This window comes from Chionomys nivalis, chromosome 6 (genome assembly GCF_950005125.1).
Source record: "Chionomys nivalis chromosome 6, mChiNiv1.1, whole genome shotgun sequence".
Classification (NCBI taxonomy): Eukaryota; Metazoa; Chordata; class Mammalia; order Rodentia; family Cricetidae; genus Chionomys; species Chionomys nivalis.
Window position 1 is genome coordinate 87,287,535 of NC_080091.1, and position 144,179 is coordinate 87,431,713.

At 38.8% G+C, this 144,179-nt stretch overlaps 1 protein-coding gene across 1 annotated transcript; it reads left to right on the forward strand.

Moving 5' to 3' along the window:
* The first annotated feature begins 51,096 nt into the window (after positions 1-51,096).
* Npffr2 (neuropeptide FF receptor 2) lies at positions 51,097-104,203 on the forward strand. Its single transcript, XM_057772999.1, has 4 exons — positions 51,097-51,102; positions 94,867-95,201; positions 98,755-98,854; positions 103,378-104,203. Exons 2-4 carry the CDS (start codon positions 94,874-94,876, stop codon positions 104,201-104,203), a joined length of 1,254 nt encoding a protein of 417 aa, XP_057628982.1. The 5' UTR covers positions 51,097-51,102; positions 94,867-94,873.
* The last annotated feature ends 39,976 nt before the right edge of the window (positions 104,204-144,179 follow it).

Here is a 144,179-nt window from a genome sequence, read left to right on the forward strand (position 1 = left end):
GACAGAAAGAAATCCTAGCCCAGTGCACAGCCAGACAGATACACCCGAGATAAGTTCTCTAGATAAGTAGTGACTAGTCCTCAAGGAAGACGATGTAGTGCACATGGAGTTCTGTTGTGTTTGTGATCTGGAACCCCTTTGCTGGAGCTCAGTGTTCCAAGAAAGAAACCAAGGTCTTTTATTTTGAGACAGGAAGATGTGCTGCAAGGAGGCCACTAGTTAGTTCCCGGCTGCTTAGTCCCAAAATAATCACACAGAAACCATATTATTTAAATCACTAAGCTTAGTGTATTAGCTCTAACTTCTTATTGTCTAGATTTTACATCTTGATTTAACCCATTTCCATTAATCTGTGTATTGCCACGTGGTTGTGGCTTACCATCAAGGTTCTGCGTCTGTCTGTGGTGGCGGGTTCATGGCTTCTCCCTGACTCTGCCTCCTTTCTCCCAGCATTCAGTTTAGTTTTCCCCGCCTAGGGAAGTTCTGCTCTGCTATAGGTTCAAAGCAGTTTCTTTATTCATGAATGGCAATCACAGCATACAGAGGGGATTCTCACATCAAGGGTGTTTCAGAGCAAGTATATGATGACATTAGACCACTTCTCCAGAGACACTAGGAGGACTGTCTTCTTTTTGTTGAAAAATTTCAAGAAGATAGCTTTCAGATATTTTTTAAAAAATCATTCCCAAATTGTAAAGATAGCATGAAGTTGACCTTACTTTTAAAACAAGACTATGTATACATCTCAAAGAATCATGGAAGGAGTTTACATGTTTTCGAAGGTAAGTGTTCTAAGAAAGTGCTTTGTGGGTTAAGCTTCTTTTCTTATTTTCAACAGGTAGTATTAGTTTCTAATTTTTAGTTTGTATTATTTGCCCTCACAGTTCAAAGAGACAAACAGAACACCCTAGTTGAACCATGGACTTTTCATTGAGCAATCTGACACAGTGAAAATTGAATATTTACCTGCACCTGGTACTGTGTAGCTGGGACAAAGTCTTTGTTACTATAAGAAATATATTAGTTATTCTAATTGTATTCACTTTAGTATGAAGCTGTGTGGTTCCAATAGCTCATGGCAACAGGCAATATAAAAATAGTGTGTTTTTCCAACTTAAATTCTACTTTAAAAATGTTTTAAGGTATAGGTCTCATGTACTACCAGTGTAAATGAGAAATGAGCATACCCTATCCCCCTTTTTTTAACTGCTGGATTCAGTTCCAGTTCCCAGCAAATGTAAAGGACTTCAGATTGCTACCTTTACTGTGAGTTTATCCCCAAATAAATAAACCTTTGCTATACTCCATCCCAGGCTTCTGTGGAACTCCTTGATACTATTACATTATAGAGAGGAGAAAAGAAGCAGGCATTCTGTAATTTTCTGACTTCAGGATAAAAGGTATTTATCACCCCGAGCAAAGTTTAATAGTTGATTTTCAAATCAACTGATTAATAAATAAGCATGGAAATTTAGTAGAATTACCATGCCAAAAAACCTGTGAGAGAAAATAGTACTGTCTCAGAAATGAGCCCCTCAGAGGAATATGATTTGTAAGGAAAGTAGGAAGTGCCAAGCATTTCATCATGTCCACGTAATTTAAAGTTTTTAATTTTTGGATAATTTTCAGCACATAAAAGGGGATGATCCAGGAAAATAAGGATTGTATCTTTAGGCATCTGGAGAAATGATGATAGGGCTATTTAGAACAGTCAGAATTCGGAGAGCTGTATTACAGGATAACCTAACTTTTGAGAACTGAATTTCTACAGATATGCTGTCAGAAGAGCAGAAGGGAATTTTCCAAAAGGAAGTATAAAATGTGACATTTTGGCTAAATAGAGACCTGATGCAGATTCATCGATATTGAGAACCACTCTCTGACTAAATCAGTGTAAGCTGACATACTTCCTATCCTGTTAAGCTGCAACAACATGCAGTTAGTAATTTCCAGTCTGAGAGCAATTGCCACAAATGGCTAAAAATAAAGGACAGTGATTTCCTCCTCAGTGTCTTCTACCTGATTATAAAGACGATGGAAGATAGTGGTCACTTCATTAAGCATTCATCAATAAAGTGTTAACAAGGGGTGTCTGTTACCCTTCATGCAGATTGTACAGAGTACAATTTCCTGTTAATTAAATTTAGTCAAGGGGAAGCCAATTTTAATGATTTAGGTCTCAACAAGATAATACATTTTGGTTTGCCTTTTTCTTTTATGTGGGGCCTCACTATATGTAGTTTATAAAGAGGAGCTGTTAAGAATGAAAAGGAGTCTCTTGCATCTGAGTGGGGTATGATTCTGGACAATACTTGATATTTGTTCTTATTATATATAGTTTTGTATTAGGCTTAGAATTCTCTTTAGACAAAAGGGGGCCATTAGGATTTATAGTGACTTGTTCAAACTTGTCATCTAAACTTCTGGAAGAAGAGTTTTCTATTTTGACTGCTTTTCTTAGAGTACTACTGATGGGTTAAAATCAGACAATCTTCACTATAGAAATAAACCCAGGGACTGCTGAGATGGCTTTGCGCATAAAGTGCTTGCTCTATAAACCCGAGGTCCTGAGAATTATCCTTGGAATTCATGAAAGTATAGATAAAACCAACTCCATAGTTGTCTTTTGATCTCCCTATGCATGCTGTGACAGGCACACCTATACTAATATCACACACACACACACACAACAACAACAACAACAGCAACAACAATAAAATGCCTAGAATCTCCTACGTTAAGGTATTCAGCTTTCAGTGGAAGAAGTAGGTGTATGTAAAATGAAAAAAAAAATAGAGATATGGAGAGATGACTCAGTGTTTAAGAGCCTTGCAGAAGGGCCAGAGTTTAGTTTTCAGCACCCATATTTGTTATTTCATACCACTTACGTAATTGGAGACTGCTTGCTCATTCCTGACTACCCAGAATAATCACACAGAAACTGTATTAATTAAAGCACTGCTTTGCCTATTAGCTTACACATATTTCTAGCTATCTCTTATATCTTAAATCAACCCATTTCTATTAATCTGTGTATTGTCATGAGGTTATGGTCCACCAGTAAGTTTCTGTCCAATGTCTGGCTTCTGTCTCCTGTAGTGGTTACATGGCTTCTCTACAACTTCACCTACTCTCTCCTCCTCTATCTGCTTGGAATTCCTGCCTTGCCCTATTTTGCACTGCAATAGGCCCCAAACAGATTCTTTATTAACCAATGGTATTCACAGCATACAGAGGGGAATCCCACATCACCCTTTCTTTTCTGTCTAAATAAAAAGGAAGGTTTTAACTTTCACATAGCTAGATTATATACCACAAAACAGTTGTCAACCAAGAATTACAGTTACAATATTTAGTCCATTTACATTTGGCAAATTAAGAAAAATACTCTATCATCTATCATATCTTTGAGAGTCTAAAGTTTTATATCTAATCTATTTTTATCATGACTAAGTAAAACTATAACTATAACTATCTATTCTTCAACTCCATCATAGACTCCAGATAGATACAATATTACCTAAGTTAACAGGAAGTACATTATAAGCAACTTCCAAAACTCTAGAATTTCTAGAATATATCTAGAAAACCTAACAGGACTATAAGCCTGACTTTTATAGATGACTATCTATTAACCTATATTTCTTAATTATACATTGCAGTTTTAAATGAGCTGCACAAACACAATACCTTAGTCAAGAGCAGAAATATACATATAACAAAATTGACCTTAAATTTGTATCAATAAACCAAGATCCATACCAGTGCAAATCTCTAAGGCATATCCCCTTTTAAAGTAAACAAACATTTATAAATAATCATTTAGCAAATTTGGATGTAGTTCTCTCTAAACTGCTTCCTGCTTTTTGTTGGGCTAAGTAATTTTGGGGGGTATTTGTGGGAACATTTTAGGTGGTCTTGGTCCTTCAAGGATTCCACAGGTTCTCATTCTCTGTGAAAACAAAAGTAGAACTTCTTTTCCAAAGAAACACATGCTTAGACCCAAATTCTGAAGTCAAGATACCACTAAAATATATATGTTGGTTTAGCTTAGCTGCCTGTACAATGAAATGTCTTTCTGTACTTAGCTCCTTCACATCAAAAATTCAAAGAAAACACAATAATATACATAAACCAGACTCTCTGTGTATTTTCCATCTTTACATGGCTTTTGTTTTATCTCTTTTATCTATGACTGTTTTACTGTGTCTCTTTAAAGACTTTTGTTTTATTTTTTTAAAATGATTTACTTCTTTTTATAACAATATATATTCTCTTCTCACTCCCAAGCCTACATACATTTATCTAACACTGTGACACATTCAGAGGACTTTTTTATCTGAATCTGTCTTTATTACATATCTGTAATCCTTTTCTGACCAGGACTGGCTCTTAAAATGCTAAGCAGTGGTGTGACTAGAACTATGGCTGCTTTACCTTTTGGCTCTGCCCAGTCCAGCATGGCAGAGGTATGCTCACTGCCTCTGAGAGTCATGCACATTGTCCCAGTTCCAGGTATGCAGTGGGTCTATGTCATGCCATTAGGCAGTTTGTAGCATGCTGCTCACAAACCCCATTTAAGTGCTTGGCCTCCTGAAAGATCCACAGCTGTTTGTGCAACTAGAACAACCCAGGAAGCCACTGTTTTTTAAAGAAGCAGCATGGATTTTTTTTTTTTTTTTTTTTTTTGCTAATGCTGGATCAGGAAGACCTCTCTCAAAGGATCAGCAGCACCCCTGCTCAATGCCAGCAAACAGAGCCCATCTGGAAAAAAAAGTCGACTACCAAAAAGTCATGCTTCCCTTTGTTCTTTTGAGTCTAGAATTCCTCTTCAAGCTTTCTCAGGTTTTATGTGGATGTAGTCAGCCCTACATTGCTTCATCAATCTCTCGGCAGAGTCTGCTTGTTCATTCCTGGATGCCCAGACCTGAAATAACCACAGAGAAACTGTATTAATTAAAACACTGCTTCACCTAGGAGCTTATGCATATTTCTAGCTATCTCTTACATCTTAAACCAATTCATTTCTATTAATCTGTGTATTTCCACAAGGTTATTGCCCACTGGTAAGGTTCTGTCTGGTGTCTGACTTCTGTCTCCTGTGGTAGCTGCTTGGTTTCACTCTGACTCTGCCTACTCTCTCCTCCTCTATCTGCTTGGAATTCCCACCTTGTTCTATTCTGCACTGCAATAGGCCCCAAACAGATTCTTTATTAACCAATAGTATTCACAGCATGCAGAAGGGAATCTCACATCACACTTGTAGTATGAGATCCAGGGGAGGTTTTACCTTCACTTAGTCTCCAGGGTCATCTACGCTCATATGCACATACCTACATACATTCATACACACACACACACACACACACACATAATTAAATTAAAAGTTTTAAATAGGAAATAATACATATTTGGGGAGAAAAAAGAACAAATTGAAAGTTCATATGGGATAACTTCAGATTTCTTATTCCTCCCCAAATTGGTAATGTATAATTACATACAAGAAAAATGTTCATTTTCATAACGATGACCTCTAATGTGTAAAAGACAAAACACACACACACTAGAAAGCTAGGGAATATCCTATTCAAGCTACTACAATCAGGATAAATTACACTGGATGGCATGAAACTGACAGGGAAGCTATTATTCATGACTAGGGCAATAGGAAAGAGAGCCAGTTCCTTGTGAGAGAAGCCCATGAAAACTCATCTTAAGCCTTTCTGGGCAAGTGGTCAGAATGATTAGAAACCTTTGTCTGCTAAGTGGCACTCATCTCAGTTGGGTACCAAAGCTCACAAAAAGAAAGAGACGGGGAAAGAAAGAGAAAGAAATCAGGAATGAGAACAGATATGGGGATTCAGTGACTTCAAGTATGTCTTTAAAAGTCTAACAGAAACTTTTTTATAGCAAAAAAGCAGAAAAAGGAGGGGTTGAATATTCAAAGTGGACAGGACAGACAGTCTCGGCCAGGTGAGTGATCTGATTGCTAGCTCAGCTCTGGTTCTGCTGAGGAGCCTGGAGTTATTGTTCCTACATGAAAGCAACCTGGCTTCCAGGAAGTGATCATTCTTGCTCTGGATGAAGCCTCATCCTCTCATCTGTCTTGCCAGGCTCCCATGATTCAAGTGAAGTTTCAGTCCTTGTTCATGATGACATTTATTGATTGGTTCTGTACTTCCTGGAATTCACAGTAACTGCAGGAGCTTGACTCCAAGGGTGAAGGGGACAAATGGCCTGAGAGGGACCTGATAGAGTTATGGCAGTGGTTGTGTCCAGTGGTTACCTCCTTGGACTAGTGTTTGACCAAATCAGTACAGTAGACAACTGTTCTGTTTCCTATTTGTGTTGTTAATTAAAACAAGTTTTGTTTTAATAAAAAAGAGTTCCTTTGCTTGTGAGGTATTTAATATTTTTTTTTGTTTTTGTTTTAATGCTTCCCTTTGCTTTTGCTATTATAAACCAGTTTTGATTGCTACTATTTCATGCTTATGTTTTCTTAGAATACTAATCTTTCATTTGGAGTACATTTTAAATGTTACAAAGCTTTTGGTTTTACTCTCTCATTTGATAAATATTCCAGGAGAAGAGAAATGTAAAAAGCTAGGTAGTGCTTTCAGTTAAATATACTATAACCACTGCCAAATTAATTAAAGCAAGCTCTTTTACTTATGTATATGACTGCCTCCCTCTAAGCAGGGGCTGAGCAGTCAACATTTGATGTGAAGAAGAAAAGACTTTTGTAGCTCAGGAGTAGGAGGTTTCCAAACTGGGCATTTGATGGACAAAACAGGTGGGGATATAGGAACAGAACATAGGCAAAACAAGTCAGTTATAACAACCTTCTGAAACAAAGAAGGTGGGCATAACAAGGTTGTCATAAGAACAGGCAGTCATAACAAAGTAGTCATAAGTAATCATAAAATTTTTTGAAACAAAGGTAAGGTTGTAAGGTGGTTATAAACAACTTTATTATTATTATTAATTTTTAAATTAATCTTTGTATCTTTTACATTATGCTTCCCAATCACAGTCATCTTTCTCCTCACCCTAAAATAAAGCAAAGTAAAATTTAAGAGAAAAAGAAAGGAAGAAGGGGGAAATCTCATCATAGAAAATGCTGTGTGACACAGTGAGTCACATAGTAAACCCTTTTATCCATAGATGTTTATGTTCAGGTATTTACCAATCATTGGTCTGGTTCAAGGCTTCTGGTCTTTGCTGCACCATCAATGTTGGGTCCTCACTGGGACTCTTCCTGGACATCCTGTTGCCTCCCTGTGTCTTTGAGATCATGCAGCCCCTAGTTCACAGGACTGACATAACTTTTCCTCACTCCAGCAGATCACAGATGGGGTGGATGTTGGGATGGGTCAACAGATAACCCCCTGGTTGTGGACCTGGGTAGTTACAGGTTGGTCAGTCCACCAGCTCTCTCCTGTCTTCTCCACCAGGCTGAGCTCTCCAGCATTGCTCTGGCTCATTTACTCCTGGCAGTGATAAGCAAGAGGTGGGCCAGTTCTCTGGCTTTCAAGTCCTCAGGGTCAGTTCTCCCACACCTACACCTTCAGGGCCAGCTCTACTGAGTTGCCAAGGGAAAGTGGAGGTACTACAGCTGATAAGAGATAGGGCCAGATCTTCCACTCTTACGACCTCAGAGCCAACTCTCCCACCTGCTTCAGGCTATAAATGACTTTTAAAAATAAAGTCATGATTGTTATTCCTGAACCAGGCAGTGAAGAACCATTTGTAGTTAAAGTTACAGGTGAAACATAGCCAGATCCTTGAGAAACAGAGGTTTAAGAGTAAATAGGAATGAACCTAGTTTGTCTTTACTGTAAGATAGCTTTTAAGCCTAAGATGGAAGCAGGCTGGTTCTTCATTACTGTTGTGATAGCATGAAAGAGACATCAAAACAGTCAATGGATGAACATGGCTACGCTTAAGATGCTATTTTTGGACACTGAGATTCAACTTTCAGATAATCTTTCCTCAATCTTAAAATATTTGTATAAATTTTCAATCCTCATGGATTCCAAGGGAAAAAAAGCAGGATGACTATTTATTTGATGACCCTGGAGCTACAGAGAAACATAACATGAAGACTTGAAGATTGTCTATGCTACTCACTAACAACAAAACATTAGACAAATGTTTTTTTGAGTGCACATTAGTTGTACAGAAGGCTTCAGTGTGACATGAGGATGGTGCACTTTGACCGTATTTGTTCTCCCTGTTACCTATATTTATCCCCCATCTGCATCCTCTTCCCCAACAGTCCACTTTGATTCATTTGCCCCCTAGATTCCATCTGTGAGATACTCATCTGTCAGTCTCTGTCTTTCTTCAATGGACGAGGCAATTCTGAAGGAGATACCATTTTTTTCTCTAGCTGAATAACACCCTCCTGTGTGCTTATGCTATATTCTTACACACTCATGTTTTGGTTGATACTATGGCTGATCCATATCTCGGCTGTGGAGAATAGTGACATGACATACAGTGCACAGGTGTCTATATGATAAGCTAAACCTCGGGTGGTCGAGCTGGGCCCATTTGCTGCTTCTGCTTTTAGTGATTTGAAGAACCTCCTCCTGCTCTGTTTCCAAGTGGGTTAGATTCACCCACACTCTCATGGATTGTGTGTGAGTTCTTCCCTCCCCTGCCCCAATCAATCTTCTTGCAATTGTATGCTGTTTATTTTTGTGGCCATTTTAAATGAAGTGGCATGAAATGTCAAGGCAATTTTCATTTATGCATTAGGAACGTTTCCAATGAAGAGAATTTAGGATGCAACCCAGTTACCACGTTTTGTGTTGGATTTACACAGTGTTGAGTGTGAATGTTGACCACTTTACATGCTGTTGTGTGTGAATGCTGACTGTGGGACTGCTTCATAGTCTTCATTTCCACTCTTCCAAAATTTCCAGCTGCCTTCTAGTTACTCTACACTTGGGGGACCCCTGATTCTGAACCCTTACTCTATGTACTGATGCTATTCTGTAGATTGTTTGTTGACTATTATTTCATTTGCCTTGAAGGAGCTTTCTAATTTCATGTAATCTTATTTTATGTCCAATAAACATATGAAAAAATGTTCAACATCCTTAGTCATCAGAGAAATCCAAATAAAAATTACACTAAAATTCGATTTTACCCTAGGAGAATGAACTACTTATTTCAGGGAAGTGCCCCCTTCTTTTACCTTTACTCCTGGCAGCCAGTTACCTTGAAAATCTTGTCTGCTTCAGTTCGATGTACGTGATACAGTTACTGTTTATTAATTGTCCTTGGGATGTTTTTCTGGATAAGTAAAAATGAACAATCCTATGGTGTGAACGTGTATTGTTAATAGAAGGAGGATTTAGTTTAGTTTATGAAAGAGGCATTTCTTCTGTGCAAATCTTTCTGCTAAGGAAGGTGCTCCTAAAAGCTCTTTCTGTGTGTGTATCATTGATCTTTATGCCTGAAGTTTTCAAATCTTCTTATATTGGAGAGATGCTCGTATCGTTCTGTGCTTTAATTTTATCTTCATACACAAAGCATATAAATAAACATATATATGTGCATAATCCAGAAAAGTAAAGGTTTGTGAATCAAGTTTATCTGTTTAGCTATAAAAGTAAAAAATATTTTTCCTTTTCAGTAAGTTAACTTTAATTTACATGATATTGATATGAAGAATTAATCTGTTTTCACGATATTTTTATCAGATCTATGAAATGGCATACATGCTGTCTTACATAACTACTCTGACTAGAGTAAGAGTTATTGTGTCCATTGTCAACAGTAACTTTGGAATCATGGAAAGTATCTGTGACAAAGCTTTTTCCCAGACTCACTATCAGAGATTCCAATTTAGAAAATCTACACTTGCAAAAGATGTTAGAAAATCTACATTAGTTTTTTTTTTTTTTTAATGTAAGATTCCGGGCTTTCCAGAATTTGAAAACAGTATGACATCTCAAACCCTAAGGTTCTCAGCCATTTGAAGAGGAGAGTTTAATTAGGTCCCTGTTGGAACCTGAGATTTTGGGTCTAATTGCCCCCAAGACATTTTGCAAAGATTTTGAGAAACAGCTACAAGGATCATTTATTTTGATGATAGAATTTCTCTAACAAACTTGTGTGATTATGATAATGAAGGAAATTGGCTTAGAACATATTTCTGCCCCTTCTGGAATATCTATAGTGTACACTTTAGTGGTTCAAAATGTACTAGTCTGTTTTGCATTATTATAACAACAGACTACCCAGGAAAAGCTGTACATGAAGAAAATAAGTTTGTTTAGCACACAAGTTTCAAGGCTGATGCTCAAAATATCTTGGTTCAGGCTCTAGCGAGAGGGCAAAAGTGTTGAAGATATGGAAGGACCAATTCAGAAGCAGAAGAAAAATCACACTAGAAATTTCACTGAGATGGAATAACTCATATAAGTAACTTAAGAGAATAAAGGATTTCTTTTTTGAAAGCTCATAGCTTTGGAAGGTTTAATCCATGGTCATTTGTGCCAATGTTTCTGGGCCTGTGGCGATTGTGCATAATGTAGAAGTATATAAAGAGGGGAAACCATTCACCTCATAGAAGTTCGGAGACGGGTTAGAGAGGGGTAAGAAAAGATAAAGAGATGGAGAAGGGGAAGAGACAGAAGAATGACCGGTGACAAAATAGACCTTTTAAAACCTTGCTCCTACCCTCAGTGACCACTCCCAGTAACCAGTAAATATACCCTAGAAGCTCATTTGGCTATTAATTTATCAGGGGATTAATGTATAGATAACATTAGTATCCTCCTGACTGATCAATAGTGACCTCTCAATAGTGTCGCCGCATGGAGACCAAGCCTTCATCAAAAGCCTTTGTGTGTGTGCATGTGTACGTGAGTACGCATTTATACATGCGTGTGTGTGTATGTGTGAGGGGGAACACTTCATTTGCATTCCTAGGAAAGGAGCCAGGCTTTCTCATTTTATAACAACCTTGTCCTATAAATGAACTTGGGATCCCATGATAACTACCTTAGTTGTAAAACCCCAAGAAAACCTTTCCCCTGACCTCATTTCTTGGAGGTTCCACTGTGTCCCAATAGCAAAACTATAGAGACAAGCAAATATGTGTATAGAAATGTGTGTGTGTATATATATATATATACACACACAAGCAAATATATACAAGCATATATATACATATATGTATTATACACACATATAAGCATATAACAATATATATATATATATAGCTAAAGAACAGATAACAAATTTGAAGGGTGGTGGGAGGTGAGAAGGGGTGGAAACTTATAAATACAGTACTCATATATTTAATATCCATGAAATAAGACATCTTTAAACAATAAAAGAAACCCAATATAAAAAAATAAATACTAATGATTCTAGTCATATGAAATTTAAAAAATAAACAGCAGGATAGCCAAGATACTCATGTACAGCAAAGAAACTTTTGGAAGCATTACCATCTCTGACTTCAAATTCTACTATAGAGCTACATTTATGAAAACAGCCTGGTATTGGCATAAAAACAGATAGGAGGACCAATGGAACTGAATCAAAGACCCAGATATCAATCTAAAGACCTACGAATACCTGATTTTTGACAAAGAGGCAAAAAACATTAAATGGAAAAAAGAAAGCATATTCAACAAATGGTGCTAACATCACTGTATATTGACGTGTAGGAGAATGCAAATAGATCCTTATCTATCGCTATGCACAAAACTTAAGTCCAAATGGATCAAAGACTTCAACATAAAACCAACCACACTGAACCTCATAGAAGATAAAGTGGGAAGTACACTTGAACACTTTGGCACAGGAGACCACTTCCCAAATAGAACCCCAGTAGCACAGACACTGAGTATAACAATTAATAAATATGTTTGTACTCAATCAAGACTGAATAAGGAAAGTAACAGCAGCCAACCTCCATTGACAAGACAGTTCATCATCAACCCCTTCCATTGACAAGATAATTTGATATCAACATTGACAAACCAGTTCACCGTCAACCACCTCCATTGACAAGACAGTACACTGTCATCAAGTACACATGCATAATTTTAGTCAGGGAGAGAAAGACATTCTGAGGAAAGTTGGACTGATTAAAAGAATTTGAGAGCAAGAATGGATATTTAAATGAATGCTTGGATTGGATGAACATATCACTTCAGAATCCATGTGTGGGGAACCTAGTGCCTGGAGTATTGAGATTATTAGGCTGTTATATACTCACCAGTCAGCAGGGAGTCCCCAAGATTGGGTTACATACTTGTAACAGAGTACTTGTACCCTGTGCCTTATATGAAGATACAATGAAAACATGCCATGATTCAAATATACTGGCCTGATGATCCTGTACTCCTCAGGCTCTGGAATTCTGAGAAATGAATGCCTATCTTGTCAGTCACCTAGTCTCTGGTAATTATCGTAAAAAACCTCCAACAAACTTGAGGGAGCATGGGGAATTACACTGGATCAGAAAAAATAAAATATTATGAGAATGAAAATTTCAAGTTCAAGTTGGGGATTCTTTGTGGTTCCTGAAGTAAATGAGGGGCACGAAATACTATCAGATTAGTACAGGCTCCCAGGGTCCAAGATTTGTCATTTCATCATTTAACAGAGCAAGTGTTTTAAATTTTGGTGTGGTTTAAGAGGTCATCCTTAGATGTGAGGAAGACAGGGGTTTTATAGCTCAAGCATAGGGGGTTTCCAAATGAGGGAGTTGGCAGGCAAAATAGGTGGAGTTTCAGAAACAGAACATAACAAGGTGGTTATAACAAGATAGACATAACAAGCTTTTGAAACAAAGGCAGAGTTGCAAGATGGTTATAACAACTTTTTGGAACAAAGGCATGGTGGCTATTTCCTGGAACAGACAGTACAGAACCATTTGTTATTAATGTTACAGGCAGAACATAGACCAATGTTTGAGAAACAGAGATTTAATCATAAACAGGAATAAACCAAGTTGTTCCTTTCTATAAAATGGCTTTTAAGCCTAAAATGGAGGCATGCTGGTTCATCATTAGATGTAGGGAAAATAGATGAAAAAAAATTAGTAATCTATAAAGGCATACTAAGATACAAGGAATTATTGGATTTCTTTTTTCATTGCTGGTAATTGAACTTAGGGTCTCTCCATGACAGGAAGTGTTCTGCCACTGAGATACATTCTGAGTCCTGGGATGTTTAGAAGAATATTTAAATATACAACCGAGAGGTGGCTCAGAAGTAAAGTGCTTGCTGCCCAAATGTCAGGATCAGAGTTTGGATCTCCAAAACCCACTTAAAAGTAGGGTGTACATGGGGCCCACCTTGTACCTAGCATGCTTCATACTTAGATATCGAATCCCCAGAAAAAGATGTGGGCCAAACTAGCCAGGACAGAGAGTTTCGGGTTCTGCGAGAGTTTCGGCCTCAGTATACAAGGTGGAGAGAAATCAAGGGAGATCCTCAGCGTTAACCTTGAGATTGCACATGCAGCAGTAAGTATGCCTGTATGCATAGCACACTCATACATTTAATTGTGTTTGGACATAAAACTAATTCAGGTTACTTTACATTTTGTGACTATGGAAAGCTATAATTTCAATCGAATTTAACAACTAGATACAAACAATATAAAGGCTAAAAGGCATCTTAATAAAATAAATTTGACATGACACACACAGCTGCTTTTGCTGACATTGCATCTCTGTGTGCTGTGCTTTTTTCTTGAGCTCAACTTGTTTCTTCCAATAAGTCCCTTGTGACGCCTCAGTTCTTAGCTCTCAATTTTAAAACACTACAGAGGTCTTTTAATTGTTAATTCTCTTTCTTTTTTGATCATTAGCTTAGGAAGATGAACATGTTGCTCGGCACTTTTTCCATGTTCCCAAATAAATTAGGATCTAGGCCCTGAAATCTTAATGTGCAGGTCATCAAATTGACGCAGAATAGCCTTTCAATATCTGAGTGGTTTTAGAAATGAAAACATACTTTTAAGAGGTTTTAGAGAAAACTGATTGTTGAAAGTGTGCCTTCACACCCCAGATATTCCCAGATTCCTGCGGAGAGATTGCCTTACTGCTATGGTAGCTTGAAACACTGTCCTAGCTCTGTAAGATTGTAGCCAATTTGAACACAAAGAAAGTCGTCAAATAATCTCATCTTTTAATACAGTGTTTCTTAACCTTTCTAATGCTGTGACCCTTTAACACAGTTCCTCATGTTGTGGTAACCCCAGCCATAAAACTATTTTCATGGCTACTTCATAACTGTAATTTTGCTACTGTTATGAATCATAATGTGGATATCTGATATGTAGGATGTCTGATATGAGAGCCCTGTAAAAGGGTTGTTGGACCCCCAAGGGGTTTGCGACCCCATAGGTTGAAAACCACCCTTTATAGTTGCTTGCTGAGGCATTGTCTCTTCTACCTACTGCCATGCAAACTTAATGAGTCACTAGAGTAAGATAGCATCACTGTAGAGATTAAATGAGATAGTTCTTAGCATCTGGACTATGGGAATATTCAAATAGTAGTTGTTGCTATTACTGTTATTGTTGATGTTGAACCTATCAGTTCCCACAGATGTGAAAAAGCGGTAATATTCCATAAGACTAAAGTATAAAATTGCTGCCGTGTGTGGACTGGCAATTAATAAATTCTCTATACTTCATAGGATAAAGAAATGGAGAAACAAGAGCAACCAGAATGGCAGCAGACAGTTCTCATCTGCTGCTCACACATGTTCTCAGTGATGAGGAAATGGCATTGTGTAGTCACTTATAGATTGAGACAAGACGGAGAATAGACAAATGTTTGAGGTTTAAATTTATTTCTAGAATGTAAGAGTGTAATTGGGTTTCTCTAAAATCAACTTTCAGCTCACCAAAAATTAAATACTGTTAAAATTTATGGGATTTTGCACACTTATAGAAGCGATTTTTCCATAAACATATTGAGGAGAAATGTTATCTCATTACCTACTTATATAGGGTAAAAAATTAGGTTTGTCACTTTTTCCCTGCCTAACTTTTTAAAATCGCAATTATTGGAAGCAGGAATACTCTTTAGTGGTACAGAATTACAAACGGCACCTCTCCTTCCCAAGCAGTCACCGCTTGAAGTGTTTATTATTTATTATACCTATTATGGTCCTACAAACTCTTCTGGAAACTTTAGCAAAGGGTATGATGGGTGACCATTTATTTGTAATGTAATTCTTTCTGATATTTTAGAAAATGTATTTTGTGAATAAAATATATTTTTCTCCACATTCTTTTCAAACTCCAAAAAGTTACCATTTGGAAACTTGAGAATATTAAGCATTCTGTGTGAATTCAAAACAGGAGACAACAGAGGAATCGGAATGACGAGGAAGAGCACACACTAAGAGCCAGAGTGGGCTTTAGAGGACCACGAGCCTGAGGGGAAAGGAAAATGCCAACAGCAAACCATATTTTGGAGAAAAAAATTCTCTAAAGTCATCTCTTTGCTCTGGCATTTCCTTCACTTTTTGCATCAATCTATAAAATCAGATTTTCTTCACCATCAAAGCTCATTTTGAGTCATCTGAAATGACTCCAGAGCTCATAGTTTCTACTCAGACAATTTGCTTTATACAACATTCTGAAGCCATGGTTTAGCCTGTTACTGAAGATTTTATGTACATTTCTATATACATAAAAATATGCTGCAAAATTATATATATTATAGCATGTAGTTTATATATAGATCACAGATAGTCATAAAGCATTCACTATCAGTATTCTCTCTTTTTCACTGATGTGCTGATTTATCTTTTGTTTTCCATTTCCTGTTTTGTTATCAGCAGCAGGTTGGAAGGGGACTTGCAATGGCATCTACTTATTTGAATTATTTTGTTTTTCTCTTAGTAGTACTTTAGATTTTACTGAGGTGTTTTTTTCTCATAGACACTCAGAACTACTAGCAATAACACTCATTTCAGACTAAGGCTAAAGGAACTGAGAAGTATGTTAGACTCATGAAGTTCTGGGTTTCTGATGTTTTGTTTTGGAAGCGAGGCTCTTCTGTGTTTAAAAGAGTTATTCTTTCTGCACATGCATGTGAAAACCAAGTAGTGAGTGAGTGTATGGAAGTACAAATTCTGCAGCACTGTGCACACATACATGATATCTGTCAGGGCAACATCTTGTGATGATGGTGTAGGCACAGAGAGCCTATCAGGTTTCAGGAGACTTTTCGGCCGTGAACATTAAGGATCTTTTTTGAACTTCTAGCACAGTTGAGACAATGCACTGTCCTCATTGTTCCTCCACCCCTCTGCAGTGCTGTGCCCTGCCAATCAGTGATCTACTTTCAACAGCCGTGGGCACTTTGCACTGTCCAGAATTTTATACAAATAGAATCATATAGAGTGTGTTCTTTCTGAGGTTTTTGGTTTTTCTTCCCTCTCATCTCTGAACATAATTATTTTAAGGCTCATCCATCTTGTTGTCAATTATTAATAGTTTTGTTAAAAATTTATTTTTGTTTTTTTTTTTCAAGATAGTGTTTCTCTGTGTAACAGCTCTGGCTGCCCTGGAGCTCGCTTTGTAGACCAGGCTGGCCTCCAACTCACAGAGATTCACCTGCCTCTGCCTCCCCAGTATTTGGATTAAAGATATGTACTACTACCACCAAGACTGTAACATTTCTTTAAATTGTAGTATAATGATCAGTTTTATGGACACAACATAAACAACTTATCCACCTGACTGTGGATGAACACTTGATTGATTGCAGTACTGTCCTAGGACAGAGCAACCTTCATCATTTGCACACGTCTTTGTGCAAACCTATGCTTGCCTTTGCTCTGTGTTTTATGGGAAGCAAATAGTTTTATATATAGGAGCATATACTTAGCAAAATAGCTGCCAAATTTTCTTATACAGTCCTTGTACCAATTTACATAGATACCACCCGTAGCCTCAGCTCCGTTCTCTACACCATCAGCAACAGCTAGGGTGATGAGTCTTCAGACATTCTAGTAACGCTCACACCCCCAGGTATGAAGTATGAAAGCCTTAGAACCCCTGGGTCTAATGTCCCATTCCCAAGTCATATGATGTCGTTTCCTCTAGTATTTCATCTTAATGTAAGGAAAACACATAGCTCCCTTTAAATTTAAGTGATTTAAATCCATTCAAACTATAACTTTTTAAAAGTTGACATTTTGTTTGACCTCTGTTGCATGTGAAATCTTGGCTTTGAATTCTTCTAAGAAGAATTCTTGGAGGATCGACTTGCCGCTCTTCCTCCAGACTAGATTCTTGTAATGGTCATGCAATTTCACTCGAATATGCTCAACCTGTAAATGTTAAAAAAAAGAAAGAGCCTAAGAATTTAGTCTCCAAAGCTGTGCGAGCTTAGCCCATGGTCACATTCTTGACTGAAACATTTTTGTTTTCTACTCAGAGGCAAAGCAGAAGTATACAAATTTCTTTGACAGGTTCCTCTTTTATTGTACTTGATTCTACACATTTTCTAAGGTGCAATATGAGGCACCCAGGAGTGTGAGGCTTCTGAGCTTTTTCATGCCCAGTCGCAGGAATACTTTGTGTTTTCTCCTTGGACATTTGGGGCAGTTAATATGAACACCTGCCACAACTTGCTGAGATCTTTTTATCTTCCTGGTCCCTGTTTTCTTCACAGAATGTTCTTTTGCTTTCCTGAGTGTTAATCTATGCATTCAAAAAGAGTTTTATGACAATTTACTTGAGTATAAAAATTATGGGAGGGTTCTAGATAAGCAGGTCATTATTTTTTTTTTTTTTTAGGTCTGACTTAAATATCTTTTTCCCCCTCTGGGTAACCTTCACAGGCATCCCAAAGTACTAGTGTGTTGTAGGAGCGCGGGGCCCCTTTGTTCTGTCCCAGTTGCCTGGCTAGCTTACACCCAAAATAATTACACAGAAACTGTATTCATTTAAACACTGCTTGGCCCATTATTTTTAGCCTATTATTGGCTAACTCTCATATCTTGATTTAACCCATTTTTAATAATCTGTGTGTAACCACAAGGTCATGGCTTACCGGGAAAGAGTCTAACCACTGTCTGTCTTGGGCAAGAGAACTATGGCATCTGCCACACTTCCCTTCTTCCTAGCGTTCTATTCTGTCTTCCCCGCCTACCTGAGTTCCGCCCTATCAACTAGGCCAAGGCAGTTTCTTTATTCAACCAATGAAAGCAACACAAATACAGAAGGAATCCTACACCACTAGTGGTAGAGTTCATTTTATGCCAGGGCTAAAACAGCTCATTTATTAATAGGAAACATGCTTTACAAAATCATTGTAGTTGAACATGGAAAATGCCCAGTGAGGACAAGTACAGTACATGACAGTTTTAAGTATTGTGTCTCACAGTTTTGAAGTATTCAGTCTAAAATTAAAACACTGATTGGATTTGTAATCAGAGGAAATATCAGTTTTATAACATCCATATGTGTTTTCATTTGTTGTTGCTCTGACAAAATACCATAACCAAAGCGACTTACACAAGAAAGAGTTTATTTGGGCCTATGGTTTCTAAGTGATAAAGGTCCATCATAGTAGGGAGGTATGGCAGTGGGCAGCGCGCAGTGGGGAGTGGGCAGCAGGCAGCAATTATAGAGACATTCACTCAAATTCCATGATCTTGGCTCATAAAAATTTGATGAGAACATCTTATTTAAATGTTGAGTGTAATTATTTCTATATGAATAGGAATATGACGTAAGATTCAGCATATTCAGGGTATTGTGCCCATCATAAATAATATAGGAAAAACATAGGATAAGAAAAATATAGAAATTTAACCTAATTTCTCGTCATGCTTTCAGCTTGATTCTCAATCTAGTTTAATATCTTGTACAAGCTCCTTAATCCTCTGAGTCTGAGTGTGCTCATTTGTCTTCTTGAGAAAAGAAAGTTTTCTCATATATCAAAAGTGATGATCTCATTCTTGCAGTGTTGCCCCAAGTATTCATTTAAATATTATGCTTAAAACAACAATTCTAAGAAATCTATTTTTTTTTGTGGCCTTGTAGATCACCCTTTAGCTTTTCACTGCAGAAATTCAGGAATGAACGTCAGGTTATTTATATGTTTTCAAATATAATTTGCGTCATAAGGCATGTGATAGTCATATTGTCCTTTTTATTTATCCCTTCTGGGAGATCACGGAAAATCCAGGGCTTCACTCATTTTTGTAGTCACAGACCTAGTGATGTGCCCAACACAAGTCCTCAGTAACTACTAGTTCAGGGATTGAATTCTTCTCTGATTCTGCTGTTTTTGAAATAGTAGTAGAACTATAAAGCTGTGTAGAATAGCAGAATTTAAACTCTATAAAAACCTATGTCATTTAAACTTCTGAATCTCCTTATTATGGTTAAGTGACAAAAAATCATTGCAGATAAATTGCACTCATGCCAGAGGTAGTTCTGGAATACAGTGGGGGAAGCTCCAATCCTAATCAATAACTTAGTTGCTGAGAAGTTTTGATGCCTGCAGCTCGCAATACAGCAGTGATTTGAAGTAAAATCAATTGAATTTTGAGAAACTAGACGAAGAAAACTGAAAAACTTATTTCATGTTGGTAGTAACAAGAGAGTGATACCGGTAATGGACTTTCACTCAAAATGGCTAAAAGCATTTCTTCAGAAATTCTGTAATACTTCTGAATTTAAGGTCCAGACTCCCTGGAGACCAGTGGTTCTTCATGCTTGGCAGTAGAATAGCAATCTTTTTTACACACTTGCTTCAGTATTTCATAAAAATGCCTTTATAAGTCATAGGAGTAGTGACTTATTAAAGGTAGTTTTAAATTATTATAATGAAGTAGGTAAAACAGAAAGTGTTTATGGGCACATGGACTTGCCAGAGATGGGTTAGAAAAGTCATTCAAACGCTACAACCATAGAGTTAGTATACCGTGGGAATTACAATTGTAGAATTGGAATCAGTTTGGAAAAATAAACCTCCTGGTCTGACAGTTCGTGGTCAACCTGAGATTTTGAGAGGAATGCCTTAATCAACAGATGTGACAGGAGCAGATCCACCCATGGTAGCTTCTAGATTCTCAGAGAAATGCATGTTCACTACAGTTTTTTCCATGCTTTCTGAATAAATATTTATTTTATGCTGTTGACATATTGCCTTTCTATTTTATGTCTTAATGCATTTTACCCAAAAGAAAATGCCTAATATTTATGTGGGGGTTAATGAAGGGGAGTGTGTTGGAGGTGGGAACAGACTTGAGACTCTTGGGCGGTGCTCTCGATTCAAGGTAAAAATGCACAGAAGACAAAAATGCATACGTTTTCAACAAAAGCCACCAAAGGCATTTTCAGCCTATTAATAAGAACATTTGTAATTTTTATTAACAACGTATAGGTGAAATTATTCAAGTACTTATGCTAATTGTGATAATATCTGTATTATATATTTTGTCTTAATATTCAGACACTGAAGCCAGTTGGGTGTTTTCCTTCTTACATAACTTCTGAGCTTGAGAACTATAGGACCTGATGCAGGTCTGTTTAAAATTATGGAGACTGCAAGTAGGGAAATCCATTCAACTCTAAACAACAGTAAAAATTATAGTCCCACAATTAAGCTAAAACCTCTTTCTTCTTCATTTCTCTCTCTTCACACCTAAAAGCACGAATAATGAAGGAAACTGACTAGAGATTGAAGTCGGTCTCATAACTGACTTTATTGCCATTGTCTTCAACTGCTTTGGCTAACGATTTGGAAAACTGTGTTGAAAGGGAATTTTTAAAATCTTAGTTATCAGTGTTGTAACTAATATATGTATATCTATCTTTCCATAGAGGCGTAGAAACAAATAACACTAGTAACAAATAATCTGAAAACTCACTCATATCTGCTACTGTGGGGAGGGAACGAAAGCACATTCCAAGAACACTTCAATGTTTTGGAAGAAACAAGTTTGAGGTCACAAACTCTTGTCTTGTTTCCTTGGAGTTTTCTCACAAGCCCTCTGCCCTTGGGCCGTGCTCTGGTTTGCTTATTCATTAGAGATACTGCAGGACAGAGATTTAGTCTGTGGAACTTTCCACAGTTGAGTTGAGCTCTTTAGGTGCCCAAGACAGGCAGGAAAGCTGTTCCTCAGTGGTGTAGTTATTTTATGGTTCTGGGCCTCCGTGTTTAGACCCCGGAATGACTGGAACCATCCTTTGCTTAGGAACCAGACTAACCAGTAGGAAACCCTGGCCCAAAGAGCAGGACAGGACACCTATTAGGGGCCCAACTGTAACAGAATGAGGTAATACTTGCTTTTGAATATTTTGCACGAAAATGCCTGGATTTTGATGGAGAAACCCGATTGCCTTTTTAAAACATCTACAGGCTCATTTATTTTAAAAATATATATAAATTCTTTATTGATTCTTTGGGAGTTTCATATCATGCTTCCAATTTCCACTCACCTTCTGGTCCCTCCATATCCTCCTCTCACCCCTGCTATCTTTATGACATGAAATATTGATTGGTAAAACAATGCTGTTTTGTTTTTTAGTGACAGGTACTGATTCCTTTTTAAACGTATTTGAAGAGCTAAACAGTTAATGCTAAGTCGGTAAGAACTGACTGCATTTTTCTTATCTTCTCTACTTCTTTTCCTGGTGGGATCCAAAGTACAAACCTTGGTACTTATAAGAACTGTTTACCATGTAATACTGGTTCTCATCTCAGAGCAAATTTCAATTTCCCCTCCTCTTCAGCTGAGTCATATATAAGGAAGTTTGGAACAGTAAGTTGTGGCCAGAAATGATGTCTTAAGTTGAGGAACACATGCAGATGGAACCCTCTCCACAGTAGTTTTTCTGAATACAGCCTGTTGTGGCATCAAGAAGGTGAAGGCATTGGCTTGGGTAGATGATTACCTAAGACAGGCAGAGCCCTCTGCTGGCCAGCATAGGAACAACACCTTGGCCAGAAAATCAATTCCCATATATAATTTAATATATCCCAACAGTTTCTTTTTCATATATCACTAAGTAGCTGATAAAATAATTCTCATGAAAGGAGAAAATCTGGCCAAATGCTGAAGAGAATTAGAGAAACTTGGGTTATAAACTTTGAAGGAACATTATTAAGCTAATACCATCTCATAAAAGCCTGCATTGCTTCAATAGCACCTCAGTTTCAGTAAGGAATTTGTTGCTTGCATCTCCTTTCCCGGTTGTCTCTTTCCTGGCGTTGTCTTCCTTCCTCTGCACACGATTTGAATATAGACATCTCTGTCCTTTGTAAAGATAAATTATGCTTGGAAGGATATTTTATGTTTTTTTTTCATAGACAGGGTTTCTATGTAGTTTTAGAGTCTGTCCTGGAACTAGCTCTTGTAGACCAGGTTGGCCTTGAACTCATAGAGATCCGCCTGCCCCTGCCTCCTGAGTGCTTGGATTAAAGGCGTGCGGTACCACCACCCGGCTTTTTTCATATTCTTTAGGTTTTTCAAAAATGCTTATAAGCAGTGAGTACTCACACAAAAAATAGATAAGAATGTTGGGTGTATTCAATGAGTATATATAGAAAAAGGCACTCTGAAATGTTTTAAGAAAATGAAAAGACAGAAAAGCAATCTCCCCCTCCATCTCTTTTATAAAATATTTGTTTAACTATATAAAGATGTATTGCATTTGTTTATGTTGCAGAATAGTTGTTTAACTATGTAACGATACGTTGCATTTGTTTAATTATGTGACGATGTGTTGCTGTTTTATCATGCCTACCTCTGGCACCTGATTTGTCCAATAAAAAGATTAATGGCCAATTTTGAGGGAGAAGTTATAGGTGGGACTTCCAGGCAAGAAGAGTAAGTAGGAAGAAGAATTTAGGCTCAAGGGAAGAAAAAAAGAGATGGCAGGGAGACACCAGGGACCAGCCAATCAGACATGGAGGAAGCAGGAAAGCAGGACATACAGAACGAAAGAAAGATCTAGAGACAAAAACACAGATGAATAGGAACAGGTTAAGGAAAAGAGCTAGCGGGACAGTCTAAGCTAAAGCTGGAAGTTCATAATTAATATTAAGTCTCTTTGTCTTTACTTGGGAGGTGGTTGGTAGCCCAAAGAAAATCTGCACACACGTTCTCTCCCCCGCCCCTCCCCTTTCACTCCACCCCTTTCTTATCTTTCTCTGTGTAATCTTCCTTCCCACAAGAAACTGGCTTCCTATTGAAAATGGAGGGCCTTGTAGTCTTTGGACTTTTTGAAGAAGTTTAGTATGTGGGTCATCTGCCCCAGGCAGGTGTGTGCCTGGTGCTTCTGTTGATGGTGTCACCGCTCCCAGTTGTGAGCACAGGGCTGTCCCTGTAATGGCAGCTTATTCTATCTTTAAAAACGGACTTGGCCATTTGTGTTCATACTTTTACTGTTATGTAACAAAAGAGCTGTGTTTGCAATCTAAAGTCATCAAATGACTTCCAATGTGTTCCTGGTTAAACCTTGTTAAAGTTCATCCCTTGCCACATCATGCCTCTGGGGACACAGCTCAATCTTTGCAAGAGCTGTTTGCTTGCTTGTTTGTTTTCTCCCCAGTCCTGGAAGTCTTATCAGTTCCCAGGGCCAGACATTACTTGCATTGAATCCTCACTTGTGACCACCTCCTTCCCCTGACAATAGAGCTCACAACAACCACACCATTATACATCTTCAGTTATGAGCTCACCGGTAATGTCATTCTTTTCCTTCTAATTTTTGGGCTTCTAGAGAAAAAGTTCTTTGTATTGATTTTCAACATTGATCAATATTTATATTTTAGTATACTTTGCTGAAAGAATAATCACACCAAATCTCTTTATTCAGTGATTTCTCCCACATTATGAATTATTAAAACATGAGCCATTTCAATGCTCTTGACTCTGAGGAGAAAGAGAGGAAAGTTCATAAAACTTCTGAAATAAAAAGTTCCTCTGGGAAATGTAATGGTTTTTATTCATTTATGGGCTAGGGAGCTAAAGTATTTTAAAATGTTCAACATGTTCTGTGCCCAAAGGAACGATTAAAGTGTCAGCAAGTATATTAGAACTGTCAGCTTACAATGAAGCAGAATTTTTCAAGTTTCAAGAGGCAGTTATCTCATGTTTCTGAGGCCAGAGCATTTTTCTATTAATTATATTCAAGGATGCTCTACAAAACTGTTGGATTGAAAGAATGTTGTCGTACAATAGCAACCCCTATTGGTTTTACGCTTTTAAATAAGCTTGGAGCCGGGAGCACGCCTTTAATCCCAGCACTCGGGAGGCAGAGGCAGGCGGATCTCTGTGAGTTCGAGACCAGCCTGGTCTACAAGAGCTAGTTATAGGACAGGCTCCAAAACCACAGAGAAACCCTGTCTCGAAAAAACCAAAATAAATAAATAAATAAATAAATAAATAAGCTTGGTACTGGAGAGATAGCTCTGTGGCTAAGAGTACTTCTTGCTCTTACAAAGGACCTGATTTTGATTCTCAGCACCACATGGAGTTTATAATCATTATAATTTATAATCATTATATAGCTCCAGTTCTAGAGAATCCAATACCCTCTCCTGACCTTTGTGGCCACTAAATGTACATATGGTGCATATACATATATGTTGGCCAAACATTCAGATACATGAAATAAAATGAATACTTTTTAAAAATTAAAAACAAGCATGTTAAAATATGTGTGTGCGTGTGTTGCGTGTGCCCGTGTGTTTGTGTGCTGTATGCCCTGTCCTTTCTTAGGCACAGTCACCTGTTTGGTAAGACAGGGTTTCTAGCACTTCATGCAACTGTCTGTTGTCCCAATATCCCCTGGGATCTGCCTATCTGCCTCCCCAGCTCTGGGATTATAAGCACAGGACATTTATTTTTTTCCATTTAGTTTTGTGTGTATGGATATTTTGCCTGGTTATACGTATGTGCGTCGTGTGGATATAGTGCTGGCAGAGGCAAGAAGGGGGTGTAGGATCCCATGGAACTATAGTTATATATATTAGTCACCATGTGGGTGCTGGGAATCAGACCCTAGTTCTCTGGATAGGCAGCCAGTATTCTTAGCCACTGAGCCAGCTCTCCAAGCCTATGCCTAGGCTCTTTTATGTGAGATGGGGCTGGAATCTGAGTTATTGACTGTGCCTTCTTTCCAGCCCTAACTGAGAATTTTTAAGAGCATGTGTCATGGTAGACATAGGGTAGTAGGCAATGTGGCTTACATAAGATGATGAGAAGGGACCCAGACACAGGGCAAATTCATGGGCTGTAGATGCGGTTTAAGAGAGTCTAGGTAAAGAAGTGATGTAGAAACCTGGGACCATATTTACTAGCTGTATTTTCACAGATGAAGCCAACTTACACCTGCCACTATAGATGACAAAAGACAGGCCAGACATTTACAGAAGTAAATTTTTTCATTTTATGTCTCTAGGTGGTGAATCTAGCAACATTCTAGATTAAAATGAGAGATTATTAATGACTTCGGATTAACTTTTTGCTACTTCCCCATCATAATGATCAGAACTAATTTGTACCTAAATAGTCTCTCATTATAAGAATTGTTGTAAATAAAACTGATTTCACTTGAAAAATTACAAGTCATTCATTCTCATAAGATTCCAAGCAGTAATTATAAAATCATAAAATGTTGAAATACCTTAATCAACTGTTTATCAGTAATTATATATGTATTTATCCTAGTAAAATTTAATATATACTAAAGTAAAACATATATATGTTTTATATATATATATATATTTAACATATATTTAGTTTAAATCAATTCATGTTTTATTTTGGACATCAAAATTATCCTCTTCAAGGTCTATTACTTAGATCAATATGAATGTATTGTGCATATAAAATAGATAATTGCTTAGACATCCACTACCTACCAATAGTGTTTATAGCTGACAGGAAAATTTCCTGATGGCTAAGTAACCGCAGACTAGAACCAAGTTCACTTATTTTCAAGCTGACTAAAACAAGACAAAGGAATATATTTCACTATTAAATATATTTTCGAAAGACTTCGACATGATAACTGAATTATCCATCTTCATTTAAGTAGAAGTCTTGTTTTACAAATGGCCAAGCCACATGTGCAAAATCCAAAGACAAAGGGAAATTTAGTTACCATGGTAATTGCCCTATGATAACATTATTATCTATCTTTGTGACAAGTGGGACTGCTTAATGTGACATGCAGATAAATATTTCTGAAGGACAGATGGGGAGAGAACATGTAATTAAGTGTATTTCGTTACCACAATGCGTATTTATCTCCCACCACTTCTAGTTTGAGCACTGTAAGTACAATAACGATCCCACCCTGAATTATTTACATAAGCACCCCCTTTCACCTTGTCTCTGATGGCACTGTGATGATCGCTCTGCTGCATTTACAGCTGTTGACTTTAAGTGCATGCTAGGGAGAAAAACTTGGGAACACATGAGAGCATCATCTGTTCAGCCTTGGCAGATGCCACAGTCCTTGCCCAGTGAAATTACATTTGATTCAGAGAAATCTCTCATCAAGAGGTTAATTTGTACTGAAAAAAAAATGTAACATTTAGAGGAAAAATACATCTGAATCTTCCCTTTCCTCTCAAAACAAAAAACAAACACCCCCCCCCAAAAAAAACCCTAAAACAAAAGAAACCTAAATAAGCAAAGAAACCAAAGCCTAGCATCTGTTTTGTTGACTTTCAGATGTCTCGGTGGTCTCAAGACCTAGGGACCAGGTCTTGTTTGTGGCTACTGTTTGCCCATCTGCTCATGAGTGAAATGTTTCTGCTCCCTGTTGTAACATTAAAGGTGGAGCTCACTGGTGGTAAAGTCTCCTGAATCTCTTGTTACCACGTCTACTTGCTGTGCACTTTTGTGAATTTGGACTCATCTAGGTACACATGGGTGTGTCTTTGTGAGCATTTCTAGAGATGCGTAACTGAAGAGATGTTTCTAACTACAAAACGTCAGTAGGTATAAAACTTGATTTCAGGAAAGAGGACCAAACTGGTGATGTAAGTTTCTACACTGACTGTGAGCCTTGAGTCTCTTTTTCCATCACAGTACAATCTTATTTAATTATTATAATTTATTTAAAGTTTTGAAATTGAATCCAGGGCCTTATGCATACTAACTAAGCACTCTATCCCTGAACTATACCCATAGTCTATAATATCTTTTTAACTGGTACACTTTTATAAACCTAACCCATTTTTTTGTGTGAAATTTGATTGTGTTGAAATCTATAGTTGCTTCTTAGTTGCCCAGCTTTGAATAAGTTATGCATATTTGATTTGAGTAGAGAAGTTACTTTTTGCAATGTGAGGCTTACATCTGGACCAAGTGCTAAGAATAAGTGTGTTGAATTCTCAGAAATGGATGAATTATCCATAGCAACTTCCCTCCATCCAAGACTCAGGGAATATCTTACATAAGAAGGAAGAAAGAACTAAGAGCTAGCAGATGAAGAGAAGAGCTGTTGAAAGACTTCCTCCTATGCACGACATGACTGATACACCCATCTATGCACAACAAGCCAATTGGAAATAAGGTGGAGACACGGGGAGGAGGCACAAAGATTGACAATCTGAGATTGGTCGCTAGAAGCCACGTGAAGGAAAGAGAGAACTGTCTCTCACAATTGTCCTATGACTTTCACATGTGCGTCGTGGCTTGTACACTAAATAAACAAACAAATAAATAAAATGTATAAAATAAAAACAAGGTAGAATGCAGTAGAAGATACCCAGTGTCACCTCTCACTTCCACACAGACACTTGAACGAACAAGCACACACACACGCACACACACACACACACACACACACACACAGACAGAAATGCCACCGAGTTACCCACACACATATTACACATATACTAAACTTCAAACTACTACATATATACTAAACTTGAAACATAGGGAATCATGCATTTTTGTATCTTCCATGTTTTATGTTATTTCAATAGACAGTAAAAGAGAATCCGAAAGTTAAAGAATAATTTTAAGCCTTTAATATGCTGTATCTTAATGTATTTTTTCTTAAATTACTTTCATTTCCTTTCAAAGCAATATTTGATAGATTAAAAATGGAACCAATGCTCAGAACAAAAGTCTCATCTTAGAGTAATACCAAAATTAAAAGGAGACTTGTATTTTATTGATAATAAGTCATATAATTCACAATTAAGTACCATAGAGACACAAAGACAATGCCCCACTTTATTTAAAATGTGAAAAGCAGAAAAAGGAGATTTACTATGTGGCCACATAGGCAAGAGGGGCAAAGAAATCCAGTGACATCTTTCCTTATATTCATCTTCTGGGTTCTAATGTAAGGGTGGGGTTTAAACTGAAAGCAAAAGATATACACAAGTAAATAGTCCAGTGCAATATAGTCTCTTGTCCACCACTGTCTTACATCCAAGTAAATCTATGCATGGGTTGTATAGAAAATATATGGACATGGAGAAATAATTGCATCAATGCTAGAAAATCTGCACAGCAGATAGCCTGGTATTCACAGCTAGATTTTTATGTTTTGTTGGTCATAACATGTCTCTCAAGTTCCTGACATCGGTGAAGGACACTTTGGAGCTGAGAGGTCAACCCATAAACAAGGGTCTCAAATACTAATGTCAAGTTACAGGTAACATCAATATTATCCAGCCTACAAACTGAACTTATTGCTATCCCCGACAGCATACTATTTTTCATGAAGACTACCTGTATTTCCATCTTCTACTTATCTAAATAAGACTTAGTAAAATGTCAGTCATTCCTCTGTTCATTATTAGAGCCAGTCCGTACTTGTAATGTTTATTGTCAAATATTTGTACACTGTGTGAGGATGTGTCTTTGCCAGGGCACCTTCTGATTGCTTCCATAAAGAGGTGAATGACCAATACCTAGGAAGGAAGAGGTTAGGCAGAATTTCCAGGTACAGAGAGGACTCTGGGAAGAAGAAAAACAGGGTCACAAGTAAGACATCGAGGAAGCAGGATAGGCAGTACAGAGAAAAGGTGACCAAGTCATGTAAAAGAACATAAATTAAAATATATGGGTTAATTTAAGTTTAAGGACTAGATCAGAACAAGCCGAAGCTAAGACTGAACTTTTATAATTAATAAAAAATCTCCATGTCATTTTTTTGTGAACTGGTAGCCAAAAGAAAAAGCTGTCTACAATTATTTTCTTGCTGGTGGAATTTCTTTCCTTATGACAGCATTATTTCAAATTTCAGGCTGAGTTTTGAAGTCTCCAAACCACTCCTCTTCTCCATCATCTAATTACAGAGAGACAGAGGAAACAGTGTACCTGCATGGAAAGTCTCCTGGATCTTTCTGGTCACTGCTTTTTCCTTAACAGATAATCAACTTGTTTCTAAATACAGTGATTGATGACCATGAAGTTAAACTTCAACTGGGCCCATTCTCGTTTTAAACACAAGAAAGTCAAAATAACCTATTTTCTCACAGGCTTCATGCAAAATGATGAGTATGAAGAATTACCACAGCATAAGCCAAAAAAACTGAGGAGTGGGCCTTGCTCTCACTCCATGTCCTTGTCAGGACTTGTAGAAGTTAGTCTAGAGGGGATGGAACAATGTTGCTTTGGTGGCTAGTGCTGTTTAAATGGCAGTTCACCAAATCCATATGCACAAAAAGAAAGAAGCATTATCATTCAGAAATTGAAAAAAAAAAGCATTTCATCCTGCCAAGATTACCCAGAGTATTTTGACAGTGTGATTCTTGGAAGAGAATTGCTGCACGGTTCAGGCCCCTTTCCTGAACAATCTGTGGTTATGAAAGCATTATCCATTGTCATCAACAAATGTGCTCACAGTTAAGTAGTCTCAGTTTAAAGCAGGGGAATTATCCAAGCATTGAGAACAAAGTCAACAAAACATAAAAAACTAAGAAGGAAAGGCGGTTGATGAAGACATTTATACAAATATTGACCAATAGTCAAAAGATTGAGCTCTCTTACAGGTAACCACTGTAACAGAAAGGCATAGATGTTACGACATTCTTTACTTCTGCTCTTCCATCTTATATTGAAATGTGGTACCTGATGTAGTCTGATAACTAAAATGAATAACACCACTGATAATTCTGGGAATGAGTGAGCAATTTTATAACAATACTGCAGTATTTTCAACACAAATGGAGACAAAGTAAGAAATAGCTAAAGCACCCTGCCTCTCTCTACATTTTCAGACTTGCTGTATAACCAAAAGTGTAGTTGGGAGCTACTTATTGTTCCTGGCTGTTCAGCCCCAAAATAACCACACAGAAACTGTATCAATTAAATCAATATTTGGCCTATTAGCTGTAGCTTCTTACTAGCTAACTCTTACATCTTAATTTAATCCATTTCTATTCATCTGTATATTACCACGTGGCTATAGCTTTTGGCAAGGTTCCCGCATGTCTATTCCTGGCAGTGGCTGCATGGCTTCTCTTTGACTCTGCCTTCTTTCTTCTATCATTTAGTTTAGTTTTCCCCACTTATCTCTACTCTTTTGCCCTATCACAGGCTAAAACAGTTTCTTTATTAACCAATGGTATTCACAGTATACAGAGGGGAATTCAACATCACCTTCCCTTTTCTGTTTAAATAAAAAGGAAAGTTTTAACTTTAACTTTGTAAAATTACATATAACAAAACAAGAGTCAAGCAAGAATTACAGTTATAATATTTATGTATACTTTATCTTTTATCATAACTAACAAAAACTATAACTATCCTTCAACTCCATCAAAGACAGCAGAAGGATATAATATTACCTAAGTTAACAGGAAATGCATTGTAAGCAACTTCCAAAACTCTAGAATTGACAGAGACATCTCACTGCCTGGATAGTCACCCAAAGTTCTATATTGTTGGAGCATCCATCTTCAGCCTACAGGCCCATAGTATTCAGCAGACTTTTCCATGAAGCAGGAAACTTCAAAAACACTTTCACCTATATTGGCAGTTTGTCAGTCACTTTCTTCTGTGTCCTGCAGAATGTCTTGCAGACTCTTTCAAGAAACAGGAACCCCAAAGGAAGGTCTTGCCTTTAGACAATATGAGTATCTATTAACTTGTATTTCTTATTTGTAAATGAGCTTCACAAATACAATTCCATAATCAAGAGCAGAAATATACATATAACAAAATTAATCTCAAATTGGTATCAATAATTGTACTACATTTTCCAAAGAATGAATACAGAAAATGTGGTACATTTACATAATGGAGTACTACACCAGAGAGAAAAATAATGACATCTTGAAATTTGCAGGCAAATGAATGGAGATAGAAAACATCATATTGAGTGATGTAACCCAGACCCAGAAAGACAATTATCATATGTACTCACTCATAAGTTGTTTGTAAACATAAAACAAAGCAAAACAGCCTACAAATCACAGTCCCAGAGAACCTAGACAGCAATGAGTACCCTAAGAGAGACATACATTTATCTAATCTACATGGGAATTAGAAAAAGACAAGATCTCCTGAGTAAATTGGAAGCATGAGGACCATGGGAGAGGATTGAAGGGGAGGGGAGAGACATGGAGAAGAGCAGAGAAAAATGTATAGCTCAATAAAACCAATAAAAGTAAACTCAATAAAATAAAAAATTGTATCAATAAGACAAGATCCATACCAACGCAAATCTCTATAGCATATCCCCCTTTAAATATGTGCAAACATTTATAAACAATCATTTAGGGAATTTGGACAAAGTTCTTTCTGAAATGTTTCCTGATTTTTTTTATTGACCGAAGTAATCTTTTGAGGGATGTTCATGGCAACGTTTCAGGGGATCTTGGTCCATCAAACCACATTAGTCTGCAAAAAAATCTATAGATTCTCATCTTCTGTGGAAAAAGAAGAAGAACATCTTTTCTGAAGCAACATATTCTTAGACCCATATTTTGAAGTCAAGAAACCTTTAAGATACAATGTTGGTTTAGCTTAGCAGCCTGTACAATGAAATGTCTCTCTGTACGTAGCTCCTTCACAGTCAAAAAACTCAAAGAAAACACAATAATATACACAATCAAGACTCTCTGTGTATTTTCCATCTTAATGTGGCTTATTTTTATTTACTCCTTTTAATCTATGACTGACTGTACTCTGTCTCTTTAAAAACTGTTTTTTTTTTTAAAAAAAACATTAACTTCTCTATACTCTTTTTCTTCTCTTTCCCTAGCCTATGCACATTTATCCAACAGTGTGACCCATTTAGAAGTCTTTTGCATCTGGATTTGTTTTTATTGCATATCTGTAATTATTTTCTGACCAAAAGTGCTTCTTAAAATGCTAAGCGTCCTTACTAAGAACAAGGCTCTTTTTCCTTTGGCTCTGCCCAGTCCAACATAGCAGAGCAGCAGTCTGTTTCACAAGAGCCATGCTCACAGACCCAGTTTTCAGGCACATAGCAGGTCTATGTTGCTGTTAAGCAAGTTGTGGCACTCTGCTCACAAACTCCATTTAAATGCTCCATAGCCGAAAGAGTCAGAGTTCATGCTGAAAGCATGGTTCAGGAAGCCACTGTTTCAAAACTGCGTTTTTTTTCTGCTACCACTGAATCAGGAAAACCTCTCTTAAAAGAGTTGTGGCCGGCAAACAGAGCCCATCACCCCACCCCAAATGCAGCTAAACTTTGTTTTTGTTTTTGTTTTTTTGTGTGTGTGTCCAGAATTCCTTTCCAAGCCCTCTCAGGTTTTATGTGAATGTAGTCAGGAATGTTGGAGCGCCAACCTGTTGTGATCATGGAAACATTAATCCATACTATGGCCTAAATTCAAAGAATGATGCTTTTCCTTTACTCAGTAAACCTGTTGTACACCTGAATGATTGATGCCTCAGTGATACATTATGTGGCTGTGCCAAGGACAATTTTCTTGCCCACAAATCTCTTGTCCACTTCACTCTCTGCCCCCAGAGCCTTTTTCTCAAACTTATTGGCCCTTATTGTATTAGCTGATAGCTTGATAGCCCTGCTGAACTCACAGATGTCAATCTTTGTCTCGGGCTTTATTTTTCTAGCCACTCCGTCTTCCATCCCCTTGTGTTTGTTTAGATGATGGTCTTGTGTACTGTTCTGAGCTAGTGATACTTGCCAAGTCTCTGCATTATCCATTCTTGCAGGTCATATCACTTCCTTCTGTTCTTACATGGGCTTTCATTCCCAGGCTTTTCAGCCCTTATTGTTGCTCATCCCATTCTCCTCTGTCCATTTAGGGTTTCTCTTTCTGCCTCTAGAAATACAGATTAGACCCCATCTTATATATGCAATCAAAGTTCAGCCCTCCAAAGTGAAACCATATAAAGGTAACACATACTCCACACAGACCACCTTACTTGGGCTTCCCATCTCCACATCTGATTTTCCTTATACCATTCAACCATTTGTTTTTGCTTGCTGCCCTCTTTTTCAGAAATTAAGCTGAAAGGAGAGCTGAAACATTTAAAGTGGCCTAAGAGTTTATACAGGGTTACAAAATAAAATATCTTCTAGCTAGAGCATTTAATGTCTTTAGTTTGTGTGACTGTATGCTCTTTAGAGTTGTGGGCACTAGGCAAGGGAAGAGTCATTACTCCATGCACTAAAAAGTTTAAGTTTTCTATTGGGAAGAGATTCTGGGCTACTTATCAATCTTGCTGGCAGCTAATGTTGAAGAGTCAGTAAGCAGTTTTCCAACATTCTTTCTGCTTTGCCCTTCATGGCTCCCATGCAAATCAGAAAGTCCTGCAGCCACATGGACCCTGCCTGCCACTCTCAGTCAAGAGTGTTAGGTCTTTGCTGTTGTGGACACCACAATAAAATGCATCTATTTTCTTTGAGTCTCAGGTGCACATGCATTTGTTTTAATTCATGACATATTTCAAAGTAATAAAAACATTTCTGGTTTAAGCTGATAATTTGAAATTTATTGTGAAAGTAGGGCTTAGGTGATCAATACTTGATGCCATTGCTTTAATTAAAGCTTTCTAGGAAAAAAAGAAACTTTCATGTATGGGTTGCATACTCTCTCTCTGTCTCTCTCACTCTCTTCCTCTCTCTCTGTCTCTCTCTCTGTCTTTCTCTCTATATATGTTTATATATGCACACACATCTATATCTATCTTATATACATATATTATATATTATATGTTATATATTATATATGTATGTATATCTAATATACAAGCAAGCTGCTAAGACTCCTCAGTGGATTGCTGGAGTGCACTCTCCTGTATTTCCTCCCATGATGTTTCAATATCAGCCCACTCAAAGTTTCTCTTTAATGTTTTCCCCAAATTTTAGCAGTTGTGGCTGATCTTGTAATTCAAAGAAAGAAAAGGAAGTTGTGGCTGTGGTGACAGCAGAGGGGTTCTAAGGGCAGTGGCAAAAGGCCATAAGCAGTCAAGATGTAGGCCTGGTAAAGCAGCAGGTGAGCTGGCTGCAGAAGAGCTGAGAGCAGCTGAACAGTTCATGAGCATCTGGGGCAAGGAGAAGAATGAAACACAGAAGGGAAGAAAAAAAATAGGATAGGAGAAGATGGAGAGCTGAAGCTGCAGAAGGATGGAAGTCTCTGTAATGCAGTCAAAGAAGAGACAGTGCAGGTCCCAGTCACCAGAAACTCTAAAATGTTGTCAGGTTTGCAGGATCAAAGGGCTCAGGTGCTGGGGTGAGCTGTGCTGTTGGCTGCTGCCTAGACTCAGGATGCTGAGAGCCAAGGCTGCTGCATGCAGACTGTAGCCCTTTCAGGAACAAGGGTCCTAGTGGGAGAGACTGTGGAAGGGCTGGCACCCTAGAGGGAGCTATCAGCCTATCTGCCTGGCTGCCAATCCAAGTTGCAAGAGACTAGCACTTAAAGTGCTTCTCCCCACCAGGCCCTGAGTTCTGCCCATGGAAAATGAAAGAACACTCAGGCAGCTGACAGGTGGCATGCTGAGCCTCTCCAGCATTCTGTGTCATGCTTCGTGAACAGACACTTCCATGGAGTATGACTTTGCCTAAAGCATTAGTCATGAGAGCATCCATTAGCAAACTAGGTCAAAGAAGACTGTGCCAATCCTCCACACTTCTAGCACTCATATATTTAATTTTGTGTAAGTGAATTTTTTTACATTAAGCCAATTAACTACTCCCCCTCAAATACAGTGTATCTGTGCCAATTGATACACTCATGGTTGGACAGTAACCATATGTTTTATAAAGCAATATTTTTTGTCATAGTAGAATAATGATGACATTAAAGTTTTCTTAAGATAACCTTTCCTTAAGGGGAAACCTAAGCTCAGTAGGATTTCTCTTAAAATGTCACTCCAAATTTTAAATATGATAGCAGTTACATCAATAAGACAAATGGTCAAGAGGTGACAAGTTCATGACCAGGACTAATCTCTAAGTGTGTAGGTACACAGTGGCCATTGAAATACACTGTTCATTCATTGTCCAGGACTAACCTCCAAGTATGCAGGTGCACAGTGGCCATCAAAATACAATATTCACTCATTGTCCAGGAGTAATCTTTAAGCGTGCAGGTACAAACAAACTGGGGACTAGGACAAGGCAAACAAACATAAGAAAATGAGCCAAAAAACCAGCACAAGAAACACATATAGATGCATAGACAGACACGCTTGTACACACCATAAAAACATAAAGCTCCAACAAAATATTATGAGACAAAGAACCTCCAAACCTCCAAAGATGCCATTGAGTTGGTTTTGTGTTGGCCATCTATTGCTGGGCATGAAACCCGTCCTCAAGAGTGGGTTGTAACCCCCAATAAGACTCTGTGTGGTTATCAACTGGAGATAACCTCTGGATTAGAGATGTGTCCACTTCTTTCAGCTCTAGGACCTCATCTGGTGCAGACCTGTCCAGTCCCTGTGCACACTGTCTTGGTCTCTCTGAGCTCCTAGTGTTTCAGTTAGAAGGTCTTATTTCCTTGGTGTCCTCCAGACCCTCTGACTCTTACATTCTTTCTGACTCTTCCACGGGATTCCTTAAGCACAAAGGGGAGGGAATTGTTGGTGACATCCTATTAGGACTGAGTATTCCTAGGTATCTCTGCGCATTATCCTACAGACCCAGGGCCTCTGGAGTTGGTTCCATCTACTTCTCTGATGATGGACTGAGCAAGACACTTCTCTGCAAGTATATCAGAATGTTCTTAGAAGTCATTTTGTGCTACATTCCTTTAGCAATGTAGTAATATTTGGTTTTCCCATAGGTTCATGACCTATCTGATCTCAGGTTCTAGGTTACCAGCACAGTGTTGGATATGAGTTCCATCTCATGAAGTGTACCTTAAATCCAGTCTATATTGGTTGGCTACCCCCACAAGTTTTATGTCACTATTACAAGGCAGGTCATCATTGCAGATAGAAGAGTTTGTAGCTGGGTCAGTGTTTACATTAATTTCTTTAGAATTTTGAGAAGCAGTTATTACTGAGAATAAAGATTTTAGAGTCTAACTAGATATACTCTTTTCCTGCTGTTTATAGCTTATATGAAATAGTTTTAGCTTTCCTGTTTTACTAAAGCTACAACTATAGACCTACAATTCAAATCCAGGTGGTCTCTCTGCCTTTACTCTGTTTATCTGTAACAAATGTCACTCTTGTTTAAAGTCATTACACACTGAAGAATTCATGCCCATCTTTCTGGTCATGAATTTCTAAGGTGTTTTTAGCCTAACACAATAGCAATGCTGTCTGCTGAGCATTTGAGAGAGACTGAATCAGAACCCACTTTCACGGAACTTGTTGTTGGTAAAGGAAATAGTGTTAACAGAGCACTGGGAAGACCTGGGTAAGGTCTAGTCAACAGAGAGCTGTGCAACAGAGTCAGCATGAAGCTAGCACCGTGTCTCTGCCTGAGGTTATATGGCTAGACTCCCAAAAGAAGAGAGAGAGCATGTGGACCATGCATCAGGCGTGCTTCTATCCACTTACCTATTTGATGTTTTTACTTTGGAAGCAGCATGTTTAAAACAGTCTTGTGTCAGCCTTTGTTCACCTCTGGGGTTTCTCATTTTGGTCAATGGCACCAAAAACCATCGCCTCACCAAGTCAGAAGTATCTGAGATGTCTTCAGCCCTTTACTTGACATCTCTGTCGTCTCTAATTTATATCTCTCCCACACATCTTGTTTCCTTTCTACCCAGGCTCCCACATTGTTAATAGAGTTTGTAAAACTGGGTTTTAGTATCTTTTGAGGCAGGCTATGCTTCCTTTTCTTCCAGTCCACTTTATTTTTTTTATAGGAAGCAACCTTTTTAGAATACCAAAGCAACCATGCCATTACCTCCTTGAATCTTGGTTCCCTCCTACCCCTAGGGACAGTATAAATTCCTGAACTACTAGCTTTTTACCACCTCACCTAATCTGCCCTTCTGTGCCCTGCTCTGACACACTGATACTTCTGTGAATGTATGTACTCATGCCACACACACGGAAAGAGCTGTGTTGAGCTTCCTCCAGCTACTCTAACCACAGATGGAGTAGAACCTGGAGTCCTGATTTTGAATGCTAGCATTGCATTTATTAGCTGTGCTTCTTCAGGCTAGTCACTGCACTGCAGCTGTGTATTCCCAGCTGTAATAGAAACTTGTGAGGATGATGTGGGAGGAGGACAGAAATTTCAAAATTCCTGACACTAATTTAGCATTTAGCAAATATTAATGTCATTATTTGTTTTCTTGCCCTGTATTCCTGTAAATAAGTGATCCTGCTGGCTTGAACTACTCAAGAACATTCAACATCAGTATTAATTGATGCTCTAAGTGCTCAGATAACAAAAAAGTAGGTGAAGTATCAGCCCTGGGGAATCTTCCCTGGAAGAACCTTGCAAAATATTTCCAGAGTACCTCAATTATGTCTGAGAGGGGAGTAATTACTCACTGCCTTCTTCTTAGCACTAAGGGGAAAGACTCTGCACACATTATAGCCTTAAAAACCTGGCCAATGCTCAATAAGCACTTGTTGAATGAACGATGCTGACCAGTTTAAGGAGACAACTCACTGACTTAGCAACTGTATACTTACTAACTTCTGATAACTTCTCCATAAAAATACTTTTAAGATTAACGAAAATCAGACATCTTTGTCTATTAGCTAATTCATCATCAAATATGTACAGAGATGATGTTGCTGCCTGGCATTTTGCTAGATTTCTGTGATTAAAGAAAAACCATGAGTTTTAAAATCAGAATTTAATGTGCCAATACTGTTTGTCCCTCAAATAAGACTATTTGCTAAAAAAAAATCATCCAGCTAAAAACTCACCAAATCTTTGAAAACTCTGTCAGTCTGCAAACCCACATATATCAGTTCAACCTATGGATGGAATTAATGAAATTTTGACCTAACAGATGCAACATGAAAAAAAAATTCACCATGGTTTGTGTAGTAAGTGAGTCCAAACCTAACTAATTTTTAAAACTCCAGAGAGTTAATAAAAATGACAAAGATACACAAACATACACAAGCACACAGAGTTTGGACTGGAAAAGCTAGAAGAAAGGATGCAAAGCATGGAAAAAGTGTTCTAGACTTCTCTGTGGTTGCTATGATTTTCCTGGCGTATGGTAATCAGATGGTCTTGCTTATATTTAGTCAGGCACTTAATATCCACCTATACACCCACTTGATCCTATCTACTGTCATTTTGCCTTGGTTCTCCTCCTAGAATTTTGTATACTAAAAGTTTAGATAAGATTCCCACTTCTCAGTGAGCCCTGACTTTAGGACCAACCATGCCCACTTAGCACTCCTTATGCTTCTGCCTCAGCCATGATCTTCAAACTTGTAGTAAGAGGCTGCTAGTGTGTTTCCTGGCTACCCAGACTCCCGAAATAACCACACAGAAATTGTATTAATTAAATCACTGCTTGACCTATTAGCTGTAACTTTTTATTGGCTAGCTTTTACATCTTAATTTAACCCATTTCCATCATTTTATATTTTACCATGAGTCTTGTAGCCTACTGGCAATATTCCAATATGTCTGTCTCCAGTGGCTCCATGGCTTCTCCTCTAACTCCTCCTTCTTTCTCCCAGCATTCAGTTTAGTTTTCCCCGCCTAGCTCTACTTTACCCTATTACAGGCCTAAGACAGTTTCTTTATTCACCAATGATATTCACAGCATACAGAGGGAAATCTCACATCACTTCCCCTTTTCTGTTTAAATAAAAAGGAAGGTTTTAACTTTAACATAGCAAAGTTACATATAAAAAACAGGTATCAAGTAAGAATTATAGTTTCAATATTTATATCTACTTTATCTTTTATCATAACTAAGGAAACTATAACTACCAATTTTTCAACTCCATCAAAAACCACAGAAGGATATTTCCTAAGTAAACAGGAAGTGCATTGTAAGCAATTTCCAAAACTCTAGAATTGACAGAGATATCTCACTGCCTGGACAGTCATACAAAGTTCTTCTGTATCTTTGAATCATCCATCTTCAGCCTACATGCCTATAATATCCAAGACTTTCCCACAAAGCAGGAAATTTCTAAGACAGTTCCACCTATATTAGTTTGTCAATCACTTTGTTTTGTGTCTAGCAGAGTCTTTCATGAAGCAGGAACCCCAAAGGACTATCTCATCTTTAGGCAAGTTCAGTAGTCATTTCTCTGTGTCTCCTGCATGTCCAGTTAAGCAGTCCAGGCAAGAGCAGTTTTTGGCCCAAATGGCTAGCAAACTCTATAAGGAGCCTCTTGGATGCCCATCTTCCTCTTGAAGTAACTGTTGCTGCCAGGAACACACGTGTCTCTGTCATGAAAAGTTCTAACTTCTTAAAATATTTTAAATGCCATATTCTGTAGTCTTTGAAAGGCTTGAAGAATATCTAACTGAAATATATCACTATATATATAGAAAACCTAACTAACATGACTACAAGCTTGACTATTATAGATGATTCTCTATTAGCCTATATTTCTTAATTATATATTACATTTTTAAATGTGCTGAACAAACACAATACCTTAATCAAGATCAGAAACACATATATAATAAAATTGACCTTAAATTTGTATTGATAAACCAAGATCTATACCAATGCAAATCTCTATAGCATATTCCCCTCTTAAATATAAACAAACATTTATAAATAATCATTTAGGAATTTGGGCATAGTTCTCTCCAAACTACTTCCTGCTTTTAATTGGGCAAAGTAATTTTTGGGGTGTTCATGGCGACCTTTTGGAGGGTCTTGGTCCATCAAACCACATTAGTTTGGAAGGATTCCACAGGTTCTCATCCTCTGTGGAAACAAAAGAAGAACCTCTTTTCCAAAGCAACATATCCTTAGACTCAAACTCTGAAGTCAAGATACCTTTATGTTGGTTTGACTTAGCAGTCCATACAATGAAATATCTCTTATTATGTAGCTCTTTAACCATCAAAAAATTCAAAGAAAACACAATAATATATATAATCCAGACTCTCTGTGTATAGTTCATCTTTACATGGCTTGTTTGTTTTTACTCTATTACTTTTTAATATTTATTTTACTATCTTTACTCATTTAATCTATGAATGTCTGTACTCTGTCTCTTTAAAGAGTTTGTTTTGTATTTCTTCTAAATCATTTACCTCCTTTTATGACTCTTTATGCTTTTTATCTTCTCTCTCCAAAGCCTATGTACATTTACCCAACACTGTGTCCCATTTAGAGGTCTTTTCCATCTGAATTTGTCTTTATTGTGTATCAGTAATTGTCTTTTTACAAGGAGCTCTTTTTTTAAGGCTAAGTGGGCATGGCTAAGACCAACTCCACAGTCCTGCCTGCTTGCTCCACCCTGTCCAGCATGGTGGAGCTGTTGGTTGCCTCTGAGAGTCATGCACATTGCCTCATTTTTAGGCACATGGAGGGTCTAGTTGTCATTAAGCAAGTTGTAGCATTCAATTACAAACCCCATTTAAATGCTCCATACCCGGACCTCATCTGAGTTTGTACTGGTAGCACAGCCCAGGAAGCAGCCTTTCTAAAACAGTGTGGCTTTTTTTTTTTGTTACTGCTAAATCAGAATGACCTCTCTTAAAGTAGTTGCAGCACACTGCCAACAGCCAGAAAAATGCTGGCTACCAAGAAGCAGTGCTCAACTCTGTTCTTTTGTGTCTAGAATTAGTTTTTAAGCTTTTCTCAGGTTTTACATGGATATAGCTAGCACACGTTTGAGCGTCAATTTGTGATAAGGATAAATTAGATGCTAGCTATTGATAGTGGACTATCAAGCTATGGATGGTCCAGTGGATGCATTATGCTATAGACATAAGATTTAAATTTTTCTTCTTATTCTAGGGTTTCAGAAATGTATTTTAAATAAGTCAGTTTTAACTAAATCCATACAAATAGAAAAAATAGTCATGAATGATACTATTAATTATATTTTTCCCAAGTCTCTATTTTGTTTTTTCTACATTAGGACACTTGTTAAAAAAATAACTTACTTTAAGTGACTTTAGGTGTTATGGTGAAAACACCAGAGCTGAATAAGATGTCTTCAATTTTTCTTTCAACATCATGGTTGACTTGTGAACTTGGTCAATTTTCTGAGCATCTCTGAGATTATATTCATATATACACAAATAAACATAATACACACACAAATATATATAGAGAATATATATATATATGAGTCTACAAACATGTACATACATACATACACATGCACATGTGTCTGCAGATGCTCACGTGCACATGCATGCAAGTACACACACACACACACACCCTCCTCTGTATCAGTGCCTATCTAAAATTGTTTATGGTTCTCATGAGACAAATGTGAAGAGATTTTTTATGGCTCCTGAATGTGGCTAATTACGCAGTCACTTGAGGCATCACCCTAGAAAGTTCAGAAGCTCTTCCCCAGGTGAGCAGTTATTTGGAAACTACATTATTCGGACTGAAATTTCACATGGCTAAGACTTGCCAGGTAGTCACCACTACAGTTCCTGGCTTTCAGTGGTCATCTGTCATCACCACTCCTGAGTTCCAAAGCACTGTGGAAGGACTGTGGATTGAGTTTAGCTATACAATCAACATAAACATTAAATCCTGTGAGAAGAGAAAAGGTTATGGTCTTCATTCTAAAGGAAACTTTTCCTCTTGGCAGATAGCTAATCAATAAACTCAGACTTTTTTTTTTTTAAAGAATTGTATCATTCTAGAAATTGATACTACAAAGCTACTCCTCCTCTTTAGAGTAGGTTGAGTTGAATTCTCAAAATTTTTTTAGTACTTTAGAAAACTTAGAAACACAGATATTTCAGAGTCAGTGAATCAATTGTTTTGAGTGAAGAAAGACTGATAATTAATCAATCGTTCTGAGTGAAGAAGAACTGATAATTAATCAATGGTTTTGAGTGAAGAAAGGCTGATAGTTTTCTGGGGTTCTGAATACACTGTTTCCCTGGAGCTACCGGGATTCTGTCCCTTTACTGCTCACTGTAATGTGATGGTATAACCCTGTCCCTGAGGCAATTGATTCATTTGTGTCTTTCACATAATTGCATGAAGCACTATTAATAAAATATCAGAGACAAAAATCGGGCTTCAACTTGAAGGTTAGAAAAGCAAAGCAGCCAGTTACTGGCTCTTACCTCTGCCTCAATCCCAAAATGATGATCGTGCCTCCAGGAATCTCAGAATAAGACTGAGATGTCTCCTCCTATTTTATAATCCCCTCTAGTTCTGGGATTAAGTGTGTACCTCACTACCACTTGGTTTTATGGCAAACTAGTGTGGCTATTAGGATTAATGGTGTGTCTCATCACTGTCTAGTCTGTAAAGCTGGCCAGTGTGGCTGTTTTACTTTTCTGATCCTTGGGCAAGCTTTGTTTATTAAAATATAGATGAAATGCCAGTACAATTGCAGCAGGCCATGATTTCTAATAAAGCAGCTAAATAATAAAAATGAGCTACTGAAGTAGAAGCTAAGCTGAACTAAAATTACTTCTAGTACTAGGATGGCATGAAATTACCTGGTCACATCACATGGAACTGGAAAGTGTAGAAAATTACTTAGTTAACAAAAAGAAGAGTTAATCAGGAAACAAGTCTGGTTATTTTTTGATTTATAATGGTATTCCAGAGTATCTGGCAAAACCATTGCAGAGGCATAGCAAATAAGGTCAAATACATCTTGTTAAAAAATTACCTTAACTGACCCTAACACTTTTCTATATTCTTTAAAAATCAAACCTGGGGGGCTGGTGAGATGGTTTAGAGGTTAAGAACCCTGGCTGCACTTCCTAGAGGTCCTGAGTTCAATTCCCAGTAATCACATGGTGGCTTAGAACCATCTATCATGGGATCTGGTGCCCTCTTATGGCATGCAGGCATACATGCAGACAGAACACTGTATATATAAATAAATAAATCTAAAAAAAAAAAAACAATCAAAATCCATATTAGAGTGTGTTGATACCAGCTTTCCTCAGGTAACATGGTCTCAAGGCTTAGTTCCCCACATACTCACAAAGCCTTAAATAGCTTCCACACTAAGCCACCCCTCCCACACTCTGCCTGTGTGAACTAACTTCATCTTTTCTGTGTACAATTAGCTAAGCATAATGGACCGTCACAGTGGATCAGGGCTCAAACAAATTTGGGGCAACACAGCTTTAGTCATTAACGACTTCTAAAAGACCTTGTTACTCAAGGTGAGTAGCATGACAGAAGAATAGTATTTGTGCTATTTTTGAGTATGTAGAAGATGAAGGCTGTCCACTCACCACTGAAAAACTGGGAAATCTTGCCTTAAAAATTTGAGAATCATTACAATAAGCTACAGTTTTTCATCTGTAAAAATAAAGTAAAATAAGGTTTAAAAAGAATCCATTTGAAGACTTTTATTAGTATGACACAGGAGTGATGATGGTAAGAGGGCTGGCATAGTTCGAGAAACAAGAAGCCAACAATTAATATCTAGTGATAATTTTTAAAATCACCTTTTGAGTTTTTCCCAATGTAATTTTACTTCTATTTTAAGAGAAATGTGTATTAGGAAGTTTAACAAGTTCTTGTGATCTCCATTCTAGTACATGAGGTCACCAGTCCCCACAGGACAGTCACGTTCTTATTCACTGATGGACAAGACAAAGAACTTCAGTCTGTTCTATGACCAATAGGACATGCTTCATAATGTATGGGCTGAAGAGACAAAACCTTGCCACTGAGTGTCTATGACACCACAGTCTAGTTCTGCTTTAAAAACCAGAAACCTTGTGTTAAATGCCTTCTTCTTACTTCCCTGCTTCCTGCTACGATGCTAGCTTGTATCTTGAGGTCAAAGCAGAAAGTATCTCTCTCCAGGCAGTGAGGATTAGTCTTGTCACCTTCAGCTAAAGCCAACCCCCAGTGGCCTGATAGATGAGCACCCTGTCCCCTCTGGCAAAGGTTCTGACCGTGCTGTTTATTTTAGAAAACGTATCCTGATTTAGATGCTCAGAACCTCTACCCTTGCTCAAGTGAGAACATGGATTTGTGAGGTTCTATTAAACCCCATGCACAGTTTTTATGGAATGAGGCATGAGACTCACTTGCCTAGGTCAATTTGGTTCCTGTAAGGTCATGCTGGCTGTGTTGTGCACTTATCGTGGGATGCACTGAGGCTTTGTGACAAGGAACTGTAAAAGCTCTTCTTGTTGCTGATATGAGTACAGTTGTACGTGTGTTACACTACACAGTGTCCTGGTGCTAACAAGTCTTCAAGTACAGAGACTTTCTGCTATTTTACACAGCTGCTGCTTTTGCCACACTGAGCTAAGAACCATTTCTATACAATTGCAGTGTTCCCTAGCTCCATAATTTCCTAAGATATAACTTTTGCCTAAATTGCATCACCCATTTGTTGTGGAATGTTAGTTTAAGATGTGTTACATTCATTCATACTGTGGAATATTTGTTTAATGATGCAAAGATGTATTGTATTCTTTTACGTTGCATTTGTTTAACTCTGTGAAACTGTTACTTTGCCTCTCTAAAACAACTGATTGGTCTAATAAAGACCCGAACAGCCAGTAGCTACCAGTAGAGGAACAGGCAGAGCTGCTAGGTAGAGAGGATAAATAGGAGTAATCTAGGCTCGAGAGAGAAGGAACAAGAAAAGGTGGAGAAGCAGATGCCAGGAGCCAGCCACTCAGCCACACACTCAGTCACAGAGTAGGAAGAAAAGAAAGATATTTGGAATAAAGAAAGGTAAAAAGCCCAGAGGCAAAATATAGTTAAAGATAAACAGGATAATTTAAGTCAGAAAAACTGGTTAGAAACAAGCCAAGTTAAGGCTGGGCACTCAGAAGTAAGAATAAGTCTCTGTGTATTTGTTTGGAAGCTGGGTGATGAACTCCAAAGAGTCAAAAAATCAACTATACCCACTGTTTGACATGTCCAAATAGCACTTATTCTTGAGACATAACTGAAACACCTCATCCTTGTTCCTTCTTTTGGGAGTAATATTTCTATGTTGATCTTAACTTTTGGTAATTCTGTGGAGTTCTGATAGGGGGAGTTAAATGAAGGTGATGATTTAAAAATGGCTTAGGTCTTACAAACCAAACTCAAAGCTTTTTTTCAAAGCATTTTAAGGTGCTGAGCATGGCCACATACCCCTACAATCTTAGCACTCAGGAGACAGAGGCAGAAGAATCTTGAATTCAAGACCAGTTTAGACTGCACAGACTGACTCCAAGACCCTGCCTCAACATAACTTAAAAAAAAAGGAGAGAGAGAGAGAGAGAGAGAGAGAGAGAGAGAGAGAGAGAGAGAGAGAGAGAGAGACTACTGAATAACGGAAGGCCATTGTAATCCATGTCTACCACCCTCTGCCATCCACATTTTCCCCAGCGACATAATACCAACTGGGAGATTACAAATTAGTGGGTGAAGAGGGCCTGCTGAGCTGGGAGCGAGAATCTAGGCTCTTTCAAGTAGGAAACCATGAAATGAATCATTGTCACTGGAGCTCATAAAAGTGAAGGATCAAAACTTGCAAGAATGGGCAGTTGCTGGAATAATAAAAAAAACCAGAAGAAATGTATTCAGTTTTCACTTATAATTACAATATAATGCGTAGGCTTATCCAAATACTCATGTAATCATTCCTTTAAGAATTTATTACTTTGCATATAATCGTAATTTATTCCAATTATCACGCTTCTTTCACTTAATATTATCCTGCATTTCTTTCTCTTTATTGCTATTGCCATTGTAATGAATACTTTTTATGGCCACATAAATTTCATTGTGTTCCCATACCAGAAGTATCCTGCTTTTTCGCAATTTGTCTAAAACTAATAAATAGCTTTCTGCTTCTTCTATATTTATGTAGCTGTTTCCAGTGGGCATATTTCCAAGAATGAGATTATTAGATGATAACCTAACAAAACTGTAATTTGCTTTAGACTGTCAAACTGTTTTTTGAAAGTGTTATTCTTAAAGGAATAACACTATTTTCCTTACTGACCGAAAAATGGGTATTATTGTTAATATAAATAGGAAAATGATACTTAAATCTTATTTTAATCTGTATTTTGTAGGTTTAACAATGTCCATTCCTTTGGTTTTTGAGTGATATTATTTTGCTACATTATTTATCTCTGTAGCTTGCCTATGTGCTTTTCTTACCATAAATATTATTTGACTTCTCTAACATCTTTTAAAAAGCAATCTTATTTTCTCCTAAAAGCTACCACAAAACTTGAATTTAAACCAAACACAGTGTATCAGAAATGGTAAAGTTAGGGTGTCCTATACCCCTTCTCCCTTTCCCTTGCCTGTTATCGCAGCTTTCAAAGTGTCCCTGTGTAGTTGACAATCTTCCACTGTTTTCCTCTGTGCCTCTTTACATAAGTTCATCTTCATATTATTTAGTGTTCCTCAAATTAAGGTACTATCACTGGATTATAAGATACCTTAAAATGTAATATGTACAAACTCCTCAGGAATTTTTTTTTAACATTTCGACTTTAATATCTATTAATAATCCATTTTGATTTTGCACCAAAATTCACTGGTTTTCCACTTATAGGGGGAATATAGATAGATGTGTGTCACTGAAACAAATTCAGAAAACTACATCGTTGGGTAATTATGTAAACATCTTGGAGCACACTGAAATAAACTGAAGCAGTACAGGCCAATCTGTGGACATGGATGTCCCTTTGATCCAGTCGACAGAGGACACAAACATGAGATGAAGGAGGCTATTCTCTGCTGTGGAACACTGTTAATGCTGTAGAATTTAACTGTGGAAAGTGTGCTACTTTTGTTTATGCTGCATTTGTTTAACAATGTAAGGATGTATGTTTAATTATGTAAAAATATGTTGCATCTGTTTCACCTTGCTTGCCTAAAGCACTTGATTGGTCTAATAAAAAGCTGAACAGCCAATAGCTAGGCAGGAGATGGATAGGCAGAGTTGGCAGGCAGAGAGAATAAATTGGAGGAGAAATCTAGGCTCAAAAAGGATAGAAGGAGAGAGATGCCTGGGGTCAGAAACCAGGAAGCCCCCAGAGAGCAGAAGAAGCAGCTAAAATAAGATATAAAGAAAGAAAAGTAAAAATGCCCAAGGAAAAAGGTAGATAAAGAGATACAGGCTAATTTAAGTTAAAAGAGCTAGCCAGAAATGAGCCTAAGCTAGGCTGAGTATTCAAAACTAATAATAAGTCTCTGTGTCATAATTTGGGGGCTGTTACAATTGTCTGTGAAAAGTTATAGAATTTTACAGTAAGATCTTAATGAGTAGGAAGAAGGAACTCTAATAACAAGCAGTATAAAAGAGTGAATACAGGAGCCAGGAGCATAACTCCTCACATTATCAATGCCATGCACCATATTAGTTGTGTGCACTGTTCATTTAAAGGACTTGCAACACAGTAGATTTATTTATAGCGACTCTACCACAGGCTCACGAGTAATGTGATGTGTTGTAATGTCACAATGGGAGAGAGATTAAGCAAAAGACATTTTCAGCTCCATCATATTCTTATGAACTTATAGTCCCTTATTGATCAAAATGTCTTTATTAGACATGAGCACTATTTTTAAAAACTGGGCTTTTCTCCTTATGGGAGAGAAATGTGGGTTCCAGGCAGAATCAGAGAAGCTGTCAATGACAGGGGTACCTCTTGTCTTGCTTCTTTACGATCCTCAGCACCCACTTTCCACATTACGCTCTTATTCAGTGACTTTATTTAATCTAGCATTGAGAAGGGCAGGTAGCTAGGTCAGGAGAGCCGAGGGATGAGTTTTGTGGAGGCTGTTATCCTGTGTTTAGATTGCTGAGTATGGGGTGATATTGAGTTAGACAAGAGTCCCTGATGCAGAATGGATGTCCTGAAAGAAGCAAGCCTAGCACCCAGCCTTGGAGGAACATTTGTATTCCATGGTTGTGAAGAACCAATGAAAACTCCAAAGGATAGACATTGAGTAGCCAGTAATTCAGAGAAAATCATCAAGCAAAATAGAGGAACACTGTGAAACAAATGTCAGGATTAGGAACTGTTTAGAAAATCAAGCTGGCTAAGACCAAGGAAGCGTGAAGCAAAAAATACCCATTTCATTTATCAACCTTGAGCTAAATGATGCTCCTCCTAGGGTCCTTCCATAGGGGTCCAGGAGCTTGGCCAGAACAGGCTGATGGGTGAGTGAGAAGTGAAGAAATACAGACTACAGAATAGATTGTGGTTGCTCCTGGGGAGGAATAATGTGGGTGTCACATTTGAGGCCCTGAGTGAATTGGTTTGGATTTTTAGTTTAAGTGGGAGAGAAAGAGCACATCTGAAAGCTGGGGTGAATAATTCATTGGATAACAGCTGGAGCAGTGGGGAAAGGGAGAGGCTAGAAGCATGCTGGAGGCCCTGGAGATCGGCTTGGGGAAACCTGGTGAGGCAAAGTCATTAAGGTGGCTGATGGCGTGTGTAAGAAGGGCCCAGTGAGGGAGGGTTCCATAGCAGGCCCCTTACTGTGCCACAGACGTGATCTAATGCTTCCGGGGCAGCTTACGGGGTTCATCTTACGCCACATTGCTTTATAAAAGACAAGTTGGCTCATTCTTGATCTGATTATTTACGAGTTTCCTGTTTTTGTTTTTTACATTTGAAATGAAATTCCTGCAGGTTAAACATCTCTCTGTCTTGTCAGAACCTGGCTGTTGCTTTCATTCACGTTGGTGACTTTGTTTTCAGTGTGACAGGGGCTTGTGTGGAGTGGCCCACCACTCCTCTCGTTTATTAGCTTTTTCTTCTCAACAATCTTAGACTGTCAGATCATCTCTGCCTGTTCGACTTTTCTCTGCTGTTACCCTCCAAAGACCTGACACCTCTTAGTTTCCTGCATACCTGACTTTTTATCCCTGCCTGGCTTCCTGTGCCTTAGACATTTTGATAAAGATAAATCTTCTCAGTCCCTGATCTTGAACTTGTAAAGTCTTAGTACAGTTATACCTGCCTGGCTTCTCAAATTATTCACAACTGAACAACTGAGATTTACACACACACACACACACACACACCCCACACAATAGGTGATTCTATGATATTACTCCCCAACCAAGAATTCTTTTACAGACAGCTCTCCCCAGTGTTCCATGCATTCTAGTGGCTGTCAACAGGAAATGAAATACAGAGATCCTGACCTCTGGAGTTGTGATTTAAATGCCACTCAGCCCCCCCCCCCGATCTTGCACAAGTGTTGGTGCCAAGTGGATTAAAAAGAATTCCCTATGGTTTCTTGGGGCTGTTAGTGTCACACCCAGATGCTCAGTGTGATGCTGGCACCCTTGACCCTGGTCTTTTACTCTCTTAAAGCGCTTTGAACTTTTCACCCACCATGTGAGTCTCTAAATCAACATATTCTTTTTTTTGCGGGGGGGGGGGGGGTTCGAGACAGGGTTTCTCTGGGGCTTTGGAGCCTGTCCTGGAACTAGCTCTCGTAGACCAGGCTGGTCTCGAATTCACAAGTGCTGGGATTAAAGGCGTGCGCCACCACCGCCCGGCTAAATCAACATATTCTAAGCATACCTTTTCTTAACTAGTCTACCACAGCAGAAACTGTGTCAGAATCACTGCTAGACTCTCTTTGATTCTCTCCACCTGTGATTGTAAAAATCCACACTTCCAGAATCCCAGGGATTTACAGAGCAACCTCTTCAGGGCAGAGGGATGGCTGGGTTGTTTTAGTTTGTACTCTCAGATGAAATTCTCATTGTTATGAGAATTGACAAAAATTAACGAATGCGTAGTATGTACCACGACCACTCTGCCATACTTACGCACGGTTACCCATTTAGTTCTTAAAGTACCTACTAAGGTCCTCAGAAATTCTATTTTGCAACATAAGGACACAGACACCTAGGAGTTTAAACGATTGCCCAGGAATTGGAGCCAAGCCATCAATGACCCAGGAGGTGGTAATCAGAGCGGCTTCCCTTTTGCAGCTCAGGGATTCTGAATTCACAAGCTACCCCAGAGCCTGTTAGCAGGCTGTGAGCAGCTCTGTCGGTAACCAGCAGTTTTTGGGTGCTGCCGAAAGTGGTGTCCGGAACAAAAGCAGAGTGCAGAGTGCAGAGATCGCCGGCTGCTGCAGCGAGCCTTCGAGACCCAGAGGAGGTGGCCAACCAGTTCCCCCTCTGCCAGACGGTAGAGCAGGGAGTCGGCAATCCAGACAGAACCTGTTGCTCAGCCCGGCTTGGCTTCTGCTTTCAACGCGGCTGGGACTCTTTGCTTGAGCAGGTGAGGGCAATGGGAGACTGCCTGTGTTCTAAGTGTGGGTGGGAGACCCTTTCCCAGAGCCACCACTGGCCTCGGTGACACATGGTAGCTTGGAATCTGCGGTTTTACTCTTGACCTTTCCCCAGAGGCTTTCCGCAACCTGGGCTCTCTGGGTGTCGTCCGTTGTCCGGGGAGCTCTGATCTCCTCTCAGGCCGAAGTTTGCCCTGGGGGCTTCTCTGAGCTGCTCCACCCAGTGGACGCCTGCGCTCTTCTGCTCACAGAGGGGACCAGGCTGCGATGGCGGTACTTTCTCACCCTCGAAGTCCCGGACCCCTCTCCGGGTGAACACTGGTTAACTTAGTTGAATCTCCCTAGGAAGGTAAGTGGATCGTGGATCGTGGAGCGTTAGCGAAAGTTTCACACACGGTTCGCTTGCTTTATGAGGATGATTCTCATTTGCTAACCAGGCTTGGTCTTTGGCATCAGGGTTTGTCACGGAGACTACAATGTGGTAGGACAACACCCAGCTCTCAAAGAAGGGGCTGGAGATGGGATTTCTTTTGTGTTAGTCAAGCAGGCAGTGCAATTCTGAGGTGTTGAAGAAGAGGAAATGCTCTCCTGTAACTAGAACCACATACAAACCAATGATCAAAAATGCATTTACTTCTCATTTCCCTCCAGCCAGATTGGTGATATTTTTCAACATTTATTTTAAACAGTATTAATTATAATGCGAACAAGGAAAGGATTTCTATTTTAATTAAAATATTCAAGTTTCTTGGAACTGGGTATCCAGATTCTCTCTAAATCATTTCATAAGAGGAAAAAGGATGAATAAGTCAATGTATCATAAGCTGCAAAGGGTATATTTGTGTTGTCGGCTGGAATCCCAATTAAAAATAGGTTGGGTAAATTAATGACGTCGTAAGTTACAGCTGAATTTGCAATACCTCAATAGAACGTTCAAAGACGGCATGGAGCAACAGCGAGTCTGGATCCACAGGAAAGCCAGGATGACAGCAGCTCTGCAGGCTTCCAAGTTTTCCTCTTAAGACGACTGGTTTAGTTAGATAGCTACATCTCTGCTCACCACATTATCTTTAAAGGCACGTGTTAATATTGAAAATTAGATATTAATCTGAAATGTGTCCTAGTTATTACTTAATAATGAGTTGTCTGAATACCACTCTCCTCTGCTTCTTGTTGTTTTCCTTCAAATCCTTATAATTTAATCCTAAATTCCTACCATATACCCCATTTTATTTTGTCAATCGGCAACTTCAGGAATATTTAAAGTTTCTGTTACTTTTCCTTCATCAATTTTTCTCTAGGAGTTTTTTTTTTTCGTGTTGCAAATGTACTGTGAAGAATTTGCGAGTGTATGTATAGTAGAGATCTATCTTCATGTTTCTCTGGGCTCACAGTTTCTTTGCCGCTGTTCAGCCGTACTATCTTCCATAGGTGTCAAAACTGTGGAATATATAGGTCAGAATTCACTCTGAGCCAGGAAATGGTTTGTTCCTGGAAGACTCTGCATTTGCTGTAATTGTTCATGCGCTTGGGTTCTGGAGTGTGATGGGGGCAGGGGAAGGCTTGCAAAGCCTCTGCATTGCATTAAGGATTTCCAGCTGTGTTTCAGACAAAGCTAAGAACTTCATTCCTCGAAGCTTCAAAAACCAGGAAGTATACATTTTGTAGCATGCTCCTTGAATGAGAGGTGGAATCGGTTTTGGATGAACACTGCCATGCGTGTTTGAAAACATCAAATAGGGTTTCACATTCTTCTCTTGCTTATAGTATGTTAGTAATCTTGATAAACTGCCCTCGAGAGAGTCCCGTGCTTAGCATGAACTTGAAGATAACTTTTTTCCCCTTTGTTTCCTTGAGTTGCAGTGTTTACCACAGCAGATCGACTTCCATACCCTTCATGTGCCTTCTAGAATCTGAAACACACACATCCAGAGGTAGAGACAACTTCTCATTTCAGTTACAGACCCCACCCCCACCCTGGTGACTTTCTGCCCCAAGCAAGCCCTTTGCTGCATTTGCTGTCTCTAACGCTGTTAAAACATAAAAGGATGTTAGAATCGGACCACTACAACCTTTTCAGTCTTTAGAAATCCCTGGTTTCCCACTGGAGAAAGAGAATTCAGAAGGAAAAGGCTGCCTTCACCTTGCCTTGCCACTAAAGAGTTAATGCCCTTAGTTGAGGTCCTGAAATCCATTAGTTTCTCTATAGAATGACCTGTTGGGAAGAGATAGTTTCTATATAGAATGGTGATCTATTTGGGTAGCTGAATGCAGCCTCTGGTACACTGGTACACGTCAGATGCCTTATGGTCTTTTCTCAGGAGCCAATCTGAGAAATCTAAAATGATCTCAAGTTAGTACAGTGAACACCAGGTCTCAGAGAGGAGCGAGTCAGTGCCTCATTGTGTTTTGATCTTATCTGTTAATCTTATTCAGCAGTTCCCTCTTCTACCCCCCACAGATAAAAAATAAAAATTCAATTGATTTCACTGACACACAAGATGGAGAAAACATGTCTTGGTCAGGTTCTCATACCGAGTTCAGCATCTATTCCCTCTAAGCAAGCCAGATAGGATCAATAATGGCCATCAGGAATAACAACACAACCCAAACCACACACACCAGCAAATGAAGGAAGAATAGTACAAACAGAGGTGCTCTCCACAGTCTGAGGGGAAGAAAAGTTTCCTCTAAGTAATTGCAGACAATTTTAATTCCTAAGTATTGTGAAGGAAATTTCTTACTTATTTTCTCCTTTGGCTGCAGAGGGGGGCCTCATGTGGGCATCTCTGGACCACGGCTGCTCCCTGGCATCTCCTCTGAACTAAAACTCTTTCCATTTAAATTCCTTTCTTTCATTTCTCCACCAACATTTCAGCAGCTGTGTTTTCATGCTCCAGAGATTTTATTTACCAAACACACTCAACATGTTACAGCTGCTTGTAACCTCTCAAGGGTCAGAAAGCACCAGTAATTGCCCAAACTGCAATGAAGTAGCAATAATCAACCATAGTGAATGACCCTGCACATACAATCGCATTTCAGCCTTATCATCTTAGAGATTGTCCGTAAGCACTTCGTTTTTAATAAAAGAACTAAGGTTTCAAAGTAAACTGCCCAAAAGTAAAGATGTGTCTTAAGTAAAGGGACCAGGATAATGAAGTCATGTATTCTTCCAGCCACATTTAAATTCTACAGTGCAGAGCTCACAGCATTTTATGGTTTATAATCCAAGTACTGATATCTGTATGTGTCTGGCAGGCATTCCCAAGTGAAAACTATATGGCTGACATGAAATTAAATTGTCCTAATCATATTCTTGTTAAGAGAAGAAAAAAAAAAAAAACATCAGAATCCCTCCTACTTCCTTTCAAACACCCACCCCGTTCACAGGAGGATGGAGTGGGCTGAAAGTTGGGACTGACCATTTGTGCATTCATGGTTTTCCTGCAGGTGAAATTTACTGTTCCAGTTCACCTTGTTGATTTGTAGTCATTCCCAGAAGACTCCTAAAGGTTGTCTGACGTTGATAGGTGTGGGAAGTCTTGGATGGGAATTGGGCAAGTACGACAGGTTCAACGGACTATAGCACTATCCAGTTTAACCACAGTGCCCAGCTTTGGTTGATTGTAGAAAGTCCTATGCCTGCTGAGTCTGCTCTAACAACAGGTTAGCTGTTATCAGTTAGCTGGTCGATTGTCTAGGCTATGCCATTGGGGTTGTTTTCTGTGTGTTTTCCTACAAATACTGTCTGCTGCCTTGGCTGGAATTCTATCACTGCTCTTGTTCTAGAAGAAATTGTTTTGTCTTGCTCAAATAAGCTCTACAAATTTAATAGATTTAAGAAATTTTTCTTCTAATACTGGGCAAGGGGGGTATTCATTTGGAGGAAAGCTAAAAACGGGATGAACATTTCTGTAATTTAGCCCCACCAGAAAGTCTGTAAAATCTAATAGTTGTCTGTATTAGAGTTTATCCCCTTAGAACCAAAACCCAATGAAGACAACATTCAAATTATGGATTTGCTCATGACCTTGTGATTCTTACATCCTGGGGATACCAGAAGGGCTCTTAACAGATTATTTATACTTTCAGAGACTGCTTTCAATAACTTTGTTAGCCAGGCGATGGTGGCGCACGCCTTTAATCCCAGCACTCGGGAGGCAGAGGCAGGCGGATCTCTGTGAGTTCGAGGCCAGCCTGGTCTACAAGAGCTAGTTCCAGGACAGGAACCAAAAGCTACGGAGAAACCCTGTCTCAAAAAATCAAAAAAAAAAAAAAAAAAAAAAAAAAAACCTTTGTTAAATGTGGACAAAGAGGAGGCCACAGCACTCAGATTTCCTCTGAAAATTTCTGATTTCCCTAAAGGGAGAGACATTTTTTTTTTTTTTTTAGTTGGGATTTTGACCTCATTCAAAGTTTCTCCACCTTTTCCTTTATCCTAGTTCTGTGTGGTTAGTGCACAGGGGCTCTAAACTGATGAGAATGCTATCTGCAGCACAGCTTCTACTCCCTGCAAAGGAAGTGTTCTGTGTAATGGGCCACAACATCTCCCTTGAAGTCTCACTGCAGACATAAACCAGAAAGAGGCTGCCCACAGACAAAACGCCTAGAGACAATGCTCTTGTTTAAATAATTTCATATTTTTCTTTTTGATATTTTATTTGGTCAAAGGTTGATTGCGAAGAACTTTCCTACTTTCTTTTTTTTTTTGAGTTTCACTAATTTCTAAGTGATTAGGATATTCTATTTCATATTTTTTATTACTTACTTCTTTGATTACCAAATGCAATATGCAAAACTAGAGATGCACCAAGCCATGTAAGTTAAACCAAAGTATTATCACTATGGTCTTGGGAAATTTTAGGAAGTCTATGCCAGCTTAGTACTGGTGACGGTGTGGAACGCAGTAGGCTTTCTTGGTGTCATCCCTCTGGAAGGCAAACTAATGGTGGATGACTAGAAAATGAACATAACATACATGCTCAATAAAACATTATTTCTAACATGATAATGGAAGCAGTGAGTTAAAGGAAGTGTACGGTATGTGTGGTAACTTTACACGATGGGTATTGAGGTGAGGATGAGGGCTTCCATCCTGCGTAGACTGAACAGAAAGACCTTGAATGACTTATGTCATAGCTCTATCATAACCCGGGTTAGTTATTTGTTTCTGTTCTGTAACATATAGATAATAACACATTCTTTAGAGACAAGAACATTGTCTCTAGGTTGAGTAAAGAAGAAATTGTTCACATAAAGCATTTAGAGCTATGGCTTGGTTGTCATGCAGAATGAACCTACAGGATGCTGAATGCCACTGTTATTACTGAGAATAAGAATGCACTGTCTCTAGCAATACAAAAAAAAATAATAAAAGATTTAAAGTATTCAGTGTAAAGAAAAAGCTATAGAATTCAGTGTTTATTAAACGGAGACCAATAATAAACCAAATCTTCACGAATGGATACATTTTAAAAATTGAGGGTATCTGTAGAGAGAATTAAAATACTAGCCTGGAATAATGTTCAATGATAGACTCTATCCTATCATATTGTCTTTCTTTCATAAATATAACAGCCTCGCAACACATATGAGACTCATTCAACAATTTTCATTTGCTACAAATGATATGAATATAGGAATCCATAGTAAAAACTACAAGTGGAAATTTTTCCTAGTGACCAAATGCTGATATATTTTATTGTTATTTTTATTTTAGCAATTTTTGAAAACATTTTCAAATTTACAGTGTGATACCACGAACATATGCAGCTCCTCTTCTTCCACTATGATCTCACACTTTTATTCATTTTATTTACTCATTGATAGTATTTCCAGATACTGTCTTGCCTTTAGCCCATGATGGGGTTGACTTTAGTAAGTACTTTACATTATAACCAATAAATTTAATTTTTTTAAAGTTAGAAATTTGAAATTGAAAATGAAGTTAAATAGCATGCATAGTAAAGTTTTATAAACATATATAAAAAGAATTAAACTAAAGATTCACAAAATTTGTAAGAAAAAAGTATGGTGATCTATCTACAATGGCCAACTAAGATCTACTTAGGTTGCTCAGATAACATTGAATAAATCTGAGACCAGACATACAGACAATAGCTAATGACAGGAATGAAGTGGTTCAATGAATACGTCTCATGCCTGAGCACAAAATGGCATTTATGTCATTGCTTGCAAATTAAAAGGTGACAAATTTAAAAACTTCCATGAATTACCATGTTGGGTCTTGTTAGTAAAGATTTAAAGTTCGTTGCTCATAGGATACCACCATGTTCTTATAGCAGCCTCAGGTTTTTCAGTTTGATCCCAACCTTCCTTTCAGCACACTGTGATCTGTCCCCAGGCTGTAGCCACTGTGGGCACCTGCTGGGCTGCTTCCTTCAAGCTTAGCTTGCCGAGTGAAGATGCTTACTATCCTCACTAACCTCTCCTCCCCCTCTTTCATACTCCGCCTCCACACAACTTGTTCCTCAGTGTAACCTTTCCTTATAAGCCGTGCAAGTCTCTGCTAGTACTTTAAAATATACTGTGTTCCCCTCTGTCCAGTTTCACCAAGCGAGGAGCTTGTTTTTCTTATGAATATTTGCTTGGATGACTGCCTTTTTTCAAGTTTGTTAACCTGAAGCAAGTCAGTGAGCTTGAATGTTGTATAATATTTACAGCCAAAAAACCTAAATGAGTGAATGAGTAAATAAATAAAACTCAAAGATGCATGTATACTATATGAATAATAGTTTGTTTTATAATTTATAGTTGTGTCCTTTCCGTCACCCAACTCTGGGACAACCCAGGGATAGATACATTTAAGATAGATGCATGTTTAAGACATCACAGTGTGAGCTTTATGACTCATAAAACTGCCATTTGAAACTGTGACTGGCAGCTATGGGCAGGAGAATTTGTAATTATGTTTCTTCTATATAGAGCAGAATTCCTACACAATCTCATAATTACTGGGAGACACTGAGTTCTTTCTCCTCTTGTAACTGATTAGATTAGGAAGCAAATGCACTGTGTAGGCAGAAGGATATTAAAGAGAACAATACAGAGGTCCTCATGTTTAAGTTCAGTTTCTGCTCTCAGACTTTCGGACATAGACAAGAGAATGCAGAACTGGGCTCAGTACCTGACGTCTTCTTACGATGGAAAGAGCAGCTGAGGCATGCACTCTTTCTAAAGGTAGTAACTAGATTTTAATTTTCATTTGTATAGTCTACGTTTTCCAATAATTATGCCCTATTTTTTTTTAAAGAAAGGATTGCTAAAACATGTTGTAACTGCATATTTTTCTTGACTATTTCTGTTGTCATAGACATCAGTTTGGCCCATTTACAGCAGATACACGTCCATAGCAAGTTTAGGGTTCACACGAGGGAAACAGATACCTAATAGCATTGAAACTAAACAAGTTGCTTAAAATATGCAATAAAATCACATTAACTAATGACAACTACCTATGAGCAACCCCTTGAATGGTTTAAATGAAGTGACTGGTGCCAAAAGATGTGGGCACCATCTTTTGATAGTATGGCCAGAATGTGGGACAATTAACCTCTATTGCTTTTGATTTTTTTTTTACAAGATTTTCCTGTTGTTAGTCAAGCAGCTTGAGCTTTGATAGCTGTACTGTAAAGTTTTAGAGCTAGAACGAATATAAAATTGATCTTTCTACCAAATTCATCAGATTACCAATGAAATGTACAGTCAGTCATGTGTCTTGGTGAGAGCCGTCATAATGGGCCAAGTTTCTTCCACTACTTTATCTATTTTTTGCCTCAGAGAGTTGCTTGCTATTCTCTAGTTCACAATGTTTGAAAATTCTATAAAGGAAAAAATCTAAGAAAGTCTGTAACAACCAACGTAGTTACAAAGAAGAAAGTCTTCCTTCTCCTAAAACCTCTGAGAAGATCATGGTGGGCGACTCTGCTGGCCAACTTGCTTGTTCTCTGCGAAGCATATTTTTCATGTTCAAAACAGTTTATTGTGTTCAAATAGCTTTTAGAAACCTACCTTTTCAACCTACCACACAGTAGTTTCTGTGCCCCATTGCACACGCTAATTGCAATATTTTGTGTGTAAGCAGGTAGAATGAGTAAAACTTTACAAAATGGAATTGTTTGAATTTGGAGTGTATCCTCTTAAAATTGTTATTTGGATACAGGACTCAAAGTACATTTATCAAATAAAATAGTTTGCACTCAATTTCAAGGCTGAGTTGGAGCTATAATTTAGCATCCCTATAAAAATGAACATGTGTTTCAATTCATTTAGTGTGAGCAGAATTTTCAATCTTGCCAAGATTATAGTGCAATATGATTTTTTTTTTGAGGGTGGTTATTCTGTTAAGAGTTCATAAAAGGGCCCCTTGGAGATGGCTCACTTGGTAAAGTGCTTGTAATACAAAGGCTCATGAGTTTGCGCTCTAAAACCATATAAGGCAGCCAAGCATGGCGACAGTGGAGACAGGCAGATCCTGGGTCTTACTGGCCTGCTAGTCTACTGATCAGAGAACTTCAGCTACAGTGAGAGACCCTGACTCAAAATATAAGGTGGGGGTGACTGAGGAGATACCTAGTATCAAGCTCTGGCTGTTACATGCTAGTGGGCATGCACACTTGCACACACTAGTAAACACAGACATAGTCCCCTAACACAAGCAAAGGTTCGTGAACTTGAAAGCTGAGTGTCATGATGTATCAGTTCACCCATCTCTATTCTTCCCTTCCATGATTTCAGTTAACTGGTGTCAGCCTTGCTCTCACGTAACTGTAGTGATGCTATGAGCTAACTGGAGTCAGCCACGCTTCTCTCAGTTACCTGGAGTCAGCCATGGTCTAAAGGAATTCAGTGGAAAAGAGAAAAAAAATAAGCTTTTAATAAATTTTATACTTTTTGTTGTAATTGTTTCATTTTATTATTGCCACTTATCCTGTACTGTTTCTGATATATAAATTAAGCCCTGTCACGGGTGTGTGTATAGGAAATAAAAGATTGTACAATTATTCCTTAGCAGCTATAAGAGACTGTGTCTAAGACACTTGACAAACTCTAAAGTTGATGGATGCTCAAATCTCTTCTAATAAATGGTGTATTGCATGTAGTAATATCTTCCCATGCACTTTACATGCTCTGTAGGTTTCTTATAGTCATATAATGTGAGTAATTTGAAAACAACTGTTAACATATTGTCTAGGGAATAATGACAACAATAAGAGTCCTTACATGTCTAGTGGAGGCAAAAAATTTTTTTTCCAGTATTTTCTTTAGACTCATGATTGGAAACTCTAATGTCCATGTTATAGGGAGGACACTCTAAAGTATTTCGTGACACAGGGATCTTGCTTTAACAACTATTACCTTCAGAAACTACTACTACAACTATGCAGACAAAAAGAAGATAAACTAAATTTGGTAAAGTATTAGAATTTGGAAAATACTATGAGATTGTATTAGAATATCATAGGACAAATCTGTGTATTATTGCCCTATAATATAGGCCTGGAATTACTACAAAATAGTAAGGGGCTAGATAGAGAGCTCAGTTGTTAAGAGTACTCAATGCTCTTCGAAGGATCCAGAATTAATTCCCAGCATACCCATGCACTCGCGCATGCACGCAGTATCAGATGGCTCACAACTACCTGTAACTCCCGCTCCAGGAGATTTGATGCTCTCTTCCGATGCCTGCAGGCTCCCGAACACCCATGGCATACACACACATACAACAAAAGAAAGCAAAAGTAAATCTAAGCAAAGAGAATAAGTTTAGAAAATAAAAGCTGTGAAAAGCAAAACGCCTTGTTAACTTAGTGGAATCCGAGCTTAGGAAGCGTCTGTGACTGTCTCACTGGGGTGATTTATGTCCTTACCTGTGTACAATGGCCTCTGGCTCAGTCTAGCAATTTGACGGTTTCTAAAGCAGCAGTGGTTAGAAAATTTTGTAATTGTACTTCTTTGTCAGCCTGTGGATATGCTTAAGAAGAAAATTTAATCCAAATATTTGGATTGATTCTGATTTTACTTGTGTTATTTGAGTTCTCTATTCAGGGGTTTATTTTGACAAGGATTACTTTTACTATACAGTTAAACTTGGTTACTTCAGAGTACAAGGACCAAATCAATAGACAAACACATCTATTGGTGTCTTATAGTATAGGTCACTGAGACCTGACATCTCAGTTACTGAAGATGGCCAACTGGACATGTGGATCATCTTATTTCATTTATTAGCCTTATGTCTGAAGACACCTTATAACCTGGTCCTATAGTAGTGGAGTTATGTGCTTTTAACATTTAGACAAAATGACGCTGTGCTGCTAACTGGCAAAAGGGGCCAGTATCAGGGATTTGTGTGCCCATGTTCTTGGTATCATTACCACTTACAGTTATTATAAGTATTTGGAACCGGAGGTAATTTAGGTTTTTCATAGGCATAATTTGGGTGGGGTGGTGAAATTCCCAAGTAAAGGTTAGGGAACTTCTGCAGGAAGGAGCGTTAGACCAAAGAACAAGATTTTAGCAGTGTGTAGTATTACTGTTTGCCTGTGTTGCAAGCCACTATCATCCCGGGCAATTGTTTTTTTCTCCATTGTAGCTCTTGTACCCTGTACACAAATAGGTCAAAATTTAGGAAAATTTAAAGTTCTGCTATAACAAGTTTAGTTTACTTGTTTAAAACTCTTAAAAATGATATTTCTTCCTCTAATAACTATTCTCTGCAAGGGATGGAGATAATGTTACACAGTAAAATACACTGACTCATTTTCATAGGCCAGCAGAAGGGGTCTCTCCATCACTGACAGGATTAAAGGTCAACCTGAAGTAGAAATGCTATCATTGAAAACATTTTTCAACTAAAATCAAATAAGGTTTTCTGCAAAGACAGTCCTCGATTCTTATAAATAATGGATAACACATGATTTGTGTTCACTCAGTTGGAAGTAGAACAGAATGCATTTTTAATTTTAAGAAAGGAACCAAGGTGTTCATCTTAATGTCACAACTGATAAAGGTGTTTCCTTATATCATGAGCTAGCCATGATAGGAAGTTACAAACTTAATTTCAAAAATTTGAGTAAGGTAATTGTTCTCAGTCTGAACTACCCTCCCTCTTTTGTTTATATGATACACAAAACAGAGAATGCAGGGAATACTACCCAGAGGCCAGGAGATGGCAAACCACTAGAGGGTTCCACAAATGATTGACAAGTTAGGTTTTTCCTCCTCTTTCTTCAGGCTGGATCTTATGAACTGGACATATTCTTTTTTACGTTTTATTGATGAAGTACCTTTAACTGAAGGAAAGGGTTAGTGTATTAATATAAAATATGAATAGCAGGGGACAACACTGAATATAGGTTTTAGCCACTAACAAGTGACTTGGCAAGACAGTCAGTGTAGAGATGAGACAAATTACTGTACACCGAAAATTGAATGAAGACCGAGCAACTAAAGCCATTCATCATTAGAACGATGACCGAGTACCAGAAGAGGAAACCAGCTTGAGGGTGACAGATCATTTGGGCATCAATTCAACAGAGTTCCGACATTTCATAAGGAAGGGAGGGCCCATGCACTAGTCACCCTTCAAGGTTGGCCTGCCATCTCTCACTTGGTGCTACACATTTAGAGCATCTGTGACCTGATATTAGAAGATAATATCTATTTTTTAATCAGTCTATGTAAATACAGTGTGTAATATCATACTGTTCAGTGTTGACACCCATAATGATTTCCAGAGAATGGTAAAAAGACTGTTCTTTTATTTGCAAAACAAATGTTTCAAATGCATGTTTGTCATCTGTTATTCAAAATTAGACAATAACTCAGGTATGTTAAAGTGTATGCCTGTGATGTTGTGGTCCATGTAGTGAGTCATGCCCGTGATCCCATGATGAGGAGGCTAAGACAAGAGTATTACCATGAGTTTGAGACCAACCTGGACTACATAGCAGGACTGTGTCTCAAAAATACCTTTGTGTATGTTCTATTTTTTCCATTTTCCACCACTTAGTTAATACTCATAATTAGCTGTGTCTTTTGAAGTCCCCCATACCAGTCATTCTTCAGTATAATTTATGCATGTTAGCTTAGTGCTTAATGGTGTTTGTTTGATGGCATAAAAGATATCAGAAGAAAATGTCCCTATGTGACTAGTATGGAAATACTTGATGCTACCCCTGTCCACTTCTTCAGAACTGTGAGTCAATCAGAAATATGTCAAGTCAACCGCTAACTCTAATGAAATGGAGGGTTGGCTAGAAGAAGGTGAATACAATCACTCTGATACAGGGATACCCGAATTCTCTCCACTTCCTTCCTTTCAGGTGACCTTAGAATAAAAGGAACACAGAGTCTCTAATTCACTCATGGGCATAGTTTCAGCTCAGAGATAATAGATTAGAAGCACCTTTGTACTAGAATATTATTTTAAGATATGTTATGTTTGTTTATGCTGTGAAACATTTGTTTCAATGATGCAAAAATCTTTTGCCTTCCTTAATGTTGCATTTGTTTAACTCTTTAAGGCTGTGCTATTTAAAATACCTGACTGGTCTAATAAAGAGCTGAATGTCTAATAGTCAGGCAGGAGAAAGGATAGGCAGGGTGCTAGGTAGAGAAAATGAATAGTAGGAAAAATCTGGGAAGATGGATCAAGGAGGAGCAGGATAAGGAGGAGGATTCCAGAGGCCAGCCACCCAGCTACACAGCAAGCCATAAAGTAAGAAATAAGAAAGGTATACAGAAATAGAGACAGGAGAAATCCCAGAGGCAAAAGATAAATGGAATAACTTAATTTAATGCCGAGAGTCCAACCTCGACGGGTTTGTATGTTTCAGGGTATGGACACGGGAATTAGAAATATTAGACAGAAAAAAGCAGAGATACAAAAGAAATAGAGACACAGAATAGAATCAGGAGGGCAACCCAGTGAATACTAAATTCACCTGTAGTTTTTCCTTATGCTTTATATATACCAATCCAAAGCAGGGGGAGATGAAGGCAAGACTTCTTTACCATGACACAAACAAGAAACAAAGTAATTACCTCTCCAATACCCAAAACATCAAGTAACTATATCCTAAGTCAAGATTCTGTTGTTTAGGCAGAATATGCCGTGACCACACCTTAGGCCAAGCATCCTGTAGGTGCCACATCCTGGTCAGATCTCCTGTCATAACCTTGAAAGAGCAAGGATAGGCCTGAACTCTCTGACCTTTGGTTAAGGTGGAGTAGATCCACATCCATGGGGACCAACAATTAAGAAAAGCTGGCTAGAAGTAAGCCGGACATTTATAAAAAATAATAAGACTCTGTGCATTTATTTGGGGAGCTGGGTGGTAAACTCCCAAAAGAAAAAAGAAGTAAAACAACCAACTACACATCCTTTAAAGAATGTTTTGTTTTCTAATCTTTAATAGTGTAATTAGAATTGTTACAAATTTGACAGGCTCTGCCCCCCCCCCATCATTCCTCAAAGAAGAACCCTATCAAATCTCACAGGAATATCTTGTTTTTTGCATCAGACTTCTCATGGGGCTTTAGTTTTCATTGAATGCAGGTTTCCATTTTGTCACATCGAGCCCTTAGACATTCGAGTTAGTAGGGAACTGGTATTAACACAATAGGTTCTTAGAAAATTGGGTTTTCCTCAGCAGGTTTTTTTCTTAACTCAGAGGGAGTGAAAATTAGGTTCAATTTTCATTCCTCGTGTAGAGATTTTCAAATACTATTTCTGTTGTGTGTGCATGCATTGGGCTGGGATCATTTTCTTTTTCTTTGCTAGACTATTCTTACATTTTAAAAGTTTGTACAGAGTAGGGAAAATCAGTGACTGGAGGTATCACTGAAAACCTGCAACTGCTATATTATGATTCCTGGGTTATTACCCAGGAAGTGTCGTGCTTTATTTTGATGGGGTCCTTAAGTATTAGACTCTCTTAAAATATGTTTTACAGGGGCTGGAGAGATGGCTCAGAGGTTAAGAGCACTGATTGCTCTTCCTGAGGTCCTGAGTTCAATTCCCAGCAACCACATGGTGGCTCACAGCCATCTGTAATGAGATCTGGTGCCCTCTTCTGGCCTGCAAGCATACATGGAAGGAATGTTGTATACATAATAAATAAATAAATATTTTAAAAAAATATGTTTTACAATCATATTCTTAGATCATAACTGTAGCTGAAGATCAGTTACGGAAGTTGTTTATTTCGATTAGCTGGATTTATATTTTACAACATTAACTTTCATCCATAATATCACCAACACTTTCATCATGTGGCCTTCGTCACTGTGGCCCTGGGAAGCTTTCCGGATGTTCCCTGAACAAGTAAACCAAAGGCAAAGAAGGCTAGAGCATCTCTTTTCCTTATTTAAGAAATTATTTTAGACGACTATAAGTCCACAGAAGGTGATGAGAGAGCAGGCAGGAGGACCCCTGCACCACTGTTTCCCCAAGGTTAACTAAAGGACAGTCACACAAAAAGCTTGTCGCTAATGCAACCTACTGACCCTCTGGACATTTTCCTGGTTTTGCAAGTGTTTTTCTGCTTCTGTCTCACCACCACCACCCAGTGTGTGTATGTGTGCTTGTGTTACATCTATGTTATGTTAGGTTTTTGTCTTTTGTTTGTTTCTTTCAGTGCTGGAGTGCCAACTGGGGGACTTGCAACATTCAGCAAATGCTCTATACCTGAGCCAAATCTCCAGCCATAATGTTTCTATGAAAAAAAAACAAAACAAAAAAACAACAATGTGCCTGTTGATCCATCATCCACAAAGAAACAGTTACATCTCTGAATCCTTTGTGCTATACTTATACAAAAAAAAAGAGCCACCTTAGGAATCATTAACCTTTTCCATTCTTATATTTTCATTATGTTAAGAATATAGTTTAAATGAAGTGCTATAAGTAAAATTTTGCAATTGAACTTTTCCTTCAACTTAATCCCATTGAATTTCTTGTGTAGCTATCTCAGAATCTGAGTATGTTTGTACGGCTCTACTTCTGGTTTCTCTGGTCTTTTCTAGTTATCGCCCTTCACCAATGCCACCTTGGCTTTATGAATGTATCCCCACAAAACCCTTGGTGCTGGACAGAGGAATCCTTTCCATATTGTTTATTTCTAATGTCTTAGCTGTCCTACTGCTTAACATATAACACTTAAACTTGTCTGTACCCCACAAAAATGAACAGTGTGGATTTTGATTGATATTGTATTTGACACCTCATGAAATTAGTCTCCAGTCTTCTGAAAGGTCCATACCTGTTAAAACTCACTAATAATTTTAGTCCTGTGTCATTGTTATCCTTTCAAAAGTTCTATTTTGGGAGGGGGGAGATATTATTCACACAATTCATAGGACTTCTTTTTCTGCATGTTATTATGCCTTTCTTGCCTGTCCTATCCTTGTATAGTTCCAGTGACTGCCATGATGAGGGTAGTGAGGGAATGCAGAAATGAGAAACACAGACACAGAAAGATGGGATGAGCTGTTCTGGGCTCTCTGAATGAGAAGCCCCAACACCCTAGAAATTCAGTGTATTTATTACTTACTGTTGAACAGGGAAGTGAGATTCTTGCATACAGTCGAACAAGGAGACCCAGGTTCGGGTATACGCTGAACAAGGAGGTAAGTTTAGCTAGTCTTTGTAGGTGTACTCTACCAGGCTTTTTTCTTTTAGGACACCAACCAGCTCCCAAATCATGAGCCAGAGACTTATTAGTTTTGAATACTCAGCCTAGCTTAGGTTTGTTTCTGGGTAGCTGTTTTTACTTAAATTAGCCTGTTTCTCTTTGCCTACCTTTTGCCTCGGAGCTTTTAACTTTCTTACTTCTGTATATCTTACTATCACTGTTTCTCTATGTTTGTCTGTCTGGTGTATGCCTGGCTTCTTACCCCAGTCATCTCTCTCGTTCTCCCCTCCTTCTTCTCTACTTCCTCCTTTTTCTTTTTGGGCCTAGATTTCTACTCCTTTTATTCTCTCTGTCTGCTAGTCCACATATCTTTTATTTTGCCTACCTATTGGCTGGTCAGCTCTTTATCAGACCAATCAGCGGCCTCAGGCAGGCAAGGTGAAACAAATGCAACTCATCTTTACATCATTAAATCCACATACTTACATCATTAAAAAAAGTGCAGCATAAATAAAAGTAACACACTTTTATACAGTTAAAGTAATATTCTGCAGCATAAATAAATGTAACACATTTTTCCCAGTTAAAATAATATTCTGCAACAATGTACTCTCTGTAGGGGAGCAATCTTTAAGCCATGAATGCCTAGGGGATGAATTTTCTCTATGGACTGAAAGTACTCTCACTCAGAACCAGGAAAGGCTTTTCTATCCCTCCAGGCCTCACCGTAGGAGGAAGACTTTTCCATTCCCATAGGTCTGAGGATTAGTCTTTGACATGCCATGCCTGTGTCAACCAAACACATTCTCTCAGGATCTTAATCACTCCCTATACATTTTCTTTTAAGATTTAGCTTTACACACACACACACACACACACACACACACACACACACACACACAGTCTCTGTGTGTGCATGTGTCCACAGAGGCCAGAAGTGGGTGTCTGATCCTCTGGAGTTACAGATGACTCTGAGACACCCTATGCTGGTACTGGAAGCCAAACTATTGTCTTCTGGATGAGTGGGAGATACTTTTAACTGCTGAGTGTCTCTGCAGCCATGTCCCTTTTATGTTTTATATCAATAATTAAGTGCATGTAACTTACTTACATAACAAGAAAATACTTTTACCACCACCCTTAGAAACCTTACTTCAGAGGACGTTCTTTTAGTACCCAATTAATTTGCTTTGTCATAACTCTCTTGTAATTATTAAAACCTATAACCCAGCCTTTACAACAAATAATGCTGAATCAGTATGATATGGGTTAAGAAATGTATCTTAGTTTGTGCTTAATAGCTAATACAAAAATTAATTCTGATTATTAGCAAAGACATATTTATGCAAATAAAACAATAAATATCTAGAGGAAAATAAGATGAAAAATCCTTATGACCTTAGGTAAGAAAAGATAGAATTGGGGTTTGTAGAGATGAGATGCTTCAGTCATTAAGAGCCCTAACTGCTCTTATAGTGAACCTGGGTTCAGTTTTCATCACATACATGGTGGCTCACAACTCTCTGTAACTCCAGTTACAGGGAATCTGACTCCTTCTGGCCTCTGTAGGCACTGCATACATGGTGAAATTTCACACAAAGACAAAATTAAGAAAAATAGATAGAAAAAATGAAGAGATAACATCCATGTCTAATAGCTCCTAAATGCTAAGTTCTTTGATTCTTTTAAAACTAGTGTTGAAAGAATGAAAAATAATCCAAAAAATTACAATCTACAATTTTCAGCTACACATCTAATAAATAGGAATGATTAATTCTTGTCCTCAGAGAAACAAATGTCTGATGATCTAATTTCAGTGTTTCTAAGAGAAGTGAAAATAAGTACTTTCTTTGCATTATTTATTTCTCTTTCAGGGGTCTGGGGCTTTTTTTCCACAGGAATCTTTAGTTCAGGAAAGATTTACTGTCCAACAGCCACTTTATGCTGTTATGATCTCTTTCTACCTCAGATGCATGTGGGGCCCAAAGATGGAAAAGGCTTTGTTCTACTGTGAACTTTATTAAACGGAGAGTTGTTCTCCTGGACTCTCTTTAACCCTTAAACATCCAGCTGAGCATTGACTAAGAGAGAAAAATCTCATGAAACTGGGAGGTTTTGGAAAAGCAGTGGCCATTGTGTTCACAAGGTCCTCAGGCTGAGAAGATGATGTCCATGCACATAGCACATCTGGGTACTCAGTTTTGTCTCACTTCTGCTCATCTCAAGGACTTTTCCAGATGCTGACCCTAAAGACCTACAGTTCCTAGCCTACCACCACATGCATCCCATAGGAAGTTGCTATACTGAGACATCTTCCCACGAGCCTCTCAGGTCTCTGTTTCCGCAATCCCTGTGAGCAAGATAAACATGCTGGCTTTTCCTGAATGCATCCACCAACTCTGAACCAGGGTTTTAGGATGACTGTCTCTGCCTCCCCTGTTCCCCACCCCCACTTCCCTCTGGAAGCTCACTTCTTCAGAAGCCCCCACAATTGTGTAGGGCAGGCTTAGACAATGTAGATACAGCCTTCTGCACGGTTCGTAGTATTCTCTCATAGCTTCAGATCACAGCCATTCCAATTGGTTGCTGGCTATGACTTTTTCCTGCACAATAGAAGCACTTGCTGATTGTCAGGCTCTGTGGCCTACAAATCTCTGGCTTTTCACTTGGCTCTTTACAGAAAAGATAATTGCCTCTGGCGTAACGCAGAATCCCAGTATCCCATTAATGTCTCTCCATTGTAACTGACATAAAGGCAAGTGATTAATAATTGATTTCTCAGGTGTACTTTATCTCACGGTACACACTGCTAGAGAGTTCTAGGGAGATTTTTGCAATGAATAAGAATGAGAGCTAATTCAATTAGTAGAGTACTTACCTAGCATAGCATACACTGGAACCTAGATCTGGTCTCCAACACTGCATACAGCAGGATATAGTGGCATACATCTTTACTCCCAGCAGTCAGGGAAGTGGTGGTGAGAATCAACAGGATCAAAGGTTCAAGGTCATCCTCTCATTATTTAGTGAGTTTAAGGTCAGTCAGAGACATTGCCAAAGCACAAAACAACAGCAACAAAACCGTAGTGAATAATTGGAAAGGAACAGGTGTACTGTACCCAACAACAGGTCTACAGTACAGATATGGAAGGGCTTTGAGGCCACCATAAGTCAGTTTGCATAGTTTTGGACATAACTCAGAGTTGAAGAGAAGAGCCTGGTTGCTATTGACAGTGACAGCAAAGTGGATGAATCTGTGCTTGGAAAGTGAATATACTCCTACCATGAGGTCAGAACAGATACACCAGGAAATCAACACCCAGCCTGACATCAACGTCACTTGATAACAGAGATAATTCCCAAGGAACTTTACACACTCGACCGAAGTACAGAATAGAGACTCCTGAGATCCTCCTTTGTTCACAGCAATCGTGCTTTCTTCCCGATCCCTCTCGCTGTTAGGTCCTTATCTAGGTGCTATAGCAAAATACCCAACAAATGCAGTTCCAAGAAGGAACGGTTTATTTGTCTCACAGTTTGAACATACCTGGTCCGTCATGATGGGGAAGTCATGGCAGCAGGAGCACGAGACACATCATGTCTGTAGTCAGGTACTGCAGAGAGGCAAATGCTGGTGTTCCATTTGCATTTTTCTCCTTTTTAATTTCGTCTGGGATCCCAACTCTTATATGATGTCACATACACTGAAGGTGGGCCTTCCCTTGTCAGTTAAACTCTGTAAACAACCTCACGGATCTATCCTAGGTGATTCTAAATACAGTTAGAGTGATAATTCAAATTGACCAGCTCACTGGCAAAGATAATCTGGTCTAGTGTGCTTAGATCCAATGGCCTCTCTTGGTACGCTCTTACTCAGTTGCTTAGTATTTGGCATAACTGACTACTGTTTGGAAGAGCTGATTGGTTTCAGGAACACTAGTTCCTCTGTTGATTGTGCTGTGTCACTAACTCCTTTTCAATCTTCTTTGCTGGTTCTCCATCCTCCGCTTAACTCTAAAAACCAAGGGACGCTGGGATTGAATCTCATCTGTATCCTTCCTATACACCTTGATTCCACATGTATATGATCTGTTTCTATAGCCTAAAATATCATCACCATACTATTATTTCCAAACTGTTAACATTGTCCTCTGGCTTTTCCTCTTGCCCCAGTTCATAAACTCAAGCACTTGGGTTTATTACTTAGCTCTATCCAGCCTTCTAAAAGGCTTTTATGTATGTTTATGCATATATACATATTCATATAAAGTACAGTCAAATTTCTAATTTAAGAAAATGTTGCTACATCCCATTTAGTTCTCGTGCCCCAGATTGAGTTTGTTTTCTTCTTTTTTAATTAACCAACACCCCCAGTGCATTAGCCAATGAAGTTCATACTTCCACTACTTTAGGTCCCCAGTGCATTCTTCTCTCTACGTTCCCAGCACTATCACTGAATCTAAGTTATTGCCATTTCCCATGTAAGTTACTAGAAACACCACAGAGTGAATTTCTCATTTCTACTCCTGTCCTCTATTCCTGCTCAATTTCGTTTAAGTGAAACAGTTGGGAAAATATTACTAAAATATAGAGCAGAAAATATCTTTTTCACTTCAAATATTTTTTGTTAGGATAAAACTTATTGTTTCAATATGGTATATAAGAATTTACCGCATTTGGTCTTTGATGTCATTTCTGATAAGATCAGGAAACAGTGGGTCATGGGTAGGAGAAGGAGAGGCTTCTGTGACTGAGGACAAAGGTTGGTATTGGAAAATGTGAGGGAAGACGAGGCTAAAACAAAGAATGGATCAAACTGAGAAGGCCCAAGAACTAGATGCTTAGATCTTCATCAAAGAATTTGATCAATAAAATAACTAGATCAAAAGCTACGCTACATAAGAATTTTAAAGGGCAATGAGTCATGACTACGTTTAGTTTTGCCTCTAATAACAATATTTTAAATGTAGCTGAGGTTCTTTTCATTAGCTGATGTTTTAGGCGACATCTTGTGCTTTCATTAGTATTAATGTGGCCCATCCCCGAGTACAATGGCGGCTTCTGTGTCAAAGACAGGAAACTCACTTCTTCCTTCTTGTGCTTTCCTGGAAGGTGCAGGTCTCTCAACCTGAACTTCAGGACCTTTAATTGCACTGGAGTGAGTGTGCGGAGCCATTAGGTAAATGTCCTGCTCTTTCACTTGTTATCTTGAGATATTTACTCAGAAGCCCTCCTTGCCCAACTAGATTTTATTCCTTTACCTCTTCACCATGCTTACTGCCTCTTTCTTCCCAGAAGTCCTGCTCCAGTGCACAATTTGCCTCAAAGTCCTTGCTTTAGTTTCTCTTATAGGTAGAACTTACCATTGTATTCAAAATTATTAATTAAGAACATTGTGTATTGTGGGTATTGCAGCACAGGTGTGTGCTTCATGCGGGTCCATGAAATGAAGACTCAGAGACACTTTGAGAATGAACTTAGCTTTAGCAGCTGCAGGGGTCCTCAGTCTCTGTGGACTGACGCACTTTCCCTTAGCCCTTAGGGAATTTTATTTTTCCCTATGTTTACACTTTAGCTAGTGAATTTCCATATCTCAAAACAAACTGAATGAAAAGTACAAACACTTGTTTCATGAGGTACCACGGTTTTCTGGGTTTCCTATGACTAAGTTTTGCAAAGGCTTTGTATCCATGGGAAACTCTCAGACAAGATTCACAAATGGTATCTGTAACACAAAGAATGGATTAGGGCTGTGTGCTAACTCCTGAACTAGGCCAGTTATGGCCCAGCAGGGGTTTTACGGCTGGCAGGGGTTGCTCACTGACACTCCAGTGCCAGGCCTCCAGGAATTTCTGACGTGTTTGTGCAATGTGCTTAACACAAAGTCATTAAGACATTTCAAGATGAAAGTAAAACACTCTGGGTTTGAACATAGCACATGAGAGTATGCACACACACGTGCGCGCATGGACACACACACACTTGCATGCTTAAAACTCAGACATTTCATAATAAAAAAGATAGAACAACAATAATGGGGAAATGTGGAAGCCATATTTTACCATTATTATTGTTAATTCTTTTCTTTTTTTCATTGTCATTTTTTAATTTTTTTTATTTTCTTTTTTTTAATTTATTCTTTTTTAATTAAAATTTCCGCCTCCTCCCCGTTTCCCATTTCCCTCCCCCTCCTCCCACATATTGCCCCCTCCCCCCACTCCCCTCTCCCTATCCCCACTCCTCTTCTCCACCCCCCACTCCATTCCCCCTCCCTCTCGATACTGAAGAGCAGTTCAAATTCCCTGCCCTGCGGGAAGACCAAGGTCCTCCCACTTCTATCTAGGTCCAGGAAGATGAGCATCCAAACAGGCTAGGCTCCCACAAAGCCAGTTCATGTATTAGGATCGAAACCTAGTGCCATTGTCCTTGGCTTCTCATCAGCCTTCATTGTCCGCCATGTTCAGAGAGTCCAGTTTCAACCCATGCTTATTCAGTCCTAGTCCAGCTGGCCTTGGTGGACTCCCAATAGATCAGTTCCACTGTCACAGTGGGTGGGTGCACCCCTCGTGGTCCTGACTTCCTTGCTCATGTTCTCCCTCCTTCTGCTTCTCATTTGGACCTTAAGAGCTCAGTCTGTTGCTCCAAATTGGGTCTCTGTCTCTATCTCGATCCATCGCCAGATGAAGGTACTAAGGTGTTATGCAAGATATTCATCAGTATAGGATAGGCTCATTTCAGGTTCCCTCTCCTCCGTTGCCCAAGGTACCAGCTGGGGACATCTCCCTGGACACCTGCGAGCCCCTCTAGAGTCAAGTCTCTTGCCAACCCTAAGATGGCTCCCTTAGTTAGGATATATATTTCGCTGCTCCCGTATCCACCCTTCCTATATCACAACCATCCCCTTCCCCCAAGCTCCTCCCATCCTCCCTTTCTCACGTTTCTCACCCTATTTCCCCTTAGCCCCATGCCACCTCACCCGCAAGTTCCCAGTTTTTGCCCGGCAATCTTGTCTACTTCCCCTATCCAGGCGGATGACTATACGTTTTTCTTTGGGTTCACTTTCTTATTTAGCTTCTCTAGGATCACAAATTATATGCTCAATGTCCTTTATTTATGGTTAGAAACCAATTATGAGTGAGTACATCCCATGTTCCTCTTTTTGGGTCTGGGATACCTCACTCAGGATAGTGTTTTCTTTTTCTATCCATTTGCATGCAAAATTGGAGAAGTCATTGTTTTTTTACCGCTGAGTAGTACTCTATTATGTATATATTCCACACTTTCTTCATCCATTCTTCCATTGAAGGGCATCTAGGTTGTTTCCAGGTTCTAGCTATTACAAACAATGCTGCTATGAACATAGTTGAACAGATACATTTGTCATATGATAGGGCATCTCTTGGGTATATTCCCAAGAGTGGTATCACTGGATCTTAGGGTAGGTTGATCCCAAATTTCCTGAGAAATCGCCACACTGATTTCCAAAGTGGTTGCACAAGTTTGCATTCCCACCAGCAATGGATGAGTGTGCCCCTTACTCCACAACCTCTCCAGCAAAGGCTATCATTGGTGTTTTTGATTTTAGCCATTCTGACAGGTGTAAGATGGTATCTCAAAGTTGTTTTAATTTGCATTTCCCTTATCGCTAAGGAGGTTGAGCATGACCTTAAGTGTCTTTTGGCCATTTGAATTTCTTCTGTTGAGAATTCTCTGTTCAGTTCAGTGCCCCATTTTTTAATTGGGTTAATTAGCATTTTAAAGTCTAGTTTCTTGAGTTCTTTATATATTTTGGAGATCAGACCTTTGTCTGTTGCAGGGTTGGTGAAGATCTTCTCCCAGTCAGTGGGTTGCCTTTTTGTCTTTGTGACAGTGTCCTTTGCTTTACAGAAGCATCTCAGTTTCAGGAGGTCCCATTTATTCAATGTTGTCCTTAATGTCTGTGCTGCTGGGGATATATGTAGGAAGTGATCTCCTGTACCCATATGTTGTAGAGTACTTCCCACTTTTTCTTCTATCAGGTTCAGTGTGTTCAGACTGATATTGAGGTCTTTAATCCATTTGGACTTGAGTTTTGTGCATGGCGATAGATATGGATTTATTTTCATTCTTCTACAGGTTGACAACCAGTTCTGCCAGCACCATTTGTTGAAGATGCTTTCTTTCTTTCATTGAATACTTTTAGCTCCTTTATCAAAAATCAGGTGTTCATAGGTTTGTGGGTTAAAATCAGGGTCTTCTACTCGGCTCCATTGATCGACTTCTCTGTTTTTATGCCAATACCAAGCTGTTTTCAATACTGAAGCTCTGTAATAGAGTTTGAGGTCAGGGATGGTAATGCCTCCAGACGATCCTTTATTGTATAAGATTGTTTTGGCTATCCTGGGTTTTTTGTTTTTCCATATAAAGTTGATTAATGTCCTCTCAAGATCTGTGAAGAATTTTGATCGGATTTTAATGGGGATTGCATTGAATCTATAAATTGCCCTTGGTAGAACTGCCATTTTTACTATGTTGATGCTCCCAATCCAAGAGCAAGGGAGATCCTTCTATTTTCTGGTATCCTCCTCAATTTCTTTCTTCAAAGACTTAAAGTTCTTGTCAAATAGATCCTTCACTTCCTTGGTTAGAGTTACCCCAAGATATTTTATGTTATTTGTGGCTATCGTGAAGGGTGATACTTCTCTGATTTCCTTCTCTGCTTCCTTATCCTTTGTGTATAGGAGGGCAACTGACTTTTTGGAATTGATCTTGTATCCTGTCATGCTACTAAAGGTGTTTATCAGCTGTAGGAGTTCTTTGCTGGAGTTTTTGGGGTCGCTAATGTACACTATCATATCATCTGCAAATAATGAAAGTTTAACTTCTTCCTTTCCAATTTGAATTCCTTTGATCCCCTTATGTTGTCTTATTGCTATTGCTAGAATTTCAAGCACTATATTGAAGAGGTATGGAGAGAGTGGACAGCCTTGTCGTGTTCCTGATTTTAGTGGAATAGCTTTGAGTTTCTCTCTATTTAATTTGATGTTAGCTGTCGGCTTGCTATAAATAGCTTTTATTATAGTTAGGTATGACCCTTGTATCCCTAATCTCTCTAAGACCTTTATCATAAAGGGATGTTGAATTTTGTCAAATGCTTTTTCAGCATCTAATGAAATGATCATATGTTTTTAATCTTTCAGTTTATTTATATGATGGATTACATTGATAGATTTTCATATGTTGAACCAGCCCTGCATCTCTGGGATGAAGCCTACTTGATCATAATGGATAATTTTTCTAATGTGTTCTTGGATTTGGTTTGCCAGTATTTTATTGAGGGTTTTCGCATCGATATTTATGAGTGAGATTGGCCTGTAGTTCTCTTTCTTGGTTGTGTCTTTGTGTGGTTTTGGTATCAGAGTAACTGTGTGGTTTGTTGGAGAGTGTATCACTGTGGGGGTGGGCTTTTAGGTCTTTTTTTCAAGTTTCATTCAGTGCAAAAGTCCGTTGACTTCCTGTTGTCTTGGAGTCAAGATGTAGGATTCTCAGCTCCAGCACCACATCTGCCTGCATGCCGCCATGCTCTCCATCATGATGATGATGGACCGAACCTCTGAAACTGTAAGCCACTGCCTCATTTAAATGTTTTCCTTGTAAGAGTTGCAGTGGTCATGGTGCCTCTCTTCATGGGGTGGGGGGGAACTAAGACACTTAGTTGATTTCTCCTTGCTGTGATAAATAAAATACCACTCCCCCCCCCAGAAGCAACTCAAAGGGGGAAGGGTTTATTCTGTATTACAGTTCCTAGATACAGTTCAGTGGGGTGGGGGGATATGGCAGCAGACAGGGAAGGCAATGTGGCAGGAGTGGTCACATTAAATCCACACTCAGGTATTACAGAATGAACAGACATTGGGGCCAGAGTATAAAAGCTCAAAGGGGATCCCAGTGTCTCACTTCCCCCAGCAAGGCTGTAACCTGAAGTTCCAACGTCTTCCAAGGCCAGCACCACCAGCTGGAGACCAAGTGTTGATATACATGAGCCTACAAGGGACTGCTTCACATTTAAATCATAACAGGACTTAATTTTTTTTTATTTGACAAAACCTAAACATTTTCAACTTTATCACAGCACAAACCATTTTGTTTTAGAGTTGATCTTGGATAGTGTCTGGGAAAACAATGATTGATGATCAACTTGTTTCTGTTTGTATTGGCATCATTGTTTATTAAAGAGGGCAATTATTTATATCTTGTTTGATTAATTAGGTTACTGTGGGATATAAATCTCAAATATGGACATAAGGAAATGTCTAATTACAAAGCCTCTGAACTCTCGCGCTAACTACCACGCCACTTACTCTGAAATCCATGACTTTTCAGTAAACCAAACTTTTGAAATGAAATTAAAATCTAAAGTTTAAATGGTCTGTTGGTAATTCTCATAGTATACTTTTATTACATATGTGCTTGCTTTCACACTAATACAGAATCTAAAAGAAACAATTAAATGGAAATGCATATTTTTTTCAACTTACAGACTGAAAGATGCAGAGTCTGTAACTTGCTTGTTGGTAGATAACAAGAAGATGCTCTGTCACAACTGCTGGGTCCTGCTGTGCTCTGACAAGATCACTCTGGGAAATTTCTCTTACTAAATTATAATATGAAATTACTCTATGCCAAACACATAGTTAATATAAATAAGTATGTTTTCCTTAATGTCCTCTGTTCTTGTTTGATAATCCAGTGAACAATCATTGTCTGCTATCAGAAACTAAAAATAATTCTAAAAATAACCTAAGGACTAGTTCAAGCAAGAGAAAAAGGTTTTAACTGTTTTGCTTTGTGTTGTAGTATATATTTCAGCTTTTTGACGTTCTCAGTCTTCTAAGTAGGTCATAGTCTGGTCATCTAGAGCATGAATATGATTACTCTAATAAAGTCTTGTAGAAATTCAGATTTTACATATATAGCTTATGTGTTTCTTCTGGATTTTTACTGATTGTGAGAAAATATCATATGTTTATCATAAATATTTTTAACTGGTTAAAATATGGGGTATAATTTTGTCTTACATTTATTTATTTGTTCTGTTACTACCTTAATTTTTTGAAAAATTATATGAGTGTTTTAGGTTCAGGTGTATATTTCACACAGGCAAGAACTGATAGAAGAAAAAGGATATTGATTTCTGACAAAACCACATTTATATTCAAAACTTGCTAAATATATTAATATTTTACTTGAGAAAATTGAAATTTCTGATATGTATAGACAAGATTCTATTAATTAGTTCTCCCCTCAATTCTCAGATTGGAAAACTTTATTAAAATCATATATTTCTAAAGAAACAAGACTTGGTTGATAGTGCTATGACTTCTTTTTTTTTTTTTTTTTTTGGTTTTTCGAGACAGGGTTTCTCTGTAGCTTTGGAGCCTTTCCTGGAACTCCCTTTGTAGACCAGGCTGGCCTCGAACTTACAGAGATCCGCCTGCCTCTGCCTCCCAAGTGCTGGGATTAAAGGCGTGCGCCACCACCGCCCGGCGTGCTATGACTTCTTATATCATGTTAAAAGTAGATGCTTAAAAAGAATTATAAATGTCCTTAAAACTGTGTGACATCAACAATGTATATTAACTGTATATATGTATATAATTGTATATACAACTACTTATATTAAATACAGTGTATATAGAACTAGATACATAAACACTGTTCTCTAAATATCTACAATACACTTTTATGGTGGATGTTTATTATAACTAAGGCATATAGGATTGCTGTAGAATGTAAAAGCTGACCACACTTCTTTGTCAGCACTTGAACTATCAAGTGCTATTTCCTCAGTCATAATGCAGTTATCTCTTTAGCAGTGTGTTAGGTCTGGATGGCCCCTGTGACAATACCCCTGCTTTTGTGCCATCAGATATGTGTCGCTGTTTCACGCCTTCCATTCTTTCCTTTACTCTCCGGCTTTCCCCTAATCTATCCCCAATTTTTCTGACAACTCTGTCACATCAGCTTCTCTTCCTAGATTACAATCTAGAGGAGTCCAACTCATAATGAGACTGTGATAATTCAAATAGTGGGGTTAATAAATTGTTTGACTGATGGTGGAAGACAGGTTTTTATGATAAAATCTTCAGCCTTTGAGCATTTTTTCCTTTTCTTTCTGCTCCTACGTTTTGGATAGAAATTGATGCCTGAAATTTTGCATTTAAATAATTTAATACCTGGAAATAAAATCTCCTTTATAAGTTAATACAACACTAGGACAATAAAACCTTTATCTGGAGAAGAACAAAACACCTCTGATGCATATCTAACACACACTTGGGTCCTAATGCTTGTGTGAAATATACAGTTCCCTCAGATATACACATGGGAGTTGAATTTGCAGATTGCTCTACTTTCTGTTTATTGAGGTCACTTAGTGATCCCCAATATAACCTTATGGTTAGCACCCCAATAACTGATGCTCCACTAGTCATTTCTCACCTTTCTGATTAAGCTGACAAATTATTATTTTATGCTTTCTTGACCTTTGACTTACCTCTGTCTCAATTCTTTGTTACATATACATATAAAGTTTCCTGATTTAAAAGCATGTGGCTTATTTATTCCAGCTATGCCTATGCTAACATAAAGTAGAAATTCAATAATTTTGATTGAATATATAAGTGCTTCCTCTACAATGATGGAAATTGACATTGTATCAAACCTATGGGATTAATTTAAGCAAAGATTTAAGAAACATTTTGTGTGCTGAAGAACACAAAAATGAACACTATATAGGCTCTTCCTGCCCCCCCCCCAAAGCAACATTATATGTGTGTTTGTTTTCCATTGCTGTGTCAAAATAACTATGGCAAATAACGCAAGGTAGGAAAGTTATTTCAATTCACAGTTTCAGTTTGTACTCATCTGATTCTGTTGCTTTGGGCCAGGGATAAGGGATGTTGGAGCAAATTGCTCTTCCTGTGAAGGCTAAGAAGCTAAAACAGAAACAGGAAGAAGCCAGAGTTCCCAATACTCTATTTACGGCCACATCCTTGTGAGGGATGTCACTTCCTCCCACTAGCCTTCATCTCCTAAGGTTCCAAAACTCCCCACTGGTGCCACAGGCCTTGAGAATATGGTCTTTAGGATGATGTTTACATGTGACAATGTGTAAGAAGAGATGAGAAGGTAAAAACTAATAATGTTGCCCTGCACTAGAAAGATAAGCCAGTATGTGTAACAAGCATTTCCTCACATTTTACCAGCTTAACTCTTCAGGATGTTACTTTCTACTAACTCACATTTGCTGTGGTTCTGGCAACTTTATTTACTCTTTGTAAACTTGGCGCAAGAATCTGGGCTCACTCTATATGTGTCTCAACTACTCAGTGTCTTTGAATCCAAACAGGGATAGGAGAGAGGATGTGAGTGAGACCATGAGATGTGAGTGAGTGGGACCAAAGTTTGAAAGAGATATTCTTGTAGCCACATTCTTGCTACCCACATCCCACTTCTAATTGCATGAGTTTAGAAAGCCATTCTTCCTACCTACCCAGTGATCACCTAGTGATCCTATCTTGCAGTATTTAGCACAGTAAGAAATAAATCAATGAAATTCAGCAATTTAAAATGTTTTGTTTTACACCTCAAGTTATTTATCATTATACTTAAAAACATTGACTGTATTAGTAAATCTTCAATATGAAAGACTCTTTTCAAATAAGAGAACATATTGCACCAAGCAGCTATGTCTCAGTACTTCTGGAATCTTATTGTTTCATCTGCTCATCAATCTCTATCTGAAGAGTCTATCAATGTCTGTTGTCATGAAACAGTCTATTCATAATAGTATTCAGAAGAAAACACATACAGACTTGGCCAGTATAGCCAGGCTTACACGACCCTTTTCTTTGCCTACTCTTATTGGCCAACTGGCTAGTAACATAAAACTAAAACTGACATAACTTTTGAATGTGTATGAAAAATAATACAAATGTCCTCTGAGCTCAGTCCTGATGATGTCACTGGACATCATAAAGCTAAAAAAGGAAAATAAGGTAGACTTTAAGAATTTTGTGATTGAAAACTACTTTTGAATAAATGAATAGTAAGATGTTGATTTATGTAAGAGTCCTTATCATTTGAAAGCACCTTGTTAGAAGGTCTAAGGACTATCTTTGTGTTTTCCGTGATTTAATTTCATATTGAGAGAAATAGCACTATCTTCTTGCTGTTACACTGTTCAGTTGCTGAACTGTAATGTACTTGAAAAGCAGTTTGAATTAAATTTTGCTTTAGAGGGAAAAGAGCTAGGCTATTTATACTCACACACTAAGAAGTAAAAACCATTCTAACTTCAAAGTCTTGATGGTGAAAATATATCTCTGTTTTGCCCCTTATTCCATTTTTTTCTTCATTTTGAGTCGGAGTCTCAGAATGAATTCCATGCTGAGCTGAGTTGACAAAAATGGTGAGATTACAGGTTTGCTTTATCACAACCAGCTCCGAGCTATTTAAGTATTTTGCATCTTATGTAATTCATTCATTTCTAAATGGCATGATTTCTTAAATAGCATCTATTTAAGCCCATTAACTCCATGTTCCCAACATAAAATTAAAATTGGATACAAAGCATGCATAGAAGACTAGACTAAAATAGGTGTTCAGAGGAAAACAGACGCTTGTGTGGTTTTGTTGTTAAAGACTACCATTTTAAAATTAAAGGGTTTAGAGCAGAGGTTCCCAACCTATGGGTTGAGAAGTTCAACAAGCCTTTCAAAGAGGCCACCTAAGACTATTGGAAATATTTACATTATGATTCATAACAGTAGTCAGTTATGAAGTAGGGGGTCACCACCACACGAACTATATTAAAAGGTTGCAGCATTGGGAAGCTTGAGAAACACTGTTTTAGACAATTGTACAAAAATAAAGTATTAAAATATTATATACAGTATTATATAATATCCTAATTAATGACATAATAAATGCATGATGGAATCAAAGTTATTTAGGAATTTAAGGGGAAAATTTTAGTGTTAGATTAGCTAGACATTCTCTTGGTAAGATTGAATATGAGTTGAGGGTACAAAGTTCAAGGTGATAACACAGATTCCTCCTAGTAAAGTCAACAAGGGAGCTATTGGGCCAAAATTATCTCAGGGCCTGTACCTTGAGGACTATAGGACAGAAAAAAGCCTGACTCAAGTTCAGAGCCCAGACTTTGAGGCCTGTAGCACAAGGGAAAGCCTGGCTCAATTTTGAGTGAGCAAGAGACAGCAAAAACTAGGTAGAATCCCCTCTAGCCAGGGGGAGGGTTTGGGTGCTTCTCATTGGCTGAAGGTACCCTTATATCACAGGATGTCGCTTAACCTTTATAAGTGGATGCTCACAGTAATAAACTGAGTTCCTGCTTTGACTCGACTCCCTATTATGTCTAATTGTCTTGCATTGGGCTGTGGAAAGGGCAGATAGCTCACTCACCTTTTCCTGGGGAATAAGGAGGCTCAGGAAGCCTAGCAGGAACAAAAGATGAAAAGCCAAGGGTTGAAGCCATGAGGGAACTTCAGGGAACAATGTGTGGAAAGAGGTCTCTTGGAGGAATGTTCCTTTTAGGAAAAGCTATAGTATAGTTTTAGATTAGCATCCTCATGAAGAAGCTGTAGGATTTAGCATCACTTTCTGAAACACGATATGATCATGCACCTGATCTTTTATAAATGTGGTTTCTGTTCTTGAAATCTCAGATATAGTAGGAATTGAAACCTTTGTGTCATTTTAAAGTGCCTTCACTCCTTTATTCCAGCTCAAAAGCGGACCGATTCATTCTTAACCGTTTGAATCTTCACAGAAAAAGCCGTGTCTTCATAGAAAAAGTTGAGTACCACAAATTGAAGGAGATAAAGTGATGAGTTCAACTGGGTCCAGTCTGTGGAGGAGCTTGAATATCAGACTAATGGGTTTGGATTTCATGGTAGCCACGAAAGGTCTTTAAAGAATGCTCACAAGTGGGAAATACAAAACCAAGCATTGTAGAAAATCAGTGTGGACTTACTATGTAGGCTCTATGTATGTGGAAGTTGATAGACTAGAGCTACCTCGGAGATCTGCATAAACAATCACTTAGGCAATTTTATCATTTTATTACCAGTTCTGCACTGTAATCTACAAGAATGTTTAGTATCTTTTCCTCTTTTCTATTTCTTAAAGATCAGAGGACTGACCTCTTTAGACCTCACAATAGTTTAATTGACTTATAGTCAAAGAAAGAAAAATCTGTGACAGCCAAAGGAAGTAGGGAAATAAAAGGGAAAATAATTCAGTTACAGTGCCACATAACTTCTAACTTATTCTAATCAATAATATCATCTATTACAGTATATATATTGACTTGTTTTCATCTTGCAAATCAATCTTACTAAAATCATTCAAGAAATACAGTGCTATTATACAAGAAATTAAAGCAGACAAAGCTTTTGTAAGTACCAAATGTTGACATCATCACCAGTCTTCTAAGGAAAATATCACAGTGTTCTGAAATTTTCTCAAATAGTTAGCACTTAAAAGGTGATAATGCTTTAGGGGATTAGCATCCTGGATGGACTATTTAATGACCTATTTCATTCCCTGGGAGAAAAAAAGTGGCTTAGGAATGCTAGATAATGTTGGAATAATGAAGAAACTTAGGAATGATGAATGCTATAAGAAGATAAATGGTAAAAATGCTGAAAGAAGATAAAATTCACATTTCTTGCCTAGCTCCATTTCTATCACAGCCCTGGGAGCCATCAACCACAGCTGATTGTTTTTTAGAAACTTGAAGAGATATCGCAGCAACTCTTGGGTGCCTGTATTAGTTTCTTTACTTAGGGCTATGGCAACATACTTGACAAAAGGGGATTATTCTGATTCACAGTTCAAGGCTGCAGTCCTTCCCAGTGTCGGAGTCCTCAAGCAGGAACTTGAGGCAGCTAGCCGCATTAAGACCAAAGAGATGACTGCCTGAATTCACCTACCTATTTCTTCTTCGTAGGGCTTTCCAGGTCCTATCAAGTTACTTATTGAAATTAACCACAATGCCCCACCAAATCTGAACTTCCTTGATAAGGCTTTCTTTTTTAGTACTCACTTATCATCTTTCAGGTATATAATTTCATTTCATGATCGGGGTGGGGGAGCGTGGAGAAACATCATGCTGCAGGCTTTCTTCCCTTAAATAGATACACAATGATGCTCGAATGCCTGAGATGACCTGAATGAGAAGGATGTGGCTCCTGCGCTGACTTCTCAGGAGATAACATGCATCTAAGATTGACCACAGCCTGTACCTGAAGGTCAAAGTAATATCTTCATAAATAGGCAAATCTTTATGGAGCACATCCACAGCCTGAAGGCAGACAAGGACCACCTACAAGAAGCTTCTGACTGGCCAGGCTGAGGCTAGCAGATCTAAGACCATGGAAGTGTGATAGTACCTGGAGCAGGTCAAGGAGGGTGGAGATCACTAAGGAGGGAGAGACCAAGAAATAATGCTTCCCTAGTGTCTTTACATAGTGGGCTGCCTGTGGGCTTGGGTGGGTCAGTCATCAAAATAAAAAACAAGCTTTTGTCTGTTGCCCTCTTTTAAAAAAGAAAAATAAAAAGGACATTTCCTCCCTCAAAATGATTGCTAACAAAATAAAGCAAACAAACAAAATCAAATGTGTTGTATTGATAGCCAAAGGCTATGGACTGGAGAGACAGCTCAGCTGTTAAGGGAGCATTTGCAGTGTACTAGAGTTTTGTTCCCAGTATCCATGCCAAGTTGTACACCACCACTTATAACTAAAGAAACAAGGGGTTTATTGTCTTCTGCTGACTTTTGTGGACACCACAGTCATATTCATTAAAACATATTATCACACATATATACATGTAATTGGAAGTAAAAACAAAATCTTTTAAATTAAATATTCAATTATAGGAATATTTAATTAAATATGTAATGAAATATTCAAGTTATAGGAGCTTGAAGTGCAACGAATATACTCATGGATATTATTAGGCACCGCAGCAAATGAATCAATCTGTCATTCGTGGATGTCTTTCCATAGTCTAACTGTTCAAAAATTCAATATAGAAATGAATATAACATATAAAAGAGTGGCACAGTGGGAATGATTGTCTCATACTTGGAATGTGTGTAAAATGCTGACAGAATAATTGATTAGTATTTTTTAAACACAGTTAAAAGTTTTTGTATAATTTTCATCAGAAAATCTGAACAAAAGTAATTAAAAAAGGATTAAATCAGAGACAAATAACTTTCTGCACACTAGACCATGCATTTGAGTAATTCCTGAAGATGCCATTGTGAGAGGTGTGGCTGGAAGGCAAGTGAATCGGGTGTGTGTGTGGCCAGGGCGTTGGCGGGGTGGGGACATCTGACAAGCTGTAGCAGGACCTGTAAGATTTCACAAGGTTACAAAGAGCCAGCATCAGCCAAAGATGAATTTCTCCACAGAAGATGATAACGACTGTGTACCAAAGAGTCACAACAATACTGTTAGCATCCCTGAGGAGCTCAGGGAAGCTCTCGGGAAAGTAAAAAAAAGCTGCCTGGTCTGTGGAATACCTCATTGTGGCATGAGAAATAAGCAGGACTTTTCAGGTTTCTTTGTGCCCTAACTTGTCCATGTGCAGCTCAAAGGTAAGGATATGGACCAGATAATGAATATGAAGGAGGCAGAAATGCAGGCAAGTCGAGAACAAAAGCTGAAAAGCAAGCTCGGGGAAGGTCCAGCTCAGCTTCTCCAACCATCATCTCCGAATCTTAGTAAGCATTATGTGTGTAAATCTTTTCTCATCCAGTCTTATTAACAGGCTTATACACCCTCAAAAGACCATCTAGCTGTAGCGAACAGTTTGACGTAGCTATAGGCACAGCAGGCATTGCTAACCAGCACAGCATCATTTGGGATAATATGTTTTTTCTTTCTAATTTTCAAATTACAGACTGATGATAACCCAATCTTTTATTTTCCTGGGAAAAGAAATCTAAAGATTTTTTTTTCCAATATTGGCTATTAGCTGGAACCAGATCCGAGACAGATGGCCATGATTATTCTCTTTGCCCTGCTGAATTGGCATAGAAATAGCATGCTTGCCTTTCTAGAGCCTGAAATCAAATGGCTCTCCAGCTATTTGCTATAATCTACTTTAACAAACCTCTTACTTGTGTTGAACTTTCCAGTTCAGCAGGAATGTGATTTGCCGCAAAACCAACAAGCATAACAGCGTTGCTAATGATGTTCTTCCCTGGCCATGTCTCCTGGGAAATGTGGAAAGTTTGTATATAGAAGGAATCGTAAAGTTGTCCCATACCAGAACAATAAAATTAAGAAATACAACTTTGACATGACACACAAATGTCTAAGTTCATGTCTTAGTCAATTTGGGCTGATGTAATAAAACATCTTAGATTATGAAGTTGTGTAGGGATCAGAAATTGACTTTTCAAGGGTCTCATGCCTGGTAAATCCAGGATCAAGATGATAGTAGCTTCACTATCTGGTGCCAGCCAGGTCTGCGTTCGCCAGATGGAACCTTATAATTGTATCCTTGTAGGGCAGAAAAGCAAACAGACAACTTTACTTTGTCTTTATACAGCAGCTGATCCTTTAAATGCTCTGTGTTGACTTAATCACTTCTTCAAGACTCCTTAATACTTTTAGGTTTGAGAGCTGCATTTCAGTACAGGGATTTGAGCGGTCTTATTAAACATTCAGATCATGGCAATACTTGTAGGCTTGCTAATTATGGGCTTTAGAACAGGTCTCAATAGCTAATTAATTTTGTGTAACGGAACAATCTATGCATTCCACCCTTTCTTGCCCCAGGTAACCCCTGTTATATTTTCTATTTCTGTGAGTTTAGCTATTTCGTGGATCTCATATAAGTTAAATCACGTAGTATCTGTCCCCTTGCAACTTATTTCATTTTAGTATCATATCTTCCAGATTCTACCTCAATAGCCCAATCTTCACAGTCAGGTTTGATTAAATCTTTTCCTTGGGGTGTCCCTTCTGTCTCATTAACCCAACAACACAAGTTTGAAGGCCTAAAGGCTACTCTCTACGGGAGTCACGTGATGAACTCTAGAAATCTGGCTAAAGCATGTGCCTTATTCACACTTGGCCTTAGAAATTGGTTGTCAGTGACATATTTACATGGTCTCAGTTCTCAGGAGAGCTCTTTCAATGGGTGCCCATTTCCGTGACTATATAGCAAGGTCACTGGCTGCAGATGAAGGAGACTTGAGTGACTTCTGCTTAAGCTTTTCTCTTGTGCATTATATGCCACTGGTGGTTTACAGCCACATGATGGCACATCCAGGAATGGTCAGCAGCAAGCCATGTGCCTTCTTGTGCTCAGCTGTGAGCCAAAGTTTAGAAAACGGGCATGCAGAAATGGGGTTAGAGAGGTCCCCTGGGTGTTTCATTGCCAATCCTATAGCCCTCAAAGCAAAACTGCTTTTATGTAGTGATTGCCTTCCTTGAATTTGCTTATCTCCCAGTGTTTCCCAATGCATTACTTTTTAATTCATGAACAACTTTTGCTATGAGACTCGATTAATATTTAAATGCCTCTAAGTTTACCTTGGTATCCTAGGTTCAAAATTGCCTGGTATCTTTCTTTTGTATGGGTTAGGCCAGTACTCAGTGAGATGCTAGCAATGGCTTCCAATATGTAATTAGAACAGATACCTTAGATGGATTTTGTGTTCAGGCATAAGTAAAGTACTCATTGAACTATTTCATTCCTGTTGTTAGCTACAATCTGTATTTCTGGTCTCAGAAATATCCAGTGTTATCTGAGCAACCAAATTAGCATCCTACCAGGACATTGTAAATCTCCATTTTTTGACAATCGTTTAGAAACTGTTTCAACTCGGGCCCCTGCTCGAATTTAAGTATTTTTAATGGTGCTTTTGTAAATAGGAACCATTATGATTTTTAGACTAAAAAACAAAGATCCCATGGCAAAGCCAAAGCAACCAGATTCACCCTGGTCCTTGGCAGTGCCTGTAAGCTAGGTATTTGTATGGTTTCAGGGTTGCTGCTACTTGCTCCAGTCCTTTTAATCCCCAGATCTTTGAATTTTAGCTGAACTTATTAGCTTGCCTCTGTTTGTCACGTGAGCCCCTGTAGTCCTTAACTCCTTTGACCTTCTCCTCAGAGGAGGCATTTTCATAATAACAGTCGATACAATTTACTAGCTTGCTTTGAATGTTTATTTAATCAAAGGCTCATCTCATGGAACTACAGCAGTTAGGTTGGCAAATTCAAATATACTCCAGTGGTCTAGTATATTTACTTCTCTGCAGTATGAGGTCAAATGATGCTGAGTTGTTCATGGAAATGGCAACAAACGGGAGAACACTAGTCTAGTTTCTGGTAACAAGGGGGCCCCTTTGGCCTGAGGTGCTTCTCTACAGGAAAGACATCACCTAGTCAAAGCTGTTGGCACCACCTCACTCACGCCTTTATAAGTTACAGATAACAAGCTCTTTGCACCTGTGAGCTCCGTTAACAACAAAGCTCCGGGGACCAAAAGTCATGCATCGGTCATTCTCTCCACCATCTTGGTATCCTGTGCTATTTACAATTTGTGCCTTAAAACATGTAGGGAGTTAGCAAAAGTTCTTACCCATCATGACCATTTAAAACTCCAGGAAGGTGACTTAGGCAGTGTATGTAGATAGAATGACACAGACTATCGTCTCTAATAATACAGAGTGTCTAGTATGAGAATAGATTCAGTTAAAGTCAACTAAACATGGAAACCCTCCCACTCTTGCTCCCTACACCTAACCTCAGCCGGCTGTTAGTCCTTCCACATGGCATCTCCCAGTTTTCCTCCTTTCCCAAGGCCCTTCCAGAGCACTGTGTCTCCCAAGAGTGCTGCCAACATTGCATACCTCTCTCTCTCATATAGTAATCTTGGGGAATTATGCCAGCTAGTGCCAGGCCTTTACCTGACTGCTCTCACAAGCCTGTGGTCTTCCTTCCTTAGCACTGTTTTAGCATTGCTCAGTTCTCAGTGTTTCTCATACTCCCTCTGGCTTGCCCGTAGAAATACATTCAGGTTGGGGTTCAAGTGCTTTCTCTTTGAGATTCTTCTTATTTGATTTGATTTTTTTAAGGATTCCCATCATTTTGTTGTTGCTGTTTTGGTTTGGTTTTTTTGAGACAGGGTTTCTCTGTCTCTTTGAAGCCTGTCCTGGAACTAACTTTTGTAGACCAGGCTGCTCTCGAACTCAGAGATCTGCCTGCATCTGCCTCCTGAGTGCAGGGATTAAAGGTGCATGCCACCACCACCTGACCCAGGATTGTGGTTTTTAGAAATTTGCAGTGACTATTTAAGAGGGCTTGGAAGGTCAGAACAATACCTTGTCCTCCATATGTTAATAATTATTACACCCATTTCTTTATTAGAGGCGTGCTTGACATGCTGGGGTTGTACTTCTGACAAGTATAAGGTGGAGGAAAAGTTGCAAGTTAGAAAGAAAAGAAAAAAAATCAAGGGAGGGAGGAGAAGAAGGATTGGGGAGCTATTCTGATTATCTTTAATACTACTTACACTGCTAAGTGGGTGGGTTATGACCACTTCCTTTCTTCCCATTTCTCTCTTCATGTCTCTCTCTCTCTCTCTCTCTCTCTCTCTCTCTCTCTCTCTCTCTCTTTCTCACTCTCTTTCTCTCTCTCTTTCCTGGCCATTTATTCTTATGTAACTCCTTATACATTTTTGGAGTCTTTAGTTCCATTTATGTCTCCTGAATATTATTTTCTTGTCTTCCCAGAAGCTAGATTATGTAAGAGACCAGGAGAAGTAACCCCTCCCGATTGCAGCACCTTTGATTATTCTAGTCAGGAACAGTAATGGAAGTGTTTCCCTGGTTCTCAAACAGCCTAAATCCCAGGAGCTTCATAGCCAGTAGTAGCATCAGGGTTGGTGCATTTGTGGTACACAGAAAGCATGCAATTAAAATGCATTAAGTGATTCCATGTTCAAACAGGTCCCTGAAGTTGATCACTTTAGTATAGGATGAATCTCAATATTTATATGGGTAACAAAGCTTTACAATTCCAATCCTCCATAATAGCTGTTTTAAATTTATTTACACATCTATTCAACAGGAATGAAAGAACAGCAACACAGACTATTTGTAGTGATGCATTTTTTTTCCTGCTGCCTCTGCTATCGCTTTAGAAAAACTGCACTTGCTAAGTGTGAGGAGACAAAAATCAGAGCTCTCACTTTAAAGGGAACAGAGAAAGTTTAGACTAGAGCTAAATTTGGATGACCATGGCCATGGGAACACAAAGTAAGGTTATCAAAAATTCATTGTTTCCATGTGGAGGGAGTTTTATAGTTTCACAGAACAAAGTCATAAACCGATACATGTTTAAGGCACCTTGGTGCTTCCATCAGAAAGGTGAGTGCAGCAAGATGGAAGAAACTTTCCTCTAGGCCTCAGCTGCTGCTGAATGATGTTTGTAACTTTCGGATTGGTGGAAGCTAGGGGTCTCCGTTAAAAAGATTCCAAAAGACTTTTAACTTTTATGGGCAAGGAATGGTTCTTTGTGGGGCTAAACCTAGCCCAAAATAAAGTAATCTCTGAACTTAGAACATCCCAGCCTCTCCAGATCACTGCAGTTCTATCAGTCCATCGGTCTTTGCAAACACAGCTTCTTTCCAGGAATTCTAATTGGCAGATGTAATCTCAAATTTTCACTAATTTTCATCACAAAGCTTTTAAATGAAGTTTTTCTATGTTAAACTAGACTTGTTTATGGAGTTTTACTCATATGTATGGGCTGATTGGTTCCATTCTTAAAGCTCTTTGTTTATTATAACCCTCTTTTTGCAATTCTTTATGATTTTATCACTGTTATAAAGTTAGTTAAGTTGGAATATCAGATATTTGAAAAATGAAAAGCAAGATGGAAAACTTTATTGCCATTATGAAATTAAAGGGGCTGCATATAAACTCTTCATTTGAGATGTAATTTAATTTACAGGCTTATTTCATTTCATGGACATGATCTTGATTTCGTCTATTGTGAAGACACGCTTACAATGTCACATTGTCTTTCTAGTTTTCCACATTGCTGCATTTATTGTACTTTAAACATTTGTCTAGCCTTACTTTTCTGTTTTTCTGGTAGAGTTACATGATTTCTTTTCTGACCTTCCTAATTATTCTTTTTTTTTTTTTTGAGCCCCTGTCTTTTCTCTAAAGGCTCATTCAAGTCACTGATATGTTGATGAGTATCATTAGTCATTTTTTAAGGAAGTCTAAAGAAAAAACACCCTCTTTCTTCAAGTTTTCCAGGTTTTGTTGTTGTTGTTATTGTTATGACTAGTTCTGTAATATCTACCTGGTGACATGAGATAGCTAAGAACAGTGGTGTAAAATTGGCTTTCACAAGGGCTGTGAAGTGGTTTCAGTGCCCATTGACTGAATTCCCAGTCTCCTTGAATTCTTGCATAGTTGTATTTCCAGTTCTTAGAACACTGTCTAGCATATGGTAGTCATGGCACATTTTGTTAAATAAGCAAAAGAACAAAGAAGTTCACCTTAGTTCCAAGAAAGATGACAGAAAAGCACTCCCCGAAAGGGCTAGCCTGGTAACTCTATCCCTTGTCTAGCCCCTTCATGAACCTAAATTATTTTAAGATTAAGGATTAGTACTTAGTTTTTGAGGTCATTTTTTTGGACAAAAGTTTATATGAATAAAAGGTACATAGTAGATATTTTACATTTTTGTATCATGTTTCTAAATATAGCATGTATGTGGTTAAAGTAAATCCCATTAAAACAAAAAAAGCAGAAAAGGGCGAAAAGGAGAAAGGGTAAAAGGGAGGCAGGGAGGCAGGGAGGGAGGGGGAAAGGGAGCGAAGGAAAGAGAGAGGAAAATAATGCCAAATATATACTGAGTCTCTATGTTATATACTCTGAATTGTGTTGTGTGGGTTATAGTGTAAAATTAAGAACAAGAATTCTAGGGGAAGTATTAATAGCCTGAGAGACCAGCCCTCAAGGCTACACCCAGGGTTTGAAGAAAAGCTCCACAGCACAGAAAACTGAAATTAATGTTTTTCTATCTGAGCGGTATGGAATAAATTCACATACATGCTTTTCAGGTCATGTTCTTTATTTTTCTGTCTATTCTTCTGTCCTCCAATTTTCTTCTAAGTTCTAATTCTTTCTGGTTCTCTTTTGTTTCAATTCTCTCTTACTTCATTGTTCACCTAGCTTAAAAACACTTTCTATAGGAGGCTTGAGGAAAAAAGAAAAAACGTTGCAAGAGTTATATCTCATTGGTCATAGCACATTTCTTGGGTAAATGATAAAGGTCGGCCGTTCTCCATGGTGATGCAAGGTTTCAAGGTTCCTGGTGTAAGACTGTGACGAGAGGATGGGGCACAGTGCCTAGTGAGAGATTGTGAGGCAAAGGTCTTATCAGCCAGACTTGGCAACTGAAGGGTTGGCATGGTGTTTTTAGGTTGCTTTGTATCCATAACCTTCGTTAGACATATATGCAACTCTGACCTTGTGCCATCTGTAAAGTATTTAACGTATGATTCATATACAGAAACATTCAGTCTAGTTTGAACTTGCTCTGAGCTGAAAATGAGCTAATTGTGTGTGGTTGAGTTAAAGGAACAAAGCAGGCTCTTTAAGTGTCTTACAGTCCTCGTGGGACAATAGATCTAATTATGAAGCATATCCTCGTATATTTTCTATATATCAAAATTATACAATAAATGAGAGTCATCTTCCTGACCACCCACAGATATATGTGCCCATAAGATTGAAATGCAATCATGAGATTATGCACATATATCATATCAAATTACACACTACAGTGCAGGTATTGGGAAGACACCATACCTACTTTAGCAAATGTGAAATTACAGACAGGAGTAACAGTTTCTAGAGTCAATGGTCCCATAGGCCCTGCCTGGACAGGATTTTCCTCCATCAGAGAATCACTCCTCTGGTGGGTTGACATCTGAACACAAGTTGCCACCTGCTGCTGTTGTAATGAGAGCGGCGGGGCTGCGTCCCCGGCACCCAGCCGCCCACATGGCTTATGCCCTGAAATAATTACACGGAAACTGTATTCTTTTAAACACTGCCTGGTCCATTAGTTCCGGCCTCTTATTGGCTAGCTCTTACATATTGATCTAACCCATTTCTAATATTCTGTGTAGCACAACGAGCTGGCTTACCAGGAAAGATCTTAACCTGCGTCTGTCTGGAGTGGGAGAATCATGGCGACTCCTGACTCGGCTTCTTTCTCCCAGCATTCTGTTCTGTCTACTCCGCCTACCTAATTTTCTGTCCTATTAAAGGGGCCAAGGCAGTTTCTTTATTACTTAACCAATGAAACAACAGATAGAAAGATGACCCACCTCCATCATGCTGCAACTCCCACAGCCTCTGACAAGGCTTCTGGAGGGAACAGTTCCATGTCTACTTTCTTACTGATGACCTTTGACAAATTAATTAATTTGGCTATTGCCTCAGTTACCTGTTTGACTGTGCTACTGTAAAAAAAGAATTACATTAAAGATACTTATTGCTGAGTTTTACATATAGGAAACAATATGCATTTTAGAAACAATTATTTTATGAAGCCTACCAACACTATGAAGCATGTATACATATGATTTTCAACTTTTAGATGAGATAGCTAAAGGACAATGGGTTTGAGTTCTTTATCAAAAGCTATGCAGCTTACTCACAATATTATCCTCTGTGCAAAAGATGTGGAATTTGGTGAAGAATACAGTCTGCAACCTCAAAAAGACTCTAATTTTTGCTTTTTGGGGGAGGTGGCTACAGCTACAAAATAGAGGAGAAACCCAAGAAGAACCTAAAACAATCAAAAGGAAATAAAAGGGTGACACAATATATGTCCTTAAAATTAATCCTTTTTTTCATTTATCTTAATGGTTTACTACCTAGTTACTTTTCTCTTTACTACCAAATATAATCATGAAAAGTAATTCATTTCTTATCACTTAAGAACAGTGATGCAAGGGAAAGTTGTTGGGGAAAAGAAGATTTATTTTGAAATCTGAAGATGATTAAGGTTCATCAGCAGATTCCATTTTATCTTTGAGTTGTAAGCTTGAGGCCTACGTCCAGAGCTCTGTGGAAGTGCACCAAATAGGTGGGCATCAGTGCAATTTACAGATGTCAAGTTTTCTGCATTTGTGTATTATCTGCAGTTTACAGGACATTATTGTTCTGTAAATCTAAAAGATAACGACTGTTTAAAAACTGTTAGTGCTCATAGTTTTTAGTTCTTTTCATAAGACTAGTTCATTTTGTATTCAATGATTAGTTTACAAATGCATCCTTTCCCGGAGTAAAGTCATAAAAGGTTATATCTCTCTGAATGAGCCAGAAAATAGACCAACAGTATCTCACCCATTCAGTGACTTCCCTCAGAAGTGTCATCTGCGACAAAGCTCAGCAGAGAGAGGAATAATGACTTCCCCAGATGTGTGACTTTCAAATTAGTACTGCTTCAAAGTTAAGTAGGAGCAAGTGAAACTAGAGAGGTGTTTGGATATCAATTATTCAAAAGGAATATTATCCTAAATCAATTATTACTTACTGTAATATTTACAGGATGAACACGAATCTCTACATTGATACCCATATAATTGACAAAGGTCTAGAAGAAAACCTGAAGTCAATAATTGCCTCAATGTTTTTCAAAGTGTGGTTTTACCAGCTCAGTGGTTGATCCATTTAAATTGATATCTACAAATTTAAATTTTCTAACATTATTCTTAAAAAGTGAATACAAGTCAGGCAGTGGTGGCACATGCCTTTAATCCCAGCATTCAGGATGCAGAGACAGGCAGATCTCTGTGTTTTCAAGTCCAACCTAGTCTACAAGAACCAGTTCCAGGATGGCCAAAACTGTTACACAGAGAAACCCTCTCAAAAAACAAAAACAAAATAAAACAAAAAGTGAATATAGGAGTTTATATAAGTTTATCTAATAATCTAAATACTGAAGTGGGTTTGCATCTTCAGAACACTGATATAAATAATCCCTTGTCAGATTATAGACTGGAGCTCTGCTGATGCTCCTGTCTTACAAGAATGTATGGGTCTTGGCAGATAAACTATGTTCAGAAGTGAAATAGAGAAAGTTTATCAGGGAATCAACTGTAATGATTGTTGTGTATAGCACAAAGTTATAATTTCAAATGCTTCCAGTTGAAATCCTAATAAAATGACTGCTTCATTTATAATTAAGTTTCATGTAAAACTTGTGGATTGCTGAGAGCTCATTAAAATTCATGATGTTGGAAAAGCACCCCTCTTATTAAACTCCAACACAGAAGTTACATTCTACCAATTTCTCACTAATCTTTTCTACTTCTCCTTTTTTAAGGTCCACCATGAGCAAGAATTGGGCCTTAAACTCCTCAGAAAACTGGAATCACACCTGGAGCAGCAATGACACACAGCATTATTGGTACTCTGATATCAACATCACCTATGTCAACTATTATCTTCACCAGCCTCAAGTGGCAGCAATCTTCATTAGTTCCTACTTCCTGATCTTTTTCCTGTGCATGGTGGGAAACACTGTAGTTTGCTTTATTGTGATAAGAAACAAACACATGCACACTGTCACCAATTTCTTCATCTTAAACCTGGCAATAAGTGATTTACTGGTTGGAATATTCTGCATGCCTATCACATTGCTGGATAACATCATTGCAGGTATGTTGAGTTATGTGTGGTATAAAGATGACCTGAGAAAATTGTAGGCAGAAGTTTCTATCTCAACTAGCTCAGTCATCAGAACATGAGACTCTTAAATCACAGGGTCATGAGTTTGAGCCCCATGTTGGATGCCATTTGTAAACAGAAGTTTCTGTCCCTCCTGGTCCTGGATACATTCAGTCCCAAATAAATGCAGAGAGGCTTATATTAATTGATCTCTTTGCTCAGGCTTATTACTAACTAACTCTTACAACTTAAATTAACCCACAATTTTTATAAATGTTTAGCCATGAGGCTTGGTACTATTTCTCAGTGAGGTATTCTCATTTGTTTCCTCTGTGTCTGGCTGGTATCTCTGCCTTTCCTCTTCCCAGAATTCATCTAGTCTGGCTGCCCCACCTATACTTCCTGCCTGGCTACTGGCCAATCAGTATTTTTTTTAACCAATATGACTAACTAATATTTACACATACTTATTGAGTGTAGTGGGAGCTGCGGGCTGTGTTCCTGCCGCCCCAGTTCCTGATAACCTGGCTAGCTTATGCCCCAAAATAACGACACACAAACTGTATTCTTTTAAACACTCCTTGGCCCATTAGCTCTAGCCCTTACTGGCTAATTCTCATATCCCGATCAACCCATCTCTAATAATCTGTGAAGCATCAGTCTTACCGGGAAAGATTCAGCATGTCTGACCTGGCGGCTGGCTGCATCGCGTCTGCTCTGGAGAGGAGCGGCATGGCGTCTGCCCCAGAGAGGAGAGGAAATGGCATCTGAGCTCACTTCCTCTTCCTCCCCGCATTCTTTTCTGTTTACTCCACCCACCTATGTTCTAACCTATGAGGGCCAAGCAGTTTCTTTATTTTTTAACCAATGACCTTCCTCCATCAATTGAGTTCCCAGGAGTGTTCCAGGGAACTATCTATCTTTACAAGATGACCATTTTAAGCAAAACCTGTAATAATCAAATAGATATGTGGTTTGGGAGCAAAAACTTTGTTGTCATCATTCCTTTGGGCCACCTCATATGTTCTAGAGGTGCAGGGATGGTGTATTTCTTGGTCCCTATAGGGTTTTCATTTAGTGTTGATTTAGTACTGTTGTGTCAATTGAGAAACAACACTTGAGATGTTCACATTCCTACCTATATAGAAAAATAATGAAATAATTGCAACATATTGAAGTTATCTGTAGTAGAAGAAGCTATTTCAAATCTCTTATCCTCTCATGACACTCAGTTTACTGCCATATTTTGAATTAAATGATTAATATTTTGTGCATAAATGACTCCACTGTACTCTTGATTTTGTTTCCCGATAGGAGGCCACTTGTAGCATTTCCTGTCTTTATTTTTGGTAATTATGACCATATATCTAAGTAACATACAACTAATGTAATTTTCTGTTTTCTAAGCTACATAAGACAGAAATTCCATTTTAGTAATCCACTATACCACATAAACTCAAACATGCATTCAAGCCTTTCACCTCCTCTATTGGTTACAATAGGAATTGCCGCTATTGTTAGCTGTCTCCCCACTGATAACCTCGTAATCTTCTCCACTTCCCTTTGTACTTCATACTCTGTTTTCTGATACCACATTTTCTTCCTACTTTATTCCTTCATAAGACATAGCACACCGGGATAAAACATTTCTGAGAACTGACACATCTCCAAATGTCTTTGTTTCACTTCACGCTTGATCACAGCTAGCTATGTGAACAATTCTGGATTGGAAAATTTTTCTCTCAGAATTTGAAGGTGATTACTTTTTTGTTACTTCTCAGAAACGCTGAGTTACTGTTGAACATTTTTGACTCTTTCTGTCTTTTGTTTGAGTTGCACATTTTTCTTCCTAAAAGCTTTTTAAGTTTTCTTTATCCTTAATGTTCTGAATTTTATGAAATTGGGGCTGGAAGTTGGTTTCTATGGTTTATTTATTGCACTGGATACAAACTACTCCTTTCAATCTGAAAGCCAATATATTTTGAGGATTGCAAATTAAAGTTCTTCCTGATCAACATAAAAATCCATAGGTTTAAAAAAAACAAAAAAAATAAAATAAAATAAAAAAATCCATAGGTTTGGGACTAGATAGATTGCTTAATGCTTAAGAACAGGTCATAATGACCTAGATTCAGTTCCCAGCACCCTTGGTGGTTGCCTCAAAACTACCTATAACTCTAGCTTTGGGAGGGATTTGATGCTCTCTTTCGCCTCTGAGGCCATCTGAAAATACATCACCTGTATTTACCTATGCATACACACACATACAAATAATTTTAAAATTACAATAAATCTTTTTTTAAAAATCCAAGGACTAAGTATGTATGTCATTGTCAGAATGTTTACCTAGCCTATACAGGATCCTGGGCTCAATTCCCAATACTGTGGGACAGAGAAGGGTTTTCTCAACTTTCATCTTGAGTTCTTCATTTCCATTAAATCACTCGGCCTATTTTTGTTTATATTCTGTATGTTTCTGTACTATCATTTTATATTTCTGACATCACTGGTAATGTGCTAATTCTATTTTTGTGTGAATTTTATTAAATAGTCTTTTCTTAGAGCCCCTTTATTTTGTGTTTGAGGCTTCCTAACATTAAGAATTTCTAGCACTGTGTTTTAGTGTGAGGTCCTATGTGTTTAATAGACTCACTGGGGAATCTATGGTCTAGACTGCCTGGGAGACTGAAGCAGGGAAATCGCAAGTTTGAGGGCAATCTGAGCAACATAGCAAAACCTTGTCTCAAAAAGCAAAGTGAAATAAAGAAAAGGCAAATCTAAGTAGGGCTGCCTACTAAAATAGACACCCTTGTGGTATTTGGGTTAATTGGAATTAGATATGAGTAGTTTGATTTTTAAAAAGAAACTAGAGGATTTTTTGAAAAATAAATTTTAAAATCTGAGAGAAGCTATCTTTTTTTTTTTTTTTCAATTGGGTGTTCAGAAGGTCAGACTGCTCTGACAGCTTGTTTTTCTAGTCACTGAGGTTTGGGTAAGCAACCCATACTTCCACTCTTGATCAGAAGTCTTTATTCTGAACGTCACTGTTATGTAAATTGCACATTGTGTATATTTGTTTCATATGTAATTCTCAGTTCCTCACAATTTATAAGGTGTATTTCCAAATTAGAAAATTAATGTTCTGCCTACTTTAATCACTTAAAGCAAAGGTTTGATGGTTTGCACTCTAGAAACTTACCTGGGTTTCAATCATTTTAAGCTGCTACCTGGCTGGGGCAAGGTGTGTATTTGTTTTTTTACCTTTTCAAGAGATACTAGGAGTTAGAAAACAAATCTTCCCCTGGGGATTAAATATAGCAGTAGGTATGAAGTATTTCTTATTGTGTCTCGGATGTAATAGTCTCTGTGCTAGTTTTCATTGCGAACAGTACATTAATGAAACGCTCTGTCAGGAGAAATTACCAGGAGACAGTGCCTGGACACATTGTTCTGCGGCTGCTTTCATTTATTGTCTTTTTGTTCATATTTGCAGTATAGTGAATTAAAATAATCTTCTCAAAGGACTATTCCATTTCCCATCCAGGGTGGCCATTTGGAAGCAGCATGTGCAAGATCAGTGGGCTGGTGCAGGGGATATCAGTTTCGGCTTCTGTCTTTACCTTGGTTGCCATAGCCGTGGACAGGTAGGTCAACTCCAAATCCTGAGTCCCAGACAGCATTGATTTGTCAAGTTATTATAGATTTTCCATGATATTGAATATACTGGTATAGCTATCCACCTGTTCATATTACTACAATGCAGAGTACTACCACAAAAGTATTGCTTCACTGAATATTTAAACAAATTACATAACTCATATAATTTTGTATTTTCATGTAATTATGTGTAAATTTTTAAAATCTTAAAGTGTTAGTATTTTCCATGTAGCTATAGCTTGGGAATATGAACTGAGGTATTTAATTTTAGAACCACTGGTAGATTGTTCTTCTTTGCAATATCTATACACCATGGCCAGTTGGACCCTCTTTGTTTGAAGAAATAAACTGATGTGGAACAATGGTCTGTATTCTGTCAATTATACTTTAAATAAACGTTGATTGGCTAGTAGCCAGGCAGGAAGTATAGATGGGACAACCAGGCAGGAAGTAGAGGCAGAGTGACAAGAACAGGAGAATTTTGGGAAGAGGATTCTGTTTTCGGCAGTCCTGTCCCAGCCACAAAAGAAGCAAGATATGACTACCTTGCTGAATAAGGTACTAAGCCACATGGCTAACATAGACAAGAATAATGGACTAATATAAGTTATAAGAGTAAATAAGAAGCCTGAGCTAATGGGCCAATCAGTTTATAACTAATGTAGACCTCTGTGTGATTTCTTTGGGACTTAACAACTGTGGGAACCAGGCAGGACAGAAAACTAAGTCAACCATGAGCCATAATACTTTTGGTTAAGAGATACATGATTTTTTGTGTATCTGCTCACTCAAATTATACCTGATACTTTTAAGAAACACATTAGATACAAGGATGCAGGGGATACCCTGCAAGTGAACATTAGGCAGTAATTAGGGCTCTTACTGTGAACAAAAGGTATATACTATCTTTGTATTTCTACTTCAGTCTTAAGCTTAAACATTTACTTCCACTCTACGTTTGATACTGAAATGCCTTTTATGCTTTCAGCAACGTTTCTGACACTTGAAAAAAAAGGTAAATGTTGACCATCTTTATTTTAGAGAGTAAATGATATTAAAATGAACAACTAATACTATTTTCTCAGTGGGTAATGTTAAGGAGCTTCAGATGAGTGAAGCAGGGCACCATAAGTCAACGTGTATGATTTTCAAAACCTAAACTGCAGAGAGACTGAATAATGATGCCCAGCACATGGTGCCACAGTGTGAAATCTAAGCCACCCCAGATCCAGACAAATGCTGAAATGCAGAAATGCATATATGTGAAGAGATGTCTAGCAACTTCTGCATGTCTCTGCAACGGGGAAAGTAAATGAGTGTGGCTGCTCAGAGGCATGCAGCTGCATCTGAGATGCTGTGTTTAAGACAGCACGGTATAGAGAGGAGAAATGGCATTGGTTAGGCTGGGAAAGCAACAGCAACAAGGACATCATGCATTTCCCTCCACTTTTTATGTTTGAAAATTTGATGAGGTTGGTTAATAAATGAATGTAAAGTTGCCTTATTCTTTGCGTGGCATGATGCCTTGATCTTCATCAGGGTATTGAATTTTAGTTTGTGTGTTTTACACATCCTGTCCAGTGTTTAGTCAACTTTACACAAACTAAAGTCATCTGAGAAAATGGAACCTCAAGTCAAAAAAATGCCTCCATAAGATCAGCATGTAGGAAGTCTGTGGGGGTTTAATAATTGATGTGGGAGGGCCTGGGTCATTGTGGGTGGTACTTTCCCTAGTAGGTGGTCCTGGGATGAATAAGAAAACAAATTAAGCAAGCCAGTAAGTAGCACTCTTCCTTGGTCTCTGCCTCCAGGGTTTCTGTCATGATTCCCTCAGTGATGAAGTGTGACTTGAGCTAAAAATAAATCCTTTCCTCCTAAATTGATTTTGCGTGTGATCTTTTTGTTTGCTGTGTTTTGTCTTTTGAAACAGGATTTAAGTAGGTACCGTTGGCTGGACTGGGATTCACTATGTAGACCAGACTGGTCTCAAACTCATAGAGATCTACCACCTTCTGCCTTTTGAGTACTGGGGTTAAAGGCATGTGCCACCGCAATCTGTCTTGGTCATCATCTTTATCATAGCAATAGAAACGCTACCTAGGGTTTCAGGTGCTTGAGTTTTTCTCCATAGTTATAGCTTTAGTTTTATTCATTTCATTTTTAATAATCCAGAAATAGTCCCAATAATACAAAATAATTTAAAATTATCATTCTTATTAATAAATTATAGCCTTTGTCAGTTTCCTATATGTGCATGTGAAGTATTCATTCTCTCACAACCTCTCCTATCTCTGCTCCTACCGCTGCCATGATCCCTTCCTTCCTACCAACCTCTTTCCAACACTTATAACTTGGGGTTTTGTGTCACACAGTTTAATGAGGCTGTTTATATGACCATGGCTTTGGAACTATTAGTGCCTGCTGCACTCACCAGAGGGTGCCTAAGAGGACACCATCTTGCCACTCTCCCAGAATCTGTTAGTAGCTAATGGTTCAGTAGTATTGGTCTGCTCCAACGAGCCCCTTCGCCATTCACAGCAGACTCTTGGGTGGGCTGGACTTGTACAGACCCAGTACTGCTAGGCACAGCGGCTGCGAATTCACGATTGCTGTGGCCGGATCATGCTATGGAGATGGTATTTTACAGTCCTTCTCCCTGTCTTCCAGCTCTCATGTTATTTCTGCTCCCTATTCTTCGCTTTCCCTGAGCCTTAAGGAGATTGAACAAACGTCCTGATTAGGTCTGAGTCTTCAACTGTCCATTCTTCTCAGCATCTTGTGAAGCTGTGGCTCTCTGCAGTCATCAGTAACTATTTAAGAGGGGCTTCTCTGGTTAAGGCTGAGCATAGCCATTGTCTGTGGGTGTAAACAAAGATATTCAGAAGTTTGATGCTGTTTGCCTTTAGCTAAGCAGCAGTAAGAGGTTCCTTCTTTGGGCCTGCAAAAGCTTTAATCAGGGTTTCCAACTTTGTTTAGAGAAGTAGAATTTCCTCTTGGGGAGCGGACCCCAGAGTCAGTCCCAGAGAACTGGTTTCCCCCATAATGGTTGAGTCACTGTTTCACCTATGGGCACATCTTACCTGGCAGATTGGTTAATAAAGTTCACAGCCGAGTAAAAACTTTGTCTTTAGTACCTCTCGCAGCCTGCAGAACACTGTCCAGTACTATGTAAGCTACCCAGAAGGGAGAAACCTTCCAGCTCAGTTCCTGCTGGGTTTCTCTGTAGCTTGTATTCAAGGTGCGTGATGACGCAGTAGTCTCCTCATGTCTTCAGTGATTCTCTGAAGGTGTGTCACGAAGTTAATTTGGCGTTTCTATTCAACCAGTACTTTCTTTTATCTGTATATCTGTCTGCTGAGTAATAAAGTCTGTTTTGGAATAATCACAAAAACAAAAAAAAATGTATTAAATTGATGACAATACCTAAAATGATAGAGTTGCATAATATAATATACAATTATAATTATTTGTAATACCTACCTAACAATAATAAAAGTGATAATAACAAAAGTGGTAAAATTCCTCAATAGATTTTGAATTGCCGTGTTCAACAGAGGGGGTCTTTATTAGAACTTACAATGGTGTCTCTTGGACCTGTGTGATTGTGAACTATCTAAGTATAAGAAATGATCATTTTGGTATAAGAAATGATCATTTATTCCCCTTGTGATTCTAGGGGCTAAATGAGTGCCTCTCTCAGTCTTCTGCTCGCTAGGCCACTCATGCTGCAATGCTGCACTATGAATTAAATTGAGTGATGTGTCTAAGATGGCCAGCCTGATGCTCCCCAGGGCCTTCTCCCCTGTGCTTCTCATCTAATTCAAGTTTCTTGGAATTTGGAAGCTGCCTTTTCAGAAGAAGCATCCAAAAGGACAGCCCCAATGTGCATGCTTGTTAATGTCTACTAGCCAGAACACATTCCATGGCCAAGCGCAGAAATAATATACTGGGAACATTAAGAACCCCAGGGGGAATTGGTTCATGAATTGCTACTGATGAGCTGTCTCTGAAGCACAGTAGAACGGGCTGCCTGCTGAACCTACCGTTCTGGAGCCCAACTGCTTAGGTTGAAATCATGCATAACAACAAGCAGGATTGTGACCTTTCCTAAATCCTAATCTTCGTATTTTAATTCATCGTGCTTAAAGGAACAGCTCATGCAAGCCCATCAGACTAAGTCTACAGCAGAGTTCTAAGGGACCATATTTGGTATATTCTGATGTAATACTGTGAGCACTATAATTCTGTTTTATTATTAATAACATCTGATCTTTTTCATTCATTTCTTGTCATGGTCCATATCAGCCCAGACCATAAATTATTTCTCGGACCAGACGGGAGGTGTGGGAATAAAGACAAAACTCACATGACTTTATCGGGAGGGGGTTTTCAGGGATCCTGCATGAAGTTCTGTGTCTGGGATGGAAACACAGATGGATGTCCTCACACTTGTCTGCGCCAGGTTCAGAAACTGAGGCAGTGCCTCATTGATCTTTGCCTCTTATTGCAGATTCCGGTGCGTTATCTACCCCTTTAAACCAAAGCTCACTGTCAAGACAGCCTTTGTCACTGTTGTGATCATCTGGGGCCTGGCCATCATCATCATGTCTCCGTCTGCAGTAATGTTACACGTCCAAGAAGAAAAATACTACCGTATAAGACTCGGCTCCCACAATGAAACCAGCACTGTCTACTGGTGTCGGGAGGAGTGGCCCAAACAGGAAATGAGGAGGATCTACACCACCGTGCTGTTTGCCACCATCTACCTGGCTCCACTCTCCCTCATTGTTGTCATGTATGCAAGGATTGGGGCTTCCCTCTTCAAGACTTCAGCACACGTCCCAGGCAAGCAGCGCCAGGAGCCGTGGCATGTGTCCAAGAAGAAACAGAAGGTCATTAAGATGCTGTTGACCGTGGCTCTCCTTTTCATCCTCTCCTGGCTGCCACTATGGACTCTGATGATGCTCTCAGACTACGCTGACCTGTCTCCTAATAGACTGCGTGTCATCAACATCTATGTCTACCCTTTTGCCCACTGGCTCGCCTTTTGCAACAGTAGCGTCAACCCCATCATTTATGGTTTCTTTAATGAAAATTTTCGCAGTGGTTTCCAAGACGCGCTCCAGATCTGCCGAAAGAAAACAACACCCCAGGAAGCCTACGTCCTGAGTGCTAAAAGCAATATGGTCATAAACACATCTGGCCTGCTGGTCCAGGAACCCGCATCTCAAAATCCAGGTGGGGAACATTTGATGGGTGGAGAAAGGGCTGAAAATCCCACACAGGAATTCTTGATGGAAGAAATGGGAGAAGGTACTAACAGTGGTGAAGTTTAGAAAGAGCACAGGCCCCCAGTGCTGCCCAGTCTTATGGTACATAAACTATCCAGTGACTTTCATATTTCCCCCAAATTTTTCAAAGTCTGACCATTCCCATCTTAACCACTTATTTTATGTGAGTCAAGTAAATCAAGTGTGCTTATTTTGTAAGTCTGTCATTCTAGCTGTCCAACTGCCTGTCCCTCTGTCTTTCCTTCTGTCCTCTGTCATCTATCTATCTAAGACAGTGATTCTCAATCTGTAGGGTGCAGACCCTTTGGGGAAGTCAAATGAGCCTTTCACAGGGGTACCTAAGACCATTAGAAAATACAAATATTTACATTGCAATTCACAAGAGTAGCAAAGCTACAGTGAGGAGGTAGCAATGAAATCTTATGGTTGGGGGTTAGCACAGCATAAGGAACTCTATTAAAGGGTCGAGGCACTGGGATGGTTGAGAACCACTGATCTAGAAAGACACACATCTCCCTAAATTGTGATAAAGGTAATGTGTATGAAAGCACATTTTTTCAATTCTCCAAATGGCTTTGGATTTACAATTTTAGACTTACTAATGTGTTCTGCTTCTTAAATGGGCTTAGTCTTTTAAGAAAACATTTGGGCTACCTGAAGTCTTTGCTACCGATTTCTCACTGCTACAGATTAACCTAGGTTCCTCTGGAAGCAAGATGGTGCAGGTTGGTCAGTAATAATGTCCCTGCTCACTTCACTTTGTATGTTAGAACTGCAGTACCAAGCAAGGGGACACAGATTTCTTTCAATTTAAAAAGTTTTTTTTTTTTTGAAAAGTAAGAAATCAAAATAGAACATAGAAATACTGCTGAGGTTGAAGAGACAGCTCAGTGGCTTAGACTATTTATGGATTTTGTTGATCAACTCCCATTACCCACATAGTGGCTCACAACCACCCAGAACCTAAATTCCAGGATATTGGAATTCTCCTTAGACTTTTACAGCTACCAGGCACAGATGTGGGGCAGATACACACATGCAGGCAAAAACACTTGTACACATGAAAGCTAAATACATCTAAGGAAATTCTTAAAAGAAATTACTGTTGACTTTTTATTATCTTTAGAGTTTGAGATATGCATTTTAACAGAATTTTCAAGCAAGAGAAGAAATCCTTACATAGTGCAGTGGGTGTTGGGGAGTGTCACGTCTTCCTTCTCTTTGAAAGAGTGACGTCAGAGCTGCTTGGTCATCGTCCCAAGAGTTCCCTGACTATAGACAGAGAGAAGACTCTTTTCTAAACTTCCTATTGGAACCAGTATTTAAGTATATCATTTATAGCTTAATAAGTTAGCACTAAGGTATAAGAGAGATTTGATACCCCCCTGCTCCCACTATGCAGTGAATGATCTGAAGTCTGTCTGGGGTGAGATCCGTTCCCAGGAAGTTGAGCATTACAAAAAAATAGTTTATTTGGCAGTTAAGAATAAATCCGGATATTTAAATACCTTTTCATTTGTAGTCATTGCTATAGTTCAAGTTGAAAAGTTCTCAACAGGCCAGCAAGATTTAATTATTGAGGTTTGATCTAAACTGAATTATGACATGTTCCCTGCTGCCATCAGGGTGTGCAGCTCTCTGAACCTCTAGCTTACATTCTTGACTTCATGAACTTGTGCTTATAGTTGGTGAAATGGAACATTACAGATTTTTCATTAGAGACTATGACTTGCTTACTCATGGCATTGTGACCTGGATAGACAATTGACTAGTTCTCAGAACTCTCCCAAAGCCCTTCGCTCCCTTCTTCCTACACTTTGTCACCTGTGTTCCTCACTGACTCCTTCCAAATGCTTGTGGTATTCATGACTGAGTTATCTGCTGCTGTGGTCTTGGCACTTTCAATTCTTCTGCAGTTGGCGGGATCGTCTTCCTTAAGTAGATAGCGAATTTGTTTTCCAGTGTGAAATGCTCCTGGAAGCTCCATTAAACCATGTGCAAGCCCCAGGCTAGCCAAGGCCTGCCTGGTATCTGCTCTTTCTATCTCTGACAAAAATTAGTTTCTAAACTCTTACCAAACTAAGATGCTCTGCCTTGATTGTTGGTGCTTTTTACTTACTCTTTTTTCTTTTTCAACTTTCTATGTTACTATTCTTTAACATCTGTTCAAAAGAGTCTCCTCCAGAAGCCTGTCTACATTCGTAGGGTAGACAGCTTCACCATCATTCCAGCATATCCTTCACATACAGATAAGAGGCTTTGCCTTTAATAAACTGGAGCAACAGAGGGAAGGTTGGAGAACACTAAAACATCCAAACATTTGTACTAAGCATTTGGATTATGAAATCATAGAAAACTGAACACCTGCTAGGGTAAGACTTTGGACAGATATATTTTCCATAGCTAAATTTCCACATTTGCAAGATTAGAATCACGGTGGTTTTGTGCATTTGCTATTCTGTGAATATCACGTGATGTGAGAGACAAGCATGTAAGATGAACAGCAGAGCAATCAGCATTTAGTATGAGGAAACGACATTTTGATCATGCTATAGTTACAATAATATAACATAATAAAATAATAATTTTAACACCATGTAAAGCAATTTTCAAAATGTTCTTTAAGCCTCATAGAAGCACTCTGAAATATATGCTCTCCCCATTTTTTGGAGGGCAGAACCAAGTGCATAGTCTCTGGTTTTCCCAATATTTTTTAATGCATTATCTTGAATATCTGTGGGAGGGTTATTTACATAGGTGACTGCATGGGGGAGACCAGAGCAGGGTGTCAGATTCTCTGAAGTTTGAGTTAATATGTGGTTTTGAATCACCTGATGTGGGCAATGGAAACCAAACGGGTTCACTGGAATAATAGCAAGTGTTCTTAACAGCCTGTGGACCTAAAATCTTAAGGCTTAAGAGTTATAAAAAGAAAACAAAAAGAGATTGGAAGGTCAATATATGTAATTCAAAAAATATTTTAACACTGGTATCATCTTTGTGTCATAATGAACTTATTTTAGACTAATCCATAGCTGCTTTTCCAATAGCTATTTTTCTGACTGTAAAGTTAATACCCTTTATTTGAATTTTGGAGAGATACAGGTGGTACCAAGAAGAGAGTAAATTATATATGTCTTTTTATAAAGGAGAACCACCGGTTTAAAGACTTATTCTGTCCGTCCTCAAGGTCAGCACCTTACACCGCATCTCCATCAGCAGCAAACACCTTCAGAAGACAGGAAATGATGGGTCAGACAATTACCACACAGGGAGTAACGAGACAGGCCAATTTTGAAACAATTTCGACTTTTACTAAGCTTTCTCACGGTTGTCAGTGCACCGCCCACGCCTTGCGTCTGGCTGTCTTAGAGTAGCCTCACACCGTACCCCATTTCTTCCTTCAACTTTGCTACTCTGAGAAACGAAAACACAGTTGAAGGGACTGCTTTGCTTACTGGCTAGTACAGCTGAACAATGTTCTTTGTTTCTAACTAATTTATACTTCTTCCAATTCTGTGACCACTTCCTCAGCTTGTTTTGTCTTTTGTGCTTTAGGCATGCCAGTCCTCAGAAATAGGCAGAAATTATTACCTCATTGCATCGAAAACATCACAGTTTATTTTTGATTAATATTGCTTTTGTCTTGGTAAAACCCCCAGAGTGTTTGCTAGCACTTGCTTGTCTGCTTTTTTGTCCTTACCTACTCCTTAACATCCTCTGAACCAACCTCTCAATCTGTTACTCCTTGGCCACCTGGCTAGTTCCTCTTTCCCCTCCCAGGTCCTCCCAAAGCCTCCTTTGTGAACCCTGGATTTCTCATCTGTCTTCTGCCACCTGCACTCTCCCCATTTCCCTTCATGTGCTGCCTCCTTCTCTTTCTCCAGGGCTCAGCCCAAACCTCACCTGCTCCTTTTCTCCACAGTAGATCTCATTATCGCTAATATCTTAAAATTTCAATTACATACTTCTGTAATATCTATATCCCCTACCAAACAGTAAGCTGTAAGGCAAAGATTTTATCTCATTTTATTCCGAGTCCCTAAGAGGGTACTTGGCATACAATAGGCACATGATAAATATTTATTGAAAAATAACTTAAACAGTTACAAATACCTTCTTGGCTTTAGCTTATTAATTATGTACAAGTCATATTTTATTTTCCTTTGTTGAAGGAAATCCAGAATTTAATAGAAGTATTAGGTAATTCTGAAATGCAAATTAAGTAAAATGAAAATCATTCATTATCCCACTTTCATATAGCAATAATCATTTTGTTACTTTGGGGCCTGTGTGCATGCTTCCATTAATAAGGATATGATTTTATGATATATGTTTTATAGCTATTCTAGTAGTTTTGTGTATCACAGATATGTTTCCATGTTGTTTAAGAGCTTTCCAAATATTTTATTAATTTCAATGTTATCCCATTATTTAATAAGCTTCTCTGTGGCTGAAAATGTCACCAAAGTCTTTATTTTGTAGAATGTGTAATTATATAAAATTCTCATAACACTAAACATATTCTAGCATCTCGGAATAGACTGCGAAGAAATGAAATTGCTTGGCTAAAATGTATTTCTTAATATCTTAATATTCATTGTAAGATTCTGCTTAATTCTTTAGAAGCACTTTATATCCATCTGAGGTATAAGATAATTTGGTCACATATGTTCTCAAATATTGCATATTCTAGAAAACGTATTTTTCCAAACAACTTGGTAAAAACGCATTACCACATGTGTTATGGTTTGAATGCTTACTATTTCCTGCCAGCTTGTGTGTTCAAATACTGGTATTGTAAAGCTTTTTAGGTCAGGTAGCAGAAGTAAGACACTGGGAAGCAATCATGAAGATGGTATCAACTTCTGTTTCTTGCCCCATGCTCTCTGCTGCCTGACCCACCAAGTGTAAGCAAACAATGGAGGAAGGACATGCTATTGTGGACCAAGCAGTTCTAGGTGTTGTGTCTTTCCACCATGATGGACTGTAACCTTTGGAACTGTGAGCCAAATAAGCTTTCTTAATTCCGAAGATGCTCTATTAGGTTCTTTAATCACAGTGATTGAGAAAAATAGACACAGGCTCATAATGGACTATATAGCGAGCTCCAGGCCACCTAAACTACAGAGTGAGACTTCATCTCAAATCAATAAATAAATGAAGTCTGTGGTGTCGCAAAGGAATGCAGACAGATTATATAGATATATACAGCTTTAATAAGGAAATAGACTTACAGGACCACAGGTTCCCGCCGAGTACTGGAAAAGCAGAGCAAAAGAAAAAAGGGCTGCTGGGCTCGTGCCCGGCAGATTTATCCGTAAACATTAGCCCGAGGCGAACACGCCCCCAATGGGTGGGGCTATGTCCCTACAGAAGTCAAGTTGTGGACAAGGTAGATAGAGAGAAATGTCTATGGGTGTTTAAGATAGTAGTGCCACCATTGAGAAAGTGGACACTTCAAATGGAGATAATGGAAAGAATGCCTTAAGGGCAAGATTCCACTTGTGGAAGTCTCTGGCTTATACACAGGATAACCCATTTGAAAGTCATTCCTTCGAAAGTAAAGGACATGGCAGAGCCATGCTGCTAGAACAAGTTCACAGAAAGGAAATGATTTCTCAGGTCATCCAGGTCATCCAGGTCATCCAATTAGGCACTCAGAGGCCACTGTAGCTGTGCTGGAGAAGAGTAACTAAATCTCAAACAGGTAGAAGAATTTGATCTCCTTTATATTATAGCATCACAGAAGCTTGCATCTAGGGCATGTGGGGGACAGGGGATCTTAAGGTACTGTATGGCAGAGCAGATTCCCTGAGAAGCAAGTATGTGAAACCGTGTAGATAAAATCTAGGTTGCAGTGATGACTCCAGGAAACTGAGGATACTGAGATGGCTGCCAAGGAAAGATGGAGGCACTCCATAGAGACAGCTTAAAAGAGAGCCCACTTGTCCTGCCAATGGCAGAATTGTGTGTCCAAGGCTATCCAAGCCTAATAGATCTTAGATAATACCACCACATGCCACAAACGCTGGGCATAGATCTTTAGGAATTAATTTCTACCCTGCTCGTTGGTCTAGTTTCCGCTGGCTCATTCTTTCTTATGATTCTTCTGCTTCCTTTTGGAATAGACATGTTAACTTGTTGCCAATGTATACTGCAAATTAAACAACTTATTTTTGGGTTTTGCAGGGGCTGGCTGTTAAGAAATTAACTTGAGCCTCAACAGAGACTTGGAACTTCTGAAAGGCTTTAGCACTGTTAAGAGTAGAGTACACAACATTTTGAAGTTTGACTGAACTTATTTTGCATTGTGAGAACACCATTTCTCTTTAGGGACCAAGGGGTGGAATGTAATGATTTGAATGTTAAATGTTCCCTGACAGGCTCATGTGTTTATATAGTGAGTTCCCAGCTGGTGGCATTGTTTGGGGGATGCTTATAGAACTTTGGAGACTGGCCTAGCTAGCTGAAAGTAGGTCAGGGCTTCCAGTCTTAAAATTGGTATCTGCTTCTGCTTTTTGAACTTTTTCTGCTTCCCAATATGCTACAGAATGAGTGAGTCACACTGAAGCTTCTGCCACAATGACTGGGTTACTTAAATCTTTGTATCTAACGTCACTTCCAGAATGAACTGGTGACCTCACAGTTGTGAGCCGAATTAAGCCCTCCTCACTGCTCAAGTTGCTTGTATCAAATATTTTCTCAAAGCAACATGAGGACTGGACTAATAAATATGATTATTTCCTTGGTGTATATTTGAACATGGAAAATAGTTCTTTTCATCATGATTAAGGTGAACTCCTTTTTATCTGTATTTATTTGTGTTTACTTTTTGTCTAGTTTTCTGTTACCTTCTTTGTCTACATTTCGGTTACATTATTTAGGTGTTTTCCTTAGTTAATTGAAAAAGGACCTTCTAATTCAGAATACTAATCATTTGTTATCAACAGATTTCAATACTTTGTCTGTATGTACATATGACTATATGGCTATACTCATATATATTGGTACTGGGAAGGCTAATTTTTTAAAGTGCTTTAAAAAGAATGGATGTGTGTACATATCCTTTTGTTTTGTTTTTTGGTTTTTATTTATTTGATTTTTCTTGTTTTGTATTTTGAGACAGGGGTTTTCTTTTTAGCTTTGGAGCCTATCCTGGAACTCATTCTGTAAATCAGGCCAAACTCAAATTCTCAGAGATCTGCCTGTCTCTCCCTCCCAAACCCTGGGATTAAAGGTGTGTGCCACCACCACCTGGCTTTATATCTTTTTGTAAAGCTCTTCCTGAAGGTTGTCAACCAGGAACCCAGGTTTCTTCCCTCTTATTGCTCCCCTTCACCTATAGCAGGAGTCACAAAGCTACCATCTAATTGGACCCACCATCTATTTTGGTAAATAGAAGTATATTGGAACACAGCCTGACCATATTTTAACATATTTTCTGTGCCTGCTGTTGAGCAACAATAGAAGAGTTGGGTAGTTATGACTGATATCATATAGTTCACAAAGGGTAAATAAACTATTTGCTCTCTGAACAAGTCAAAGGAAGTCTGCAAACTCAGGCTTAGAGCATCATCTTGTCTCCACGACTATGTGGAAAACAACTGACCATGAACATATTTATGTAAAGGATCCTGGGAATGGGAAGGGAGGAACCCTTGCCTAGACAGTTGATATTAAACTAGAATGCAGACTATTGCTCACATGGATCAAGGCAAGGTAGAAAATAGTCTTCAAATGAGCATAAATATGTAGAGAGGAAATTCTCCTGTTATTCAAAAAAGGCAGAACAACCTTTTTTATTTTTACATGATGGTGATGAATAAATTGTCTGTGTCTTACATTAACCTTAGTTTGGACTTCAAGAAATCTTTCCAAGTCTTTACTTAAGTTAGGTACTTCTGAACTTATTAGAAGTAGACTCTTTCCCCCAAAGAAGCCTGTGCCTAAATGTTGTAGGAAAGCCGCTTGTTTGTTCCCAGCTGCTCAACCCCAAAATAATCACACAGAAACTCTATTAGTTAAATCACTGCTTGGCCTATTAGCTCTATCTTCTTATTGGCTAGCTCTTATATCTTAATTTAACCCCTTTCTATTATTTTATATTTTACTGCAAAACTCATGACCTACCAGCAAGGTTCCAGCTGGCAGCGCCCATCTTTCCTCTCTGGCAACTACATGGCGTCTCCTTGACTCTGCCTACTCTCTCTATATATATCTCTTCCAGTCTGGCTATATTCTATTAAGCCATTGGCTGAAAGCAGCTTTTTAATTCATTAACCAATAAAAGCAACACATGTACAGGAGGACTTCCCACACCACCTGAATCCTTGGTGCTTCTGAATGTCACTACATTTTTTTTTTCAGTTGGTAAAGGAACTTCATTGATGTAACAGACTTAATAACCTAGAGATAGGATATCATTCTGAATTGCTAAGGTGCCCAGCATAAGCACGAGGAAGATACAGTGAGGAGAGGCAGAGGGTGACCTGGAGCAAGCCCATCCAAGGTGAGAAGCTTGGGAAGTTTGTCATTGGAGATAGAGGAAGGAAGCACATACTAAGTCACAAGAGTGACATCATAAAAGACAGAAAAGGCAAATGTCTTATCCACTGGTCTATTGCTGTAAAGAGAAACTAAAACCATAACAAAGCATTTTATTGAGGGCTTGTTTACAGCTTCAGAGGGTTAGTCCATCGTTAATTTATTATTATCATGAAAGGAAGCAAAAAGCAAGGTACTGGAACAGAAGTTGAGAGCTTTACAACCTCATCTGCAGGCAGGCAGAGAGCAAAGGAGAGAGAGAGAGAGAGAGACAGAGACAGAGACAGAGACTGGGCCTGGTATGAAGCATCAAAGCCCCCTCCCAGTAACACACTTCCTACAACAAAGACACACCTACTCCAACACATCTCCAAATCCCTCCAAACAGTTTATCAGTTGGGCACTAAGAATACAAATGCATAAGCCTATGACACATTCTCATGCACATGACCACAGTGATGCTTCCTAGGGCTTCCAGAAAAAAAAAAAAACACCCTTATATTACTTGTCTTTAGCTCGGGGAAATCTATATTAGATTTATATCCATCAGGACAGTAAAATTATGTATCAATTATCATCAATCCACAAAATTAGTGGTAATTTGTTATGTCTATAATAGAAAACTCTTTTGGAAATGTGTAATCACGAGTGAGAGACTGTCATAACAAACTTAATATGTAAAGTTGACCAGATGAATTCCAGGGCAGAGGTAGAAAAGATTGTGAGGAGAATGTTAGAAAAAGCTTGAAAATTTTTTCTAGTAAAAAACTACATTCGTTAGGAACACTATCAAGTCTATGTGTGAGGAAGTGACCACCATGATAGAGACAACTTTCCATCTTCTTGGAACGTGTGTGCATTGCCATGAAGATAGTTGATTAAAAATCTGGTTACTTCTAGAGGTTCAGGAGGAAAAGAGGGCTGTGTTATGGTTGATTAGAGGAAAGGAGAACTTTGGGACATAGTGGCACAGTTTTTAAAAATGCATTGTTAATAAAGAACTTGGACATTTTATCAGAGGGTTCTTACAAGTACCAAGGATTGAACTCAGGGCTTAGCTTAGGCTAGCTGAGAAGCAGGTGGTATTTTTGAGAAATGTGTTGTCCGTGTGCTTGATGGCTTGTTGGTGCTTCATGGAAAATTCTAAAGGAAAGAGATCAAGAAAATAAACTGTCAAAAGATAACAATGATAAAACAGAACCATACCTTGATGTTTCGGGAAATTCGAAGGCTATACGAATAGCAAATAAAGGATTTGCCTGTCATTGATAGCTATGTGGTTTGCGCAGAAAGGACTCAAACTCTCCATCCAAATCAGGATTGCCTTGTTACCAGCTGGTTGGCTATGTGTAAGAGACTTAGTCTCCCCATCAGATTCAAGTTTGCCTGCTTGCTACCAACTGCACAGCTGTGTAAGGAACTCAACCTCTCCATCACACACAGTATACTACTCATTGCTAGTTGCATGGGTATGTGTGAGAGACTTTATCTCTCTAAGCAACAATGTGCTCCTCTGTGAAAAGTATAGTAGCATGTCTTCACAGATGAGTTCTGGGACGTAAAGCACTGTACAAAGTTTAGTTTTCTTGTGGTGATGTCAGTAATTTGTCTCACATACCATGTGTTTTGTTAGCATGTCTATTTTTTCAAATCAATTGCAAAATGATGCTGTAATATCTTTATTACACCTTGGATAAAAAGTTATGACACACGGCTATGAACTAGAATGAAATAAATAAAATACTTTTCAAGTGAAAGTTCTTGGTTTTCTGTGAAGTGTTCCTTACAAATTATTTATGGTAGAGAAGGCATTAAGAAGATACTTTCATTTATTTTTATTTCTGTATACATGTATGTTCTTGCCTGTCTGTATGTATGCTATATTTGTGCAGTGTCTGTGGGAAATCTGAAGAGGGAGTCAGATCCCTTGGAACTGGAGTTGCAGCTTGTGAGTGGTCTGATGTGGGTGCTAGAACTTTGCCGAGAATTATATTACTAACATCTTCATTTAGTAATTATGTGTGGATTCTCCTTTACTGAAAAACATTTAAAATCTATTTGGAAAGTTCTGTTATAGCCACCACAGAATTGTTTCTTTTTAAATATAGTGGGTTTTTTTTTTTATTATAATAAGGGGCATCTACCTGACATTACCAAAGTATTCCTGTGATGTGCATTCTTGTCAACTGGGCATATTTTTATGGTTCTGGTGAGGTACATGTACTAGCAAGGAGCTGCCGGCGGTGAAGGAGCGTCATGTGATGTGGCTGAAAGCATGCAAATCTCTGTGGGTCCCTCACCACGATCACAGTAATAGAGACATCCAAGGCCTCCCAGAACTTCCTTGTGTCCTTCTCATGTGTTTGTGTCTCTTTACTTTAACTGAGAGTCCAGCTCTTCAAGGCCACCTCCATGGTTTGAGGAAGAAGTCCAGAGCAAAGCGTTCTATCTGAGGGATAGAATAAGCTTACATGTGTGCTGTTCCAGTCATATTCTTTCTTGTTCTACTTTTCTGTCCACTGAATTTCTTCTAAGTCCTATTTCTTTCCAGTTCTCCTTTGTTTTAATTTTCTGTTCCAATTCTCCATTGCTTCTCCATTCACCTAGCTTAAATACCTTTCAAAAGGAGGCTCAAGGTAAAAAGAAAAAACAGTAAGCAGAGTTACATCTCATTGATCGCAGCACATTCCTCAGGTAAACAATAAGGAGCTGAGCCATGTACATGGCAACACATGGTTTTGAGATTTCAGGTGCAAGTCCGTGACTACAGGCCAAGGGCACAGTGCCCAAACACACAAGCTACAGAGAGATCTGTGCAGAGAGTCAGGTCTTATCAGCCAAGTCTGGCAAGTAAAGAATTGGCCTGATTATTTTTTAGGTTACTTTGTGTTAGTAACCTTGGTAGACATCTGCAATTCTGACCTTGTGGACATCTGTAAAGGTTTTAACTTATGATCCATTTACGGAAGCATTCAGTCTAGTTTGAACTTGCTCTGAGGTGAAAATGAGCTACTTGTATGTAGTTTGAGTAAAAGGAATAAAGCAGGCTTTTAGGTATCTTACAGTCCTCATGGAACAATAGGTCTAGTTATGAATCATATCCTAAGATATTTTCTTTATGTCAAAATTATATAGATTATTGAGAAGTCATTTTCCTGACCATCCATGGGGATATGCCCATAAGATTAGATGTAATCATAATATTGTATATACATCTCATGTGAGATTACACACTACAGTGTAGGTGTTGGGGAGACACCAAAACTGTTTTTGCACAAGTGAAATTACAGACAGGAGCAACAGATTCCAGAGTCAGTGGTCCCACAGGCCTTACCCAGACGGGTTTCTCCTCCATCAGAGAATCATTCCTATGGTGGGTTGACATCTGAAAACTAGTTGTCACCTGCTGCAACTCCCATGACCTCTGACATCACTTGTAAGAAAATGTTCAAATATTTCAGGACACAATATCATATTGTTAATTATAAGTACCACGTAGTATAGCAGGTTTTTAGAGCATATTCACCTAGCATGGCTTTCTGCTGTGCTTCTAGACTTCAGTATTTTCCATTAATACCAGAGAGACATTTTTTTGTGTCCTGCCAGTTCTCTATAGCAAGCCTGAATTCAAAAAATGCCATAGACAGTTCTGACTAGAGTACTTTAGCTATCTCCACCTAGCCTGAAGGAATTTGCTCTCCTCTAGAGGCCATTCTGTCAGCTTACCTTGAAGATATATTCATACACACAAAGAAGAAAGTCAAGTGTTGGTTTTTAACTATCAAAGATTAGAATAAAGATAATGAAAATCAACTAGGAAGGAGCAACAGCAGCAATGCAGTTCATACATGTTTATGTATCAATGGCTAACTGAATGTGGAGTTCCTAGGCACAAGTCAGATGGAAAGGCAGTAAAGGGTTTTTGCTTGTCTCCTATAATCAAAAAAAATCCATTTCGGTTGAGCAAAAGGCTATAGTGATCTCCTCCAATGCAAATTATTATTTAAGTTCCAAATAGAGTTATGGGCCAGTTCTCAGAAGCAAAGTTCATGAATTGAATACCAGGTCTCCTAGAGGAATTATTGTGCACCACTAAAAGGATGCGTGAAAACCATTGTGCAATTCCTTTTCAAAGAGAGACTTGTAGTCAAAGAGTAAATTTCCTCTAGGGAAAGAGTATGTCTGGATTCCGTGCACGGTGTTATATAGACACTGTTCTGGGGGTGGGACCAGAAACATGGTTACATTTCTTAATTAACACTGAAGAAAATGTAGCTAACTTGATTAGCAGAATCCTGGGCCAATTCCATATCATCATTATCATAATGGATCTAATTACTCTGCGGTTGTTTTTATGGTTTTAATCCCTCAGTGAATTCTTTTAGGATTCAAATACTTAGCAATTGGCAGACTCTCAGTTTCTATATTGACAAAGTCAAATTTATTTTTGTAGGAAAGGATGCAGTTTTCCAATATTTTGAAGACATTGTTCCCTTGATTTCTAGACTCTAATAGTACTATGAAGTTTAATTTTTATCAAGTAGTTACTTAGAATAACTTTTCCCTCTGAAAAATTTAAGAGTATTTAACTTTTCTTAGAAATGGTAGACTTTGAATCTTACCCTTTCACATTTACACTTAACTGTATCCTTTGATTGTAGATGGGACCTATGTCTTTCCTCTAACCAAATGGCAAAGGTAACTGAACATTGTTCTGGGTTCTTACATTAAGATGAGACTGTGCCTTGCTAGTGGATCCTTACCATCTTTTCCTGCTAACTGTGACGTATTAAACTGTCTTGAATCCTAGAGTGCTGAGGACTATTAGAATGAACTGATTCAGATAAGATGCAGTGATGTATATCATGTCACATGTGGCAGCATGTTTATGAACAATTTATGTATAAGATCGGCCTTTCTCTATTAGTAGCAGTCTGAATGGTTCACATTCTCTGTTTAATCAGATCTGTTTCGTGTTGACAAGATGGCTGCCAAGAGCCCCTAACTCACCTCTTCATAATTTAGAATGGCAATTTTAACAGATCTCCAGAGATAGGTCACATGTTTGTCAATGAAGGATGTGGTCACAACTTTTAAAAAGTTGTTGTTTCATACACACCACGTGAGTCAGATAAGAGATTCTAAAAAGTAAATGGAGGTATTGACATACCTCTACCACCTAAAGTAGAGAAATAGATTTTTGAATAGACAATTTTCCACAAATTCCTCATTATATCATGGCAATGCAACAAACAAACCTCTTTCCTAATGCCAGATTTTGGAAATTCTTTTACCTCATAAAATACAGCTTACACACACACACACACACATACACTATAGATGCCTCAAGCCACTTCAAAAACAAGAAAACACAAATTTGTGCTGTGCCTTAGTTACATGGTTGTCCCTGACAAGACAGCGATTTCTGAAGGTTGATGAATGGCATGTAAATAAACCTCTCTGGAGACAGTTTCAAGGAATAGCATCTGTTTTATTACATATGAACAACCACTTATATAGTGGAATAGTGGAAGCCGATCAACTGTGATTGGGTAGCACATTACCTTGGATTGGACAGTGAGGGCTCAGACCACCAGGGTCTTTATGCAGAAGAAGCTAAAGAAGACGTGCATAGTCAGACTCACCTGCAGACAGCTACTGGTTATTCATGCTACTTTGGAATGTCAGTGTTCTCACTTCTTGGCCATGGCGAGCCATGTTTCTTATTTAGAAGTGCAGTATGCTAAGTAGGCTGTCCTCCAGGTCATACCTGCATCTCCTACAGAGCTAGGCTGTTGAATTGACTACCATGTTCTGTTCTCATAGTGATGTTAATAATTGTGATCATGGATATTCATGCTATGTAACCAATGACAAGCAATAACTTGAATCATTCTTCAACAGAAAGCACAGAAAAGTAACACTGTAACAGAATTGGCATATGGATAAGGTAAAAAGGTATAATGTGATCTCTGGTCTTCCCTGTAATCCCTAACCAATCTGGACATTTCTTCTTATTAAAGGCATATGTTAAGAAAGGCATATGTGAGGACTCCTGTCCTCATGGCAGGGAAATTATAACTGAAAATTAGGTCAGTCAGTAGCAATTTCTGGTCTCTCTTTATTTGGCATGAGGATTTTATCTGCTCATATCCTTAAACTCCATACACTTGTACCAAAGTTTTAGGTCTTTGAAGTCAAGATTCTTAGGCCTGTTGTCTTATATCAGGCTCTTTCTAGCTTATTTCTGAGCTAAATGAACAAATAAAACACCTCACTTATACCAATGTATTTCATAACTGCATCTCTTTAGGTTGCAAGAGATAGGAACCGAATTTAACATACTTTTTAAACATATTTATTTTTAACTTTCCATGTCTGGATGTTCTGCTCTACATACGTTAGTGCACCACATGAGTGAAATGCCTGTGAAGGCCAGAAGATGGCATTAGATCCACTGGAACCTGAGTTACAGTTAATTGCTAACAGCCATGTATGTACTAGGGACCAGTTCTGGGTCCTCTTAAGGCTCTGAGCCATGTCTCCATCCCTTACTTGCTTTTTATAACAAAAATTATTAATTCATATAGCCTAAGTAGTCTCTGTTAGGTAACTGAAGTATGACTCTACCCAAGTGCTTAAAAGTTGGACACTGCCTTCTTTGATCTCCTAACTCTGATTTCTCCTACTATGGATGAATTCCTAGGAACAGTCCCTTGTAAAATCTATGACTCGTATCTTAAAATCTTGACAAGAGAATTTAGCATGTTCTTCAAATAGGATTCTTCAAATAGGTTTGCTTGCTTTAATATTTTTATTACTTCTATGAAAGTTTGGTATTGCATGTTTTGTTCATATTAACCCTCCCTCCCCCAGCTCTCCCCACATCCACGCTATTCCTACTACCCAAGTTTTGGGCCTTCATTGCTGTTTAACTCTTCAAGGGCAATTTGAACTGTCCAAATATTCTTGGATGTGAGACCTACCTCTGGAGCATGGTCAACTTACCAGGGTCTACACTTTTAGAGAAAACCCTCTCTTCTCCTTCCAGCAGCTAACAATTGTCGGTGGCTCTATAGTTTAGGTGGGATTGTGTGCCCAATTTCCATTTTCATGCTGGGATTTGGTATGGGTTGGGTTTATACAGGTTTTGTGCATGCTTTTGACTGTGTCCAGAAGATAATGTTTCTTTGTATTCATCTACCACCTCTGGCTGTTATGTTCTTTCTTCCCCTTCTTCCACGATGCCCCCTGAGCCCTGTTAGAGAGTAACATATACATGTTCCCTTTATGGCTGAGCTTTCTACAGGTTTTTATTCTTTGTGCCTTGGCTGATTGTTCATCTGTGTTAATCACCATTTACTACAAATGGAAGCTTCTCAGGTAAGGATCAAAAGATGCATGGATTGATGGAGATAACAATAAGTCATTAGAAATTGGTTGAATGCTATGTCTGTTTAGCAGAATAATAGTATGAGGTGCTATGGGGTAATGCTCTTGTGCACTGTAAATATTTGTCACTCATATTGGTTTAATGAAACACTGATTGGCCAGTAGCCCAGGCAGGAAGGATAGGCAGGGCAAACAAACTAGGAGAATTCTGGGAAAAAGAAAGGCAGGGAGTCAGTTACCAGCCAGATGCAGAGGAAGCAAGATGAGAATGCCTTATTACTAAGAAAAGGTACCAAGCCACATGGATAAACATAGACAAGAATTATGGATTAATTTTAAGTCATAAGAGCTAGTTAATAAGACTGAGCAATAGGCCAGTTTATAATTAATAATAGCCTCTCTATGTTTATTTGGGACTGAATGGCTGTGGTACTGGGCAGGACAGAAACTTCTGTCAACAACTAGGGTCTATGACCTTAAAGGGTCTATGACCTGTCTTAACCATAGGTGCTTAGCTCATTAATGGTGTCAGTTATGGGCTTCACCTTGTAGAACACAACTTAAACCTAATCAGAAAATTGTTGGCTACTCCCATGATGTTTATACCACTATTGTACCAGTTGGTGTATTTTCTTAGGCAAGTCATTATTGGAGCTTGCAGAGTTCACATATTGACATGAATGATCACTATTTTTCTCCTCTGACAGTATGCTAGGTACCTTCTGGCACTATGAAAGCTAACCAGAAGGGGTGAAGCTTCTAGGTTCATAGCAGCTTCGTGTTACCATGTTCTATGAGTATAGTATGTGGTGTATTCAACAGCATGTTTTTACCATCAATCTCTGGATGGTAACCAAGAGCAATAACAATAGCCTGTCACATTTGGAGGGACTTCTCTTAACAGTATCTCTGAAAGAGGTAATCTATTCCAGGCACTGTATCTTCCTGATTAGCTAGAAGGAACTTTGTTGCCATGTAACTTCATTTTAAATTTCTCTCTCTCTCCTCTCTCTCTCTCTCTCTCTCTCTCTCTCTCTCTCTCTCTCTCTCTCTCTCTCTCTCTCTCTCTGTGTGTGTGTGTGCATGTGGATGTGCATGTGTGTGTGTTTATTAAGCTTCTATAATAGCAAATTCCTATGTCTTTTTTGAAAGGTCTTTAGTTGTATTTATCCTTCCCTGCCCATACATCTTCAAAGTGTGTCTCCTAGATGATTCAAAATCGGGCAAACTAACAATGAAGCTTGATCCTCATCACACAGAGAGATGCAGTGTTTGCAGAACTCAGGGTAAGCAATGACCTAACACAGAAAACAGGCAAAAGAACGAATTCACTGTTTTAAGAAGATGGAAAAATTAGCCTAAGAAAGGAAGTTAGAGTCCTATTGGAGTGGTTTTCCCTTAGGTCATTTTCATTCTTCCTCACTCAATGTCTGTGACCCTCCATCCCCAGCCTCATATTCTGAGGTCCTTTGGCTGGTTCGATGCCCTTCTTAGCACAATTCCAATCAGTGATTCTTGACAGAGTCAAATCATAGCAATATCCTCATGCAAAGCTTGTATCCAAAACCATCTGTTTATGGGCTCAGAAGACATTCTAGAGAGAAGAAACATCCCAGTCCCTTCTCTCTTCTTCTCTTCCTCTGAGCTGCATGACTTGCTCCATGCTTTTGTAGAGTTTTCCATTTACAGAAGCTCATTTTTAGGTGTTGTCAAACTGGATTCTGTGTTTTTCCTGTCTTCCTAATCATCTACGGATGGACACTGAGGAGGTAGAATCTCTGAAGGACATTGTAGGTCAGTCCTTTCTGAAACTTGGGTAAAAACCTTTCCAATTGTGGTCTAGGGACTAATTATCCATTCAGAGTTTCCTGTCTTCTGTTGACATATCTATCCATCCCAGGACTTCTTTGGTTGTGCCCTCAAAGTTGGCTTGCACTGTAGATTTGTTAAATAAACAGATGAACATCACAGATCAAAATTTTCTATTACACATGAATTCTAAATATTCTAATGATAGGTACATTAAAGAAATAGTATTTTTCTTTTAAACTAAATTATATAAATTGTTTATAAATTTCACAGATTTTTAGATGGCATACATTTTTTTAAACATTATTATATGGTAACCTCATCACCCTGTGCTAATCTATCAAAGGATTAGTAGCACAAATCCAATTTAATATTCTACACTTTCAATTAAATTCAGGGCACAAATTTGCACTCGCATAACAAAGGGAGCCTTCCCTTGAAATGGTGTGCTGAGCAGAGAATTTATAAAAGGAAAAAAGGAAAACGGAAATTACCACAAAGTTCCTAGGAAGGAAGAAGATATTTACATCTACACAAGGAAGAGTTTTAACCTGAATGAAGAAGTTAACAAAACTGACATGAAAAGGAAGATGGTCTGCAATGCAGAGTGTAAACTTGAATGAAATATCCCCAGAAGAGAATATGTAAATGGCCAATGCTCAAATTCATTCATGATCATAGAAAATCAAGTTAATATTCGTACCATAGTAAGCTGCATGGCCTACTCACCAGAATGGCTGAAATGTAAACATCTCAAATTATGAGTTTGAAGTGAATGTGGAATGTCTAAACTACTCAGTCACCGAGGAATGATGGGAATATTATATATAAAAACCACTTTGGAAAATTGGTTATATTTACTAAAAGTTATATTATAATCAAACAATTTTATGCCTAGATTCAAATCTAACACACACACACCTGTGTTTGTGCATCAAAATCATATAGAATATGCATAGCAAACTTCTTTCCCTCTTTGAAATAACCAATAAGTCAGAATAAACCAAATCCACCAAAGGACGATGGTAAGATTCAGTGTGTTACCACAGGAATACCTCATGGAAGGGACATAGGGCAATATCCAGCAGGCCCAACTCAGTCTGCTGACTGCTTTTATAGATAATTTTTATTAGAATACAGCCCACCCACTGTTTTTTATATTGTATAGTATTACTTTTATACTTGAGGACAGGGTTGAATAGTCACTGGAGAGAGAGTGTATGACATAAAATGCAGCATACGCACTTTCTGATCCTTTAAAACAAAAGTTGGTTTCATCCTGTTTTGTCGAAGTGAAAAATAAAGAAATTGTAGCTACATACATTACAAGGAAGCTCATAATATTTAGAATAATTCAGAAATACGAAGCAGCCGGGCGGTGGTGGCGCACGCCTTTAATCCCAGCACTCGGGAGGCAGAGGCAGGCGGATCTCTGTGAGTTCGAGACCAGCCTGGTCTACAAGAGCTAGTTCCAGGACAGGCTCCAAAGCCACAGAGAAACCCTGTCTCGAAAAACCAAAAAAAAAAAAAAGAAATACGAAGCAAAACTATGTGGTGTGAAGGTCCATTTGTTTACAATTCAAAAGGAATTTAAAAAGCAAAAATAACCCTCAAATGACATCTGGATGGTGGTTACTGGGTGACGAAGTGTTGAGAAATGACTAAGGAAGTACAGAGAGCTTCCCAAATACTGGTGGGATTTCATTTCTCTACCTACATATTGATCAAATGAATGCTTTCATTTGGGGACTATCATTTAAATTGTACATGTATAATATGTGCTGTTTCTGTATGGTATGTAAAGCTTCAATGATGAATTTATTTAAAAAAAATTATTGGTGTCAAGTCCCAAAGAAACCTGGGACTAGGCTTACTCAGTACCTGTGGCTCCTCCTAGCAACTCTCACCAGGCCCCTACCCTAAACCTGTCCAACCCAGGAACTTAAGTTTCCTTCCCCCGGCTTCTGATTCCTGACCAAGAGGGATTCTTCTCCATATGTTGTCTTTCCTGACAGGGGCTATCAGCTCCTAACTGCCTGTAGATGTTAGCAGCATACAAGCTTTCCTATCGGGGGTTTCTCAGCTGAATGAGGCTTTTCAGTCATTGACTCTTCCCTACCTCTGCAAAAACTTTACCTCTGGGGCTTTCTTCTCTCTCTCAGATTTGGGACAAGTTCCCTAGCCTGTTTTTTTTGTTTTTGTTTTTGTTTTGTTTTGTTTTGTTTTGACTCTATAAGCCCTGAGCATACCATAAAATCCACAATCCTAAAACCAAACAGAAATGGGCTGATGATCTCTCCCCTCCTTTTATCCTCTGTTTCACCTCGTAGCTAAATCCTCAAGAGTTTTATTTACAGGAGTCGGGGTCTCCACTCCTCCTGACATTCTTCGATTTGTGGGGACCACTGACTCTACAGAGCTTTGACCACAGTGAGTGAGCGTCTGATCAGTCATGTGACCTTCAATACAGAAACTCCAGACAAAGGGCCAGTGCAGGATAAAGCAAGAAGTCCATGACCGAGGTGTGGTGGGCGTCATCAAAATAAAGAAACACTTGGACTGCAGGAAAAGTGCTTAAGAGTTGGTCAAGCCGGGCGGTGGTGGCGCAGGCCTTTAATCTCAGCACTCGGGAGGCAGAGGCAGGCGGATCTCTGTGAGTTTGAGGCCAGCCTGGTCTACAAGAGCTAGTTCCAGGACAGGCTCCAAAACCACAGAGAAACCCTGTCTCGAAAAACCAAAAAAAAAAAAAAAAAAAAAAAAAAAGATTTGGAGGTCGAAAGTTTAAAAAAAGACTTGAAATATTTAAATTGTGACATTGTGACTTTTGAAAAGAGAGACCAACGTGAATACATTCTCTGAATGATTTGAGACATTTTTAGAAATGCTTCATTATTTAAGATATAATATTTAACTTTGAAAAATAATGTTCTAAGCAAACAAGGTTTTAGGAAAAAAGTCTCGCAGTCAAGACAGTAATACGTTTAATGTAACTGTGGACTACGATGCTTTTTGTAAGGCCTCCTGGTGATAAATTCCAAGAGAAAGTATTATAAAGGAAGCCAAGATGGCTGCCCTGCCCTTGTTTACAAAGAATGGTGTTTGGGGCTCCTCTTTACTGTGGTTACTGTAAGCCTGCAGGAGGGTAGGTTGTACCCTTTCTAACTGGGCTATCTCAGTCATCTCCCACATTGAAAGAAACTCCAGGGCAGCGTCGCAGAGAGCCTCAGCTGTTCATTTTAGTTTTCAGAAGGACATGATTTAAATTCTATCATGCAAAGCTATATCCTGGAAATAGGGGGAAAAAGTCACTGTGACAGAAAGTAATGTGTAATCAATAAAAAAAAGCAATTAGATTGAAGGTTATTGCAAAAATGACAGGGCGTCCTATTAGTCTAGAGTGAAGCCAGGCATCTGGCTTTGAATGACAGACTAATATTGGTATTGAATTTGCTTGCAAATCCACTGCAAATTGCCTTGGCTGTGTGTATTGAAGGCATTTTCAGTTGTTACCCGCTATCTCCAGGGAAAATGTGTTTCCCTGCGGGATCCCTCCTGCACTAACCCATCTAGTGAGTGTTGTCGGGGCTTCCATGGTAGACCCTAAGCCCGCATCCCTTTGCTTGGAACCTAATTCTTGATTTCAGGCCAAACTGAGTGCAACTGAGCACATGCTCTGAGGGTTCACGAATGCCTTTTGCAGCAGCCTGCTGGATCTCTTGCCGAATCCCATCCACTCTCAGATCCCAGCTGAGTCTCATCTCCCTGTACACACAAACTCAATGGGTTCCTTGCGTTAATATGAATCCCTTGTGGGGACTCTGTAAAGCAGGCAGATTAAGATGACACCGTTTCTTAATTGTGACACTGTGCCTTGTTTCTTAATCATGTCATGGATTGTTCTTGTTTTCTCCAGAGAAATGGTAAATTCTCAGTGGCTCTTATTCATCAGCTGACCCCATACTGAGCAGAAAAGATAGAAGTAACCTGGATTGAATTGAGTCATGAGCAATAGCTGAGTTCAGATCAAATCTGATCAAATTATATCAAACCTCTCTGTGTATAGCCTTCTTGGGATGACCATCTTAGTTTCTTAATGTCCATTCTTATATGAGAGGGGAAATGAGAATAAGGCTCCCTATGTAATAAAAGCTTGAAATTGTTTAGGGTTCAATCAAATCAATTTCACAAAAGACTATGTTCTCTGGTTGCACATAAGAAAGGATTCTGATTTCACTCAAGAAAAGTATCTAATAGAAATAGAAGTGCGGCGTACCATGCCGTGTCCGGGTGTCTATACAGTTTGTGAACCAGGCAAGGGGCTGGAGATTGAAACACACAAAGACACACAGAGACACAGGTCATCCTTGAAACAGGAATACCCCAAGAATGCCCCCTTTATTATGTCCAGGGGCAGCTTATACAGGGATAACCACGCCCCAGCCAAACGCACCTGAAACCATTCCCCTGCCATCAGGAACTCCTGAGGGTCTCGTGCTCAGAGCAGCTGTAGGCACTCAGATCAGAGAAAAACAAGTTGTTTACAAGAAATTCAGGATCTGGGGGTTCACAGCTCCAACATAGAAGTCTTGAAATTATGAGCTCACACTGGCGAAGTCAAAGACCGCTGACACTGGCAGACCCAGGACATAAAGGCTTGTCTACAGTGTTGCCTCTGAGATGTAGAGACTTTTGCCTGGTTCACGCTTGGGCTTCACCAATGGTCTGTGCTTTATAACCTGTCTGTCAACAAAGATGTTAAACAAAATAAATTGATTTTTTTTTAAATTTTTCTTTCCCCCCCAACAAAAATATACCTTTTCAGATGAAAGGGCATCAATAAGGCTGAAAGAGAACAGAAGTTTCCTCACTAGACTAAAAAAGAGGCTTGAGCCTCTGTGTCCTGTCCTCCAAACCCTGTCTCCCTGAACTTCTTCATTTGTCTATCAGGCCTGCTGAACCCCATAATCTCTACTTGAAGCCACCAGGACAGAGACAGAAAGCTCAGTGCTTCTCCCGAGCACAGGAATTGTTGGTACTTAAGGGGGATGGGGAGAATGGAAGAAGGGCTGAGAGAATGAGAAGGGGAGAGAGGATGGGAGAAGGGGGTATGGAGATGGGAGAAGGGGTGCAAGAAGGGAGAAGAGAGGGGAATGGGAAAGTGGAGAGGGAGCGTAACTAAAGTTTGCATGCCATTGATTTTGAAAAAGAAAAGGGAGTAAGTCACCCTTGATTGAAAGTTCCAAAGCTTCTCCAATCATGGCTCACAGCAAAGAACAGCACAGGGCTTTGCACCTAACTCCACACCTTGTAATGACTCTAGTAGGCTTGGATTTCCCAGCGTCTATCCGTAAGCAATGACTCTTAGCTAGAGCTGTGTGTTAGAATCACTTCAAGTGTTTAAAGAAACTCTGATGCCTGGGCTTGGTGCTCAGAATCTCTTCTACCATTGGCCGTTTTACCTAATTTCCAGTAGTGTGAATAGGTAGAGGGACGCATCCCTGCAACACTCCTACAATTGTCTTAAACTGATCACTTAGTTCTCCACAGACTTTGACTGATGCAAAGGTGTCTTTATAGGCATTTTCTAGAAAAATCATTTCTTATGATTTTTCTCTGGGTCCCTGTATAACCTCATTGTTTCCCAAAGTCCTTTCCTTCAAATACTATCAAATTCCTTCTTTTAATACTCTTTAATATATTTCTGTAATTAATAATAGCAACAGCTCTGGATGATGAGGAGATAGATGTGCAGATAGATGATGTGCAAATCAATAACTTGTGTTTCACCCACCATACAGCACTGCTTGCTGAGAGTCCCAATGAGCTGCAGGCCATGGTAAATAGAGTGGTGGGAGTCAGTGAAAACCTTGGTGTGAAAGCAAACATCGAGAAGACTGAGATACAACACTTGGGAAGGGCACACAAGGACTTTAACATTGTAATAAAGAATCAGAACCTCAAGCAAACAGTCAGCATTGTCTACCTGGGAAGAAACCTCAGTTCAAAGGAGAGAACTAGTTCAGATATCAAGAGGCAGATGTCAGAATGCAGTGAAGGCTGCATTCCAGGCACTAGGAAAAGTTTGGTCAGCAAGAGACATAACAACAAAAACAAAATTACAAGTATATGAGACACTTGTCTTGAGCTGCCTTCTTTACAACTCCAAAACCTGGACCATGAAACGCTCTTCAGAACAGCGGCTGCATGTGTCTGAGATGGCATGTCTCAGGAGGATTCTAGGTGTCACATGAAGAGATGGGCTCTGCAACAATGTCATGAAGAAACATCTCCATCTACAGAAGGAAGTAAACTACAGGATATGACAATGGCGCTTGAGATACTTCGCCCAGGTTATGAGAATGAACGATGCAGATACCTAAAGATAGCACTGCTTGGGGGAGCGCAGGGGATAAGGTGAAGAGGAAGGCCCAAAACATGCAGGATAGACAGCATAAAGGAAGACTGTGGAACCCTGGGTGTGACAATAACACAAGCCTCTAGGACTGCCAAGAATAGGAACAACTGGAGAACCACCACAAACGGGCTGCCCATGCATGCTGAAGCATTGCCAGGCATAAATGATGGTGATGATGAATAGGTAGAAAAGATTCAAAATCACAGTAGATTAATAACAAACCTCTCCTCAAAAAACTAAGCCTCTAGTAATCTTGAAAAAGGAAGCACCATTCAGTCTGGTCCCCAGGGGAAGTCTATGTTGTGATTTCTGACCGATTCTCTTGAATATTTTAAATGGGATGCGTGCTGACAATGACCCTGATTCTTATGGGAGTTCTCAGAGCAAAAGTGCTGGCATTACAAGCGTGCACCTCCCACACTGTGTCAGGTAGTCCCTGAGTGAGAAAGCACAGCAGCCGTATACACTGATTCACTTTTCCCAACTCCCCACGCGGTTGTCTGTGGTATAACCACATGTTCCCGTTCTTCATCTCCCGGACTCAGAGACCCACAATATGCCTCAGCTGGGCCTCAGTACAACTCAATAGTCAACACCAGAGACAAGCAAACAAACTCCTCCTCTGATGGATTTTATACTCCAAACCTGAGGGTTTGCGCACAGCCCTCTTCTGGCGTCACACAGTCTACTGACGGAGTTACCAGCCGCTCGCTTCCAGATGTCCTGTAGTTCTCCGTAGTCGTTCCAGGACAGGTAAATAACAGATTGTTTCTTACTCTTGCATTTTATTTCTATTCCATGTTGCAGTCTCTGGTCAGCGCTCTCTTAGGAAGTGGCTATCTTGGTTTGTGACCGTCATCATGAAACCAACTCAAGAACCCAACAGTGGGAACACGGTGCAGTATCCTATCTAGCTGTGCTTTTGTCTCGGCCGTATCAGAGATGGCTGAAGATCTCCCTACGGTATTCCGTAGTTAATCTCCAGCAGACATCTGCCTGTGTTACTCACCAGAGGGGATATTTTAAAAAGAATTAGTGGAATCAAATTTTTTTCCACAACTATTTCCTTTATGGGAACAGTGACTAAGGGATCTGAGCAAGAATCTGCTTTAGTATCCAAACCTCCCTTTGGGCCAGCATCTTCTTGACCCCTTCAATTCTTCCTCTAACCTGCGCTCTGCAGTCTTAATGTTTACTAAAGAGGAAATCATAGATTCCTAAAGGTTGCCATTTAGCATAGCTGATAAAAGCTGTGCAAAGAGCCATTCAGTTTGCTACCCCCATGAAGAGAGCTAGAGCAATATGTCTTGTTTCTACATCCCATATACCCCAATTATCTATTCTATATTCAAAGCAACTTAGCCAATGAATAATCTTGATGCATTTTTCATTCCTATCCCACCGTGCTCTTTGGTGTCCCAGCGTGGCCTGTCTGAATCCTCCTTTCATTTCCAGCCATGTCTCTACTTGTAGGGAATGCCCCTGAACATCAAGTCCCCACTTGAAATCGCCCTGAGAAGTCTTGTCTGCCATGACCACTTCCTATATTGGCGCCACCATCTAGACTGATGACACCCAGCTAGTTCCCAGCTAGTGGGGAAGAGGGCAAGTCCGCCTCAGCCACTCCACTCATGTTTTCACTAATGCTTTCGTGGAGGGATTCAGTGCATCTCTCAAGCATTTTGGTCTTAAGCCACGATTCTTAAAGTTGGATTCCATTCCTGCAGACTGGTATGGGAGGATCTGCGGGTAAAACAGAGCCCTAGATCCCAAACACCACGAATGCCTACTCTCTTTGTTATTACCCCTGCCTTCAATTTCACCAAATAGATTGATCACCTAGAGATGATGACTGTTTCTGCTTTCCATTCTTTCATCTCCCCTCTTTATGGCCCCTGCCTTTTAAGCGAATCATGATTTTTGTCGAGTATCTTGCTAGTAACCCAGGATATCAGTTATGTCTCCCTAATACTATTTAGCTCTACAAAACAAGGTTACATAAAGCTCATCAGGTTAAATTATACGCTTCTGACCACCCAAGATCTTCCCTTATGGCTCTGGGACATCAAAGGGCAAATTCACATTGAAATGGAGAGATTTAGTCCTCCTTGTTGCACTCAAGGGGAGAGATTTCTCTCTGATCCCTTTTCTTAGAGAACTTACTTTAGAAAAGTGTAATTATAGATTCTTTTTCTGACTCTAAAATGTGTATTCGTTGTGGGCTACAATAACAAAGGACTGTGGATTGTATACGCATAAACAATTGTCTTGCAGCTCTGAGGATGTTCAGTTCAGTCTCCGAACATGGAATGTTCTGGTGAATATATTCTTCTGAACTGCAGACTGTCCTCTTTGTATACTCATATGAAAGAAAAGAGGTGAACAAGTTCTCTGGGTACCAGTCCCACTCAGAAAGCTCTCCCTCCTGACCAAATCACTTTTCGGAGTCCTTACCTCCAAATACCTTCATGTTGGGAGTTAGAACTTTAATTCAAGAGTTTGGGATAAGAAAACAGTTGAGGATTTGAGTCAAAGACAGTATTCCCAAAGACATGCATGGGGTAAAGAGTAACTGTCCTTAAAGAAAGGGGAGCATGCTAGGTATTCGACTAACAAACGTTAAGAAAAACAAAGTTATGTGAGGGAAAATTAGCCCTTTGAGCTGAGTCATGAGCAAACCTGAAGCTACTTGGATCCACGTGTAACTGACAAGTCTTTATTAGCAGCTGTTATTGCTTAAGGGCTTCTTTCCCCTGTGATCTAGTAGAAGTTTACAGAAGGGACCTATTCTGCAGCATGTTTAAAACTCATAGCCCTATGTACAGTGAACTCAGCAATCTGAAGCGATGCAGACTTGTACGGCTAGCTCTCGGACCTTGATCCTTTGATGGAACAGGCATGTTGGTTTAGGGAGATTGCTGTGTCGTTGGCATGGCAACCCACTTCCTACAAGATCAGGCATGTTATACACTCATCAAGAGAGGTTGTGAATAGCCATACCACAAGACTGTACTGTGTGAGGCAGCAGTAGTAGTGGTGTGCCCATTGATTGCTCCTTTAATTTATTAATCTTTCTCAGCTCTATTAGCACCAGCTAAGGACAGATTAGAATTCTTCTCAGGCTATTACCCACTTTTGGCTTACCTCTCTTACTGACCTAAAAATTCAAGTAGGGAGAAAGGAGGTTGGATTGCAGTGGGACACTAACACATCTCAACATCAGCGAGTGTGGAGTCATGTAGGGAAACATGAAGAAGAAAGTCAAAACTACTGTGTTAGCAATTCAATTAGAAGATTATTGAAAGGAAATCATTCTTACTCTGGAAAACAGACAAAAGAAAAAGGGATTGTCATTATTACAGGCAGCAGGGTCATTGGAAGAGAAAAAGGAGGATGTTCCTAAGATGCCTAAAGGACAAGAAAAAGAGAACCAGGGGAGTCGAAACGGACAAAGCTCACAGTTAGACATATGAAAATGGCTGCAAACTAAAAGGTTGAGAGAATTGCAGGAATGGGAACTGGGGAATGGCACATACTTCAGTAGCTTTGCTCAGGCTTATCTGTCTTTAACCTGTTCTATGGACGCTCACATTTCTCCTATTTGTTCTGGGGCTTCCTGGGGATTCTCTTGCTTTGCATTTTGTGATAGATCAGCATGGCTGTTAGTACTGGGGACCAGCACTATCCCATTCCTTTTCCTTTATGGTTCCCATATGTATATGTCATCTAACTGAGAAACACATTCCTGGGAGACCCCATAGTAATTTAAATGCTACCATATTCTGTTTTCTAGGTGGTGGGCCTTTGGGGATAAAAAGAGGGCAAAGAATTAACGATGCTTATTTCTTTTTGCTTATGAAGTAGTCTAGTATTCATGTCAAGGGAGTCTTTAAGAGTCTCGGGACTTTGTTTTTAGTCATTAAAAAGCTGACGAATTTGTCCTACTAAGGGGTCGAACCCTCACACCCTTAGTTAAACCCAGCAATGCAAAGGTCTGTGGAATATACCAGAATATTGGTAGCAATACCATGGTAAGAACTGAAAACAATAGGAATGGGAAGTGATAAAAAAAAAATGAGAACTAAATGGGCAAAGATTTCACCTTAGAAACACAGAAAGCTATTCAAACTACAGAAGATTTTGTGAAGGAAATCGGAAAAGATGTCATACAATGCACTTTTGTGAGAGTCTGCATCCCATTCTTATATAAAAATGGTTTGAACACAGTAAAAGTCCATTCCCATAAATAAAAAAATCTGTCATTTATCTGGAAAAATTCATCTGAGGCTTTAAAACTTTTAGGAAAAATATAGATATATGTATCTTTAGTAGTTAATGTTACCGAAGGTCATGAGACAATACTGAATAGCATTCAGTAGAAAAAGAATCAGAGGATTGAAAATATTTTTTCTTTCCAAAATTTGTCTGGAAAACAATATATGAAGGTTTGACTTGTAGGGCACTGAGGAATGAATGAGGAAATCCAGTGAGTTTGTGGATAACAACTTCATGTGTCTAATTAATAGTATATTTACAGAAAAATATTCCAATTCCAATTAAGTATTGATTTCCATAATCAAATATCTTCAGTCATTCATAAAGTGCATGAATAATATTCAATAATTTTTTATTCTACATTCTTGTCATTAGAGAAAACTATTCTAAACAACTCTGTCTAGGACTAGCTAATTGTAGCAGCTCTGCCAGGATCCTCAAGTCCTTACTATGAGGACTCATTAACTCAGTATATCAAGTCTGGTTCTGTATGCCCAAATATCCAGAAGGTGTAAGCACTGTGAGAGGTGGTGCCAAACTTAGAACTGCTGTGCTAGGGGAAGCCTGAGCCCAGGCCCGTGTATCCTGTCTCTGGAGCTGTCTTTGCTTTACTCTATGCTGCTCTCTGCTCTCAGTAAAATTCATTTGGTAAGTTACATTCTCTGTAAAAAGAGACTTTGGAAGCAAATGTCTGTCAAATTTTGGGAATAGACAGGATGTGATCGCTGATATTAAGTGGTCATCATTAACTGCATGTTTCCCAGATTTCCAAATTACAATGTTTAGGAGAAGGTGAACTTGGGAAAGTCATATTGTGTGGTTCCGGATAGAACCTTCAGGTCCCTCTCCTGCAACAGTTAATATGCTCAACTCGTCGGATGTGAGCATATTAAAATGGTGTATATTTTGGAGTGCTTTTACTTTTACTAGCCCTTTATAATCTGTCAAGTTTAGATGAGAATGCCATCATTCTCACAGTTACTGGGAATGTTATGAGAGAAGTGTAGCCAAATACTTAGAAATGATGATCGAAATTCACCAGCATGAGCATTTTTATAGATGAAGTATTTCTCAAAGCCACCAGATTATGTACGATAGACTCAAGTCTAGACATTCTGTCTTTTACAATAAAATGTATTGCTAGTCATAGCACGTTACAATGAAATGTATTGCTAGTCATAGGACGAGGCAGTAGTTTTGCTGACCTGGACATAAAGACAAAATTCACATTACTAAAAAGAGGGAAAAGAAAGCATGGAACAGATGAGATAGCTATTAATTTCAACTGCTTGTCTAACGCCATGTGTTAACTCCTGTTATACTAGTTTAGCAAGTGCGAATCACTCTGAATTATTTCCTATTAACCCAGGCAATATTCATTTCATACAAAAAAATCATGAAATTAATGAGGCCAAGGGGCAATTAGAGCCATTGTGTCTACCAGGAATGGCTTCTGACCAATACCTACATATTCTCATCTTGGATTTTGCTGTCCTTCTGTTTTGAATGTAATTACAAGCTAAGCATAATTCAAGAACGATGTTCTCAGGGCTATTAAAGACTACCTAGAGAATTTCTGCAGTCTTCAGTCAAGATTTGTGTATTTGCTCTCGTCGGTCTTCATGGTGTCACAGAATACATCATTAGAGTTTTACTTGCCCTCCCGTTGTGCCGTTTTGTTGAATTTGAATTCATGTTATTGGAAGTTTCAAGAGTGTTAAACTATCAAGTTCTGTTTCCCCAGCTCAGCTTCACCCCCACTCCCTCCTGGTTTCTAAGCATGTCTGCCCCACGTGGTCTGAATCCACAACTGCCTGACAGGACAAATAGTACCACATGTGAAGTTCAGCTCCCTGACTGGCATTTTTAAATCCTTAAATTCTGGCTGCATCAGTTTTCTCCAATGTTTCCAAAGAGATGGTTTTGTTGATACTATTGTTTCCCCCCAGCTTTTCACTTGGTCTCAGTGGGAAGAAACTATCCTTTCTTAGGTTAAAGGGTGAAGGCTCAAGCCAGGGACGGGTCTCTGAATGGCACGTTCAGAGTCAGTTTTAGTCTATGTTTCTCAGCTAATGCACACTCAGAAGCCTCCACCTGTCGCTTCTTCTGTTAGTGTCATTTATGGAGATTCATCTGGTTTTATGCGGCTTACAGTCATCATTTTAAGCATTTTAATGAGAAATTTGGAAATAGTATACAAGTGTTTGCAAGCAAGGTTTGGGGTCACGTGTGCTTTTTTATTTCTTCATGAACAAAATTTTTAAGTAAATATGTTGATAATTAAAACAGGAACATTGGTTAAATGTTCATAATTAGTATATCAGTGTTGGTTTTGAGAAATTTTAAAATGACTTTAATGAAGTCATTTGCACTGTGAAATATCTTCAGTGAGAAACAAATTACAACAAAACAAAACAAAAACCAAATCAAACCAAACCAAAATACCAACCAACCAGGGAAAAGATGGCAGTGGGGTGAAATGTGAAGTGTTCACAAATCAAGTCAAACCCAGAAACTGATTAAATTTTATCTTTTCAAATCAACCATAATATAATTAGCTGCTGTTTTATATTTTTTTCTTAATGTGGTGGAAACTGTATTCCGTAAAAATTGTAACCATCACTCTGCATGTGGGCTTCATGGCTGACACATGTGCCTCTTCTTTACCACTGTTCACATATGGGTCACCTGGGACCCAGGAAAGCATCAGCAGGAGACTGTTGGATGAGTTTTTATTGTTATGCAAAGATAATAGTGAAATTCTTTCCCCCTTCTCATATTTCTTTTTTAAATAAATTTATTTATTATGTATACAGTGTTTTGCCTGGGTGTATACTTGTACACCAGAAGAGGGCACCATATCTCATTGCAGATGGTTTGTGAGCCACCATGTGGTTGCTGGGAATTGAACTCAGGACCTCTGGAAGAGTAGTCAGTGCTTTTAACCTCTGAGCCATCTCTCCAGCCCCCATCATATTTCTTATACTTCTGTTTAGAACTCAGTTGTTTCTGCCCTGTATTACTAAATTTTGAGTACTTAGGGCAAGAATAATGCTTAGCATGGTCAGTTTACAGTGTCATAGTCAAACTATAATGTTGTTATGCTACTGAGGTTATTATTCCTAAGCATATTGATCACATTTTAAAACTGACTAATTTCAATTTCTTAAATGCTTTGTTTTCACTGATATTTTGCATAGTCTCAGATTCAGCATATCCTTGCAAAGAAGGAAAATGGTCTGCTTGCTTTGGTTACAGCAAATAATGAGTTCTTATGTAAATAGTAGACTTAAGGAAATATGAAATTATGTAATGAAGGGCAAAGGATATATCTCAATGGTAGGGTCTTGCTTGCTTCCCATGCATGAGGCCCAAGTTTTATCCCCCACCCTTTAAGTTCCACCCCTACAACAGCAGCAAACAAACAAAAAATCAGTCAAATGGGAATCATCCCCATGAGTTATATAAAGAAGGCAATTTGTTGGGGCTTCTAACAACTTAGCTACAAGGACAGTATCCATAGCACCTGAAGGTTGGAGTAAGGAATTTTAAGATTGGGATGATATTTTTCATTGTTTTCCTAGAGGACATTTTTACATGCATCTCTTTCTAGAAGATTGCTTTGGGGTCTTTAATAAGTTCTATGCTGATTGAATTTAATCCTAAAAAGGGCTTTTTCTTTGTTATACTTTTGCTGAAATTTTATAGAACATATTATCTTTGACCCACTGAGGAGAAAGTGCTAATTTATTCCCAAGGAAAAGCAGACTTGTATTTTTTTTCCTTGCTTCTGATGGATTCCTTTGATTCAATTACCTCCCTTATAAAAAGTTAAGTGAACATAATAGCCTATAGCAACCATGGGGAGAAGGCTTAAACTTTCTACAAAGTTAATATAATTTTGTGAAGACAAATAGCAAATGTGTTTTTTTTTTTGTTTTGTTTGTTTTTTTTTTTTGTTTTTTTTTTTTTGTTTTTTTTTTTTTGTTTTTTTTTTTTTGGTTTTTCGAGACAGGGTTTCTCTGTAGCTTTGGTGCCTGTCCCGGAACTAGCTCTTGTAGACCAGGCTGGCCTCGAACTCCCAGAGATCCGCCTGCCTCTGCCTCCCGAGTGCTGGGATTAAAGGCGTGCGCCACCACCGCCCGGCAGCAAATGTGTTTTTAAAGAATCAATATAAGTTTATTATTTTGCTGTCTCTGAACTAGAAATGAATCATCCTATGTCATTTACAATGTGACATGGCTGGAGTGTTTTGAGGTCATTGCAGTATCTTAATTGAGAATTTTTAACATCTGTTAAAAAGTTGCAGGTTTGTTGAGAAGGGAGCTAACAGAAAGTCAGCCCTTAAAAAGAGCTTCCTTAGAAGGAAGGGCCTTGTGACTATGGGGGATTGTGATGTACCCTTGAGGTGGGAGGCGTTAGGACAGAGGATAATGAATCATACCAGGCAGAGGGCAGCATGCTGGGTGGTAAAAGAATGAAACATGAACAGGGGCTCATAGGGATACTTGGCTTAAAGGAGTAGAAAGTGAACTGCCCAGGGCAGCCTGATGGTGTTGTTGAAGGAGAGAGAGGGCCCTCAGAGAAATACCTCCAGCACTGGATGTTTCTGACCTTCATAGATTTTTCAGGGGATAGTGGGATGTCCATAGAATGTGAGTGTGTGTGTGTATTCTTCAATCTGTACCCTGGAAATTTCCGTATTTGGGTCTCCCGTCTCCAATGCTGGCTGGAAACATTTTCACAAAACCAGCTTAGATAGCTTCTCAGTGGTTAGCATTCATGAATCCCACCCAGGGAATGAATAAGTCAAGAGTTCTGGTAGCCACTAAGAGACCCAAACTTCATCATTATTTAAGGGTCTAATAAAGTTTCCTTTCTACCTTTTTAAAACATAAACTATACATATGAGAAAGTTGAAATTCAAAACCGTGGATAGAATTACATGTTTTATATCATATGGTCTTTTCCCATGTTAGATCTAGCCTGTGTGACAAGCAGTGTGGACATCAAGGAACATGATGACAACTTAGCATGAAGGTCCTTACACCCATAGGTGTCCAGAGAAATCACAAATGTGCCTACAGGATTGTCTTTCCAGTGGGGAAGATGTAAAAGGAACCCTTTCTTCCATCCAGAAAGCTGGGAATAGGAAGTGATTAACAGCCTGGTGATCTGTGTTATCTCTTGGGCCAGGTTGTACCACACTCCTACAACCAGGACTGGAGATACCTAATAGACTAAGCGACCCTTACATTATCTATATAGCCAGAGGTTCCCTTAACCTCTGACAACCAGGACCAGAAATAACTAATAGACAAAATGATCTCTATGCTATCTATATAATAACTTAGACCAGGCCAGAACCTTCCTTAGGCTTTTAAGCGAGTAAAGGTGACCTATCTCTAGAACCTATCGCCTTGGAAGAAGTGACATGTACCCTGAGCTGAGTTTCAATGTAGCTACACTTCCATGTGCACTGGGGATTGTGTTACACCAGGAAACTTTTTTCCAAATTGGAATGTATTTTAAATATGCTGACAGTGAACTGCCTGGCATCAGACTCCCTGAAGTCTAGTTCCAGGTTGACAAAGTCAACAGAGTTCTCAGTCTTATCTCTTCAGGGTTCGCTTCTCTGCTTGACACCTGCCGAGACCCCTCAGGAACACACATGAGGAAGGGAATAGGAAAGAGAAATCCATTTCCACAAAAGGCTGGGATTTTAAGAGTTCTCAGTGACCTGTAATGAGCTTCCTTCTATGCCTTAGATTGGGCAGGTGGACAAAAAAGAGGGGCTCATTGACTCACATCTCATGTCCAGGTCCTGCTGAGGCTGTGACCAGGCGGGTCAGCCAGAAGGAGGCCTACACCAGGACAAGAAGCCTGCCAGGTCTGTACTGGGAGAAGAAAATCCGGAAGTGTGCCATCTTCTTGTCCCTTTAAGGCCTCTTTCCTTTCCTATCTGCTGTGTGCATCTGTGTGTGTGTGTGCGTGTGTGCATGCGATTGCGCACGCACGCACATGAGTACACCCATGAGGCTGCAAGAATGGAAAGGAAAAAACACTAAACAGACCCCAAAGATGACATTGTTTTGCATAATAGGAGCCAAGATAAGAGGCAGCATCTCACCTAGTTTGCTGGCGGTGTGATTCTAGTGACTGAAACTTTTCCCTGTTTGTCCTTGAATGACCATAAACCCCCCATGAGTATTGATCACGGGGCTACAGGCAGACAATTAAGTATGAAGAAACAGAATCCGTGATTGGAGAGGGTTGAACTGAATCCGTGATTGGAGAGGGTTGCGGTAGAACTGACTAGTTTTGCTGATGACTTGAATTCTTCACATTTTCTTTTAAATTGTGTCTGTTGGTTAACATAATTCCTTACACACTGTAGTCTTCTGTCTGACTCACTTAAATTTTAATATGAAAGACCAAATCAATAAAACTCTCAGTCATTTTATTGTGTGCTATTCCTTCACTCCAGCTGCTTTGGATAGAGAAAGATTTTCCCATTTGGCTCTTTTTCCTATTAACCTTGAAAGTAGGACACGGAGAAGCCAGTTAGTGACCGAGGAACTGGCACCATGCATTGAGCTGGGCTGCACCCTCTGTAGACTCATAAAAATTTAGATTTCTTTTTCTTTTAAAAGCTAAGGAGGAATTTTTAAAAATTTGGTTTAGTACTGCATCAGCCTTTATAGAATCTCCAGTCTGTAGTACCGTTTTACCTTTCAAACACTCCTTATTTTGAAGTCAAAAGATATGATTCTTAGAGTCAGAAAATTTTGTTTGTTACATTTAATACTAAAGTGGAGACTGGGGAAATGGCTTTGTGAGCAGAGTGCTTGGGGGAGGCAAGGAGAGCTAAGTTTGATCCCCATCATCAGCATGAAAATGTCGGGCATGGTACATCAATGGTCCAGTGCTGGGGAGGGGGAGGTAGTGAGAGTAAATCACCAGAGCTCATTGTCAGCCAGGACACTCAATCTAGAGTCAGTGAGAGACCCTGTCTCAAAAAATAGTGTAGAGATGATTGGAGAGGACACCCGGGGCATTGACCTGTAGCCTCTCTAGGCATTGACCACCTCCCTCTCCACAAACATGAAGCAGTGCAGAATGAAGCCATGTTAGTTCTCTCATGTCCCCTTCTCTGTTGCGCATATTACAGGTATATTTCTTCTGCATTTTAACATAACATTTACCTATACATCTATTATTTGTTCCGTGTAGGAAATATGTCCATGTAAAAAGGACACTTTTATTTACTTAGAAGTTTAGAAGAGTATCAATCACACACACACACACGTAACAGATGTAGAGTGTTTTTTTAAACAAACAGTTGAGTGTTCAAATTTAATACTCTCATTTAGAAAGCATTTCCTATATAACACATGCTTCTAAATGTTAGTTGTCCTTCTAGAAACAGAACTTTAGAACCTTTTAAAGACTGTTTTGTTTGTTTGTTTTTATCACTAAGCCAAATATCATCCACTTACTGGGGACTTTCTGAATAAATGGTTCAAAAATCACTTTTTTCATAGCCCTTCACTAATAGCCATGCTTGTTCCAACTTACTGAATATTGAGTTCTACTGTAATAATTATATCCAATTAAGTTTCTTCTTTCAATGTCTTAAAAAGGAATTCTGCACATTTTTGAATGTTACTTCATACTTTGATAAAGATGCCCAACTTCCTATGAGGGTAAAAATTCACTTCGGTGAATTTATTTCAGACTTTCAAATCCAAGATCACCAGGAAGGATTACCACAACATAGTTCTGGCTATAGTTGTAAAGTTTGGTATTTTTTCTCTCTACTAAATTTGAGGAACTACTTCAAATGTAACCATCAAAAGCTAAATTCTTTTTCACCTTGCGTTAAATTTCTATCTGAAGAACTTTGGAAACTTTGATTATCCTTTTTCTTACAAAAGAAAAAAATGGTGTATAAACATGTATCCAAATCATTTGTAGAATTTGTTGAAGTTCAACTTCCTCATTCTGTCTTTAAAGTTGGATAACCAGGAACTGGAGAGTTGGCTCAGTGGTTAAAGAGTACTTGTTGCTGTTGCAGAGAACTCATGTTTGGTTCCCAGTCTTCACCTGATGGTTCATAACCCACTGTAACTCCAGTCCCAAGGGATCCAGTGCCTTCTTCACACATCTATGGGCACCTGCACACATGTGGCACACACACACACACACACACACGGGGGGGGGGGGGAGAAGTCTTAAAAATACTCTTTTCAATTTGGCCTTATAGACTCAAACATAATGGGCTTTTTTTTTCTTTCACTGCTTCTTTATCTTTACTCTTAAACACAGTCTTGAAAGTTATAGATGAGTTTCACAAATACAATTTATTTTGATTTCCAAAGAGCAGTACTCGCTGGAATTCCAGTCACAGATATGTGCACAGGTGTGGGCCTGTTTTCACGCTATCACATCCATGCTGTGTAGGAATAGGATTGTATTTTCAGACAGCAAATTGTAATCTGCTACAGTGGACAAATCGCACATGCAGGAAGATTCTGAAGAACAAAATGAATCCAAATAATTAGTCCAAAGCAGTATATATTCTAGTAAAGAAGCTATTATTTATTATAGTCTATAACATGGTAGGAAGCTTTCGGTGTACACTTCAAAAGCAGAGTTAGAGCCTGAAACAGGAGAAAGGAAAGAAGAGGTAACATGTGAAGGGGACCAGTGTAGTAGGAATCACAGGCCTCTGGCTTCTCCATCTCATTTGCTGCTATTTCAGCCCCTGTAGAACATCAACCATATGCATTGCTTCCTGCCTTTGAGTTCCTTAAAGATACATAGAAGTGCCATTGTTCTCCCATAATGTCCCATATCTCAGTCTTTGGGAGTCATACAAATATCACCTGTGTTGGAACCAGGGAGCAAGATGCAAGCTTTCTACAGACATGGTTGACTCCTCAGATATTTGCCCTTTTTTTTAAAAAAAATAAAAAATTCATGTCCCAAATAGATATGCAGGTGTATTCTTGACTTTCCCACAAAATATTAGCCCAATAGAGATTTATGATTTAAGATATATTTTGTTCTACTGCAAAAGCTGTCTTACAACTGTTTGCTTTATACTTTCCTGTGAAAAGCACATGGCATGCAATAGTAAATCCAGACAAGATGAGTACAGTCCTTCTTTTATCCTCCATCAGTCCTGGTCACCTCTCAGAACCTATGTAAAATTCCCATCTAGCATTCACACCTCTCTGAATCCAGTCTATGATCCACACACACCGAACACCCAACTGCTGAAACCCTATGTGCTCTGTGTATGAACATTTAATTACAGACTAATTTATGAGTCCTGATTTTCTATTTAAAAGTCTTCAAAGTGCATGGCAAGTTTTGCAGTGGGAGTGTAGAAATCTCTAGGTTACTGATCCTTTTAAAAAACTTATTTCAGCTTACAACACATGCATGAGCATAGATCTGAATAAATTTGACAGGCCGCTGATAAAAATATCCCCTTATCAAAGATGTGTAAAACATAATGAAGATACATATAAACAAAATACGATTAAATTCAATGCAGAAAATGTACTTCCACTTTGGTCAGGTAGAATGGGAGTTAGGAAGAGGTTTTTATTCCCTAAGAGAACAGTACATACATTCAATAACCAGCTATAAGAAAGTGAATGGCATACTTAGAAAATAGCAAACATTTTGGCTGATATGCAGATAGACAGTGGGAAATCAAATTGGAAGGAACTTTGGAGACAGCTGGTAGAGGTATTGAATGCTAGGCTGGGGCCATGAATTCTCTAGCCTCATTTTGTGAGCTACTCTGGTGTCTGAGACAGAGCTGTCATCCTCGGGGTCATGCTTTATATCCATCAATAGGCATCTAAGAGCAAAGCAGTAGGATGCAGAGTAGTGATAATGAGGCCTTTCCTCTGTGGAATAAGCCAAAGCACTCAGATACTCATTACTGACTACTTACAGAGAAGATGTAGCTCTTGGTTTCTTGAGGTTTGGATACAAATACTGTTTGTAGAATCACAGTCCAGAATAAAGCACACTACCGACTTATCTTCTCCTCGTCACATAACGGAATAAAACAGGCACTATTGTATTGTTTCAAAGGCTACATGAGAAGCCTGACTCTGGGGTTGTGGAACCATAGTAGCTATAATATGTTTGTAATCTTCATTGACTTCCTATCAACCAGACACCATTCTAACATATATGAGTTGATTTCTTTATCCTTACATTCCTTTTCACCTATATACTACGGTCATTTCCATTTTAGTTGAAGAATCTAAAAACATGGAAAATTGATGACCCGGGCCAATGGGGTGCTGAGAGAGCCCGTGATTGTCATATCACTGCAATCTTTCTGTAGGTATTATATGTCTTACCTCTTTATACATCTGAAAGTTTGAAGTGACGTTAGAAAATGTCATAATGCCTTACTTATAATGCCTCAGTGCAAGCAGTGGAAAGCAAGGAGCAGTAACACACGTGGCGCTCCTCCCAAGAAGAGTATTCTTATCGCCACTTGATGATGGGAAAGTAGGAAATTACATAAACTATGATACAAATTAGGAACCGACCATCACGCTTTTATACTTTTATATTCTGAAATGACAATGCTGCAAAAGTTTTTGTTTCTAATGTGAATGAAAATTCTCTTGTACATAAGGACCACTTTTCACTGAAGGGAAGCAGAAGAGGATATGGACATCTGGCCTCCTTTGAGGCTGTGGAGATGATTGCTGAGGGACACATCCTTTACCTATGGCCTGAAAACCTCTGACCGCTCTCATGAGCACAAACCCAGTCAACACATAGTCCCCAGACAGCTAGCTCATTGTTTGGAAGGGGGCTGTGACAGCACCTTCATCCCGTGGAAAACAGTCGTTAATGAAAATGTCTGGGTCAGGCTGTTATGAAAACATGAATAGTTGCGCAGCTTCCTTGACTTCACTTGTTCTACAATAGCCCAACATGGTTTTGTACATATGTGTTAAAATCTTAAAATTGTTTGGAATATATATACTCAAAACAGAAAATAGTTAAAATTCAAATCTCAAAGTGCTTCAAAACCATTTTGAAATAACAGTGTAAGAAAGGAAAACAAAAGAAGGGTTTTTTAGTAGATTCAACTAAAATAGAGAAAGAATAATTCTCAGTAGTTTTTGACTTGGGAAGTGCTATACCATGCAACTTATGACATGTTGCTGTAATATTCAAGGAGAATGAAACTCTGGTGTTGATTTAGCACTGTGGCTCCTTATTCCTTGCATTTTGCTGGAGTAATTTAGTACTCAACTGTTCTACTCAGTTCCATCTTCAATGCTCTTTGTAAGCACCCTAGTTCCAGAAGCACTTCAAGATGTCCAGTATCAGCACGCTTACATCATACATTGTTTCTCATGAAGCAGTAGTTTCAGAGATCCCCAAAACCATAGATAATGTTACGGATGTGAAATTACGCTCCAAAGGCTCATGTGTCAAAGGCTTGTTATCCAACACAACAATGTTCAGAGGGAGGCTTTTGGGAAGAGATTGGATCACAAAAGCTCTGACTTTGTGACTAGATACTGTAGG

Coding starts and splice junctions, on each gene's coding strand:
- Npffr2 (XM_057772999.1), top strand. CDS start 94,874: ATGAGCAAGAATTGGGCCTTAAACTCCTCAGAAAACTGGAATCACACC. Junction 95,202..98,754: donor GCTGGATAACATCATTGCAG/GTATGTTGAGTT, acceptor TTTCCCATCCAG/GGTGGCCATTTGGAAGCAGC. Junction 98,855..103,377: donor GTTGCCATAGCCGTGGACAG/GTAGGTCAACTC, acceptor CTCTTATTGCAG/ATTCCGGTGCGTTATCTACC.